The following is a 144179-nucleotide window of genomic DNA, read 5'->3' on the forward strand; positions in this document are numbered from 1 at the left end:
GGATTATTTAATAATTTGTAAAAACAAACAGCATAGTTATTTCAGACAGACTTGAAAACATGACGTCTCGGAAAGACTTTCTAGAATAAAGATGTTATGACTTAAATACATGCACAGGTGGTTCTCTAGGCTGCTTAAAATAGGGGCTCATCATTTTTTTTTTTTTGGATCAAGTACCTCCTGGAGAACCTGACTAATGGTGCTACCTTCTCTCATGAGAAATAAGTATCTGCCCACTGAATTAGTGTCCCAGGGCTGCCATCACAAAGCACCACAAACCGGCTGACTTAGGGCAGCAGAAATACATTGTCTCACAGTGCTGGAGGCTACAAGTGTGAAATTAAGGTGCTGGCCCAGCCAAGCCCCCTCTGAGACCTGTGAGGGACTCCTTCCTTGCGGTGGTTTGCTGGCAGTCTCTGACATGCCTTGTCTTGAGACACACCCCTCCAGTCCTCCATCTCCACATGGCAGTCTCTTGATGTCTTCACATGATCTACCTCTATGTGTGTCTCTCTCTGTGTCCAGATTTTCCCTTTTTAGAAAGACACCAGCCATACAGGATTAAACCCTCCCTACTGTCTTCATTTGAATTTGACGACCTCTGTAAAGAAGCTATTTCCAAACAAGCTCATATTCCGAAAGAGTAGGACTTCAGCATATCTTTTCTGAGGGGACACAGTTCAACCAGTAACAGTCACCTGACGCATTTCATCACCTGTTACCAGGACAGAGACACGCCAGCATCTTGTCTCTGGATCCCAGCTTGAGGGCTTCATCCTGAAGGTCGCTGGAAACCTACTTCCCCTGAGCGGTCTCCCTCACTAGGTCAGACAATGGAGCTTCCAAGCACAAGTCAGATCAACCCCAAAGGCAGGAAAACCTTTCCACTAAGAACGTTGGGAAGCTGTGAGGGAAATGTGTTCTGAACAATTTGCCTTCACCTCAGTGTCAGAAGCACAACAACTGAGACATTTGGAAGAGTTTGCTGATAGATACCGGCTTCTTCCCTAATATAAACCTAGCTCACAATGTACCTCAACAGAGATTATGCAGAATAGATAAACAAGATTATACTGTATAGCACAGGGAAATATATACAAGATCTTGTGGTAGCTCACAGAGAAAGGAATGTGACAATGAATATATATATGTTCATGTATAACTGAAAAATTGTGCTCTACACTGGAATTTGACAAAACATTGTAAAATGATTATAAATCAATAAAAAAAGTTAAAAAAAAAGAGATTATGAATGGACACACTACTGATGTTCCAAAGGAATGCAGATGCTTAAGCAGTTACCTGCCCAAAGCAATATAGACTAGTTGAAATCTCTTAGTAATAAAGAATTTTCATTTGTATGTTTATGTTATAATCAGAATTGAATTATATGTTATAATGCTATTAGCACTGAACCTAATATATTTGTACATAATATCTTATAAAAGTTGCTATACTTTACTCAGATTCAGAATTTTTACTTTGCAGTTAGCCATCATTTCAATAGTTAATAGGAAACCTGAAGTCAGAGAGGCATTTGTTTTCCAGTTACTAATTGTCTGATTATGGACATATTACTTCTCTCTCCTCATCTTCAACCATCTGATTTGTAAAATGGGAAAATAGTATCTACCTCGTGGGATTAATAAATATGGAGTAAGAATGATTGTTTCTAAAACCTAGCTCCAGAGCTTATTGGCTATATTTCCCAGAGAGTTACTCAATGTGTGCCTGAAGTTGACCCATGGACAAAAATTAAATACAAGGATGACAATGCTATTTATTGTACAAGCTTGTTACACAAATTAAACTGAGTAGATCAAACAGAAGGGGGCCGATATGAAACGTATGTACTGTGTTGGTCAGGATTCTCCAGAGAAACAGATCTAATAGGACGTGAACACGTATAAAAGGACATTGATTACAAGGAATTGGCTCAAGCAATACGAACCTGGGAAGTGCGAATCTGCTGGCTGTTGAGGACGGGCCTGGTAAGCAAACTCCAGCCACACTTGCAGATCCTAGGAAGCTGTTCCTTTTGGCGGACTCCTTCCTGGTGCCTCGCTCCACACCCAGTGGCATCTGCCCGCAGCCTGTGACTTCCCTTCCCAGCCCCAAGTCACAGAACTCCTTTACTCATTCTCTTCAGAGCTCCCAGAGCAATAGAGGATGCCCTGTGCCTTCGGGCTCCTCCCAGGCCTGGAGCATCCGGGGTTTGTACTCTGCTGTGAGGTCAGGGGTGCTGATGCTGGTTCCGAGAGTTTGGCTCAAAGTGGGTCAGCGTGTTTCCACCCTCACCAGAAGCACACAGCCGGTGTCTTAGTCAGAACACCTCCTTCTTCTGCTGGACAGTGGCCTGGCAGCCCCTGAGCATGCCATCTGTGATTTTGTTGCCCTCTGGCAAGCTGGAGGCCCAGGAGAGTCAGTATTGCAGAGGAAGTCAGGAGGCATTCTGCTGGAGAATTCCCTCTCCCTTGAGGTGGCCTATCTTTTTGTTCTATTCAGACCTTTAACTGATTGAATGAGGCCCACCCACATTGCAGAGGGCAATCTGCTTACTCAAAGTTCATTGATTTAAATGCTCATCTCATGCAAAAAAACCCTTCAAGTTACACGTAACCCTCATCATCATGTGTGTGCTCAATAAATAGTGGATATTCTTTCAGGTCGCTGTGTAGGTTAATAGCCTGGCCATGAGGAGGAGGGTGTTAGAGAACTATCAGCATTTTCTTTTAAAAATCAGGAAGAAAATGAACACTGAACTTACAGAAAAAAGATAAGAGGTGAGGCTCTAAGGCTAGCATGAAAAAAAAAAACTGGAAAAGATTGGAAAATCTAGAAATTTAGGTATGAGATTTTTGAATACAAATAGAAGCAAATGAGAGGGGAGCTTTCTTACCAGGAAGAATCTAATTAAATGCATTTACCAAAAACTCTAGAAGGCAGTAATAAATTACACCACAGCAAGAGATTGCCACCAAGGCTAAGTTATTTCTAATCACCATCTCACTCCTCCTCAGATCCCTTATGTGATAAGACTCCTGAGCAAGGCCAACATAGATCTTTTAAGATTAGGATATTATGAGCAATTGCATGGGATTGGAATATAAAAGAAGTCCTTCAGTTAACATGGTAATTTCTGCACCTAATTCTGCCTTCACTAATCAACTGTAAATAACCCGCTAACGCAGTTATAAAAATCAGTCTCATACATTCATCTTACCATTTGGACTGAATTTAACACAGTGTTATGTAATTAGCAGACACTGTTGACTGTGGATGCAACGCATAATTGACGATCTGATATTACAAGTGATGGTTCTGGCCAGGAAACCTATTCCAATACATTTGGTAGCATAGAGCCATTGCCTGCATTTTTCTCAGTTCTGCGTTTTGCATAAAGTATTAGGCACCATGATAGCCAATCAAAAATCTGTTGAATTCCTAAGATAACACAGCCACAGCTGTTGAATTAGTTATCTCTTTGCACAGCCCTTTCTGTGAATATATTTTAAAACTTCCCCCTCTTATCACATATGTGTTGCAAACTAATAGTTAGCAACTTCCCTCATGTCTGGAGTTAAAATATATTGTCAAAGACTCAGTATTGGAATCGTTGGAACTTTCAGCCAACTGCCCTGCCAACATTTTGAAATACTATCTCTCTGGAAGTATTTTCAGGCTGTGAAGAGTTGTTGTGGGTGGGGCAACAAAAAAATAATAGCCTTGCTCAAAGTTGGGATAAAGTATATAATTTGGAGATCGGTTCTGCGTAAGAACACCCCTCTTTGGGAAGTTACATGAATGTGTGAGTATGTGTGAACGTGTGTTGTGCCCAAATTAATGGTAACTTTACTTTTCAGAAAAGAGTATATTTATAATAACTAATTATTGAGTGTAACATGTGATACATTTCATGAAACAATGGGTGTAAACCAAATGGCAAGGTGCTTTTAAAATGTGTTCCTCTTGAAATTTAATCCTCAGTGGAAATCCAGGAGTTGTTTATTTTTCCCTAGCTATGAATGAGGAAACTGAATCTCAAAGGAGTTAGTGGCTTTTTCAGGATCCCCTGGGTCTATTCACTTCCAAGGCCCATGGTCATCCCACTAGACCTGGGATCAGAAAGAAATCAGGCCAGATTTGACTTGCTGCATGCTTTTGGAGATAATGTTTGTTCATTTACTTATGGTCTGAGTCTGCTTTCACCCTACAGGGGCAGAGTCTCCTGGCTACAACACAAATCCATGGATTATGTGGCTGGCAAAGCCTCAGATATTTACTACCTGGCCCTGTACAGGCAAGTTGGCTGACTCTCACATTAGACAGGGCTGTCAGCTTCATGTTTGGGCTATTTTCAACAAATAAGGATATGGCTAGACTTTTCCTTGAAGACCATCAGCAGAGGCCAAGAAATAGGACACAAGCTTTTGTTCCCGTTATAACTTTCAAATACCTGATGCATAAGATTTACCGATTTCTATTTCTTTGGATACTTTATTGTAAACAAAATAAAAGAACTCTGATGAACTTAAGTTAAAAAGAGTTCTTGGATGAAGTGATAACTCCAGAATCAAAATTAAAATTGCAGAACAAAACTTTGGAGGGCCCAAAGATGGCGGGCTATGCCAAAGCCCTGGTCTTGGGAATCCTCTGGGTACTGCTTTTTGTGCTGTCATCCTGAAGGACTTCAGCGCAGCATCCAAGTATGAACATTGATGCTCCTCTCCATATGACAAGCAGCAGGAGAAAAAAAATCTCTAATCAAGAATCAGGATTTGAGACTCAGGTAGAGCATCTGAATATTTGTATTTGAACGACATGACACTTTAGTCACCAGAAATGCATGGAAGGTACATGCATGCCCATCACCACCATGTCCATCAGTGTCTGTGGGATGGTTCCCCAAATCAGAAGGCTATCCCAAAGCTGAGCTGGAAATTCAGTAAATGGGCTTACACCATTCCCTTGACTCCCTGTCTGGATTTTTCTTGCCATCTACTGACTGAAATACAAATTCCCCATCATTACTCTCCAGTTTATGGGTATAATTAATGAAATATTAATATGATGCCCAGCTTTTGATAGTTTTGAAGATAAAACCTCAGTTCTGCACACACACACACACACACACCTTCCAGATTCCTTTCCTTCTGTAGCAACTGGAAGTGCCCCCAGGGGTATCATACGATATTCATGAACAAGCATATTATCTTCTTTTGCATGTGGTTACAAAATCACCTCAGCTGCCTTCTGTGCTGATGTTCCCTAATCCCTTAGTGTCACCATTTTTGTCATTAGGTTGCTCCAGGACACATGCTCCCTTCACTTTGTTCCTTTTGCCAAAACTGCCTTTAAATCATCACTCCATAATCGCTTGGCCACCATCCTTGTGGCAGCCACCTGTCACCTCGGGGCCATGCTCCAACAGCTCCACTCAAACCGCCTCCTGCCCTGCAAGACTCCCAGGTTTGTAGCCTCCACTTCCAGGTTCCTCTGCCGGCTGCTGTGGGATGCTCTGCTCCCAGCTCTGCTCCCTTTAATGGATGGTCCATTGGTGGTCACTACTCACCCTCCGTCTCCCAACTCCCTTTAAGTAAGTAAGCAAACAATGCCCTTCTCTTTGTATAAAGCTTTCAAATAGCAAGTACATACGTACTTAGGTTTAAAACTCTTAGCTTGCACAGGCAACTTATTTTTCCTCCCTCAATTTTGCACACTGTGTTCAGTGGCTGGACTGAACTTGATTCAAATAACAGTGAGCACACAATCCTCAGAGCCATTATTCTGCTCTGATCCTCAAGCTCTGTGCTTGATTCCAACTTGTATTGGCTTCTTTTCACAAAAGAGAATTCTCTTTAGAGAGTCGTATAATCCCCTCTTGAAATTTCCCCCTTATCAATTAAGCTTCAGGTCCTGGGAAGTATCCGAATATGTATAAAACCCAATCGTTTGCACTCTTTCCATCCTTTTACTGGGAGACTCCCCTGCCTCTATAGAAATTAGTTAATTCAAATATACACCAGAGGTGGAGAAGACTCCAAATCACTGTCCAATCACTATTCCCTGTTTCCTCAGTCAGGAAATTCTTTTTAAAATCTCATATTTATGTTTCCCTTCATTGAAGCCTGGATTCTTTCTACTGAGACTTTTTCAACATAAACAGAGGATCTGTAAATCCTTCTTTTCTCTCTTCCTTCCACTTACTCAGAAATGAAGTTAAGAACTAAAGAATAGCTAATTCTTAGAGAGTTTACAATATGCTGGCAATTATTTTACACTCCACAGAAATTACCACGTTAACCCTCACTACACCACCATAAGCCTATGAACGAGGTACCATTATCACCACCCCAGTTTTATAGATGGAAAAGTTAAAGCACACTGAGTGTATATGTGATGTAATATATTTCCTTTGCTTTAGGGGACAAATCCAAAGAAAAATATTGCTACAATTTATGTCAAAGAGACAAGTTATATCTTTTGTATAATAAACACATGATCAGGTAAGCAAACTATTTTCCTGAGTTTGGTGAGCCATCTGAGTTCTGCAAGCTGTTCTAGCAAACTATAGAACCTAATGAGAGGATTGTGGGAACCTCTAATTTGCAGCCAAGTCAGACAGAAGATATGGGTGATCAAAGGACCCACTACTTGTGACTGGCATCTGAGGTGGAGGAGGAGGGCTGGACTGCAGGTGAACTGAGTCCTTAACCTGTGGGGTCTGATGCTAACTCTAGGTAGACAGTGTCAGAACTGAGTTGAATTGTAGGACACTTAATGGTTACAGAGACTTAGAGAATTGCCTGTCTAGCAACAACACCCCCTCCCCCAATACATATTTGGGGGCCAGAATTACTGAGAGAAGAGTGTGAGAAAAGTGTAGAGAGAAAAACAGCATGTTTTCTTTCAGTCTGGCATCATTCAAAGTTACCCCATTAGTATGTGGCAGAGTTAGTATTTGAAACCATATAGTTGACTGCTTCTAAACCCTATGCTTACTCTCTTTAATAGGAGGTGCTTCCCAGGGAGGGGGGTAGAGCTCAGTGGTAGAAGTGCACGCTCAGCATGCACAAGGTCCTGAGTTCAATCCTGAGAACTTCCATCAGAAATAAATAAATAATTATCACCCTATCCTCTTAAAAAGAAAAAAAAAGTAGGTGCTTCTCAAAGGTAGGTAAAGTTTACTCTTCAATTACTTAGCTTACTTGACTATTAAGTACTCCTTTTTCTAAATAGCAGTGACAAGAATACATTTCTTTTAATAGGATTATTTTTTCAGTATCTAATCAGTACAGGATATTGCATAGTTATTTTATAAGTTACTCTGATTTATATTACTTTGACTTATATTTTCACATGTTGTTTTTTCTTTACGTATAGATATATTTTAACCAAATCTCATTTTGCACCTTGCTAACTATTGAATTCTCAATGCTCAGTACAGTTCCTAGAATATTTTTTGTGCTCAATAAATATGTGTTGGATACATGTATAAATTGGTTAGTACCAATCACTGTGCTATATGCTAAGGCTAAAAAGATAAGGTGTGTTTCTTGAACATAAGACATAGAAATAGAAAAAGATAATAGTGCAGTGTAGTGAATGCTAAAATTAGTAAATTCAGAACCCTGGGGAACATGGAAAACTGACACATATTTGTTTTAATGACATTGAAAGAAGTAGAGGTTTAAAAAATGGAATCATGGAGCTTCAGTTCCTTTACATGTACACTATACTCCTTTTTTCCTTTCCTGTTCCAAGATGACCCTGCTAATGGTACCTATAATGTTTGAGAATAACTAAAGAGAGATGGATGTGTCCTGATATGCTCTACAAATTGAACCATGAGTGGTCAGTGTGTCATCTGTTTAGTATCTGCGGCCGCGGTCTTGGGTTGGTCCTGGGTTCCTTTGATCTTTGTAGCAATGACTAATTAGCCTTTAATAGCCAAAGAAAAGCTCTATTCCAAAGGGAATGTTCTACATCTATTTCAGCTGGGTTCACAGTTAAGCTTTGTTATCTCTCCCTGCCATCGACACTTGACTGCCTGACTTAATGTCAGGTATTTTCTCCAGCCCACCCTGGCTTCAGTTCAAAAGTATATCCTCGCTCCTCTCTTGGCCAAGATACATTCTGGTAACACCACGTTCTGTTACTGTAACTCGTTGTCCAGGGTACATTCTGTTAATCCATTTTCAATGGAGATATCTCTACCAAGTACCTACTGTGTGCTGGAGGAAATAAAGAAGAAAAAAAAAGTTCTAGCCTCAGTCCTCAAATACTTGAAATATGGCTAAAAAGACAAAATTTCTGTTCAGGAAACAACTGCAGAACAATGCAAGATAGCAAATAATCAAGTGGTGAAATGTGTGCAACAGTTAGTAAGTGTTTTAAGGGAAACTTCTCATCACATCATAATCAAATTGTTGAAAGCTAAAGACGAAGGAAAAAACCTTGAAAACAACCAGAAAAATGACATTACCTTTAGGGAACAATGCTTTTAATATAAGTAAATTTCTCATTGGAAACCACGAGTCAGAAGAAAATGGTGGACGTGTATAAAGTGCTAAAATGAAGTCAAAGAGCAGTCAACCTAAAATTCAATATTTTGCAAAAATATCCTTCAGAAATAAAGATGAAATCAAGGAAATAAAGAGATTTCATTGTCAAAAGACCTGCTCCAAAAGAACTGATAAAGGAAGTTCTTTAAACAGTAGGGTAGTGATTCCAGAATGAAACTTGAAACGGCAGAAAAGAAGGCAGAGAAGCAAAAACCCTAACTATCTGAGTAAAAACAATAGACTATGCTTCTTGAGTTCCTTAAAATATAAATGACAGTTGGAAACAGAAGTTAAACTATTTCCTCATGGTATTTTAATGTAAATATATGTAATATATAGGACCATAAAGGGGAAAAGGTAAAAAGAAAAAAAAAAGCCTCTGTAAGGTTTTTACATTCCTCTTAAAATGATTAAATACTAATTCTAAGTTGAATGTGAAAATGATGATTTTTATATTATAATCCCTAGAGCAATCACAAAATAACCATTCAAGAAGGTACAGTAAAAAAGTACCAGAAAAATAAAATAAAAAACAAATAAATTTCAAATAAAATCTGCAGAAGGCATGAGAATGAAAAAACATATAGTTCAGACAGGAAACAAATCATAAAAAGCAGACCTAATCCAAACATATCAAAAATTACATTAAATGTAAATGATTTAAATAAACCAATTAAAAGACAGAGGGTGACAGGAAGGATTAAAATTAATCCATTATATGCTGTATTCAAGAAACTCTCTTTGGTTATAATTACATAATAGGATAAAAATAAAAAGTTGTAAAAAGACATACCATGCAAACCCTGATGAAAATCTTGAGTGGTTGCATTAATATCAATTAAATTAGACTTGAGAGGAAGTAATATCACTAGTAACAAAGAGGAATTATTATTATGAAAAAATGATCAGAGCACAAAAAGATACAATAATCAACAATGTGGATTCATCTCACAGAAGTTGCAAATACATGAGGCAAAATCACTGCATAAAAAAGTTTGACAGTTTCTATAAAGTTAAACACCCCATGACTCAACAACGCCACTCTTAACTATTTATCCTAGATTACGTTCACATGCAAACCTGTACAAGAATGTTCATATCAGCTCTACTCATTGTCTCCAAAAACTGGAAACAATCCAATTGTCCTTCGACAAGAGAATGGCTAACAAACTGGGAACATCTATAGTGTGAAATCCAATCAGCAATAAAAAGAAATGAAGTGCTGGTACACACAACACAACACCCTGGAAGAATCTCAAACGCATTATGCTCAAAATGTGACATGCTGCATGACTCCTCTTCTATGTCACTCTTGAAAAGATCAAAGTAATAAGGAACTCAGTCATTGGTTCTTAGGGTTTGGAGGTGGGAAGAAGATGTGATTATAAAGTGATAGCACAAGGAAAGCTTAGGGAGGTGATAAAACTTTGAATCCTAATTTTGACTATGAATCTATACATGTATTAAAATTCATAGAACCATACAAGAAAAAAGTCAACTTCACTGTATGATAAATTAAAAAAAAATGCTTAACACTGAATTCAAACTTTCCCCACACTTCTCAAGTCCATAGATTATCACATATGCATATAATATTTCATATGCATATACATTATTTGTCCATTATGCAAAATACGTTATTTCATTTTTATCTCCTGATATGGGGATAAAAATTTTTTTTTTCCTGCCTAGATTCTTTTATTCTCCATCTGACCATTGTTGAAGACAGAACAGGGGCTATCTTTGGACAGAAAGGGAAAGTTTTGTCAGATAATTCTTTAGAGTCATGCGGTGCTGGTAATGTTTAATATTCTAATCATGCTGGCGTTTACATGGGTTGATACATTTTCTCTAAATTCATCAAATAATCTGTGCCCTTTTCTATGTGCACAAAAAAAATAGTTTGAAATGAAAATTAAAAAAAAAATCCAACAAAGTGATAAAATCTTACCCAGCATTTCAGACCAATTTAAAATGTTAATTCCCCTGAAGCCTTTCCCCATCCTCCTGGAGAGCAGCCCACAGCAGTCTGACCGTGCCTCTGGCTCAACTGCAAACTGGTCATACTGTGTGATAATCACTCATGCATGTGTGTGTGTGTGCGCATATTCACACATGTTTTTATGTGTGTATCCTTCACTGTCCGGGTTGGCAAGAGAACATAAAATGTTTCAATTCTTATCACTCTGCAAGCACATGGCTGGTGCCAACAATCATATATTCAATGAACATTGAAAAAAAAAAAAACGTATGTAGAACGACTATGTGTAGGAATGGTCCACATAGGCCCTAGTTTCTTCCACCTGGCATCTCACTGCTGGCCCTCCTTCCCAAGCTTGAACATATCCGATGCTGCATCATCTAAACAACTCCTTTTTTCCTTTTTTCCCTTTGATTCTTTGCTTGACTGCCAATAACCCTTTGATCCATTTATTAATGTGATGGAACCTGTCCCAGTCAAACAGAGATATGCAGAGACGCGTCCTAGCTGAAGTGCTTCATAAGAGCCTGCTATTACAGGGCTGGTAGAGAGAAACACAATGTTCCAGTGCATTACAGCTTTATAGGCAAGGTCACTGGATTATGCTTTAGTTCTTTGATTTCTATGGCTTTTTTAATTTTAATTTTAATTTTTTGGGGGGGAAAGTTATTGATTGATTCATTCATTCATTCTTTAATTTTAATGGAGATACCAGGAATTGAATCCAGGACCTCGTGCATGCTAAGGATGCACTCTAGCACTAAGCTCTACCCTCCACCCTGAGGCCTTTTCAGAATGGCCTTTCTTTGCATGGGGGTGGGGGCTAGTGAGATCCTGAGCAAGATAATTTGTTATATCTAGTCATTCCTAGAAGTGAACTTAAAAGCCCAGCCTACTGCCTGGCTGGGACCACTGTAGTTGGTAGAATGTTGCAATAGTCTCACTGTAGTTGGCAGAATGTTGCAATAGTCTATTGAAAAATTCTGGCATGGATTTAACTTGCCAACCCCCATTGACTCATGGCCGTGATTAAGCTCTAGAATGGTTACTGTACTCATTTGGTGATTTTAGGACCTATGATCATATCGACCATATTAATTTCAATTGATAGAGAGAGTTTTCATTTTTCTACCCGCCTGACCCCTGAGAATCATTATGTAGGAATGCTCTCAATTGAAAAGAGAAAAAAATATGCTTGAGGAAAGCTATGTGTTTCCCCTCTTTGACCACAAGACAGAAAGAAAAGATCTGATTCATATTAGCTTGACTTATTTCCATCAAAACTAATGTCCTCTGTCTTCAAGTTGAGCAAATTAATCTATCATGCAATAAACTTTTTTGGCTTTGTCTATACAAGCAAACAAATCAAACGGATAAACCTTTTCAAGTGCATACTGACTCCCATTCTACCTAAACAATCAGGTTAAAAAGTATTAAACTTCCAAAGAATATGAGTTGAGATACTTCAGCAGATTTGGTGAGTCACCAATTATACATTTATAACAGAAGCTGGACTCATCTTCCTCAAGCTGTGATGCAAGGCCTACGAGGTATGTAAAATTCTCAGCAATTGCAAAATTCCATGTAGAGAGCAAAGACATGCTTTAAGACTAAATCACCTGCCTTTTTGTGCTAAAAAAAGAAAATAAATGCTTGCTACTAAGTTGGTTAATATGTATAGTAGGTTTTTAAATGAATGGTTAAAAGGAATAATAATAATTAGAATAATAATACTGAGCTTTTAGAAAATGCTTTTTATCTTCAAAGCATTTCACAAAAGTGTATGCAGTTAATCTCTGCACCCTAAAAGCAACTTGCCAAAATATTTTGTTTCACAACAGATGCATTTCAGAAGGGTTTCACTCATCTTTACATTTTCTTGGGCATAACTCTGTATGTTTAAAAAAAAAAAAGGGCTGTAGGAAATAAAACCCATCAAAGCCTTTTTTTGTAATGCAAATAAGCTTCTTTCTGTTCTTTCCAGAGGAAAGCAGTGCTCAGTTGAAACTAACTGTAAGCCCAATTCTGTTGAATCTGCGTAATAAGGGTCATTTTGTGCAGGATTGAGGTTCAGCTATTCTGTCTCCACTCAGGTCCAAACAAATGGAAATAGGCTTAAATGGCAAAGGGCTAAGTAAATATATTTTTAGTTATTTACTGCTGTACAAGAGTTAAATTTACATAAAATAAAAATCTTCACCGAAAGTAGTAATTTAGTGGAAACTGAGTAGGAACTTATTATTTTGATGGAGTCAAATCCTTCTTTCCAGCTGCTTCTGGAAAAGCATTTTCAGATGGAGCCAGAGCTGACCTTCCAGGAGAACACATAAATGTTAAGTGGAAGAATCAGCATGGCGATGGCCTGCAGCAGACTCTGGGGAAGCGGGGGAATTGCCCGGCACCTCTGCTCTCGGTCTCATTATTGTGCATTTAATGAGATTCAGGGCTAATGCCTGTCTTCCAAGCTGTATAGCAAGTCAGGATGCTAGCCCCAAACTCCTTTCCTTTGGTTACTTTCTTTTTATTTAAAAAAATTACATCAGCAATGCATGTTAATTTTTGACAAATTAATTTAGAGAGATTAATAGGAAGGAAGTAAAAGCAAAAATCTCCCTCACCCCTGACAGAGATAACATTACCAAATTCTTCTAGACCTCTCCAATAAACAGGTATCGAATTTAACAAAAACCAGTTCTTATTATACTTGTGTAATTTAACATTTTTTAAAACCTGATATATGTCCTTATAACTTTTCATGACTATATATATATATATATATATATATATATATATACACACACACACACACACACACACACACAATTGTTCTGTTATTTGGCATTTTGTTTCTTAATGGAATTTACTAAATGTAATGATCCTCAAATTTACCATATCATAAAATTCACCTGGAGGATTACTTCAAAATACACATAGCCATATCCTAGGTGTCCTGCGTTAGAATATCCAGGAAAGCGTCTTGAGAGTCTTTATTTTTAACAAAGCTTTCCAGATTATTTCAGAAACAATGATTGAAGTCATGTCTTGTATATGTCGTTTGATTCTCATTTTAAAAAATAACCCTCCAATGTTATATCTCTTCATCAAGTTCTAGCCTGATTGTTTTCCTAGATTAAATTCAAAGAGGTGGAATTACTCACACAGTATGCGCATTTTAAATGTTTTAGCATATGTTGCCAAATTATTCTTAATCAGGCTATAATAATTTATATCTTTACAGCTACACATGGGACAACATTCGGTGTCAAGACCAGAGGGAATCGGGATGTGAGGTGTTTGTGCCCCCTTTGGTGGCACTGTGCTCCTGGAACAGGTGACGGGCAGGACCTTTCGTCCTCAAATCAATTATAACAAGTCATAAAATCTGGGGATGCGTTCTGACGCAAGTCTAATTCATTCTGCAGAAAGTCTCAAATACGTAAGTTAGAAACTTACACACTTGCTTGCTCCCTCCCTTTCTCCAAACGCTAATATTTTAAACATCCACTATGAAATTTTGAAAGGGGGTATGACCACTCTTCTAAATTCAGTATTTAAAAAATTTGGTTCTTAAACAATATGGGGTAATTATTAAAAAAAAAAAAAAAGATTTCCAAACTCACGTAGATCAGTGAAAGAGTTTTCTGGAAATCTGCATTTTCTAAACCTCCTTAGATATTTCCCACCCACAGTCAGGCGTGAAGACCTCTGCTCGGACGCGCACTCCCAGTTACGGAGATGGCAGAAACAGCCCCAGGCAATTCACTGTTTGATCCTGTGGTCGATGCAAGTGACAAAGCTGTGATTAGAAGCTGTGTTCCTATCAGTGGCCACAGTGTGCTTTCCAGTACTTGTATCTGTGATTAGGTCTATAGATTTATCAAAAAATAGGCATTTTTAATTTAAAATCTATAAATAAAAGCTGCTATTTTACAAATGTAACCACATTTAGAAAGTTTGATTAAGTAGCTAATACTGCTTCACTAACCAATAAAATAGCATTTATCCTAATGCTTTTAGGTTTTATAGCAGGAAGAGCTTCCCTATCAATGGAAAATAAAGGCAAATATTTCAGAACTTTACCCAAATATGCAAAGTTTCACGTATCTTCACACTTTCTCTCCAAAGAGCCCCGGTTTAAACTTTGTCCTTCCATTCCTCAATATAGCGGCAAGAAAGCCGCATTTCTGTGCTAATGGTCTTTAAAGACTTCCTTTCCTGGTTTTTCAGCTCTTCTAACCTGAGCGTATGCCCTGATGCTGGAGGAACCCAGAAGAGACAGAAAGGAAGGGACAGGGAGGATTTCAAAAAGCATCAAATATAAGAAACTTCAATGACTAAGCCTAAAATTTTTAAGAGTTTCTCTATCTTTGATTACCAAATAAGTTTATTCTAAGTGCATGAGCGTTATGTTTTTCTTATTCTTCTTATCTTGCATACTTTAAAATGTATGTGATTCTCGACTGAGTTATGTTGCCGAGTTAAGTAGGGTCCTAAACAAATGTATGTAATTTTTGCTCCAAGAAAAGCTCCGCATAAGCAATTTGACCTGCTCACTTGGGATTACTCAGGTGAAACCCTCTTTTCTATGATATATATCTCATTACTGTTACAGAATTTAGGGGCATTTCAATTTTGAGCCAATATTTCCATTACTTTTATCTTTCTCAAAAGAGTACTCTTCTGCATTGGGATTTTTCAAGGTTGACATCACCCCGACAAACTACTGTGCTCCTTCTGAGTGATATGAATGAGGATAAATAGTATTTTTAAAATTTTCACCCTTGCAAAATGCTTCCTCAATATCTTGTGGTGGAGAAATAAGTTTATTACATGAATGTTCCAAAATGTAACTTGCTGAGGATATGAAGTGCTTCAATTTACTCAAGTTTAAAATTTGAAAAATATTGTCTTCATCAAGATTGTATGTGCTTGTGTGTGTGTGTGTGTGTGTGTGTGTTTGTGTGTGTGTGTGTGTGTGTGTACATAAACAGCATCAAGAAAAGAACTTATGGAAGGAGCTGACCTTCATATATGCATGATGAATAATCTTTCATTCTTGTATGTACCTAAGATAAATACTTACATACACATGCATATGCATAGAAACATAAACTGACAGATAGATTTTTTTAAATCAGTTACTGAAATTGAAATATATTTTGAACACCTAGTAGACACAGGTGTATCCAGTTAGATGGCTCAAGCCTCAAATTCAGTAAGTTACAAATTGCATTTCCTCTTTGTCCCATCGCATCCAAATTTACTTCTTGTATTATCAATTTCTATAAGTGGTATCACCATTATCCACCAACTCTCCCCAACATATAGAGAGTCCCTAAGATTTTTTAATGCCTGAATATCTCTCATGGCTAGATTTTTCACCTAATTGTATTCCATGGAGTCTGTGTTTTATAGGATGTTAGTAGGTGTTAACCCTAAAAAAGGAGAAAAGAGGAGGAGAAGGAAGAGAAGAAAATGAAAACATTCTGGAGTTACTACATGTGGTGAACACTACATTATGCAAATTAAACATTTCTTAATTTCAGGTTTTGATGAAATCTTTAAAGAATTACAATAAAGAACTGTCACCATTTTTGAATTCGCTTTGTCAAGGAACCATTTCACTGAAACATTCTAGGAAACCTCTTTTAGTCTATTCCCCTGTTAACCTTTTCTCCACCACCACTCAAATCTTCACCATCCTTTACCTGGTTTCTGCTGAGAGCTCTCAACTGTTATCTTTGGCTTTATCCACATCCTGGTTCCAGGCTCCACCTCCTGGGCCTTACTCTCTTTCCATGCTTCCCAATGTTGTCACATTGAATTTTCTGCAATCTGCACCTGCACTTCAAATCTCTTCATGGTGTTAAAGACAAAGTCCAAATGGCTTAACGTGAATAGCAAAGGTTTTCATGGTTTCACATCTTTGCCTCTACTCTCAGGACAGCCCCTGGTGCCAGAAGTGCCCTGAGCTCCTTCATTCTCCTGCATATTTGCACACAGTCCCCTGGTCTCTCCATCCTGTCTGTGCCTTCTTAGCTGATGCTCATCCTTTAGGAACCGCCATGGGCGTCCTTTCTCGGGGACATCCTCCCCTCTCTGAATGGCTCCCAGTCCTCCCAAGGTGAGGTCCCATGGCCGCCTCCTTTCCCATCCCACCGCAGCCTGCCTTAGCCCCTCGCACTGAGCACTGAGTGAAATTTCACTGTTGATTTACTCATTTTTTCCCACCAAGGACCTTGACATTCACCTATGAGTCGGCAAAGTGGCTGGCGTTAGTTCAAAACCATGATTAATTAGTAAATTAATTAATTTCTCCAACATCTAACAATATCAGCATTAGCACCGGGGTGGCTCCAGCAGGATTCTGGTGTCAAGGAACCCTGTGTGGGCAGGGAGTAGAGCTGATGGATGGCAAGTCCAGGAGCCAAACTGTCACTTACTAAGTGCGTGACTTTGGCACGTGACCTGACTCCTTTATACCTTGCTCTTTTATGTTTTAAAAATTATATGTAGCCTATGGGTAATATTAATGACCACTTTTTAGGATACGTATGAAGGTAAAATATGTTAATGTAATAGTACCTGGGACAGAGTGTTTATTACACTTGTGTATCCTCTGTTGTGATGTAGTTTGGATTTGCCAGGGCATTGGAGGGCATGATAGCTAAATTCACATTTAAACAGGCAATGTCATAAATGTATTACTAAAAATTAACTTTGCTCTATTCTCTGCTGGGGGTTCATAGAGAAAAAGTTGTATAGATCATGCTGTTTTCCCAAGAACACACACACACACACACACACACACACACACACAACATGTGCCCTAAATAGTTCCCCCAGAATTGTAACTTTATTTTTCTTATATGAAATCCCTCTCAAATATATTTCAAGGAACTTGTTTAATGATTTTTCTCATGCGAACTGGCTAATGATGCTGATTAAGAATCTCTGGTGGGCAGGCAGGCAGAGGTGCTTGGGAATCTATACTTTATACAAACCCCAGAGAACTCTCAGCCGCAGTAAAGTTTGAAAATGGTTGTACATCTCTGAGTCTGGTTTATAACCATCGCCTCTACATTTAAGTTCCATTAACTCTGTCCTCTTCATTCATTCTCTCCCTCACAACACCACAGACCCATATGCCTCTCTCTGAACCCCTCTAGGCGTAAGTTCAGAGGCCAGTCAGATTTTACTTTTATCTTCCACCTAGCCCTGGGGGAGACCCCAGATTATTACTACGACCGAGGGTTTAGTTTTCTGAAAGTGGAGAGAAAACAGAATATCTCTGAATTTCTTTTAAATTTTCCAAAATATTCCTGCTACCCACCTAACCTCAGCCTTTGCAATGGTCTTCCATCTGCTGCCTTTGACTTCCATTTCTCTCCTGTTTTTCCTCACCCAACATCCTGCAGAAATAGCATTCTCCCAAAAAATAAAATGTGTTCAATCCACATTTTCTCCTTCTTGCTTACAACCATTTATTACCCATGGGAAGAATCCAAATTCCTTAAATGTCTCCATAACATGACCCCAGACTCCCTTGATGGCTTTCTCTCTAGTGATTTCATTCATTCATATACTGGCCTTAGATGAAGAGCAATTCTTTGAAAATGTCTGCTTCTTCATTTCAAAATACCTTTCCACGTACTGCTGTCTCTGCCTGGGAGGTGGTCTAGTCATCTCCTAAGTACACCCACCTTGGTTTTGCAGGCTGGTTGTGGTTAACTGGTATCGCTAGTACAATTAAAAGCCCACCCTCTCCCTTTCACCTGATCGTGGTCCCACCCTCTGACAGTTATTATGATATACATGAGAGCTTCTGTTCTATGACTGGTGGGGGTGAGTCAGCGGGGATCCACCAGGTAGGGCAGCCCACCACCCTCCACCAGGTCCTAGTTCTCAGCTCCTACAGTGAAGGGAGGGTAGGATTGTATTGGATTGAATTATTCATGAGAAAATGTGTTAAGCACTTGGTATAAGCACAGCCTTGGATCCTCTGGGCCAGAGACAGCAGGCATCATCCTCACCTGGCAAGTACGCAGAGCTCGCCGGCACTGCGGGTATCCCGGCATGGGTGCGTCTCTTCTCCAGCGTCAGGCTCCCCAGTGAACACTCACCAAGTGACCTCATGGATGAACAGATGGGCAAAGGGTAGAAAAGGAAGCTGAGAACAGGCCACGTGCTTCAGCTAATGGACTAGTGTCAGGAGGGCAGGGCATGTGGGCTATGTTTATGGGGACAACTAGACATAAAGACATGACCAAGGTACACCTTACAATAGGAGAATATCTAGTAATCAAACTAACAGAGACACGGGCAACGTGTACTGTGTAACTTCGGTTAAAAAGGCAAAGAAGGAGCATGTTTTATTATTATAGGCTAGTGAGGCCAGGACATTTACAAAATAAACATGCTAAATGCAAGTACCATGTCTTCACCAAAGTCATTTTGAAATCTTCTCTATCTCCACCAACATCTGTCCTTGTGTAAACCTTTTCACATACCATTTTTTTAACTCTAGACATGCTGGCCTCTTCACTTTTCTCAGACAAGGCATTTTATACCTCAGGGCCTTTGCACTTGCTGTCAGTTCTATTATTAACTTCCTTCCTTTCAAAGAGCTATGCCACTAGTTCTCACTTCCTTCAGATACTTGTTTAAGAAGGATTTAACTGAGACTTTACCTAAACTACCTAAAATTTCCATACCCCCAGTATTACGTGTCTTCTTTCCATGTTTTTTTTCCTACTAGGCACTAATTCTCTCTTTCCCTCTCCTTCCGCCTACCCTTCTCTTTCTCTCTCTCTCTCCAGTATATTTACACACACACACACACACACACACACATCTTGATCACTGTCTGTTTTACTCATTAGAATTCAAGCTCCATTGAGAACAGAGATTCTGCGTATCCATTTTTCTCACTGTTGCATTCTCACTAGTTAAAACAGTTTCTGTCACATAACACAAATACCTTATAAGTGTTCACCAAATGAAGGGGGTGATCTTTCTCTATGTCTGCTTCCTCAACCAAGCAAGGAGCTCCTTTTAGAGGAAAGTAGAGATTCGATGGCTTACTTACTTTTCAGCCCCACCACCTAGCACATCGTCACACACAGCATACAATCTCTAAAATCAGATACTTCTTTCATGACATCAATGAAATCCATATCAAAGACCCCCTCCACCTTATGTATTCTGTGGACTGTTTTCCCATCATGACATTTTTTAGTTATAATAATCTTTTTTGTGATGCTTAATTAGATTTTAAAAGTGCTGGTATGAGGGAGAAATCATCATTCTCCTTTGACAGGGAGATCAAGAATGAGGAATAAGACCTGTATTTAAGTCAGTGGCATGGTTAGGATTAGAATCCAAAATGTACTCAGCCTCAGATCTCCTGAGTCATCCTTGCTCCAATGAACCACCCTTGGATAAATATGTTCGAGGAGAAATAAATCCTTTTGTTTTCATCAGGCAATCTATTTGTTGACATCTGTCTTTTTCCGAGACAGAAGGAATATATTTTGTTTTTGTTCTTGTTTTATTTTTTCTTTAAGGAGAAGAAGAGGAAAAAAAAATTCTGGCTAGAAACCTTTGGCAATTAAGTTCACTTCAGAGGGCACTGAGCACCTGGATGCCATTTTCTCAATTCAAGTCACTACAAGTTGTGTAAAAAAGGAAATAAAAGTGCACTTATGAATAGACTTGATTCAAATATTTGGGGGCAAATTTCAGAAGTTTCTTAGCAAGGAGGAACATAGAAATAAGAAATGTAAGTCAGACAAATACCCCGTGATATCAATTATATGTGGAATCTAAAAAAAGAAAAAGATACAAATGTTATTTACAAACCAGAAATAGACTCACGGACATAGAAAACAAACTATGGTTACCAAATGGGAAAGGAAGGGAGGGATAAATTAGGAGTTTGGGATTAACAGATGTACACAACTACATATACAATAGATAAACAACAAGGACCTGCTGTATAGCACAGGGAACTATATTCAATTTCTTGTAATAAGCTATAAGAGAAAAGTATCTCAAAAAGAAACATATGTATGTATACGTATAACTGAACCACTTTGCTGTACACCTGAAACAAGCATTGTAAATCAACTACAGTTCAGTACAAAATGAAATTAAAAAAAAAAAAGAAATGTAAGTTTACGAAAATTTAGCACTCATTCTAGGACATCTTGTTATGTGGAAGTCTTTGCAGGCTTTACTTTCTTTAAGTAGATATTTCAGAATAAACTCTCAAATTTCTATATAAAAATAGCCTAATTATTTATAAAGCAAGAATCTGTCTTTTATGCACACTGTTGCAATCTTGAAAAGTGGAAGAAATGGAAAAACTGAAGTCAGGGGAGGAGTGAGGATTATTGCAATGATTTAGGTAAGTTTTACCCTCATTCAGACAAAATTTATTCATCGTCCATCTTGCCAATAGGGATGCCCTGGTAAGCAAGACAGACTCAGGATGGGCCAGTGGAGGCTTGGTGAAACTGACCAGTGATTCTAGGAAGGAAGAGAAAGGTGTCAGGAGGATACACAGTACCCTGACCTAACGTGACCTGACACGCTTTGACAAAAGCAATGGCCTGAGAATTGAGAGGAAGAAATAAATCCGAGAAATGTTTAGAATGTAAAACTGACATGACTTCTAGAGAGGAGCGAGGAAGCCATGGTTTGCAGGTGTTGGAGAGAGAAATGGAGAGAGAGAATCTTTACCCCTGCACATTGTGAAGAAGGCTCTAGAAAACCTTACCACCCCTACCTTCCGATACGCCTTCCTCTCACTTATTCTTGAACACTGCATTCCTGGCTTCCCTGGAGCTCACATTTATGTGGCCTTGCTAATGCTCCTCTTTCTGGAACTGTATCCCTGACCTCTCCACCTGGCTACATCTTATCAATACTCTAAGATCCATCTCTGTTATGACCCACTTTGGGAAGCTGACTTTCATTCATGATCATCCCAGTCCCTGATGCTCCCATAGTCTTTTGTTTACACCTAGATGTCGGCCCTTAGGTTATAATCTAACAGCTTCCTAGGGAGCAGGCTGGGTGCTGTTTATGTTTGAATCCTACTTTGTAATGTTCATGGCTAACGGTTGTTCTGCTTTGGTTTTTTTCCTCCCTTCTGGTGATGAGAGATAAGACACTTCTATAACACTGTCTCCTCTTTTTATCTCCTTTGTAGTTTTCTGGTGTTTGGTTGTGTTTTTGTTTTTTTCCTGCCCTTCTCTTCTCTCTGAGATGCCTTTTAAAATCCTATTGTGAGGTCCTGGCTGGTTGAGACCAGTGGTGAATAGGCGTGACTCCTTAGCCAAATATTTATTCCAAGTGAGTCCAGGAGCCTCTGCTGCCGCTCTGTGGGTGTGTCATATCAGTGACACACCTCCAGACAGACCTAGGTCACTGGTTTTCCCAGTTGAGACATCCTATCTGTCCCTTTCTCCCCGGTGGGCAATTGAGTAGAATGGGAACAGAAATAAAGATGCCGGAGTTAACACATGGCACTTGGTAGCCTCACTTTCTTTCCCTGCACCTTTACAAATTTTCACAGACCCTCCTGCCCTGTCCAATCTGTCTCCTTTGTGAAAACACAAATATGAGAGGATACTTCACAGGTGGTCCACCAAGTCCATCACATGTTCTTAGAGTTCCTATGATACTAAAATCCTTAGGCTCTGCAGTTACAAAGATGACTAAGACATGGCCCCTAATGTCAATTAGGAGCAACTGACACAAAGTTAGCTTGTGTTAAATGTTTATCCCGCCATTAAATAGCAAGTAATTCTACTCGAGCAAAGATGGGAAGAGTGAAGAGTTTGAAAGTGAAAAGTTAAATAATGTATACTTAATAAGTGAAAAGTTAAATAATGTATACTTAATAGTTCAGGATGACAATTTATGCCCATACGATTTAAAACCAAACCCCAACAGATTAGTACTTGCTTTTCTAGACGCGTATTTCCTGACATATTTGAACTCTCTTTATTGAAATAAAATACTTAGGAGAACTTTTCTCTTTTTTATAGCTTTCTATGAAATGTAAACGGACACTTCAAAGTCACAACACATTAAACTAGTCACCTAGATACACACAGTCACACACATGCACATATACACAAAGCAAATAAAGCCAACCTCTTGCAGCCTGGTTCTTTAACCTGTACTCCTAGTCCTGACTCTTTTAAAGCCCATTCAGGGTTCATGCCGGCTGTCAACGTTGTCAAAGTTAGTGTTCAAGCTATGCATGGACTAACTAGTTTGAATGTAGGAAAAAATAATTATGAAATGAAACAGGCAATACCAGGCAAACTGTATTTAAAAAGTGTACTATTACTCATTCAGTTTTGTTTCCAAATATTCTCATGTGAATTAGAAATAAACCAGCTAATGAAAGACACTTTCTGTTCCACTCACTGTAGTTCTTGGGTCGCTTCTAACTGATTCACCACAGACAATAACGATTGAAAGGATCGGTTTTGCCCATGCTTCTCATTGATTTTTGATTCTTTCCCCCAAACCATACTGCTTTAGCTGACACGTAGTTATAAAGTGTCTTTTACGTTTTTATTGTGATTAATTTCCTCCCCTCTTTCAGCAAAATCTAAATTTGGATGAAGATTCTAAAACTTCTCACTTTGCACATTAAAGCTTTTTAAGCACAGTTTCCATTTAAAGGATCAAAAACATTTTTTTGGAGGGGGTAAGATTACATATTCAGTAGTGCAGAAATTTGGGGAAAAGTAAAATAATTTAAATTTTGACTTGTACTTAGACATGCGGGGATGGGGCTGGGGGCTCAGGTGGTCACGGTCCTTGCTTTTTTTCCCACTTGCCAAGGTCCGGGTTGACCAGCTGTCCCCGCAGACTTGCGCTCGGGGTACACATTCCTTTTTTGAATTCTTTTGTTCTTGAATTTTTTTGCTTCTTAAACATTTTAATGAAACAGATCCTTCTGAAAACTGGGATTACATTTGTGGCTCCCCCTTTCTGTGCATAGCAAAATCCCCTCAGCCTGAGCACACATCCGTCATCCCCTCCCTTGTCGCATCGCATGCCAGGCTAACTTCGACTTACCTCTCAGACGTTCTGTGCATTATTACCCTTTTCATAAGGTCTTCACTGACTAGTAGGATTGGAATATGCTAAAATTCTCCATCAAAACACTTGTTCCACTGATTGTATTGGCCATTTTTGTGCTGATATCCACTGATAAAAGGTATGTGTGTGTGTTTAACAATAATGTGCTGTTTTGAAGACAGCGTACTGTGTGGCATTTAGTATCTTCCCTTTAAAATGGATGATGCATCGACAGTCCAGTTTCATCTCTTCTTAGAACTGTGTTTACTGTGGCACAGTTTCCAAGTTTGATAGAAAGAGGTTAGTTGTGTTGTAGGATACAGACGGTCATGCTTACAAACATTGTACCAGCCTTTCAAAAAGTGAATTTATACAGGAATGGACATTAGTTTCAATAAATCTTTGTTTTGATATTCATACTCTTGAATATGCTCTGCACTCAGTGCTTTTAAGCTACAGCATAAAGCAACTGGAGAGAGCAACAATATGAGAGGCTTGGGGAAGGGAGTGGAGCTCCTGGGGCAAGTAGCAAAGCTCGGGGTCCACGGTGCCAGCCTTCACATTAGCAAAGGGAGCTAGAATGTGTTTAAAAATATTTAAAAAAAAGGCTGATTTCACTCTGGGGACTTGTCATCAACATGGTTTGCAAGCAGTCCCCTGACCCCAGCTGAGGGCCACGCCACGGCTGTGGGGACCTCACTCACCTAGGCGAGAGCTCAGGGTGTCTACCGCCACCTCACACTTCAGGATTTCTTTAGTAACTAGTTAATAATACCATACATTTTTATAAGGTTAGGTTGGCTTTTTGTTAGGATTTTATTTCCAGGGACACTCGGTTACAGGTAAGATGCTTTCTGGGACACACACACCTTCCCTATGACTGGTTTTGGGTTCTTGCCTTTGACTTTAAGCCTGAAACTCTCAGGGGTCCGGCGATAGGCAAGGAAGGCCTCCCAGGGGTTGTTCAGATCAAACCTGCAGACCTCGTGGGCCAGTTCCACCTGCCCAGCCACCTCTGCTTCACCTCATCACCATAGTGGAACTCCCCATAACCAGACAGGGGGAAGGTAGGGTCATATGCCAGTTAAGGTTATAGCAAAGCCACTCCAAATGGAAAGGTCTGGTGTCTGTTTATAGATATTTCCTGTATTGCCATCTCTTATTTAGTTGAGTGCCTACACATAGAAAGTGCTCAGTAAATAGTTGATGAAAAAGTAAATAAATGAATACCTGATAGTCATATAATTTGAAATGCTAACTATGCTTATTAATAGGTGCATTGGTTTTTCAACTAATTTTTAATAGTTTTCTTTCACGAGAATAGCGTTTTCCACCTTCCCCCTCCTAAGTCTTCGCTAGATTCACCCACAAGCAGAACTGAGAATAAAGCAACATTTTTTATATAGCATTCTTTCTTTATCTTGCAGTCACATTTTTTACTACTTCCCAGAACCACTGCACCCTACTGTACTCTGCCTCATGCTCTCTTTTCCTTAACAAAATTGCCCTATGATTCCTGAATGTCTCAGGGTCTCAGTAGAACATGGATTATTTCATATCAGACCTGTTGAGTGGCTGCCAGCAAAGACTTTGAACAACAACAAGAAAAACAACAAACTGACTTTAAATTATGGCTTCCCTACTTCCCAGTTCTGGGCCTTTGGCATTTATTGAACCCTATACATTTTCTCCACTTCTATAAAATAGGGATAATTACACAAAATCTGCGCGATTCTTGTGAATGTTAGAGGAGTAATGCATGTAAGGTGTCTGGGACAGTTCATTCCTACGTAGTAAGTTGCTGCTAAATGAAATCATTGTTTTTCTTGGTATTAACACTATATCATCTAGAAGAGAATATTAAACTGATATCACCATGAAATTTGTTTTAACAAAGTACTAAGATATCTTCTCAAAATTAAGTAACTGAATAGGTGACCAAGACAGCTATGTTCAATGGAACAGGGCTCTTGTGATTCCCAGTGAACCCACACATGTTGACACACACTCTATTCCTGCTTCTTTAATCATAACACATCCTCTAATTCCAACTGAACTCTTGAAACATGATATCCATTACTTGATTTCTACCTTCTAAGTTCCTTCTATTGCCACATGAGAGAGACAGTTGAAAGAATATCTTTGCATCTCATTTGAAGTTAAAAGAGTTGAATAATAACATGATGTTCTGCAGCACCCAGCCTGCTGGGCGCACAACATGTCGAATGAGTTAAATAAGCAGAATCCAACAGGACACTTGGAAGAAGCACACAAGACCGAACACACCATTCTTTACCGCTTACCTTACAAATATGGACGAGTATGCTGATGTCTTTGGTACGGGTCCCCAGTTCTGCCATAGTCTTACCTAAGATATAGAATATGTTGACTCTTTAGAGGGAAATGATAAATAGAAAATTCATTTTAATCCTGCAAATATTTAGTACCTCAAAATCTCTGCCATATTACTCATTGCCCCGAAAATGACCACAAATACGTACAGGGCATTTGAGATTTATACATTCTGAAAAGATTTTATGTTTTAAATTAATGAACTTTGAATAAGAAATACATAGATATGGAACAATCATCAATCATAGACGCATAAAGTGAAAAACAAAGATTGTTACACGGGATTTTTAAAAAAAGAAGGAAAAAATTAAACCATTCCATTTACTAACATACTTTAAATACACAGACATGTTGAAAGTAAAAAACAAAACATATCATGTAGTTATACTAGTATCAGAGAAAATACACTTTAAATTAACTGCCAGAGAAAAAGAGAGACATTACATATTGGTTAAATGGTCAATTTACCTATATGAATGCATATAATAACACAGTTTCAAAAAACATATTGGATGAGTTGACAGAACTGAAAGAAAACAGTAAGAATAAAGAAGATATGATTAACCTGATTAACACACTTTAGCTAATATTATACTCCAAATTGACAGATTACACATTCTTTCAAATGTCTCTAAACTATACTAATATTGATCATATGAGCCATAAAACAATTCTTAAAAAATTTCAATAAGATTGAAAATAATTTAGAATATTTTCTCTGACTAAAGAATTTAACTGGAATTCAATACAAAACAAGGTAAGTAAAAATAGCCACATAGTTTGAAATTATACTATATGTCTACATAATCATAGTGCAAAAGGAAATCAGCAAATAGTGAACTGAGTAACTATGAAAATGAAACATATCAACACATGTGGTATATAACTAATGCTGTGTTTACCAAGAAAGGTGTAATTTAAAGGCACATTTAGAAAGAAGAAAACTTCAGTGTTCTAAGGCTCCATCTCAAGAAGTGAGAAAGAAAGCAGCAAATTAAACCCAGAGAGGAAGGTCGACGTGTTACTTTTCCAGGGATATGTAACAAATTACCACAAACTGGGTGACTTAGAACAACAGAAATCTATTCTCGCACTATTCAGAAGACCAGAAATCTCAGGTCAAAGTATTGACAGGATTGGATCCTCTTGGGGACTCAGAAGGAAAATCTGGTCCATACAATCCCCTAGAGTCCAGTGGTTGCAAGCAACCCTGGGCATTCCTCGCCTTGCAGCTGCATAATTCCAGTCTCTACTCTGTTGTCACACTGGCGTCCTCCCCCATGTCTGTCTTTGTATCTCTTCTGTTCTTGTAAGAACACCTGTCATATCCAGTTAAAGGCCCACTCTACTCCAGGATGGTGTCATCTTAACTTATATGTTAATTATGTCTGCAAAGACACCATATCTGAATCAAGCCACAATCACCAGTGTCAAGGACTGGGACTTGAACACATCATTATGAGGAACACGATCCAACCCAAGACACGAGGAAATTATAAAAAGCAGACCTTAAAGAATGCAAAAAGAAAGCACAATGAAAAAAGTATCAACACCAAAAGTAGGTTTTTGAAAGGAATAATGAAAGACTACTAGGGTTCACAGATCTCCGACAAGGTTGATAACGAAACACACAGACACACACACACACACACTCTTTAAACTTGGAAGCACCTTTTTTTTTCTTCCTAAGCAGATACTAATTTCCCTTCATTCTCTCTCTATATATGACAAAAATGAGGAAGAAGAATAAAAATGAGATAACTGTGATGCAGTTGAAAGAATACTGGTTTAGAAAGTACAAGATAAAGGAGTCATCTATGATTAATGAACTGTATGAACATAGGATAATCAGTGAAATTCTAGGAATTTCTTTTTTCTCATCTGGGAAATGTGAGGCAAGAGGAACGATCATCTCATGGTATTCGTTTTAATAATAAATATAAATGAAAACAACTTATACATTTGAATGGTAGCAAATACAGTTTTAATGTGATTGCAGGATATATATGACCAGTTTGTCAATTGCTTCCCCTCAATTGTTTACATATCGTATAAATCACTATGTATCATAATCCTAAAACTTCCTTCTTGGAAAACTGTTGGTGGTAAAATCACTCCTTCATTTTTAATCTTAATCCTAGAATCCCTTTCAAAATTTGTATCATCATGTTTCTATCTTGTTTTTAAGAAAATTATAGTTCTATATGTCTTTTATTCCCCCTTCAATGTAGTGTCTACAGCAAGATAATATCAAAATAGCATTTTAATTAAAATAGTCACTCCATGTGAAACATTCTTAAAATAAAGAGAGCAAAAAAATAAAATCTGATTGTGACAAAACACAGGGCTGAGTTTACGGTTGGCACAAGATCTGAATCTGCTTCCCCAAGTGATCGTTTTATTTTCACAAAGTAAATATTTCAAGAACACATTTGGGAAAAGATGTGTTTTCCATTGAGATTTAGAAAAAAATAAACACAGACATAATTCTTTACCCTGACTGCCGTATATGGTTAAGAAAAGTCCACAACCAAGCATGTAAAAACATTGTTCTTAAGTGTGGCTGCAAATAAAATAGCAGGAGAAAAAGGCAGAGGAGCCACAGCAGGAAGTGATTCCTACAGTGTGAAGCAAGTTCTGGCCCACCCAGTGCCGTCGCTGCAGCGCTTCGTGGCCATAAATGAACCGTGTTGTGCTTCCATTTTGGTTCAGCATGAGTAGCAGTGAACGATGGATCGCAGTGATGTGACGTTGTGGAGCACACCTCCTGTGAGACACTCATCTTTTACATCTTGTTTCACAGCCTACATCCCCAGTGCCTCGTGCTGCTTCTTATAAAGTCACATATTCTTTTCCAGGGCCCGTGAGAAGACAGAAGACACTTAGGTTCAGTAAGACTCAATCTGAAATCTCGGTGGCCTTTCTGCTGCCAGTGATCTGCAGGGATGCTTTCAAGGCAGGTTAGAGGTTGGAGGGGAAAAAGAAACACAACATCTCCAATTGGATCATATTTATCCTGGGAAAAATCTTTGTCATGACCCCCAAAGGCCATCAGCTGTGCTGTGATAGAGGAGCTCCGAGGGTCCATATGATTATCCTTGTTCTCAAGGATACTAATATAATTATTGACTATAAAATTTGCCTGCCTTTTCAAATACATCCAGAGTATTTTACTTGTTAATCTCCTTCTTTAGGTTGAACAAAATAATATATTCCTTTTGATTTTTAATATATTAAAATTAGTTGAATGACATTTTCAAACTAATAAAAGATACTGGCCAGCTTACATTGTGCTACCATATTTTTCAACTGATAAAATTCCATCTCTTATATAAAGCTTACCTCGCTTACATTAACCAGATTTTTGTTAGCTACATTAAAGCACGAAATGCCAGCTCTGATTTCTTCCTAGCTTTTATGTTTTGTTTTTCTCCAAAGGATCTCTCTCCCTTTGGTCATTTAAGGTTTGAGACCATATTTTAGGATCATTTTGTCTTTTTTTTTCCCCCCTAATATTTCCTACCACAGTACCTCAATAAAATTGACAAACCATGAATGAGTGTTGTGTGAATAAATGAACCTTAATATTTTGCATTTTTTATTAAGGTCTAGTTTAGTAAAAAGTGAAATAAATTGGAAAATAATTTTTGTTGGAAGTCCTCTAACATCACTGTTAAACTTCTGTTTCTCAAACCTTTCCCCAGAGGTGCACTTAACAGAGAAGAAATTAATGTATATATATATATATATGTATATGCATGATTATATATATTGTTATATATAATACACACACATACACACATATATATATATATACTGACACACATACACCTCATGGTCTAGAAATATATTCTAAATCCTGCAGTGAGGAAACCATTTCTTTGAAATTTTATGATTTATTGTTAAACTGTACTCACACATTTGTAAAAGTTCTTTAGCTGAAAGCAAAGGCCTTGCAGAAAAATATTTCATTTTATATGTAAGCTTGGTATTTGGCTAAAGATAGGCAAATAATTGTCTCACAATGAATGCAAGAAAAATTTTTAAAAAAGTTATTTTAAAAATGAGCATATAGGCTATTTACTGTGTGCCAGTTTCTGTTAGAAGTACACCTACAACAGTCTTCTGAGGTATGTGCCCATTTCACAAATAAAACTCTGAGGCACAGGGAGGGTAAGTAACCTTCCAAGATTACCTGGAGATTTATTTATAAAAGGGCACTTTACAGCCGGATGTTTTCACAGCTTGTGGGCTTAATCACTGTGCTTTACTTTCCAATGATAAAAATACTGTCAGAAATCAAAGGGAACCGATAACAAATGAAACCTGAAACATACAGCGTGTTGCTACTGTCAAATCCAAATGTGACTGTAACTTGAATTGTATTGCTTTTTTTAAAATCTGGTTTGTAGTTAATTTGTACTTTTATAGTTTGGGAAGGACAGAAATGCATACCTAATTTTGTGACTCAACATATTTAAATAATAGAATAAAAATGGTGTGAGCAAATATTAAGCCTCTACATTTTTTTCTTTTCAATAAATCCACATATTGCTTGGTTTTGAAAAAAAGGTTGCTCTGTACACTTTCAACCAACTTGATGAGTCATGAGCAAGATTTACATACTATTGTCCCCTACTATTATTATTTCTCTCTGTATTCTTCATCTTGTTTCATTTTTTGCTTTAAAACTAAGTCATAGCCGGTTGATGCTGTATTTGACTCATCAAGGGTTATGACAGTTACATTCTCATTGCAGATTATACATTATAAGAATATAAAATAAGCTCTCCTTTTGTTCTGCTTAAGGCTTTCTGCCTTGATGTCTACTGTGCATGGAATTATTACTCTTACCACCACTTCCTCCCCCTACCTTGTGTGTTTTTGTCTAACATGACCTTTGACCGTCCTTTTCATGTTCGGACATTTTGTTAGGAGCAAATTTTGTTTTTGGAAAAAGCATACAGTTGACTTTTAATTTTCAATCCAAAAAGAGGTTGTAGATTAACAGAGGGTGCCAACACTTAGCCTTTTTGTCATAACAGACACATTTCCGCATCCCTGTGTCCCCTTGCTCTATAAGCCTGTTGTTCATCATTTTGCTTTGTTTGTTTCTATAGCCTGATCTATGTATTACGTTCTCTTTGATGTTAAATTCTAAGTTGACTCAGAGAGAATCCAAATTCAGTTTTATAAACAAGGATAGGACCGATAAAGATGGAAAGCAAATTCTCTCCCACTTCCCTGTGTAAATCATCTGTCCGTCAAAATGAGTTTGTAGGTGTGGATGGGAGGGAATTCCATGCGCTTCTGAGGCTTTGAAGTATCTGACGAAATTGAACCTTCATTGCATATTGTCAGGTTTTTTTCCCCGGGGCAGACTGGAGCAAAAGTGACATTTGATCTGAGAGTCCTCCCAGATAGACGCAGGATAGAAATCTTCCTGCCCATTTGTTGTAAGCTGTCCTCCAAGCCAGCTGACACAGGGCTCGTGGAAGAAGGCAGCGCTGGTGGGCAAACTGCTTCCGATACATTTGGAAAGAAGGGACATGTTCTCTTTCGTTTGCACCAGGAAAGAACTGATGACAAAGTGCAGCCACCTCACACACGTCCTCGGGGGAATTCCAGCTCTCTAGCATATTTCCTGTTAGCCTACTGGCATTAAAGTACCATAACTTCATCACAACCCGTGACTCCATCACTATTACAGAAATCCCAGCAACTTAACCTATAAGGTTTCTTAAAACAGTACCCTTGGAAAAATTACCATATCAAACAAAAACCCATCAGGAAAGAATCTCAAAATCCATTTAAAGGGATTTAAGGGAATTAAACTAAACTGAATAAAGAGGACAAGAATGTCCTATTTAGGTAGAACTAATAAGAGAAAAAAGAGGAAACATTACATCTACATGAATTTGTTTAAGGTTCTGAGAAACATGCTTATAATATTTAGAATTGACATAGCTGCAAGGGAAAGAAATGCAAATCAAATTGGTGTTAAAAAGTCAGAACGTATGGAGCAGTATGGCTAAATCCAGGTGCTCAAATTACATCACCGGGAGCCAATGTCTTTTTATTGCTAACTTTAAGTGTTCACTTAATTTCCAGGTAGCATGACTCCATGCTGATCTTACCAAATTCCAGGCACCTAACCTATCAATTTCAAATCCAAAAGAAAGAGATCTCCTATTCACTAACAGGCTTAGAAAACATAAAGATTAAGGATTGAGTTTCAGTGAATTAATCTGGGTTCTCAGTACTTGCAAGAGACAGAAGTTCTAGGAGAGGGTGAATAGATACTGATGGGGATGAATCCGTCGGAAAACTTGTGCTCTCACTAGAAGAGCACAACATTTTTCTCGACTTTATTATTAAAACCTATGGTTTGATTCCTTGTATGTTATTTTATTAACATTATTAATCATTGTGTAATAGGGAAGAACGAGCCTGACTCCATATTGGATCTATTTCTTTTACGTTAAACTTTGTATTCTATTGCTTTTGCTATAAGTTAATCACTAAAGGGATGTTGCCTACAAGCTAAAATTGTACATAATGTCCCATCTCCAGGAACCCTGCCTCCCATGTAATGAGTGTTAAGCTAAAATACCTTTGTTTAACTCACAGAAAACCTCCTGACCAGACTCACCAGTGAATGGCTGCAGGAAGGAAGAAATGAACACATCCCCTCGGGGCTCCGGCTGGAACCAGGACTTTACCCCCACCCCTTTCAGTATAAAAGAAGTCTGAATTCCAACTCAGAGAAGATGGTTCTTTGGAATACTAGCCCACTGTCTTCCTGATCTGCTGGCTTTCTGAATGAAGTTGCCACTCCTTGCCCCAACAACTCTGTTTATTGGCAAGTAGTAGGAGCTTGGAGCAGATAACGAATATATTGTACGTCTTCTTATAAAGAATTATCACAGGCATTTGCAATGTGACTTTTCCTCCTATGTTTTATTACTTAGTTCAGTGCTTACCTGATTTAAATGCCCACCCATATACTTTTTATTTTACTTTCTTGCCCCTTTGGTGTTAATATGTGTAGTCCTCACTTAGCAACCTAGAGTAGGGATTCAACACTTTTAAAGGGATTTTGAATATGATATATTTCCTGAAGCCTTTTATTATTGAGCAAATATTTCTTTTATAGTTTCATGGAATGTAAATTGAGTTCAACATAATATTTATGCACCAAACATATATTTCTTAAACTATCCTACTTCCCAATGCTATGGAGAAAAAACTAAGGGAGCATGTGACTCAGCCTTTTACCTTGCCTTAGATGACTGGCCCGAGGGAAATATTACCCATCAGCTAGCCAGTGACCAATTACATTTCTCTCTCGAGACAAAGACTTCGGGCAACTGTTAGGGTTAGCTGCCATTAAAGGTCACAAAAGGGCAGAGTCTAGTGTCAGAATCATGACAAGAGTGACATTCACGCCAAAGTTGCTGAAAAACAAAAACTGTGACTATGAAATGGAAACTGACAGGTGCAGAGAAAGAAGGAAAAAAGGCTGATATGAGTCCAGAAGAATTTAAGACACCATTGTCTATTTCTAGATATATTTCAAGTTTGGAAATGCACAGCTTCATTAGTTTTCTATGAGATTTTTGTGTTGAATCTTGTAGTTCAAAAAAGAACTTGACTATAACAATAAGTCATTTTGCATTAAACATCCTGGGCTTTTTCCAGTGTGTTCTGGCATCCAGGATCGTTGAGTCAAAGCTGCAATAACCCTGATTATATTATAAACGTTATTATAATGTTAACCTACATGAATTCTCATGCAAACGTTTTTGTCTGTTAATCATATATGTTTGCCAAAGTAAACCATGGCTCAATCTCTAATTTGTTAGGCTGAAATAACAGAGCAGTTTTAAAATTTGTTTCTCTGTTATTTTATTTTTGTAGTTACCTTTAGCTACAAGCATGATTATTACCTCTAAGCCATGTGTTCTGACTTCTCCTTTCTGTGCACGTACAATTGCTAATCTAGAAATACCTTTACTTTACACCATAACTATCATTTTAAGTTACTTTTATCTGCATTCTAGGAAAGCGCCTCATGATTACACATTATGGTTTTAATTATTCCAGTGTCAACTTTGCTCTTTAAAACTGTCAACGCAGTTTAAAATTTTCTTATTATGATGTTAGCTTTATTACTACCATATCAGAACTAAAATGTATTCTACAATTAAAATACTGTGATCTGGAGAGGAACTTGGAGAGCATAGTTAATCAAAAAGTTGGAGAGAAGAGATACCTATAATGCTACTGCTATAATGCTAATGATAAATGGGTCATGTCTATTTGTGCATAAATCAAGAAGCATCTACAGCATCTTAAATTTTAACATGTCCTTGTTCAGTCTCTATCTTACTTTCTAAACACACCATCCATGTGCTTGATTCTCTGAATTAAGACCTTACCACATAAGGCAAAGGATGTTTTCAGTTAGAATCACTTGATCTCAAGAATGAAGCCTGAAGTTTCAGTGGTGGTGTTTTCAGCGCACCACACCATATTCCAGATGACCAAGATATTATATAAACAAGTAATCAGATTTATTTACTCAATCTGTCATTAACATACATTCAGAAACCAAACATGTATCAACATCCTGAAATATAGCTGACCCTTGGACAACACAGATTTGAACTGCATAGGTCTACTTAGAAATGATTTTCTTTTTCTATAAACACATAGATGTTTTTTAAATATATTTTCTTGTCCCTATGATTGTCTTAATAACATTTTTTCTCTATCTTACTTTATTTTAAGAATATAGTATATAATACATACAACATACAAAATATGTTAATTGATGGCCTATGTTATCAGTAAGGCTTCCAGCCAACCATAAGTTATTAGTAATTAAGTTTGGGGGGAGTCTAAATTTCTGTATAGATTTTCAACTGTGTGTGGGATGAGCATCCCTAATCTCTCATGTTGTTCAAGGGTCAACTGTATATGATATTCAAATTGACTCTAGGGCATACAGGTGTGTAATATATATATATATATATATATATATATATATATATGTGTGTGTGTGTGTGTGTGTGTATGAAATAATAACCACCAATACTTGGTCATAACTCTCAGTGAGTTCATAGTTTACTGGTGGAGAATGACAAAACCAGCTATAATGTTATCTTATAAATGGTAAATTGGCAATAGAAACACAGAGTAATAGTAATTAGAGTGAGAACGACACATCAAGGATGTGACATTAATTATCTCCTGAGATAGGGAGTGCTTTACCTTGTGTCCTCTCTGTGGTCTTGACCTCTTCCATTACTAGTCCCTTTAATTATTCAGTGAGTAGCAAATATACTTTCACTAAGTGTAAATGTTTACATTATTTCCAAGGTGTGATGAAACTGAGTTTTTGAAACTCTTGACTAGAAAATGTCTAGGGAATGATGGTGCTCCTCTTCTGAGGCTCAGACAAGAATCCGGAATTTATAAAATCCACATCACACTATTTAACTCAGAAAGAAGAGATTGCACTCCTGCTGTGAACTAAACTGACAGGTTTTCCATTTGTCAGCTCTGACAAGGACTGATCAACATGTCAGATTTGCCTTCCTTCTTGGCTAATTTTAATCCAGAGGGAGAGACACTCGAGCACAAGTGAGTGAACAATGTAAACTGTGCTTATCTTAATTTGCTGGTACCCATTTGAACGATCTTCCCTTTTTCATCTCAAGTTAATCAACATGAGTAAGAATCAAATGTGTGTAAACATCTTAAAGAGCAGAAAGAAATATAAAACCAATGATGGGAAGACACTCTACTAGCTCCATCAGAGAACTGAGCAAAATCAAAGGAGAAATAATATCATTATAATACAAGGAGAAATTGTACAATCTGTAAACTGGCACAGATATATTTATATATATATTTTATGTATATATATAATTTATTTGGAAAATTAATATACATTTTTTTCCTTTTCTCTGGTTAAAATTTATGTGTGGTCTATTGTAGTCAGTGATTTTTTTTCTTAAGTTTTCTATGATATCAATGTAGGTTTTACAGCAAATGCTATAAATAGAAGTGGGTACAGTGATACAAATTTAGGTACAAATTCTTACTCTTCTACTTATAAATTTGATAACCTAGGAGAAATTCAGTCATCTAACATTTAAAATAAGGATTTTTAGAGTTACTTCTGAAATATTTCCTGTTAAGTACCTAACAATATACCTGGTAAGTAACAGGGCATCGATATTGTGTTTTTTTCCAAACAGAAGCACACACATAAACCACCCCTTCAAACCCACACACATAACACACAGCCCAGATTTTCCTTTTTATTCCAAAAAAAGTTCCCTTCCTAACTGACTTTGGTGCTTTGTGAAGCCACGTCCATGTAAAGAACTAGCTCAACTGGGAGAATGACAGTCTAATGCTTGCTCTTCTGCTTTGGGACCTTATTAAAATTTTCATTTCCAAATCATATACAAAGCATACATTTAAACGATGCAGAACCTTTGAGGTAAAAATGATACTTTCAATGCAAACAAGATAATCAAATCTCATCAGGGAACCCTTGGGTTCTTAGTGCAAAACAAAGGATTGTTTTCTGTCTATTCAAAGTAGTGAAGATTTGAAGACACACCCTTACACAGCAGTTAGATGACAAGGAGCAACAGAGTCAAAGAGAGTTAAGTAGAGAGGTAAATAGGTGGTTAGATAAACAGATGTTGAAATTAAATTTCTCATGAACTCAATTCCAACTCTGTCTCCATGGTTTCACAGAAGAGTATCAAAAAAAAAAAAGCTATTGAATAGAGTGGTTTCAGAGTGGGGTTTGAATATTCTGCAATAAAATTTTAATTAGAAGTTTCTCATAGAATACAGATGGTCCCAACTTAAGATTTGGTTCAACTTAAGATTTTTCGACTTTGTGATGGTGTGAAAGCCGTATGCATTCAGTAGAAACCTGACTTCAAATCCTGAATTTTGATCTTCTCCTGGGCTAGCGATATGCAGAAAAACATTCTTTCCTGATGCTGGGCAGGGGCAGCGAAGCGAGCCAGAGCTCCTGGTCAGTCGTGTGAGCGCAACAGTAAACCACCGATACATTTACCAGCACTCTGTACCCACACAACCATTCTGTTTTTCCCTTTCAGCTCAGTATTCAATAAATGACATGAGATATTTGCACTTTATTATAAAATAGCGCTTGTGTTCGATGATTTTGCCCAGCTGTAGGCTAATGTAAGTGTTCTGAGAAGTAATGTAATGTAAGTGTTTGAGGTGGGCTAGGCTAAGCCATGATGTTTGGTAGGTTAGGTGTATTAAATGCATTTTCAGCTTAAGATATTTTCAGTTTATGATGGGTTTGTCATGAGCCAACCCCACTGTGTCAAGGAAGATCTCTATACTATAAAAGAAAAGCAATATCTGTGTCAAATCTCTTTTTGTTTAACACTTCGCTGCTGCGACATTTTATGTATGCAAATATGTAGATATTGATATATACATGTATTTCTGCTTTAATCTAATAATTTTTTTAAACCAAGGTTAAAATCTTGAGATCTCTATGAAGATAAAAGACCATCATTTAAAAAAGCAAGTTTGAGATTAACAGATATACATCACTAAATCTAAAAGAGATAAAGAACAAGGACCTACTGTATAGCAAAGGGAATTGTATTTAATTTCTTGCAATGAGCTGTAATGGAAAAGAATCTGAAAAAATTTTATGTATGTGTATAGCTGAATTGCTTTGCTGTACAACTGAAACTAACACTGTAAATCAACTACACTTCAATAAAAAATAAGAATTAAAAAAAAATAACAAGCAAGTCCATTTTCCTTACAAAGATGCTGACATGTAAGCCTAGGAATTAGGATTAATTATATGACAACTTCCTCAAATCCTGTAATTTCCTCATGTTCCCACGAAATTTTGAAAATTATGCTTGTTTTCTTGGAACGTGAGTCTTCCTCCAGACAGTGAAAATTGTGAATAAATCAAATCCAGAAAAACAAGTAAGAATTCATTAGTAATTTAGGATTTTAAGACTACAATTACTTTGAATTAAAGCAAGAAGGGACATCGCTGATGAGACCCCACGGACCGCCGGACCCAGCACCGGACCAAGGGGTGACACCTTGAGGACGGAGGGAGCCTTTGTTGGTGCAAACACACTTTCTGGCTCCCTGGTGTCTGTCAGATACTCTTCTTCCTTTTTCCACAAATTCACTGTCCTCATATAAGCTGGGCGCCCTCTCACCTTCCCACCTGATAAGCAATAACCAGCAGGAGCGCAGTGGGCCATTAGGCCACTGTGGATCGACACCAGACGCCCCCCACTGAGATGTGCAAAGCTCCAGGCGCAGGGCCACTCATAGGCCCATGTCTTTATCCAAGCTGAGTCAAAAGCAGCACCGGAAGTGGGTGGGGAGGCCCTAGCGAAATTCCTACAAGAATGTGTGTCTTTCCTTTGGCAGAGCTTTCAGCTCTTTACTGTGGTTTCTTTCCTGCACTGAACGCATAAAATTCCCTTGATCTTTCTAAACCATTTAAAAAATATGACTTATTTAAATCTTCAAGCTTGTCATGTCAGGAAGCATTTTAATGATGTGCATGAAGGAAGTATGAAGAGAAGTGTAGCGTGTGTGTGTGTGTGCGCATGCACTTGTGTGTGCATGTACATGTGAGTGCAGCAAGAATGGAGGAGGCACTGGTCAATGAAAAGCACCCTCAACTCAGAGTGAAAATGCCCATCTTCTGCTCGTATGTAGGAATGTTTTACCTTTGATCAGCGGTGTGCATCTTCTAAGTGCAGGCCCTCCAACGTTAACATAAAGGAATTGGAACAGAACAAATCTAATACGAATTTCAATTTTCAAATTCTATGATCCAAACACCCAGATTTACAGCAAACACTATTTTAAACCATTTAACGAACAATTTCCAACAATTGATACCCTAGTATTTTCTGGTAACAAATCAATGGATTAATAAATGTCTAGTGAGCCAGGTAACAGGATTTGGGTAACTGTGCATGTCGGAAACACACTTTATTGTAAACTGTTCTAATTCTGTCCTGCCCTACAGTCCTTTGGAAACAATTCTGATGCATTATTTGGGCATCAAAGAAAATACAGACAAGCATTTTTTAATCTGAGTGCCTTTACAAGCCTCCTTCCCTTCCTAGGATCTGCACTGATTCGAGAAGGAAGACCAAGACATGTGTCGATGAAATTCCATCGACTGGTAGAATTTGAGTGGTGGACTCTGGGGAGCAGCTTTGGGCTCAGAGAGACCTTGGGTTGGATTTTGCTCCATCACTCACTGGTCTGGGCTTTTGCTCGTTTGCTCAGAGGGTCACTGTGAGGATTCTATGGAATTATCTACACATATTATTTCTTTACCTGCATGATCTGTATAGATAGCACAATGGAGCCAAAATTTACTGAATTAAATCTCAAAGAAACCCAACAAATGAAAAACAATCTTCTGGAATTTCTGATGGAGGAGAGGTACAGGAGGGAAAAAGAACCATCAGGACCATTTCCACTCTAGATTCAATCAATATGGATGATTCAGTTTTCTTTATGGGAAAAAAAAAAGACTACAAAGAATGTATTTCTGTCTGAAACAAATACATGAGTCTTTTGCACACTGATGGTCTCCGTGGAAGTTTTTTTTTTTTCACAAATGTTCTTCATTTTATCACTGTAGAAACCACAAGAGGAATTTTAAAGAAGGAAACAAGGATTGGGTAGACATGCAGGTATTCTCAGATCTTGCAGTAACACACCAAGTGCTATTTCAATGCATCAGAGCATTAGCCACATGAGAAGGAGATTTTTGAATGCAAAATGGCTTAACTGAAGTAGGAATAAATACTTTAAATAAATACTTTAAAGACAATATGGGATAAAATATCCTGTCCTGTTTATAGATTTTATGCATGTACAGTGATTTTATTATTTTATTAAATTAAGTAAAAATTATAAAAACTGAAATAAAAACTGCTTTCTTGTCCGGGGCTCACCTCTCTTTTATTATCTGAAAGATGCACAAAATAATGCTTAACATCTGGGTTTTCCCCTTATTGAGACTGTAGGATCTGATGTGCAGAGTGTGGGGAAAGGGGAACGCTCCTGAAAGCAAACTTTAACCCCAGCGCTGTGCGATTTCGTACGCACGGCAGTCTAGTTGAGGATTCTCCAGCCTTAGAAGAGGTTTGATCTGAAGACTTGTGCGTTAGTTTGATCAGGGGTAACAAAGGCATTGTTTAGAGCCAGAAAGAGCTGGATTTGACCCCTGAAGCCTCCATCAACTGCTCTGACAGGTCAGGCATCAGAATGCACAGATTTCTTGAACTTCAAGCTGCAGATCACACAACCCCTCTGGGAGGTTGTTGCAAGCGGTATACAGAATGCATCTCAAACATCTAATCATGGGAGCGTAATAGTCCTCCTATATAATGCCTTCGTTTTAGTATCTGAGGCCTCATGCAAAAAGGTAAAAACTCTACTTAGTACACGATTACTCGGTATACTTTGGCCTCACTTCAGAAAAGTACGTGTAACAACAACAATAAAACATCTGACAGCCGTTCCCATTCTCCTAGGTAAGTGACTTTGACTCTCCATTGTAGTCTATCTGCTCAGATTTGCAGAAGCTGTATTAAGTTGAAAAATATGTTGCATTTTACAGTAACTCTTCTGTTCATGTTTCCCCCAGTACCAATGATAATGCTGAAAAAATGATAGGCATTCAATAAATACTTTAAAATTCATGTATGCCAAATTTTTATAAGCTTTCTTCATGTGGACTCTAAAAGCAAAGCCAGTCAGGTTTAATTCCTGGCTCTAATATTACCTTGGGCAAGCTACTTAACTTCACTAAGATTCCATTTCCTTACCTGTAAGCAATGATAGTAAACCTCATCTCCCAGGACTTGTATATAAATAAGGTAAATAATATCAAACATTCCTCCAGTATTCAAAAAGTTTAACAATTATTATTGTATCTTTCAACATTGTTTCATCTATCAAATACATGTTATAGTGACTAACAGACACAGGTCGATTTTGTTTTTCTGGAAAGAAAAAAGAAAAAAGAATACCTTTAACATGAAAACTTGATAACATACTTTCTAATTTTCCAGTGAAAAGTGGTCTGAGAATGTATTCAACTATTCAGTGTGTTAGGCCAGGTTAGTTTTTTTCAATGACTACAAATCAGTACTTTTACAGAGAAGCAGCAGCATACCCTGTTCCTCTCTAGTGAGCCATAATTAAAAAAAATTGGGAAATGTCAAAGTTGTGCATTTAACTCCAAGATGACACACACATACTCTACTAGCATCCCTCCAAGAAACAATGATAACTGTATAAGGAATTTCTTTGAGTCTAGAAATGTCTTCAAAATCTTTCTAGCACACTCCCAAGAGCCCATACAAAAGGTATAACTTATTTGCTCTGAATGTGTAGCCTTATTTCTCCAAGTTGAGAAACTAGGGGATGGGATTATTTCCTGAAATCTTGTTTGCTAAGAATCAAGCAGAAAAGATCTTTAACTCTCAGCCAGAATATATGGGGTCTTTTCTGAAATGAACTAATGTTTGTTAAAATAATTCCCAATCTTTAATCTAGTCTCAGGTTTCCTTTTCTCTGATCAGTTCTGGTTTATTTTTACAAGCATCCACTCACTGGCTTAAAAATTAAACTACTTGTCTTGAGTTTTCGACTTTAAAATGTTTGTTTGCTGACTTTTTGCATTTTTGCTCTTTACTCTGAGACGATCAATCACAGTGACAAGCAGGGATTCTGTCATCACCCTGGAGTGTTTTGTGCAATCAATTACACAAGAACACGAGTAGCACTGTGCGTGACAATATGTGTAAGTGTTTTCTTTTTAAAGTCCATGTGAATCATCTGATTGTGCATATAACGGGGCTGTGTATTTTGAGGAAATAATTCACTTCCTGTAGCTTGCATTTTCCCATTCGTTTTGAAAGCTGGTAATGATAATAACAAACTTGCTTTCTTTAAGTTGAAGTTAGAAGGATGACACTTACATGTACAACTGCTTTTGAAGAATGAGACATTTTTACTAGTTTCTTTCTGAATTGATAAAGGGGAGACAAAAATATTTTAGTCCTATGCCAGCATACATTCATTCAGTCAGCTGCTCATCTTTTCAGATTTATCAGGCCCATGTTATACCACCATCTTTAAATTTACATCATGCAACTACATCAAGCATATCCTCTCTCTTTTATTTTTATTTTTTGTAAATTGACTTGCAGGCACATATTCACAAAGTCGGAACTAACATCACTAATTTATCCTAGTTTTTAATGTCTTTTTTCTCACTGTTAAATGACCTGAAGTTTGAACTTGCATCCAAACTGTCAAAGATGCCCAAAGCAAACCTAGTTCTCCCCAAAGTTGTGTCATCTTAATATAAAGAGTTTAACATAGTTAGTCCTCACATTTTAGACCCTGAAGTATTAAATCTTTCAAATCCAAGCTTCTCTGAATGGATTTTTGTTTTATCTTGTGTCATATATGTCTGTATTTTAAAGCTCTACCCCTTGCCCTTCCCCCTGTATTTTTATGTAAATGTATCCTGAGCCTAATGTGTTTGTAACTATTAAATGCCATGTGTTGGTCTTCTGTGCTGGAACAAAGTACATCGGTGCCTTCCGAATCTCTCTGGCAGCTATCTCCATGTTCGCTGTCCTCCAATCAGCATCTGCAAATGTAACCACTTAAATCTGATCCCACTGTCTGAATCGGTTACTCAGATAAAAGGCAGCCAAGATCTAAGCCCTGCTCCATGTGGGACCCTCTTAATACTTCCCCCCAGAGTGGACATGGTTCCTCTTACTGGGAGTGTCTGTTTTTTGTTTCTTTCACTCATTCTTTATCTACTCTCATGTCTCCTCCTGGATTCTTGCAAGCTCTGTCTTAAGCAGGAACCAATTATGCAGAATTTAACCAAAGGCTTTCTGAAATTCAAACAGTCATAACATATGTACTGTCATTCTCAACACTGCTGGTACTACTTCAGATTGGAACGGATGTGAAAGAGGCAGATATGTTTTCTAAAACTACATTTATCATTTCTGTTTTATTCCCTGGGTTAAAAAAAATCACTATGTAGTCAACTTATTTTTTAAAAAAGGCTTCAACTATTAAATATGTATTTGTGCTGCGTATTCCTCAATCAAATGAGTCAGATTTCTAAAAACTTTATTTGATTGCTTTTCTTTGAATTACCTTGAAGTTAAATGATGATTCTGTTTTGTCCATTTTCTTTCAGAGCTCAATTGTGATATCAGCGTGCAAGTAAAATGCAAATTTTAAAAAAGCTCGGATATAGGTTTATATGTTTATAGAAATATCCAGGTTTTATTTGTGGCTACTCAGAGAAATAAGCTGGAGACTTGAGTGAACACATGCTCTTCCAAGCTGTGTTTTATTAAGTTCATTCTATGGCACCTCATTATTCTATTATCTATGAAAGAAAGGGTAGAGTTCATTTCATTCTTTGACATGTTACTAAGCCTTGATTTGGAATCATTATGATGACTAAATGTTCTCAAGTCTGATTCAAGGACAAGAGTGGCAAGTAAACTTGTTTTGGTTTTGTGTATATAATAGACTTCCCATCTAGTGGCTGGATTGTTGGTGAACACTCAACATGTGTTTTATGAACTTAATAGACAATGTCATATGTATTTTTATCCTCATGAAGTCTTTTCAGGTAGGTGTTCTATTTTTTTTCAGATGAGAAAATTAAGATTTGGAAAAGTCTTAGTAATCTGCATAAGTCCCCTGGCCAAGCTGTCAGATTACAGCGTGCATTCGAACATCAGGATCACCTGAATCCAAACTATATTCTTAACCACTGAATATACACCGTCCAGAAAATGTACACACACACACACACACACACACACGTGTGCGTGCCTCAAAAAAAAAAAAAAACTCATTGATGAACTCCAGACTAAGAACTCTTGTTCTCATGAAAGCTGAAGGAGCTCTTGAGATTTCTTCTAGGTTGGCTACCACATTTTACTGGAAAAAGGAAGGAAATTAGAAACCAAGACAGAAATGCAGTCTTTGGAATCATCATTGTTTTTCGCTGGACAGCAGTTTGTAAACTGTTTCTTAAGACAGATAGTAAGTATTTGGGGGTTTTTAGACCATGATGTGATCGTGACTAAAACTACTCAATTAAGCAACTGTAGGCAGAAGTCAGCCATTGACAAGGGTACATGAATGAACCTGGCCAAACCTGACCTTGGTGGCTCCCACGGCTGACCCCTAGGCGAGAATAGACAACATACTGTATTTTGTAGGAGCTTGGGTTTTGTAACCAGGTTGCAGGAGAAGGCATGGGAGAAAAGCCATGATTTCAAACTTAACTTACTGTGGTAAGTCCCTCAATCATTATTTATTGGTGTGCTTTATCAAAAATAAAAGCTTCTCAAGGGAGCTCTGTTACCATCAGCAGAAACCAAGCCATGGCAACTAGGTCTCTACATGAAGATGAAAATCGGCATCAGCGTTTTTGGCTATTTGACGAATAAAGGGGATGGGGAGCTTTGCTGAATGCACAGTTTCTCATGTACTAACAGTGTAACATTTGGTGTGAGCATTTGGTAGTGACAAGTTCTGGAAGAAATTAGTCACACAGTTGCAAAGCTCACTATTAGATTTTTGGAAGAAGGATGACATGAATGCGATGTTCAGGGAAAGAATTCCACATGGAGATGTAGAAAGCTGAATGGAAATATTAGAAATTAGACTAGGACATAGTGTTTGACAACAGGCTTTTTAAATGACCAAAATACAGGGGAAAAAAATGATGTAAGGCCCAGGATGTAAAACAGTAAGTTAAGAATAGTAACAATTAACAAGAAGGAGTTGAACGTAAAAAAAAAAAAAATGCCATATAAATAAGATATCCATTTTGAGTAATTTATTTCAAACAAAGCACTTAAAAAAAAACGCTTATATTTGGTCTTTTCCATCTCAAAATACAGATCAAGAATGAAGTACTTGGAGGTGGGAGAGGAGGACCAGTGGCATTATAATCATGATTTTAAACTTAACCTACAATGGTAAGTTCTTTAATCACTATTTATTGATGCATTTTATCAAAAATAAAGGCTTCTCAAAGGAGCTCTGTTACCGTCAGCAGAAACCAAGCCATGGCAACTAGGTCTCCACACTGGTGATGAAAATTACATGAAATTTACAGATGAAAAAATGTTCACGGGTCAAAGCTATTACCTAATAGCCATCTTTTGTTGCTTCATAAAACCCTCTTATATCTCTCCATTTCTGTGACCTCTTCCTGTCTTTCACCCAATCAGACCTCCATGCAAATGAAGTGATTGTCAAGTGGTTGTGAACACCTGATAGATTTCTCATTCGACTCAGTCACCCTGAAAATTATGACTATTGTCCGCACGGCTTCTATGATCATATGAACCCAGAAAGCAAGGAAGGGGCAATATCCCTGATGTTCACCTGGTTTGACATCTATACACATAAAACCATTCAGAATTATTATTATTTTTTTGGTGGGGGATTAGCTTTATGAGAATATACAGATGTTTCCATTTCACCTCGAGAAAAAAAAATCTGCTCTATAATATCGAAGATAGCACTTAATTGAACCCATCAGATGATGACAGAGAAACAGTGCTACACTTGAGATGACTTAACTGCAGCTTTGTCCTCAGCCCTTTTCCACTACCCCCACCCCAGCCCCCTGTGGATTCCTTCCATGCCCTTTCCCCTCTTTGAAGTCAGTGGGAGCTCTGAGCTTAGGAAAGTCACCCAGAGTACAGAGGTGCACGAGGACAAGGCTGTTTGACTTTCTGCCCTTGCAAGGATCATGGGGTGGGTGAATTAGTAAGCAGAAAGAAAAAAAAAAAAATCCTAACCTTAGTCCAAATGCAAAGCAAGCGTTTTACTTTCTTTCTTTCTTCTTTTTGTTTTTTTGAAGTTCAATATTGTTTCCTTTACTTTTTTAAAAAAAAGATGTTGTGTTTTTACCTTTGCCCTTCCTGTTTCCAACAGGGGTTGGAAGTACTTGAAACTCTTCAGAAAGCATGCTCTGTTGATATTTCTAACAAGGACTGGAGCAGAAAGTATGACTTATGAACCTCTACCCCTTTGATGAGCTATCACTGAAGCTGGGAGTGCAAAGCATGCATGTATCAGACTTGGATTAGCTCTCAAGGGACTGCCAAGATCAAGGAGTTGTTGATGGGGATTTCAAAAGATGCACAACCAAGCAGGCTCCTTCAGTGTGTATTAACACTAATAATTAGTGGAGGGCATTCCCCAGGCTTCCCTTAAAGCAGAGATATTTAACGTTCTTCTTTAACTGTATATGAGTTTCAACAAGTAGCATTTATTACAACACTCTAAATCCTTAAAAAGAAAGATATTTTGTTAACCCTTAGCATAATGACCCATCACTACATTTTAATAAGCTGTTAGTATTTATTAAATATACAATTATTATCTTATTAAAATAAAAGTTAATGCCAATTGGAGACACTTCACTTAATATATTACTACTTTGGCTAGTTAATATCAACACTACATTTTAATAAGCTGTTAGTATTTATTAAATATACAATTATTATCTTATTAAAATAAAAGTTAATGCCAATTGGAGACACTTCACTTAATATATTACTACTTTGGCTAGTTAATATCAACCTCTCCCATACTTTCCAATAGATGAATACAAATTTAATTACTGTATATTAACATTTTCTGGGTAGTTTACTTTTATTGCAGTGTTGAATTTACTTTCTCTTTTAATCTTCTTTGACTTTCCTGGGTCCACATCCATTCACCTGGTAACTTTTCAATCATGTAAGACCAAGATATTTCCCTTGGGTCTCTGGTCAAAGAACATGCCTGAGCTGATAGATGGATCTTGACAGCAAGCGAAAGAATTTATTTCAATCAAGGAGATGTTAATTGAGCACAGTTTACATGCAAGAAATGATGCTAAACATGTTAAGGGATAGAGAAAGAGGTGCTCAGGTGATCAGCTGCGCTGGTTTGCTCAGAAGTGAAGCAAGCCTGGAAACTGGACTGACAGACTAAAACTAGGGAAGTTCTGGGCAAACCAGGAAAGGTGCTTTAACCTGACTGGAGTCCTGTTCTCAGGAAGCGTTCTCAAATAGAAAAGGACAACGAATAAAGGACACATGATGCAATATTAACTTTTATTGGCTGGCCCAGCAATACAAACAGGTATATACTGGTTCTGGGTAACTGGCCAGAAAAAAAATGCCGCTACAGTAGTTTTTGTTGATATTGATAATAATAATCACAATTTTCACCATATTGTGTTTTAGTGCAAAACCTTGTAGAACATATGATAAGTATAGTCCTCTTCTGAGAATTCTGAAATGCTGAATAGTTAAAAAAGCTGCACTGAGTTTTCCTTTACTTGGTGCTAGAAATTTCTTGGTGCTGGGAAAGATTAACACTGAGATATTTGGAGTTATGTCTTCACTACCTCGTACTCTGTGTGTTTCAGAGCATTTGCTTAGGTAATCCTGTTGGTACTACCGAATATGATGCATGAATTAATGCATTCAATGAAGCCTCCATAAGGTACTTCCATCTTACAGATAGAAATACTGAGGCTCAAGGTTAAGTAATTGGTCCACATACAAAAGTATAATTGTAGCCAGGATTTGAACCTGAGCAACTGAGTTTCAAAGCTCAGGTTCTTAACCATAATTATTACCTGCCTTCCAGCATCAGCACTTGACTTTGGCATTACAGTAATTGTTATTCCATTTAATTGGAACTTAATAATCAAGAGGGTTGTCCCACGCCTATAGCTAGCACAGAAAGTGAGTTACAGGCTTAAACTAGCTTTCCTAACTTTTAGCCTGATTTTCTTCCTATTATATCACAATAACTCTAAAAACATACTTTAATTTTTCTTATACTTAGCTTCATGTCAGCCCATATAATAGCATTTTATTTATTCATTTGCCAAATTATAGACACAAAAGTGGTGTTGAGGCACCAAAGGCATGCTGGGAAACAATGGTCACTTTCTTTGGCATTCATGATCTAGCAGGGAGAGGAAGTTTTAGTTTTGATTTATTTTATTTTGGAATCATTCATTATTTTTTAAAAGCTGTGGTTGTCTTTAATAGATGTAAACTTCATTTCAACAAGAAAAAAAAATAAACAAAGGGCTTCCACTCTGGTTGAAGCAGGTGAGCAAGAATTTGAGCTCTATCAACTTGGCACTCGACCCTCTGTACCATCCAGAAGGGGGTTTGATCTAGGGTTCTGAACAGCATGGCTTAGGAACCACTACTAGAAATTCTGACATCATGGCATCTGTGGTCACATCTGAGTGAAATAATGGAGAACGAGCTCACAATCTGGTGGGGTTTGATTTTGGCCTTAAAACACAAGTAACATTTCACTGATTCTATACAGGGATGCCATTTTATCACGTGGGGATGGTAAGCAAGAAAAACCAGCCATTTAACAAAATCCAGGCATTTGCCTTGAGAAGTAATGACCAAAAAAAAGAAAAAAAAAGTGTGAGATTATAAAAGCCTTCAATGGGACATTATGCTTTATGGATTTCTTGTAAGATAAGAAAGTAGCTAAAAATAGGTACATCGAAGAGAGGAAGCTGGTTAGTCCTCAAAACAGTCTCAACACATGTGAAATTTTGCTCTGACAGGGGTGTCAATGGCCATCACACTTAAGTTTTTTCATAACTTCAGAATGAATAGTATTGACAGTACCCTTGAACTATTTGAAAAATCAAGAATTCAGTCAGATATTATTTTATTATTTTAAAGAATTGTAGCATCCTATCGAACTACTTAGCATACCTAGACAAGAAGACACTTCAGTGCACACACAGAGAAAATAATGAAAAGTATTGCTAAGTGTTTTGTCTTGTTGGTGATATTTGCAGACTACTACAAGCTGTCAGAAGTAGGTAATGATGTAGCATGGATATTTGAATTCTGATTTAATTTACAAAGTCTCCATGACACACGCTAAAAAGTTTCAAGGTGTGCCATTCAAATCCCAATTTATGTTTCTGGTCATTACCCAATCACAGGCCCCAGAAGAGGAAAAATCAGATTTTAGGATGAGTTGCTATATCTAATTGAGTTATATTTATTAACCCCAAATGATTAAATTAAGCAGAGAAATATTTAAAAGAATTTAACTTGAAACAAAAATATTTCAATTTCATCATACACTGTATGTATCTGACAGATTGAGAATTTAGCCAGTCAGGCTATTTGCAATGCCTTTTTACAATGTGTTGTGTAATCAATCTAGTTTTGCAACTTTATATTGAGGTCTAGTAAAGTTTACAACACATTAATGAAATATTTCAGAGATTACCATATACATTATACCTATTTCATGTATAAGATTCACTTGAGTATTTGGGACAGTTTATTGTGACTTGGATAATTCATGTATTTAAAAAGAAAAGAAAATAATCATTGTATAAATACAGTTTAAAATGTTTGAGAAGTGTACTTAATAATTTTGTAAATGGAAAAAAAAAACTGTATTAAGACTCCTTGAGAGTGACTGCTATTGAGAAAGACAAATATCACATGATTACACGTATATGTAAAGTCTAAATAAATGGGACAAAGGAATTTACTGACAAAACAGAAACAGATTCACAGACATAGAAAACAAACTTATGGTTACCAAAGGGGAAAGGGGGTAGGAGAGATAAATTAGGAGTTTGGGATTAGCAGATACAAACTACTGTATATAAAACAGATAACAACAGGGTCCTACAGTATAGCACAAGGAACTATATTCAATATTTTATAATAACTTATAATGAAAAAAATATGAAAAACAATATGCATACATATATATATGTGATCGAATCACTATGCTGTACACCAGAAACTAATAAAACATTGTAAATCAGTAAAAAAGAGTGATTGGAATCATTTTCTATACTTAGTAATAGAGATTAAGAACAAAACAGAAAAAAAGACTAAGTTTTAGGACATGTCATTTCCATAAACCTGATGTTGAATGTTTAAATCAAAATATTTGCAAACAGAAAAGTCACCTTGAGGATATCAGAACTCACGCTGACGTTAGGCAGGTGAACCAAATTCACTACAAATGAAAATACTTTCTGTGATACTTAGTATTTACTAAACAGTTTAGAGCTGGAGAAGCAGTCATACAAAAAATTAAAATGAATAGAAAACGATTATGTGATTAGACACTGTGAAAACTAAGGGGAGTCTGCGACTTCAACAGGGATCGCGTCGATTTCTCAAGTGTCTTGGCCGTCGGACAACTTGGAGCTGGAATGACGAGGGAAGTCAGGCTGAAGACTGTTTCATGGAAGAAGTTCCCACGGCTTAATAGACCGCTTCATCCCCTGCATAACGAGGGCCATTATCCGTCTTTCATAATTCTCAGGCCACCTCTAAAAACAAAGTGATTGCGATATTTCACACTGTAATTAACAAGTGGATGATGATTCTGGCCTTCATTCCCTTTGATTGAAAAGTTACAGCGTTCACGACTGAAAGTGAGCGTGGGCCACGGAGTTAACACCACATTAGCGTTCAGTCCCAGCTGAGGGCTGGGGTGGGAGCGAGAGGCTGGTGTCCGCTGCTGCTGCGATCATCCATTCCTCCTCAAGTCAGCCGGAACAGCGGTAGTTCCATGATACTACGAATGACTGAATGCTCTCCTGTCATTTTAAACATGGTTGATAATGAGATATATCAGGCTGGTTTTATTAAATAGTTTCACAATCGAATTTGAATGCCGTTTTGTTTCTTACATAGTTTGGATCCTTCTGGAGGCAAACAAATGCCGCACACTTACAGCCATCACAGAGGCACAAGGATTCCTTTGTGAGAACCACATCCAGCCACCGGTTGGGGGTTTTCTTCAAAATGAAACATTTGCAGCCAGATGACACTGCAGAAGGTTGGGTTGAGCAAACTGTATCAAGAGGGAAGTGTTCGCTGACAGTTTGACAAAAGTGCATGTTGCTTTTGCTTTACCAGCAGAGAGGTTAGGCGTTACACCACCACTCCCAAAGAGAGCTGGCCGTATTGCATAGCTATCCATTCACAGCTTTCACGGTGATGAATGAGGTCTTAGCAGATGCCTTGCAGAGAGGGTTAAAGAAGAATAGATTCCTCATATGTCTGCCCTTTTCCCCTCAGATCGGGAAGGCAGATGATTAGAAAAAGAATGGTCTGGGCAGTTTAATGAAACCCATCTGCTTTGGCTGTTAATAGAAAAGTCCTTCAGAAGTTCTTAGAAAGCAAAAACAATTTAATTTTTAAAAATCATATATATGTAGATATATATATATGTGTATATGTAATGTGTATACACACACACACACACACACACACACACGTGTACACATAGCAAAAGATTGATTTATTTATTCCAAGGATGAAACTTTCCTTTTCTGCAGGCCCAGACGGATAGATAACATTGCTGTGTCTACATCCAGCATGGGCCCCTGACTACACAGTTTTGACATCAATAGATGGTTGTGTTGACTGAACACAGAGGAAACAGAACCGACGTAAATCCAAACCATGTTAACCTGTTAGGTTTACAAAACAGCACAGCAAATTTTATAGACAAAGATAACTTATTGAAAATACCTGAGCATCCTGATGGCGTGAGGTATTGAAATCACAGTGAACGTTTCCCTTCTCACAACGCCTTCAGAACTGGTTTTCACACAGCATCTCACCAGCATGGACGGAAGCTAAAAAAGAAGTGGTACAGTCATTAGTTCAACCTCTGCACTTCAAAAATCATAGACGATATTTGAAAGAGGTTTTATTGTATGCACGCTGTCTTAGAGACTTTGATGCCATATGACATGTTTTTGTTTAAATTGGGTTTATACCAAAATTTAGTTAAAATCATTTTCATTCATGTTCAATATTTAGCCTATTGCAAAATATAGATAAATATGTCTATATCATGCATATGCATCTCCTAAAGAAAGAATAAAATATACAGAGAAATACTAGTGAAACTTTAAAAAAGCAAAAAGCATTAGTTTTGTTGAATTTTTCACATTGAAACTTAAGAGTTTGTGATACTTTATGACATTTCTCTTTTTATCTATCTGTATGTGTGTATATATATATATATACATATATATAGTAAAGTATAGTCAGTTTATAATGTTGTATCAATTTCTGGTGTACAGCATAATGCTTCAGTCATACATGAACATACATATATTCATTTTCATATTCTTTTTCATAAGTTACTGCAAGATATTGAATACAGTTCCCTGTGTTATACAGTATGAATCTGTTATTTACCTATTGTATATACTATTATATAATATTATATAATTTATATATATATTAGTTACTATCTGCAAATCTCCAACTCCCAATTTATCCTTTCCCAATGCCCACCCCCTACCGCTATAACCATAAGTTTGTTTTCTATGTCTGTGAGTGAGTCTGTTTCTGTTTTGTAAAGACATTTCTTAAATTGTTAACAACAATGTACCATTGGGGCCAGACAACTAATATTTTTATAAAGAGAAATATAATGAGCTGATATATTGAAAATAAATTGAAATTTTAGGTACTAGCTCTTAAAACAATATTTATTTTATTACACTTATTTTTATCGAATATATTCTTCATAAAATAAAAATGTTTCATGAAAAATGTCCAGTTCTTTCAAAATTGGGGCAAACACTTTTCAAATCTTTATGAAGAATAACTAAGAGGCTAGCCTGGCGGTTATTTGATTCATTGTAAAATACATTATTTTTAACTATTAAATGGTATGCTTATTCTTCTTTATGCAGAAATAGCTCATAATACCAGTTTTAGAACATGGACTCTCATCTACTTTAAAGCAGTATAAAACCTGTTTAAAAGCAAATAACTGAATTGAGAAGTAAGATAGGTTGAGTAGGAATAAGTTACAAAAAATCAGGGAATTTAATTTTCATAACAATGGTTCTTACACTGTAGAATGCACCAGAATCACCTGGAGGGCTTAAAAAAAAAATGCTGGGCTCTACCCCTGGAATTTCTGACTCAGGTGGTCTGAATGGAACCAACCACATGCCTTTTCTGCAAGTTCCCACGTGATGCTTATGCTGCTTGTCCAAAACTGTGCTCTGAGAACCACAAGTTTACACCATCAATTTGGTCTTTGGATGCAAATTCACTGTTATTAATGAAAGAACAAAACTATGAAAGGATGAGGTACATTAATCATAAAAAAAGAAAATGTTCTTCCAACTGTTTGAAAAAAATAGCCTTTTATTTTGTTTCTTATCTTCTCTTCGCTTGCCCTGAAAACCAAATAGGAACCGGGAAACTGAAGGAAGAAATATGAATAGGCAATTTATTTATATCTTTATGTGTTGACCTTGCGGTAGAGGAACTTTCCAACTCTCTCAGCCTTCTTCATCCATGAGGCAGCCTTCTTTTCCATTTCTGTAACTTAACGGCAATGCTAGGGTAATTTTATATAGCTACTGTATTTTATCCTTCATCATTTTCATTTTTTGTGCGTCATCTTAACAGAACACTTTTTTTTTTTTTGGTGGCCCTTCCCTGCTGCACTGGTGCCAAGGGAAGTCATTGATTCGCTTAGGCACTATAGTATAAGCTGTAGCAGCATTTCCTAAACGAAAGCATGGCCACTGGTAGCATAGGAACCAGCAGCGCTGCTTCCTGAAGAGGTTTGCCCAAAATGCTTATGGTTTTTAGAACTATTGTAGAAGTTTTTAGAAAGATATGTCTTAGGTAAGAGCATGAAAAAGCAATTCACAAGATAAGAAATACAAATAACCAATAGGTAAATAAGAATCTCTTCAACCTCTAGTTGTCGAAAAATGTAAACTAAGATAAAAATTTTCTCTATTTATTATTGAACAGGTAATATGTGCACATGGTACAAGATTATAAAATACAGAATTATATATAATGAAAAGTATGTTTCTCCCTTCCCATGCTCTTCTCTGGCCACTCCATTCTCAGTTTTCTGTGGACTCCTTTAATGGGTGGCCGTGATCATGGGTATGTATATACATATACACACACACTTGGATTTGTGTGTATATATATATATATAAAGTACATACATACATAATATTACACACAATGTTCTATACCTTGTTTTTTTCACATAATGTTTATTCTTATGAATTTTTCCATGTGGATAACATGTATAATGGTTTTCTATCCCCTTAATACTTTTTAAGTCAAAATTTTCAAGCATACAGGAAAGTTGGGACCTTATTCTTTTTAGTAGTTGCATAGTACTTCATTATGTAGATGTGCCACCGTTCATTTTGCTAGTCCTCTACTGACATATATTTCAATTATTTCCCATCATTTGCCTTTACAAAATAATGCTGCAATAAAATTCTTGTACTTAGGTTATTTGACATATATGAGAATGTATCAGTATAGCACTTCCCTAAGAGTGGACTTGCTAGGTCAGGAGTATATGTATATTTAATTTTATAGATATCGTCAAACTTTCTCCTTGGAGATTTTAGCAATTTACACTTATACTAAGAGTGTATGAGAGTGGCTGTTACCCCACCCTCTTACCAAAAGTGGTATCAAAAATTTGATTTTTATCAACTGAAATGGATGAAAAACCAAGATACTGTTTTTTCCTGTTGTTTTGGAAAGTACTTTTAAATATGAGAATACCCAGCGTTGGTGTAGGTGTGATAAAAAGAGAAGATGTACATGTTGGTAAAAGTAAGACCGATTGAACCTTTCTGCAGGGCTGTTGCACGAGAGTGAAAGTCCTCGCTAAGCATGTTTCTTTTGGACCCAGGATTTCCATCTCTGGCAACTTCACCTTTAACCTAAGGGATTAAGCAGACAAGTGCTCAGAGATGTTTATTACAGACTTTTAAAAGAGAAAAATGGTGGAAACAACCAATTAAATAGACTTGTAAAACATATTATGCTGTATCTATACAATAGATACCTTGTTAGTATTAAAAATATGCAGAGCCTGACTTATGGAATGGTGTTTATGATTTTTTTGCTGCATGAATAGACGGGTTACAGCTTGTTCAGCATGAGCCCATTTAGGGGAACGGTATGGAGAGACAGATACAGAGATACATAATTTGAGAACTAAATACCATTACATAAACAGAGTCAAACATATAAATGCTGCTGTACATATCTATCTATGCATAGCTGTACCAGCAGTATCTGTAGGGATGTACACGTTTGTAATGGGACATATGATCATTATATACTACTAAAAATATAGGTACATTTTCTTTGCTTTTATTATTTCCTATATCAAAACAATTTTTTATAATTAGCATACGCTTTATTTATTATCACAAAATAATAGAATGGAAAGATTTCGTGTGGAATCCATAGCACCAAATAAAACTGCTGACTATGTTAAGGGCATTTCTTCAGGTGACATTAATTAAGGGTCTGCCATGTACAGAACACGCTTTGATTGTAGTGATATAACTTCTCGCAAAAGCTCTTCTTTCTTTACTTATACAAAGATCATTTGTCTAAATTTGTTGGGACATTCCTAGCTCTCTAAACTGTTTCTATTACAAATTGACATAAATGTTAATGATTGTGGCTTTTCCTCTTCATAGCAAGAATTTCCTGGGACAGCAGGCTTTCAGCCTGATGGTCTAGCAATTATCGCTGCCTCATTACCTGGAGCATCAAAATTAGCATCATGTTTGGATAACAAGGATGTGCTTTCGTATGTGGTCCATGAACTGATGTAAGCCTTTTTCTCCGAATGAGAGCAAAAGTGACCACTTTCTTCCTGTGGGTTCTCAAACGGTATATGAACATAAGCCCCATCACAACAAGAGGGTGATTTTCTGAAACCCCGGGCTCCTAGCCCAGCTCTCACAGCAGAGACACTCACCAGGAGGAGACAGAGTGCAAGAATGTCATGACATCATTTTCATATAACCTCTTTTTTAAAAAACGATCGTCTCTTCTCCATGTCCACTTCCCCTCTTCCCAGCAGAAGGCTGGTTTGTATACACTCACCAGTGGCTCATGTGTTGCTTTGGGAAGGCTTCCTTCAGTGGGTGGCTCTAAGTGTACTCTCGAACGCTTCTCAGCTTTAGAAGGGGAAGGGTCTGTGGTACCAAGCAAAAAGCAATTCCAATCGCAATCAGAGTTTACAAAATAACCTGGTTTGGAGTCCAAGATCTTTGTCCTTCTTCAGTACCAAGCATAATCACTGGATGCCTAATCACACTAGGTACAAATCTCAATATACCAGCAAAGCCTAGAAAGAAAAACAGCCCAGTCTATGAAGAAGTTCACGTAGTTTTAATTTATAGAATGTCTCGCTGACTGCCTTTAACATTTCATGGCAGTTTCACAAACCGTGAAAGATGCTAAGTTCTTCACTGGCCTTAGAACTTTACCTCTGGCCCAGAAAACAAAATGATGTTTGGAGGCGGGTTTTCCGTGTCAGAAAATTCAAGTTCATTCAGCAAGAATATCCCTAGATTTTCTCCCGAAAATCCATTTCAAAAGATTCTGGCCAATGATCATGTCACGAATATGTGTCATACAGTAGTACCTGTCTGAGTATTTTCCCCATGTATCCCGCTGTTGCTTTGGTCTTTCGATGGAAGTGTAAGTGAGTTCTCAGCAGCCCAGACACTTAATGAAAGTGAACAGCATTTTGAGAGACCCACGATTTTCATCACTGAATCTATTTAGGGAGGCTGCAGAGTCATTCTTCCCTTAATCTCCCACTGATTTTCAATGCAAATTCTGCCAGCCAGGCTCCTGGCCATAGGATTCAGTTACGCACTTCACTGAAAACCATGTCAACGCAAATTCAGAGGATAAACCAGCCTGCAAATCCCCAAGGCCTCAGCTAGTTAAAATGCAGCCACAGTACTAGCAGAACAAGATAGCAATTATGCAAGGAATCAGCTGAAAGGTTATTTTTAATTTAAAAGTTTTGCATCTTTACAGCTGGGGAAGAAATAAAACCCTGCTTGGGTTTTCTCGTAAAACCCACCCCATCAGAGCCGAAAGCCACATGGTACATTATCACAGCCATGCTCGGAGACGAGGGGTGTGCACACACACACACACATGCACACACACGCGCGCACACACACCAACCTACAGCTACACAAACGGCTTCAGGAAGAGCAGAGAGACTTCTGATGAGATTAAATTGTTATAGTTTCTTTCAGCGTTTTTTTTTTTTTTTAATTCATCTTTCAGAGATCAGAGCCTAACTGGCAGCCAGTAATAAAAGATAAATATTTGAAGGTAATCAGCTCTGGGCATTTTTTCACCCTCAGTTTTGAACTCTTGTCTCTGGTCTGACAATTTCTCTTCACTCCGACTTCTGGATGCTGTTGCTAAGGTCACTTCAGCCCGTCTTGGGCAAAGAAACAGGCTCTACCTTTCATCCAGTGTGGGGACCCACTTTGTGTTCAGAAAAGACCAACTCTAATTTATGACTGGTGGAGCTATTTGCTTTATTCAGTTTTGGTCTAGAGAAATGAAAATCTTCCTGCTGCATCGTAGCTCTAAGAAGGTGGTGATACCCTCATGAGCCGGGGGCAGGATGAACACATGTTCTGTTGCAGAATTTCCATGAGCCAGAAAGATGGGCACAATTTGGAAAGGGAAACAGGATAGTTGTGTGGCCACATTTAGGAATGGCTGGGGTTTAGGAAAGCAAAGAGCAATGTTTGAGAACGAGGGGTCAGCGTGGTCTGGGTTAGAATCCAGGGTGCTCCCTAACCTGCAGGGTAAACTGAACAAGTTACTAATCTTTCTAGACCTCAGGCATTCTTCCCTAAGCGTCTAACCCCTTGTTTCTCAAAGTGTGCCCGGCATCAACAGCACTGCCAAACCTCCACATCAAAACCCACCTGCAAGCACAATTCCCAGGTGACGGCATGCGTGTAAACATTTGACAATCACTGGAATACCATACAACAGGTCCTCCATAAGTGGTAACATTATTGATTTATTTAGTATCCACTGCCCCCCCCGCCCCGATGCTGTGGGAGGCTCTGCGGACACAACAGAAATCAGAAACTAACATTGGTTTTGACTCTCCTAGCAGGAGAAACAGATTTGAGCCTCACAAATGAAAAGTAATTGCAGACAGAGATGAGAAAGGGACCCTGTGACCATAAGAAACCTTACTTGGGCAGGGGTGTCACAGGAGCTGCATGATTTTTCTTAAAGTTTATCCTTAGCTCTGTTCAGAGAGATGCTCCGGAATTCCTTCTTTTCCAGAGCGTTTCGGTCTCAACATCTTATGTGTTAACCAGCCTTGTATTTCTGAATACATGTGAGGTCCTCTGACGATTATACATTCGCTTTCTCCTCCTGGACATCCAGCCCTGAGCTTCCAAACAACTGCGTGCCCTGCATCGACTCGGCAGACATAAATCGCTCACTTTCCTCCTCAGTGGGGATCTCTCGGAAACGGTATTTAGCCTGGTAGGGGAGAGGGATCTCTTCGCTCTTTCAGGCAGCACATGGAGCATCTGCCGTAGCTCATGCGATTCTGAAAGGCCAAGCCCCACCTCTGGACACGTTGTATTATAGTAATTACTTTCCCTTGGTCTCTCCTCCTTTAAGTACTACTCTCAGGCTCCACTGAGTCCTGACCTGCCCACCCAAGACGGCCGGCTCCTGAGTTCCCATATCGAGAGTAACAGCACAGCCGCACAAAACAGCAATGAGGAGAGAGACCCAGAGGGGCCAAATCTCCAAAACAGGAAAACAGAAAAAGGAGGAAGAATTTCAAACCCACCAGCTCTTGACCCTTGGATGTGGAAGCGTCAGTACCAAAACAATGGCAGAGACTTACAAATTCTAGTCACCACGCCATGGTATACGCCTTCCAGAAATCTGTTAACACCATCATTAACTAATATTTACAGAGCATCTTATCTGCTGGGGCTTGTTCGTTGTGCTCAGAAACTTACCTTTAAATGCATATCTGAACACATCACTCCCCACTGCTTAGAAGGCTGCGATAGCTTCTATTAAACACATAGACACAAGGTTCGGTTCCCTACAAGCCCGTTCATCCACTGTGGCCCTTTCGCCTTGGATCCTGCCCACCTACTACGTCAAAGACATGGAGCTCTTCAAATCTGCCATGTTACATGAATCTGAGACTTTCATCAGACTTATTCTTTGATCTGAAATACACTTATTCCATTCTCCTCTCTTTCCTTTAATAATTACCATATCACCTTGGTGAGTCCTTTCCTGACTCCCTGAGAAGGACTAAGGAATTAGAAATCCCCCTCCCATCAACCATTTTATTACACTCTTGTTTCTGTTACACCGCATTATGATACCCAAATATTTCTGAGTTTTCACATCTGTTTTTGCATTATCTTGTGATCTCACAGGCAGATACCCAGGCTTTTGAACTGTTTATTCCCAGAGTCTAACATAGTGTCTGAAGCAAAGGATGTGCTTGGGAAAAACGAGATTAGAACACCAGGCAGGAAAAACCGTGTCCATTTCAAAACATGAATGAATGAAAGCACAGGGGTCATGAACTGCTTCCGCTCATAATTGAAAACAGAACAAAACTAAATGCCAGCTCCCTGCACACTGCTTGTTTTGTAATTGATGCTGAAATATTTGTAAAATCAACATGGCGTCTGTATGGAGGGAAGCAGAAAGACAACTCTCCCTCTTATTTCCCGAGCATCGAAACCGTATCGCTTGTTTACAACGACCCCACAAGCGTACGCAGGCACTTTTCAAACCTTTCAAAGCCAATGTCACGTTAGGAAAATAATTTTCTTAGTGGAACAACTTCCGTGGTTCTCAGAGCAATTTGTAAATATTATCTCACCAACTCGACTAAGGTGGACAGGCTGAAAACAATATGCTTATGCTCCAGAGGAGAGAGGCCAAGGGACTGTGTGTGTGTGTGTGTGTGTGTGTGTGTGTGTGTGTGTGTGTGTGTTTCTGTGTGTCTGTGTGTGTGTGGTGGGGGGAAACCAGGCCTCACTCTGCTAACTCCTCCGCAGTCTGTCTCTCCTAGCTCCATGCTCATCACCAACAAGATGATGGGGCAGAGATTCAGCAGAACCACTGAGCTGACTCCCCTCCCAGGTCTCACACACTGCATTCGCTTGTGTGATGCTAGACAAGTCAACAGTGCAATTCCTCTCTCTCTCCCTCTCAATCCCTTCTCAGTCTCTCTCTTCTTCTCAGTAGTGGCTTTCTATAAAACTTCCTGTCTCTGAATGGGGTAAACTTTAAAAAGTCTAAGCCACGCCTTCTTCTCCCAGAGAATTCACCACTTGATGTTGGGCAGCCAAGATCTGTTCACTGTTTCAATCATTGCTTGTTTAAGTGACAACAATTACTCCGTCCAAACTACATGGCAGAAATGCCAGTGTCGATCTGGTCCACACTTGAGAAAGGCATCAAGGAGTTACCTTCTCTGCTCTCTTAAACCTTTCAGTAGAAGAACCTCATCTTGGTTGGTTCAATCTCATTCCCTGTTGTGCTTCGGGGGACTCTAACCCTGCTTTTGGTTTCGTATTCTCACACTCCTGCAGCTCCCAATTCTACTTTAATTTATGTCCTTTCTTCTGCTTCACCCCTCTGTGTATTCTGCCTTCTCCACACACTCAAATTCCACCCATCTTCCCATCCCCACAAACAAATCTGCTTCCTGGTGATTCTGTCTGTCCCTGAAGTCTTGGTAAACAGGACAAAGGTTAGCATATAATTGCATATTGATTTATATTGTTATCTATTTGTTCTATGAACATTTTATTTCCCCAAGGATGAGCTAAGTATATAGACTTTTACAAATATCATATCTTAAATTAGTTTGTATTCTCAAAAGGCTGAATAATGGTATGGACTCAAAAAACACTTCTTGCTTAGGAGTTGGGACTGAAGCAAGTTCATTCATTTTTCTTTTTCTTGAACCACACACTCACAGCCCCACGCCTTTATTCAGATAGTTCTCTCTGCCTGGGTTTCTTCTCTCTACCTTCAACCTTACAAACTCTACTAGTCCTTCAAGACCCAAGACACTGAAGTATTTCTCCTGGACAGTCCCAGAATTAATTGGTTTTACTTTCATGTCCCTGTGATACTTTATACAGTGGTCTATATAAAATAATTCGCTGTAATTACATACCCTCATAATGTTAATGTCTATAAATTTATCAAATTCATCACCATCTGCAGGAGACTGAAAAATGCACCCCCCCAAGATATCTACCTCCTCATCTCTATGACCTGTGAATGTTATCTTAAAGCAAAAAAAAAAAAAAAAAAGTGTACAGATGTGGGGAGGGGTAATTAAATGAAGGATCCTGACACAAGATTATCCTAGATGATCCAGGTGAGCTGTCCCTGCATTCCTATCTATCCTTATAAAAGGGAGACAGAAGGAGATTTTAAACAGACATAAAGAGGTAGGTGATGGATACACAGAGCAGATATTTGAGGATACTGGTCTTGAAGACTGGAATGATGCATCCACAAGCCGAGGGATGCCAGCAGCTCCCTGGCAGAAGAAACTGGAAGAAGTAAGGAAAGGATGCTCCTCTGGAGTCTCCAGGGTCAGCGAGTCCCTCCAACACAGATTCCAGCCCAGCAGTGCTGACTTCAGACTTGTGGCCTCTGAAACTTTGGAAGAATACACTTCTGTTGTTGAAAGCCATCTAGTTTGTGGTATTTTGCCACAATGGCCATAGGAAACTAACAGGCTATCTCTCAGAGTACTCAAACTATTTCCTAGTCTCTTCTCTCTACCCTGCCTTCAGCATTATGCCTTCCGTACGAAAATGCGCTTAAGAAATGGGTCCTGAGGTCCTACCAGGTGGAAGGTGCTATGCTGCGTGCTTGGAGATGGCATCACGGTGGGGATTTTAAAGGCTGCATTTACATTGATGATGTTTTATGGTTTATATATCTAAGTGTAAGCTTTCCCTGAAAGTTCAGATTTGAATATCCAACTGCCGATCAGACTTTTCTACTTGTATTTAAAAACAGTGCCTCAACTCTAAAATCACTGAAGCGTAAGTTTTGACAGATTCACTCCAAGTGTAGTTTTTGGATGTCACATGTCTGCTTTTCCCTAAATTGCCACATCCACTAACCAAATTGCACACGGTAAAAATCTTTTTTCTCTTCCCTCTCCCTCTGCATTCAACCCATCTCAACACATCCTCTTGTCTCTTTCTCAAAATCACATTCTCTATCCATTCATTTCTCTCCATCATCACCACCATCATGCACTTCCACACCTGGAAGTACTATAGTGGCCTCTTAACTGGTTTCTTTGCTTCTACCCTGTCCCTACTCCCTGTAATCTATTCTGCATTCATTTTCCAGAGTGTTCTTTTAAAAGAGCAAACCAACTGATCTCCTACTTAAAAACACTAGTGTTTAACCACTGTGATCTTAGTCAGCTCAAGCTGCTGTAACAAAATAGCAGAAAGCTAGTGGCTTATCAACAAGAACCGTGGAGGTTGGGAAGTCCAAGATTGAGGTATCAGCCAATGCTGTGTCTGGTAAGTGTTTGCTTCTTGGTTTTGGAAGGCTGTCGACTTGCTATGTCAAGTCTTGGGATTTGTGAGTTGGTGGAAAGTGAGCAAGCTAGCTCCCTGACCTCTTCTTCTAAGGGCACTAATCCCATTCATGAGGGCTCCACCTTTACAATTTAATTACTTCCCTAAATTCCCACCTCGAAATACCATCATGTTAGGGATCAAATTTCAATTTAATTCATTTGAACGTGAATTCAATTGGGACATATTCAGTTCACAACCACTGCATTTCAAACACATCTTCAAATGCTTACCTCATCTCAGGAAACCTGCCTCAGATTTCATCCCCTGCCACTCTCTGCCTTGTTCAGTGTGTTCTAACACACTTATTTCAGATTTTCAAATAAATCAAGTTCACTCTTACCTTAGAGTCTTTATGGCAGGCTTTGCATTTTCTGACTTAAATGTTATTTCCTCATATTCATTTGGTAACTTATTATCATCATTTAAATCCTAATCTTTGGAAGTTAACCGGCCCCACTCTGCTACAACTGCCAGTTACAACCTTTACACGGGACTTGGCACATTCATTTGCAGAGCATCCATCACCTCTCACTAAAACGTGAATGTCATCACAGCAGGAAAACCTGATCCTTTTCCCTTCTCTCTCTACCCAAATCTAAACCAGTGTTGAACATATAATGGTTTCTCAATAAATATTTGTTGAAAAAAATGGAATGCAAAAATAGGAGCCCATTAACAACACCTCATTCATGAATAATCTATAAATTCTAATATAAAACTAGTATTCCGCTGTCACCAGTCTGTGTTACAACAGGGACACACAAAAATCCATTGACGGTATGTCTCTGCCTCAGTTCCCACCAGAAAAACTGGGAAAACGGCAGCTCAAAGGAAAGGAGGCTGCATTTCAGGAAGCACCATCTCCTCCTTTCTGCACATCTTCAGTTTCAAGTTATGCAGGGACCTACTCTATTAGCTCCATGGGCCTGGTCCATTCTCCAAGGCTTGAAGGTTCTTGTGGCACCACTTACAGGCCTTCTGCCAACGGTACCTCCTAAGGCGCTCCCCCATTTCTCCCGCGTTGACCACTCTGGTTTATCTGATCATTTTCACAGCTCCCAGTGGCGTCACCCTAGCGGCTGCCTTGAGTTTACGCTTCTGAAGACACTGCACAGCACAGACCCAGCAACTGACATCCCTGTTCCTCCACTCTATGACGCTCCTGCTCCAGGAAGTCCCTACTCCTATTGACATTTTGTACCATACGTCCCTGTCCCTTTGAAACCCTTCTAAGGGGGTCCTGCCCCCAGTCTGCCCACTCACAAAGCATCAAAGCTAGTTAATTACTCATCGAATCCCTGCTTGTACTTTTCTCTTTTTCCTCTTTTCTCCTGCTGCTGCAGTTTCAATGGAAGACTTGAACATTTGCAGATTTGGCCTAATGCTTATTTATGTCTTTTGTAGAAAGTCTTTTTTAACAAAAAAAAAATATTATCTATATTATCCTTTATTCCCATTTTGTTTACTTACTAGGCCCAATTTCTTTTAATACAAATTAATTACATGACATAAGACAAAAAAGATGCTCAATAAATGGAAGATACCGTCATCCTCATTTGTGTTATTATTGAACACCATTAACAAGGGAAAAACCTAACTTTCGTATCCTTTTGCAAATGCTCTGCAAATACACTGAGTCGTTAGTGTTTAAAAACCCTTTTTTCATTTTCTCTCAGGGTGCCACAGCAACAAGCTGAAAACAGAACATCCTGTCAGTCAAGAAATTTTTCCTGTACATGATGTCAAACATCAGATTTAATTTAATTTCCTGATCAATATCCCTTTTGAAGTTATGCACACATCATTTTCATGTGCAGTTTGAGAGCATAGTTTGGGCTTACAGAAGAGGGGGAGGGGAAGAAAAAAAAAGCGGTATCCAGCATGTGAGAGCAATTTCCCTTTGATCATGTCAAAAGTAAGATAAGTATAAAAGATGGGCTCAGCTGGTTATAAAGTACATTCTCTCTCCTCAGTCTGTGAATATGGTCTATATTTTGTGTTCGCCATAGTATAATACTGAAATATATGAACTTCCTCAATAAAATCTTATTTCCTTACAGTATTCCAAAATCACATGCAGTATCAATAGTACGGCTGATTACTTTCGATTAATAAAGGAACTTTCATAACACACTCCTTTGGGTCAATTTTATGTTTCAGGTCCATACCTTGAAATCTCTATATTCCAAATAAAAAGGAAATCAGCTCTTAATTATCTAGAGATTAGTCTTAGAATTATTTAAAAGAACTATATACAATTTTTATATATTCAAGAATTATACAAAAATAGAAATTTGTTTCAAAAAAGAAAACAAAATAAATCCATGGGAGGGGAGGTAAGTAATTAGCAACAGGAAATAGCAGAATCCCCCAAATATAATGAGACTTTAAATCCTAATTGATGGAATTGCCATTCAAATTGATTTCAGAGAACATTCAAGATGTTTCTAAATTTCTTATCTTTGTTTTAGGAGTCAGTCCTCAACCACCAAGTCAGTTTCTAAAGGCTAAAGCTATCCCTCTCCTAAACTCCCTCTGGGAGACCTCAGCTCTGCCTTTGCCGGCCGGGTCTCTGACACTTTCTCTGGAAGGAAGGTGCCATGGTTTTCTCTAAATCCTTCAGGGCATAAGGCTGCCAGTCATGCACGGAAACTTCTTGAAGCAAAACGACGACTTATTCCACCCTCTAAGCTCTTGTCTCCCCTTAGTCCTCCAGGGTCTTCCATAATTCTATACATCAAAGAGAAGAAGAACCTGTACTTTTGACAGCTCTGTTATTTTATTTTTTCAACCAAACACACTTTTTTCCCCCCTAAAGACAAGGAATAAATTCAGCTCATATTGTTTTCAAAAGAAAAATCAATATGCTGAGCTGCGGAACAAAGGTGGGGGGGGTCCCCTCCATACGGTCCCAGCAGAGGGCATTCAACCCCTGGCACTCACTCCATCACCCTGCTGGGTGTCCAGGGTTTCCCTCTGGTCTTAGTTATCCTAGGTTGGAAAACTCTACGGAAGAGTTTTGCAGAGTAGTTAGGTGGGTAACGAGGCTGGATCAGGCAGCCTTCCCACTCACAGGAAGACGGAATGCTGATGGCCTGAGCAGGAAGTGTCATCTTCAAGAAAACCAGGCAGAGATCTGGCAGGTACTCTGGGTGTTCAAACGCTGCCCAATTTTCTTTGCAGTGGTTCTTCGATCAGTGCGAACCCTGTGACTGCCCAGGCATTAGCACACCTGGATGCCTCTGCTGGTTCCTAAGCCCTGCTCTTCTTGCATTTTCCCAGCCCGATTCAGTGTGAGTCTCACATCCCCTCTACGCCTTTCTGCTCAACTACTGGTATCAGTCCTATCACGGTACATAGAAAAGGCGTATCAGGAAGAGCCTGCTCACTTCTAACAACAAAACAAAACAAAACAAAACCACACAGGGCCAACAGCAGTATAAACCAGTGTTCTCCTTACTCCAAGGAAAAGAGGACTCTGACTTTAGAAATCACTTGGCCTGGCGGTTCTTCCCAGGAAAAGAAAGGAGAGGTTCACATTTCATTCTGGAGAAAAATACGCTCCGTGCAACTATAAACGAATGACCCCGAAGGCAGCAAAGGAGGAAGCAGGCAAAGTAACAGAAACCAACCAACTTTTCCAAACAAGTACACAAACGATTGAGTTTTCATACCTTGTTGTATCTGTCTGCACCACCTCGAGCCTGAGTCATTTTTTTTAAACCATTCAGAGTGAGCTGTAGTCAAATATGAGATTTCAGCCAATGATCCTCATGAGGCCACTGGTCTTACATCTGAAAACATTTTGACTCTCTAGACCTCTTGAAAATTCGAAGCCTTTCTTCCTGTTGTTTCTATTAACTTGTAGCCCAAATTGTCATTTATTTATTTTTCAAACTTATTGGAACTGATGAAAGTTTCAAACATATTCTTCCCACAGGCTTTCACATAAAAAGTGCCCACGAGGTTGATTTAATAGTCCGCAGATGCATTCATTCTGCTATCAAATGCTAAAGCTAAATGCAAAAGATATATAAAAGTGAAATAAAATGTGACTGACTGTAACATCAGCGAATAAAGGTCAATAATGGTCCATCCCACTGCATTCTGCCACGCTAGCATCCTCTCATTCCTATGGACACAATTCCCAAAATCACAGCCTTCAGACTCTGAAATGTTTGCTTTATAATGTTATGTGTAATGAGCCTGCTAACGAGGTAAAACCACCTAGACTTAAAAGAAACAGATTTTTGCAGAAGTGAAATGCAGAATTTTAGTTGCTCTTTGCACGACTGGAAATAACTTCTCTATGAAATGAGAGCACTCAACTAGATGATTTCTGTGTTTCCTTCAGCTCTTGGGATCTCCGATGATCGTCAGGCATTTTGTTCATGTTTCTTTTTGGAGACAAGGGGCACCATGCTTGACTGCGCTGTGATCTTTCTCGGTTCAGTTTACTCCTCTGGAAAAAGGGTACCGTATCTTCAGTGCCTTCCCTCAGTGTGGGAGTGCTGTATGGACTAGGAACGCTTTGCAGATCATGATGGTAGTTCTATTGCCCATGACATAAACTGCCACCAGAAAACAGAATTTAGGGGTTCCAGTGTGTGGCTCTGACAGTCTAACTCAGAATGAGCCTTTGTCTCCTCAGTGCCACTGAATCTGGTACCTAACTCGCAAAACCGGGATGCAGGCACCTACCTTATGAGATTATTGTGAGAACTGAAGGAGTAAATGCATGCACAGCTCTCATCACATGATAAGCACTCAATAAAAGTGGGTGATTATTTTTTGTACACTTCTGTCTCTGTAAGGCACGCATCTGGGCATGATCATGAAGCAAAAAAACTAAGAGAAAAGAAATAACAGAAAAAAGATTTAATTGCACTAATTTCTTAGTGTGGCCATTTCCCAGAGATTGCTCTAACAAAAGGGGAGGCAGAACTAAATAAAGGTTACATCTGTTTGGATTCTTTCCCTTTCAAGTGGGAAAGACCAGCATATAGAAATCTCTGATCTCCATTCTCAAGATACTGACACATTCTTTTAGAAGGGATGAAGATTGGCATACGACCCTACCCAGACTTTTTATTTCCAAACTGTGCTTCCAAATACTAGCATGTCACAGGTGCTAAACAGGTGTCACATGAGAAACGATTCTGTGATTCAGTAAAGTGTAGAGGATGCTAGGTTACACAAAGTTAAACACATTTCTTTCCTGTAAATCTCAGAGATATTAATAAAGTTATGTGCATTACAAATCGTTGGAAAGGGAAAACAGTATGTGATGGTTTTTAAACTTTTTTCTGGTTAGAATCAAGTCATTCATCTGGCTACTCCTCCCTGTGTCACTCCTTGCCTGACATCTAGTAGATCCTCAAGCAATATTATTTGAATGAATAACTAAGACCCAGGCAGGATGAAGGGCAGAGAAGGCACTCAGATAAGCACTCATTAGAAAACTTCTTGTTTTTGCAGTCCAATACTTGAAACAAGAAAATGGACATATTTTCAGGGGAATAAGATCAGAAACAGAAACATATCTTTACTAGAATATTCTTTTTTAGCTGAGAATGGAAGCTGGAGGTAAGTTTTCTAAGGCCTAGGTTATTCAGTAGCAACTGCATCATGGATTGGGGGAAGGAAATTCTTCCTTAATTTCAGTTACAATTGGTTTATTCCACCGGAATATGATAAATCATTCCTCTTATCTTAAAACCTGTATACAAACATTATTAATGATTAATGAAATAATCTACTCAGCTCTTTAAATTATCCAGGCATCAGATATGATTCTGTGACCTTGTAATGCAGGAAATTTCAAGAGGTAGGCTAAACTCAGTCTAAAACACTCTTTCTTTCTGTTTGTTGTATATATAATGGCCTTTAATTTCATCTAAAGTCATCCTGTTCCCATGATCTGGAAAACATCTGCAGAGGGAACACTGGAGGCTGTTGGCTACGTCTGTTGAACTCTCCAGAAGACCACTGAACACCCAGCAAGATATGGCAGCGGACCTGGCAGCCTGGCCATAATTCCACTCTCCCTGCAGCGGGGCACTTGCTCACACAGCATCAAGCCACTCGCTCCTTCACACCTTCTGATGTTTCCCTTTTGCCTTCAAACGAAGTTCAGACTTGCTTGCATGGTTTATGAGGCATTTCATACTTATCTCATAGCCTCATCGCCCCATCTCTCTCACTCGCTATCTCTGTCTCAGCTATATTGAATTTCTTTCAATGTCCTGCCCGAGTAAACTAGTTTTTAATCTCATCTCCATATCTCTGTAAATGCTGCTTCCTCCATCTGAGCGCCCTGCTTCCAACACTGTCCTTCCTCCTTATCCTTCAGTTTTCTTTAGATTTAGCTTCCACCAGAGACTCCAAACTGACCTCCTGTTAGTTGGCAAGGAGCCCCTCCTGTGAAGTTGCAAAGCATTCTGTTTCTCCTCCTAGAATCCTAACTGCATTCCAATAAAATATAGAGTCATATATTATGATATTATAATATTAGAACAGAACAGAACAGAACAGAATCACACTGCATCCCAAACTGCATGTGTACTCATCTGTTTCCCCCAGCAGGCTTGAAGAAGGATTAGCACTGGCTGTTTTTCCTTTTTTTTTAACCTTTTTATCAGTAAGGTCTAAGGCCAGACCTGCTGCAGAACAATTGCTCAAAAATATTTGTTGAAAGAATAAATAATATCATGCGGATGTGTATCCTTTTAACAAATCAAGTGCCTATGTGTATACTGCTTAAAATGTAGTAAATGTGATGGGCAAAGTCAGACCTTGTGGAACTTACATCAAGGCAGAAAAAGACAAGAAACATGTTCACAAATAAATATGCAATATTGTAACAGCTGTTGTAAATGCTTATAAGAATAAAAAGTGTTCTGCAAGAGGAGAAATAGTGGTTGAAAGGTGGATAAGGTATACAGAATGGAACTGTGGAAAATAAACCTGGAAAAGAAGTAAGATGTATTTTCAGAAAACAGGTAAATACAAAATAAAAAAAAAACAGAAAAATTTCAAATCAAGAGAAGCCATGTATTTGTTCAGAAGAAAGAAAGATTATGATATGGAAGATGAGAAAATAGGTCATGGTGTTTATTGAAATGGGTTACTTTTAAGGGAATAAAAACATAGATCTGATCACCAAAAATATAGTCCTTCTTCATGTTGGACACATCTTTAGAGTCATTTTCCAGACTCTCCTGTTGTTAGCGTGACTGTGCTGTTAGATCTTATTCATGGAATAGGGGTGAGCACGTCTCTTCCAGTCCCTCCTTCCGCACCTGCTGGCTGGATGCACACCGTAATGAGGGAACAGAGGAACGTGGAGCCACAACATGGAAAGGACCTGGGCTTTCAAATCACTGGGGAGTTAAAATCTGCCACGTAGTCAAGAACATACACCTCAGGCTGATATGTGAGCAAGACGGAAGACATATTTTCTACATTTTATACTTTAAAATTTACAATATTGTAGTACAGAAATTATTGGAGGCGTTAGTTTAAAATTTTTTTCAACTACATACATTTTTATTTTCTCATTCAGACATCAAAAAGACTTTGCTTTTATTAAAGACATTGGGATTACTCAGTTTTGTCTGTAAATACCACTGCCAATGCTGGTTATTTTGTTCATGTTACTTAGGGGCTATTTATCATCCAGAAGGAAAGAGAAGAAGTAAATAACATTTAGAAGATACAAATGCAGATAAAGATAAAGTAGAGGTATCAATAGAGACTTTCAAGTAAATGTTGAAACTATATAATGATTTAGTATGAATTCAAGGATAACCAAGAGCCTATTGTAAAGAAGTAAGTATATGAGAAACTTTAACTGTCACACTTGGCAATCTGCTTGAAATGCTCACCCTCCTCGATCGATAACATAGGATAAGCAGTTTGTAGATGCCTGCAGAATCTTCCCTCACTCCGAGAGCTTTTGTTAAACTCATCCAACTCCGAAGAATATAGTGCTAATTATTTAAACGATCCCCGCTGCGTGAATAATGCACGTGATCGTGTATGAGCATCCTCTGGGGGGAATTTGAGTACTAACTCTTGTCCACTTTCACATCCTATGTCATTCGAAGCACACACAGATGTTTAATTAGGTGTGAAAGGATGTTTTCTTCTCTTGTGGCTTACTGCACTTCCAGCTACTTGGTATGCTTTGGAGGTGGGGGAATTTTGAGTGCTGCCGAGACTTAATTGCCATTGGAACCTAGGCTAATTCCATTTAAAATTCTAAATACTACCAAGGAGAAAGGTAGAAGTGTAAGGTCCAGGCAGTTGAGTCTGGGCTGGAAAACCCAGTTCTACTACTTTCTGCAAGACTATGAAAAACAAACAAATCAACCCAGACAAACCTGAGAACAAAGGTATGAAAAACAGGAATCACTAGTACATGGAAACAGATATTAGTGTTCAGATTTGAACATCTGATCAATTAGGCCTCAGCAGAGCTAGGTGAAGGGCAGCCAGCAAATCCGAGGAGAGGCCACAGGCCTTGTTCTCATTACAACAATAACAACAACAAAAAGCCCCTAAAAAGTCAATTAAGAAGAAGTGAATTTTTGCTCATTTGGATTCGTGACTTGGGTTTGTGGCTTTTCCAACCCCAAATCTGTACATAATCTTTACCATAGAAATACCATGTAGCATCCGGTGCGAGTAGGATGGATAAGTGCATCATTCAGGACAGAACTGAAATCCTGGTCTTGTTTGCCTGCTTTGTTTTAGGATATGCCCTACGGGTTCAAATCTTTCTTTTTGTTACTTAATGAGCACCTGAAACTCAGTGCTTGCATAATTAGCAAGGTTATGAAAATTACATAAAAAATGGTATGATCTAAAGCACCCAAAAGGATGGAGAATTTTTCTTAAATTCAAACTACAGAAACTGATTACTGTCATCACACATATCTATGTTCCATACACAACAATTTAATCAGAACAACACCCTAGTATCAGGTGTAGAATTTCATTTATGTAACTTAGGTATGAGGGGCATAATTCTCCCAATGAGATAATAGTGGATATCGACAAAAAACAAAAGGCCCACCTTACTTACTGTTGTGCAGTTATGATAAACTCACTTTTATTAAACTTGCACCTGAGGCACAGCAACAATTACTGATGCCACGATCCTGTCTTATTTCATAATTGAGGCCGCTGTCATCTTTATGAAGATGCCAGGGAAGGTACTAAACATTCTTGCAACTTTACTTATTAGCTTTGACAAGAATTCTTTGGCTGTTAAGATTGCCACCATCACATGAGAGAAGATTAGATGAAAAAAAAAATTTCCATCTGAATGATGCAATCTTTGTGTGCTTCCTTTATTAAAAACACACAAAACATTTGAAATGTACAATTGTGTTCGAAGAGTTATTCATGGAATACAAGGCAGTTTATTTAAAAAAAAAAAAAACACCTCGGTCCCTATTTTTACATCTCCATGTGCTGACATGCACTGGGATTGAACACATCTGTTAGAAGAGTTAGCTAGGGACCTTGCAGAATTCTTCTCTCGTCTGAACCAGCTCACTGGCACTTAAAACAGAACTAAATAAGCTGGCTTGATTTGCTTTTGTCCCAGGAGGAGGATAACTTCTGATTATCCTTTTGAGAAATGGGCAGATTTGTTCTGTCTGCAGCTAGGAAGTAAAGGCTACACATCATTCAGAAATTGTAATTCAGGTTCATGCTGCAAAGACAGGAGAATGTGTGAAATACAGAAATCTAAAGGCTTAGTCACTAAATGGGAGATGTCCATTTGGAAACAATAGCTGGAAACAGGAAGAGAGATAATGTATTTCCGTATTTGCATAAATGAGCCTTCAAAGTAGGTGCAGAAATGGAATGAATGAGGTGGAAGAAAATTACAGACAGCCATGACGTGGGGGTGAAAATGAATAGGGACCTTAGCAGGCAAATAAGAATAAGATGTCTTGCTCTGGGTGGAGAGAATTAACAATTGCCTACAGTCTACATCACAAATATATCAATGGAATGCACAGAACCTTTGACCTCTAACCCCTAAATTCAATGAGGAATATTCCTGAGTTCTGTATGCCAAGGAGTATGAGGGAAAAAAAAAATACTGTAGAAAAAAGCTGCATCTTAGAGATGGAGAAGCAAAACCCTCAATTCTATTTTATGCTTTCTCCTAGACTAACTTCAGGGTAAAAACTATCTGCTTCAAAGAGAAGATAAGAAAAGTTGATTAGGAATTTGAAATTCAAAGGCCGTAAAACCGGCAATAGACCAGTGGAAATCTCAGGCTAGTCTTCCTGAGATCTTTGCAAACCCTACGTGCTTACTTTCTGCCCGTTTCTTTAATAAATTTGTCTTATAATACACTCCTGAATCTATTTAATATTTTTATATTTATTCATATGCTAATGTTCCTTATACAGGGTTGTTTTTATTGGGTTAGTTGCTTGTTTTATTTAAGTATACCACCTTAAATTAAAAGTTGTGCCGATGAGTGGTTTTATGTTAATCACATTTTTATGAGGCTCAAATTTAAAACATCAAGTTGCTCTTGCATAGGGTATTATAGTAAATCCTTTGGTAGCGTTAAGTTACCCCAAATTTATCTTGTATGTAAATTCAGATGTTTACATACTTTGTGTTTAAAAGAGATTGCGAATGTGCCTGGAGGCTTGTCATAGGTACAGACCCGGGTCTTGTATTTATGTCTGTACAGGATTGAGCAAAGCCTTGCATCGATCACTGGTCATAAAACAGCAGAGGCAGTGTTTTCTGTAAGCTTGTTAGAAGTGCAGAATCACAGGCCACACTCACAACCTAACAGACCCGAATTTGTGTTTGAATAAGTTCCTCTGTTGATCATATATGCCCATGTAAGTTTGAGAAGCACTGCCCTAGTCTCAAGGATTTTGTATGTAACTTGTTTTATAGATACAGATGGCGCCAGGATGGCAGTGATTTTGATGCCAGTAGTGATGGCACTGGTGGTACCCTGGTGGCGATGGTTTTGGTGGCGGTGGTGGAGGTGATGGTATCAGTTTACTTCCCAGGTCCCAATCAATAAGGAAAATACCAATTTGATACAAAATGATCATTGAAATAATAATAAATAAAAATGAGAAGATTGTATTTACCGGTTGGGGAGAATTTTATGCAATTGAGAAGAAAATACAGATAAATCACTTGAAAGAGGGGTGAGTCCCAAAGTTGATGCCAGAGAAGGCCTAGAAAGGATGCATCTTGGTAACAAACAGATATCTGGGGGACCAGAACTGAACCTGACCCGACAGAGTAAGTCCTGCCACACTACCTTCAAGAAATCTTGAGGAGTGATGGAAATGTTCGCTATCTTGATTGCAGTGGAGGTTTCACTGGCATATACATCTATCACAATTCATCAAATTGTACATCTGAAATATGTGCAGTTTACTGTACAGGAACCACACAAGAATAAAGGTGATAAAAAAATAAAAAGAAACCTCCCACACATGACTCAGTGTTCCTCCAAAGAAATGTCAACCAAATAGTTAACATAATTTGGGAGTATGGCTGCATTGTTTGCGTTTCCATAACACGAAATTATTCACTCATTCAGTGTGTCTTTATGCCTCATCTCAGCCCAAATGACCATGAATATTTGGACGGGTAAAGTTTTCCGTTTTTTTCAGGACACAATGCAGGAACAATGAATGTTTTGCAAGCGCTGAATAAAGTACGAATCTGGCTTCTGGATAACTTTTCACAAGCCATCAGCTCATCCTCTTTATCTTTTTAGGCCTGTGGCATTTATGGTGATGGCGCCCTAACTCAATAGGATTAAGGTCTGGGGACCTGTAAAGAAAACGCAATCTGCATTTATTGCTTTGTTATCATCTCCCTCTGCAGCGCATAACGCTTCTACTGTACAAACTACGTGCTGGGAATCAAATTTCACCGCAAGCTATTTGTAGGGTCCTGTTAGGAGCGCTGCATGTGGGCCCTCCCCTGCCTTGAGTTCATGTCTTCATCTGCTATCAACACGGAGCTACAATGTGTTTAGGGGGTCAGTCGGAGACCCTAAATCAGCATTATTAAAATCGTAATTGAAGCTATTCTGTCAAGGAACTTTCCCTGTTCAAGATTTATGCAGAATATGATAACAGATGTGCCCAGTCATTCTGCAGCCTAGGTCCTCCTCAAGTTCTGTGTGGACTGGTACCCTGCCTGGATGACAAAAACCTGGTGTACAGCTCTTTGTTCTTAACACACGGCCTCTTTATGAGTGCAACACAAAGGGCAGATTAAATTATAATGGTTTTCATAGTAAAATTTCTTAAAAACTCTGGAAAGTGGGGGAGAATGACTATGTTTATCCTGCAAAGCCATGATACGTACCAAAGAGTTTCAGGGGGGTTAACAGACATGGTGCCTGTCTAAGGCAGGAAATTGAACTAAATCCCTGGAGTTCCACTGTCAATTCATCAGGATAAATAAGAGGCTGCAATCCAGCATGTTCCAGATGAGAAGCAGGCCCTAGGCTGCTTCTGCCATATTTCATTAGCAACCTTTCTGATCACAGAGTAATACCTACAGAAGAACATGTATGTCACATAATGCAACGAAGACCAAAGCAGGTGGTCAGAAAGAAAAAGAAAAAAAAAAAACCCTCAATCACTGCTTTCTGACTTCTGTAATTATGTGAAAGGAACAAAAACTGGAATAAAATACAGTCTATAATGAGTTAATGTAGTAACAGAATGCTTGGCACTTGTTTATTTGTTTTTCAGCGTCAATGGACTGAACCATTCTAGCTAGAGATTTTTGTTGTTGTCTCTTTCATTTCATAATCATTTTTATGTATCATATAAAATGTAAGTACTTATGTTAAACATTTAGGGGGAGGCAGAAATTAAGGACAGATCATATCTTTGATTCCTTCCAGTATAGAAGGGATTTGCCATATACAATACAGAGATACACATGCATCTGAGTCTAATCCCACAAAGCTTCTGGGTCCCAGCAGAAAACTTCAAATCTATATTTTATTTTGCTATCAATAGGTAAACCTTTGGCATCCTGCTCATTCTCATTAAGCCCCAGTTTTTGGTGTGTTCAAAATAGAAAATAGTAACAATTATATTATTATTTATAGACTGACTTAAGAAGTAAATTAGCTGTTATGCGTAAAGTCACATTTTAAGCTGTAAAATGTTGTTCAGTTGTATAATACAAGCGCAAAGCCACACTGGTTATTTCAGAAGGAGACATTTCCCAGTGGAAATGGGGACCAATTGTCTGCAGATACATGAGACGACCAAAAGAATCAGGGAAGAGTACGAAGAAATGTATGTCAGGACCGTTTTACAGAAAGCCTTGAACACAAATTTCTGATGGTTTTTGAATGGTGTTAAAAGGAAATAAGCTAGTGATCATTGGTAAAACAGACTTTATTAAATTAACTGTCAAATGGCTATGAACTGACTTATGAACAAATGGACAGAAATGGAAACGAAAAGTCAAGTGGAACAGACATTGTAAGGAAGACAGCCCCAGAATGCAGTGTCTTGAGGTATAGATGATAAAAAGAGGGAAAATGGGAAAATGAGCTTCTTGCTTAAATTAGGGTACCTAACAAAAATAGAAAACTAGGAAGAATAGTTGTAGGTGAGATTATCATTTCCAACCTCAAATTTTCCAAAGAGTGTATTTTTTGTCCTTTGTGTGGCTTGATTTTTTCTATTGATAAGAATCCCAGTAACTTCCTGACACACAACTTCTAAGATACACACAGACACACACACACACACACACACACACACACACAGAAAAGGCAATTAAATTTTAACAACTGGGACGATTTTGTTGAAAAAGATTGTTAACAATATAATAAAATACTTCAGTTTTTCTCATCCTCTGTGTGGTCCTCGGTATTGAAAATATCTGATGCATTCTAAGAGACCACCCAGAATTTCAGTTCTTGCTTTCCTGACTATTTCCATAATAATGTTTGCTTTTTCTTCATTTTTTGAATCTGGATTCCTTATGTATCTCAACATTGCCATAAATTAGGATTCACTGAATAATATGGCAGAGGAGTAGACAATAAAGCCAATTCCACAAGAGCCAAACTTTAATGCGTTGCATAAATGAATGTACAGCAATCTATGTAGCATCTTCTACAAAGTTACAGAGGATTTATTGTACATCTTGAAAAAAACTTCTAAGCAGTTTTGAGAAGTTATAACAATCAATGGTAAAATCAGCTTAGCCACAAATGATAATGACCTCATCGGTCACTTCAGAGGTCAGTTAATTAAAGGTGACGCACCTCCTTATTTCCCCAAAGACAAAATAAAAATATTCAGCAACTATCTATCATGAGAGGCAAAATCTCCAAGAGCTTTTTTTCTAGACTGACTCACTTACTATCCCAAACTTAGTGAGTTGTTTAGCAATAAAAATATCACTAAGGTACAAGATTTGCTTAATAGAACACTTCCAGTTGGTCCAATTGTGTGTTTTTATCCATGCTTTGAGACTCCAGTATAAAGAATCTGAATCTATCTCAATTTATCACATAAATCAGCAAATGAAACTTTTGCGGTAGCTAAAGATTACATTTGTGTCTTTAGTTATAAATTCCTCTTTCTTTGATATGGAAAATTGTTTCTATGACTCATGGAACAGAGTTTAGTAATACATACTTGTCAGGATTACTGTAAGTCTAGATAGAACCAACCAGTAATTTTCTTCTATTTTCAATTCTTTTACCAAATATCTGACTTTTGAAGCTGAAGCTGGTAGTTTTAGAGAAAGACCAATCTTTAAAGCTAAATTTCAGAGTCTCAGGTTATTTATGTTTTTCCACTGATTTCCATGTGATGACAAGTACATGGTTTCAATTTTAATAAAGTGATTTGAGAGCCTTGAAAATTTGTCTCTTCTGTATTTAAGTGTTATTCCAAGTTCTTTTCAGCAGAGTTAAGCATTTCCTAAGTACCAAATGTTGCTCTTGAGCACCCTGATTAACATATGCAAATTCCAATAGAGGAAACTTCATATTTTTATCAACTGAAATGCTTTTTTTTTTTTTTAATTAAGAGAGAGTTAAATCATCCCAGACTCTGAACTTAACCAATACGAATTTAGTCTTAGGGAAAATGTACAAACATAAATAATTTTAAGAAGATTTCACTTTTTTCAAAGGAAGATCAAGTCTGTTCTGTTAGTGTTAAAGTTACTGGGCGAGGGTGGGCACGTTCTGCCACATCTCACCAATCAGAAAGCTCTGAGTCTGGGTTTATCACACCAGTGCTAAAACTGACAGGAGCACAAATCAGAAGAGAAATTAGAGATTAAAGGAATTTCTCAACTGTTGTATGTTAGAATTCCCACTGCTTTCAGGAGAATAAAAATAAATAAATAAACAAAAACAGAAAGAATAAAACAAACAAACAAACAAAACCCAATTTTGCATTCTAAAGCTTATCTTTTGCATTCTAAAGCTTATCTCACATATAAACAGCTCTATGATCTCCAATTTTTTTTTTTTTTTTTTTAGTAGAGGTGCGGATGGGTTATGAAGGAGCCCGTGGACTACAACCTGAATTCACTGTGAAGGAATCAGAATTTCTAGTCCAGGTTCCATTCACTCTCATCCATCTCTGCAGGCTGCTATTCCCATAACTGCCAAGGGAAGGCAGAGGGAGAAGAGTGGAGGTGGAGGGAGGTGAGTGAGGGGAGGGGACACCAACTATCTCTCCCCTTCCTGTCTTCTCAGGTAGCTCTTCTGGCAGTGGCTGCATCTCCTCCAAAGTTCCAGCTCCCAGTGGACAGGCCAGGGTGTGGCCTCAACTTCCAGTGCTGGTGAGATCCTCTTTCTCACTCTGTCCACCAGGAGAGGGTGGTGGTAACTTCCGGCTGTTTCCTCATCATCCTCTGTTGACTTGCAGGCCCTTTTATCGCCTGATTTAGCAATTGCCTTTATTTCCATTTCTGACTTAAATACTCCAGTAATTTCTGTTTCCTCGCTAGACTCTCATACACCCTTTTACAGATGTCTAATTTTTGATCATATCATTTGTCTAGCTCCTAATAGGCTATTTCTGTCACAGACTGAATGTATAGTATGTTTCTAATGGTAGCTAATCACCACTGAAGTTTTCCTTTATTACATCAATTGACACGAAAATCTTGGCGCTTGATATTTTACTTTAAAATTTCTGTAGTTTTATACCTTATTTACTTTAGATACTGGAGTTTTATAAAATATGCTTAGACTACATTTTTGGAAAAGTTTAGCCTAAACAGACAATTAGAATTTACTGAGCCCTTCACTCTTTACCTTTCAGAATGGTGCCTTGGAGGTGATCTCTTAAAGAGTCCTGTATTCAGTACTCAGAATCCAGGGGATTCTAATGTGGATTATGAGATTGACTAAATCTTTTTTTCTAGAAATAATTGGTTTATCTCAAAAGAACCTCTAGTGCAAGGTGGTTGGAATAACTCAGATAACATAGACTTACAGATGACTTAACCTTACAGAATACTTGCATGATTGTTTCTATGCCTGTTTCCCAATAAAAGTCAGTGTGTAAGGAAGAGTTTGGTCAGATTCTTCTGCATTAAAATTGTTGGAAAAAGCTAGCAGAAATCAACTATTGGTAGCTATTGTTGTCTACAAAGAAGACATAAAAATAGGAAGCGAAAAAGAAGGAAGATAAGAAGCAAGGAAGGAAGGAAGGAAAAAGAGAAATATTTTTTTAAAATCAAAGACAAAATAATCCAACTAATATCTATTTATTGACAAATGAGCCTAGATAAGTTCACAACACAAAATATTTTAACTACAGTACTGAATTCTGAGATTCTGCCTGGCTTTGGTTACCTCTCATTTCAATATAAGAATCATATTCAATTCATAGGTACTTCCTCATCTCAACTTACATCAGCAGTAGGAAATCATCTAGAACGCTCTTTCAGAACATACCAACACTTGAATGAAATGATACTATTCTGAGATTAATGAAGTCCAGTAGGGTGATACACTAAGACACTACTGCTTGGTATGTTGGTGAGTGCATATCTGTGTTTATATTTATATTTATCATAATAGTGTAAAGCATAATCATCTAACATTTACCAGGACTGATAAAATTTTCTGCCAAATAGTTTAAAGAAATTGGAGGAGCCTATTTCAGATATAAATAAAATCAGTATGATAAAGACAAAAATACTGAAATCCAAGATTCATTTCCCCAGTGCAAACATGCCCATATGTGTTCAACATTAGTAAGTTTTATCAACATGAGAGTTTTGCTACTGATACCCTTGAAAGAAGGAAGTCAGAAAGTTTGAAAGTGAAATTTCTAGGAGTAAAGTATCAAAACATTCCATCCTTTAAAAAAGCAGGTTATTCCTCTTTAAGTTGTTACCTATTTTAGCACTCTGTTCATTAAACCTTCTATTTCATCATGATTCAGTATGAAATATAACATATTTTTAGCAAATATCTGTAAGCCCTGTAATGGCAGAACTGATCTCATTCAGTCGCAGGATGCCAATGGCTTAGTGTACCACCTGACACAGAGCAGGTTACTCAATAAATGTTTGTTGAGTTAAACTTTCCTACATAGCTAATGGTTGCATCAGAATGGTTCTGCTACTTTTTATATCACTGTAAGTAAACTGTATTTGTATATTGTGATGCTTTCAGTGGGGCTGAGCAGTATGCTCTGGACAGCTCATCACTATTTATAATGTTGACACTGGGTACAATGCATTCTAAGTTCTGAACACCTTACAAGTGGACTTTGAATTCAATCTGCTGAGAGTAACATATTCTATCTAACAGGCATTTTCCAAGCAGAGTCAAGTCAGTTAAGAATTGTTATGTGAAAACCAGAAAAGCCATGAATGCACCACTTTGGCTGTTACCTGAGTAAAAAGAAGAAAGTACTTTATCCACAATTTAGGCCCTCATGAGTATCAAAGATTAAGATCCAATAAATATGAGCTTATAACTGAAGATCACTAACCCGCAAGGATGTTAATTACCATAAGTGAGAGCAGAAAAACTGAGGCTCAGTTTTAAATATTGAAATGATCGGATACAAACTGTAACATAATCATGCATGTAATATTTTAATATAATCAAGATGTAACTACAAAAATGACCAAGCAAGTGTGCAGAAGAACAACACATTTTCATAAATTTGAATGATGAATGTGAAGAAAAAAACTCTCAATCAATGGGTTAACATTAGATTCAGCTGAAGAGAGAATTCATGGATAGAAAAACAGATCTGAAGAATTTATACGGAATGTCACGGAGGGATTCAGAGTAGAAAAATATGAGAAAGACTTAAGGAGTTCGCAAGAATAGAATAAGCTCTAAAATCTACAGCAAAGACATAACTGCTTTTTCAGGTTGAAATTGGTGATCAGACCCAAGAGAAATACACAGGCTTTAATGTAGTACTGCATATACTTAACTTTACAGGAGGGTATGAAGCAAGAGCACAGCAAGCATAAAACATCCTCATTGAATCAGAAGGCACCTGAGCTATCCAAGCACCCAAGGCGTCTGGGGGCCACAGAGCAGCTAAAGCTTCTATTTCCCATTCATCTTATATATCATTCTAGTCACACAGGCCCTGACTTCTGTGCCAATGTTCTCGCAATCCTTCTGCAAGATCGTAACATTCACCATTGGGTTAAGTCTTTTATTAGCAAAGGAGCAACGTTGTGGGACAAGGAGGCCACTCTCAAGCAGGTCTGAATCAGCCAGACCTGATGTTAACCCTTTGTGCACAAATATTAAATTGAAATTTCAAAAGGGGGAAATAAAAAGAATGGGAGAGAAGTAAGTTTGGAAGGTCAAATGGCAGAAGACTTTCCAAAACTAAATGAAAGACTAACCTAGAATTGACAGAAAGTGTCACTGCTATGGACAAGATAACTGAAAAGGAAGCCACACTTAGATACATCATGAAACCCTGAAACCTCGTAGAATAAATAAATATTTTAGGACTGGGAGTTCAAAATGTCTAGATACTGATAGGCATATGTAGAACAGATAAACAAGATTATACTGTACAGCACAGGGAAATATATACAAGATCTTGTGGTAGCTCACAGCAAGAAAAGAATGTGACAATGAATGTATGTATGTTCATGTATAACTGAAAAATTGTGCTCTACAATGGAAATTGACACAACATTGTAAACTGACTATAACTCAGTAAAAAAAATATTTTAAATACAGCTATAAGAGGAGAAAATTCTCTTTAAGAATGTCAGAACAATCAAATGACTATAGATGAGTGAATCTATCTCTGAGCTATTCTTCTGTTTCATTAATCTACCTCTTGACCTTGGTTTACAAGTCTTGGACACAGGTCTGTAAATTGTCAAACTCTGCTCTTGTTTGTAAAGACGGCTTTTTATATTCTGTAATAATGTTGGAATCAGCTTGTCACTTTCTACCCCCCAAAAAATGAGATTACTGAACTGTTTGTAACTAATGTTTTTAAGAGATTATTCTGCTTTCCATGTAGGGACTGGATTAGAAGAGAGTAGGAAGCCCAGTTTGGAGATTAGCATGGTGGTTCAAGGGAGCCTGATGGAGGCCTGGTGTACAGGGTAGCAAAAGGGAAGGACAGGAATGAATAGGTTCAAGCTAGGCTTTATAGGGAATTCAAAGAGATGCAGACAGATTTGGGCAGTTTTAGAGCACGGTGTATGGGGATTTATGAATGTAATTCAAATGTGATGTCATGGGTGGAGATGTAAATTTTGGAGTCATTTGATATGCAAATGCAATCTGCATGAATCGGATGTAAAGATATAAAACCAGCACGGGACTACATTGTGAAATTATTGGGAAAAAGCGTTACATGCTATTTTGGGGGATGACAGGAGGGTAAATGAATTAATCTGCAAAGTAACCTTGGAGTTGGGTTTAAAGGCACGATGATCTGTAATTATAATGCTCTCTCCTTCACTCATCGCATTCGGTGAACCTATTTAATCAGTCTGGGTATATAATAAGCCAAGATGTCACATATGCCTCGTGAATACATTTCACGAGGGGTGGAAATCAGTGTTAAATGAATTTGAAACCTGAAGTGGTAATGGGTGCGGTGGGTGGCTAATCCCTAAATTAAAAGAATCATGTTAACGATGTAAAATTGGCCTCAGCTGAGGTAAAACCTCCAGGGCTTGAATTACAGAATTGTGTGTGTGTGTGTTTGTGTGTGTGTGTGTGGCTTGAATTACAGAATTGTGTGTGTGTGTGTGTGTGTGTACAGTAACAGTTGGAAGCTGTTCTCTGCCTCATCCAAAAAACAGCATGCTGAAATGTTAGCTCTAATAATTTCCCTAGATGTAAGCTTTTATAGCAAAAGACTGAAAATGCAAAGTCATTTCACAAAATAAACTCTGAAAACTTCAAGAAGAGAAAGATACTGAACCCTATGACCTTTTCTAAAAAGCTGAGTTTATGTGAGTGTCACTTGACAAAGGAAAGGGAGATTATTAGATATAAAGTATTCCTTCATTAGACATAAATTACGTGAGCATGTCCTATATACTACACACATTCCTACTAAAGGAGCTCATTTGTAAACAACCCAATTAGTAAGCCTTGCTCCAATGCCTTCCTTTTCCCTTGGATCCAAACAATTGAAAGCCTATTATAAACATTTTCTTTATGGTCGTTTTACCTGTGCATCACATAAATGTCACCCATCAAAGGAACAATCTAGAAGGGAGGGCATTCTTAATAAATAATATTCCAGGTCAGGTATTTTTCTAGTTCATTGGGCTAAAGTTCTGAGGGAAGGAAAGAAGTTTAATAGGGCTATGTTCTCTTAGACATTCATAAAGGCTAGGAATAAATCCACAATAATTATACTTTGGGGAGCTGTAAAGAAACACTTTGGTGCATATAAGGTCTATAGTTACAGAAGTGCCACTGAAATACCATTTCCTGTTTGGAGAACTATTCAGTCACAGAATCTTTCCACCTACAAGTCCCCAATAAATTATGAGTGCCATGCTTTGTCTTTGAGTAATATCCCTGAGAATAGTTTAACAATCTGTGGAGGATGTTCACCCAGTTGAGGAGAAAAAAAGAAAAAGAAATAGTTCTGAAGTCGGATGACTCACCAAGGTTGTATTTATAGACAGTCTATCATTTAACCCAGGCTGTTAAAAATAATGTTTATTTTCTTTCTATAGTGTACACAAACCTGTGTAGCATGCTGTGACACTTTTCAAGAGACATAATAAAATTGGAGCCTGTCTTCAGAGAGTCTACAACTTATTTGGGAAATCTGATATACATAAAACTGAGAATTCAAAATAACACAGGCATTACCCTAACTTTTGAGCATGTGGCTGACTAATGGAGGTCTACTCCATAACCAAACTCTCCTAAATCCTTTATAAAAGAACCATAATTTTATTCTGCACATGAATGTGCCCTGTTGCAGTCTCTACCTTCTCAGACAGTCTAGAAACTGAGAGTGCCCGTTTGGCTGACTTCTAGTCATTGGGATATAAAGCATGCCATATGGTTATCCAAGAAAGTCATTGTTTCAGTGATGAAAATGAATAGATCCAGTTGGCAGCAGCTTTTGGCCATGTGCCGTTCGCCTTCTCTCTGCCGGCAACATGGATACAATACCTGAGAATGGAACAACTATCCCGTGACAAGGAGAAGAAAAGCCACAAGCCAAGAGGGCGGGACGGAAGAACTGAAGAGAGCTGCTACCCCAGTGGCATCACAAGCCAGCATCACAGCTATGGGGAGCCTACCTTTGGGCCTCTTATTATGTGAGGAAATATAATTGTCTATTTGATTAAACTTCAGGTGGTTGAATCCAATCCTCCCTGATAAACATATTATTCAAGTCAATAAATGAGTCATGGCATTAATCCTAGTAAGTTCTTCAGATTCTCTGAGCATCATCTCATTTATTTCTCACAACAACCCCACCGGATTGGTTAAGGAACAAATCCACTTTTTCCAGGTGAGGAATTTGAGCCTCACGGAGCTTGTGTCTGTTCTGGGATCACACTTCACGGTAGGAACAGTATTTGGCGCCTAGTCACTCCACTATTCTACTGTACTTTATTAATTCAGTATCAGTAATATTAGAGGTTTCCTTAGTATCTATCAACTATTAAGGCTATTTCTGGTTGGTTTGTTTGTTTTTTTTTTTATTTTTACTTGTATGCGTCTTACAATTCCATAAAATATTTAAGCTACAGTACCTTACTTAAAGTTCACAATTCTGTAACAGAAGTAAGATAATTATTGTTATTTATTCTCTACAGCTGTGCAAGTTGGGTTTAAAGGTGACAAGCCTGCTGAAGAAAGGGAAGAAGAGAAAACATGCTTTTTTCATCCAACTTTAACAGGCTAAGACATCTAACCTTACATTATTTAAAATCAATGCTTTTACAACATGGATGGGCCTAGAGATTATTATGTTAAGTGAAGTAAGTCAAACAGAAAGAGATAAATATCCTATGATATCCCTTATATGTGGAATCTTAAAAAATGATACAAATTCTATTTGCAAACCAAAACGAGCCTCATGGACAAAGAAAACAAACTATGGTTACCAAAGGGGAAAGGGCAGGGGAGGGATAAATTAAGAGTTTGGAACTAACAGATACACATTGTTATATATAAAATAAACAACAAGGGCCTACTGTATAGTATGGGGAACTATACTCAATGTCTTGTAATAACATATAATGGAAAAGAATCTGAAAAGAAAATACATGTGTATGTATATGTATAACTGAATAGCTTTGCTGTACACCTGAAACTAACATTGTAAATCAACTACACTTTAATAAAAATAAAATTAAAAAATAATAAAAAAATTAATGCTCTTATAGGTCTACCTCCACAATTAACTCTTTATTTTCTCTCTTTTATTTCTCTCTCCCTCTCTCTCCTAACCTGAAAATAATTTGTTAAGGAAACTAGGTCAGTATTCTGGGGAGCCAAGGTCATGCTGGTTCCATCAGTGATTCTGTTGGAATTCTGAGCAGGAGATTAAAGATAGCTGTGACGAGTAAGCTTGGACCTCATGCCAACCATATATCCCTAAAAGGATGAAATGTGGGGGAGCTCATCTGTGTATAGGCAACTACTAAATGCTGTGACACACTCAGAAGCTTAGGTAGGAAGTTGAGTGATGAGGGCAGCAACAGTGCCTGCAAAACCTGCAAATGAAGGTCCTGGGTAACGCCTGAGCAGACTGTCTCAGTTATGTCTAGGACCTTTCAAGGTGGATCTGACGCCTGCTGGTGGTCTGTCTCACTTTCTCCATTTTGCCAAGTGGGCTTGGTGGATTTAGAAAATGAAATATTTATGCACCAAGTAAGACCTGCCAGTCTGATTGCCACGGTACACCCTACGGAGGCACGCTGCTGAATAAACAGGAAAGCTTTTATCCTGCCAACCTGCTGGGCGCTTTTCTCCAAGGCTGAGTCAACACACAGCAATGGTTACATGATATTTTTGAAAGTGTAGCGGATAGGGGCTATATTTACCAGATTTATTGGGCAAGGGTGGTGGCTTTAGGGTCTTCCAATTTTGTGCATATATAACGCTGCATTACTCTAACTCAAGAATTATTGGGTGAGGAGTGCATAGCTCCGTAGTAAAGTGTGTGCTTAGCATGCACAAGGTCCTGGGTTCAATCCCCCGTAACTCCATTGAAATAAATAATTCATACATACATAAACAAACCTAATTACTTTCCCTTCCAGAAAAAGAATCTTAGAATATAACCTATAATGGAAAAGAATCTAAAAAAGAATACATATGTATATATATAACCGAGTCACTTTACTGTACACCTGAAACCAACACAACATTGTTAATCAACAATTTTTAAAAAAACAACAAAAAAAGCTGATATATCCATTTTATTTAAAATCTAGAATTAAATGTTATATAGAGTATCTAAATTTTGTGAGTTACTATAAACACACTGGGAAAGCAGAATTTCATGCCGTCTTAGAATAATTAAAAAGCAAGCACAAATTTAGATTAAAACACAGGGTTCGTATAAAGTGAATTGCACATTGGCCATGGCTTTCAGGTTTATTTTTTTACTTTTTAAAGAAAGCACATATCTTTTCTGTTGTTTCTCAGTGGGCACCGAAAGCATCTGGAGTCAGTTACATTTATTTATGTTCTATTCTAACCAAAATGGCTTAGCTGAAATGTATTTCAAAATTTACTTAAGGAAAAATAAAACTGACTTTAGACTCGCATGCCAGGTTTTAGCCCAGAGCAAAGTGTCGTGGCTGATTCCTAAATGAAATGGAAACACTGACGGACTCTTTATCCTGGCAGGGTTATAAGGATAACAGGTAAATACAATAGTTTGAGCTAATAATAGGTAACATTTTCCAGGTTTTGCTATTAAAGGTCCCTCACCACAAACAGGCTTTATAAAGTTTCTCCAAGAGAAGTTTGTTTATAAGATAAAAAGTCAAAATTCAGCCAATTTTCCACTGCAATAAAATATGATTCTTTTTTTGGTTGTTTTCATATTGTTAGTTTCCTTTTGCAAGTTTCACATTATTAGAATAAGTACTTTTGGATATTAGGCCTCTATTTAAAAGAAACTCTACAGGCATCAATAAAATGAGAGCATTTAATGAGATATTATTAAATTTCCTTTTAATGAGACTTGAGTGTTTAAGAGATCTTGTAAAAATTAGTATTTTTATGAAATATCCCTTATCTCTCTGGTCTCCCATATTATTTCAACTTATAATTCTTCAGTGTTTAATTGAAATTCTGAACATGCTGACATTGTCATTCCTATTTATTTTGAAATGGCCTCGTATTATTGTTTGTTCGGTTGGTTTGGTTTGGTTTTGTTATTAACATTTCTCAAGGAGAAACATCTAGAGCCAAGCAGGGGGTTGAGTGCATGTGTAGGAGAGGAGAGCAGTGTTTAGATCCTGGCTCTGACACTCCTGAGCTTTCCAGTTGTGGGAGCTGTTTGAATTTTTGAAATGGGAGCTAAAATAGCCAAATCAAAGGGTAAGTCTGGAAATGAAAAGAGATAAGGGGCTTAGCAGAACTCCTGGCTCATGGCAAATGCTCTAGAACGCTTAGCTATAATCATTTACTGTGTAATTCTTTTGGGGAGACGGGTAGGAACAGCATATAGTGCAATTTCCCCTCTTCAAGCACCCGTTAGCCAACCACTATGAACCGAAGTGTTGATCGCCGGGTTTACAGAGATACTGATGTTACTGTGAATTTCCATACATGCCAGGGTCTGTTTCTGGTTCCTCTTTTCTGTTTAATTGGTCAACCTGCTTTGTGCCGGTGCCAATAAACACTATATTATCATGATTTTATACGATACTTTGAAAGTTAATTATCTTAAGTCCTCTCAGTTTATTTTAAAGAAAGTATTGACTATTAGGGTCTCATTTCTTCCTCCACATGTATGTTATAATCCACTTGTGTCAAGTCCTCTTGCAATATGTGTTGAAAATTCACAGACTAAAGATCAGTTTTGGTAGAATTGCTATCTTTTGAATTTTGATTCTTTCTTTCTGTAAGCATGGTATTATTTTCTATTTATTTAGATATATTTAGCATATATACATAAATATGTATTCATAAACACATATAGATACAATATATATTCTCATAACTTTCAATAATATTTTGTATATTTTTTCATATAGATCTTTACGTGAAAGGTTATTCAATTCACATATTTATTTTGCTAAGGGTAATTTCTGAAATATAGGTTTCTTGATTGTTGCTGATATATAGAAATTTAATAAACTCTCCATTATTAATTCTTCACTGTTTTTTGTGTAGGCATCTATAAATTTTTCAATATTTAAAATGTTGAATGGAAATTCTGAGTAAGAATGCATAGCAAGCATACTTTTCTTATTCTTGATTTTAAGAGAAAATCTGTGATTTCACCACTATATATGATATTTGAGTTTTGGTAGATATCTTTAATCTAGTTAAAAAGGTTTTCCATTTTTGTTCTGTTTCTTTTTTTAAAAAAATAATTGCAGAACTTTATGATGGATTTATTTGCAAATACTGAGACCCATATGGATTTGTTCTTAATCAATTAATTTGGTGAATTATATTTATAAATATTTTTTCTGAAGATAATTTACATTCATTTTTGGGATTAATTCATTCAACATACACTTACTGACAACTTACTATGTACAGGGTCCTCGTTTAGCTATGGGGGCTTAGCAGTGAACAAAACAGACATGCCTTAGCAGAGCTCACATTGACTACAAATAAATACTTTAAATTGAATAAATCATACGTTACATAGTCATAAGTACAACGGAGAAAACCCACAAAACTAACTTGCCTTCAGTACACTGTACTTTATTATTTTTCTGGATTTTTTGGCCAATATTTTGTTTAGGATATCCAGGCTCTTGTGAATGTGTCTGACCTACTATTCTTCCTTTCTCATAGGGTTTTTGATTTGAAAAATAAGATTTTGTAAACCTCATAAAATGAGGTGGGAAGAATTCCCTCATTTGAATTCATTTCTGTATTGTATTAGTTGTCTAAATGGCAAACTAACAATTTGTGTATGTTTTCTCCAATCAAGTACTGAGCAATCTTCCCCCAAATACATTCATTTGTAGCACATGCAGAATAATTACCTATTCCATATGCCTTACCTCCGGGGTTGTAACAATTGAGTAATATTTAGCCTTTCTTAACTCAGTATGCTTTATGTCATTGCATTTGTTCTTATTTCGATCATTTGATTTTGTATATCAACATATAAAACGATGTAAAATATCAGCGTTTGTATTTTGCATACAATTTCTGCTAGAGTGTTATCAAATTTGATTGCTGTCTCTGCCAAGTGAAGAAAATTCCCAAGCTAACATTATTTCTGGAATGATCACCTCAATTCTAGACATGGCCTCACCAAAAACAGAATTATGTAGATTATGTACTGAAAAGTGGCATTTTCCTCTCATTTTCATTACACAGAAAGGCAGTAATTAATATTTGAACAATCATACTTCAATTCAGTCTATTGAAAATGAGTATTTGTAATTCATGTTACAGTGAGTTTGTGATAAAACTGTTTATCTTCACACCTACTCTAATTCTTTAATCAACTATTTTCCATCTCTAAAACATTTGTAATTTAACAAAATTTAGCAAAAGTAATTTGAGGCAGAACAAAGTAATGAGGTTCTGATCACTTCCCACCATATGCAAGAAAGAGGGATTAAATATTTTTAAAAACTTTCTACATATACCACCTTCTAGACAATAAAATGATAGTGAGTCAAGTGGATGATTTTCAACAAAAGGGACCAATAATTTATATTCAAATTTCATGCTATTTTATCTGAATCAGAAACAGCATATTTATTTTAGTGGAATCTTTGGGATAGTTTCTCTTCCTGTTTTTCCTGAAATTCATCCGTTATGACTGACATGTAGGTAAGAAAGTATGGATAGCTCCTGTTCTGCTAGTGATGTGTCCTCCACTATATAACAGTCAAATTTGTAGCCCTGAAGTCATTTCTTATTTTCTGACATGCTGTCTATTCTCTGAAAGATTTTATTCACTTTTCTAGATAACTGTATTTCATCCTCATCTCTAATGGTTTCCTATTTTTCCCTGATAATTCTTTAAAACTGTATTTCTTTAGCCAGTGAAGGAATGACATAACAGCACAGTAACATAACATAGGATTTGTAAAAATTTTAAATATGATATATCTCACTGAAAAATTGTTATAAGGATTAAATCTATACTCATGAAATTTATTTTTCATCAAATGAATGCTTTCTGTAATATAATTAGTGGATGATTGTGTATCAATTTCTAATTTATTACTACACTCTACTTTATGACTTGTTAATTGTAAATGAAAATTAGTTACTACTTATCAATTCATATTACAACAAAAGTAACTGTAGATTTAAATTAAGTGCTTGACAATATCATTCTAGATCATTAAATAAACAGTAGACAATGACTGCAATGTGAAATGTCTTATATAAACTTATTTTACTTATTCATCAAGAAATTTTAGTTATTCATCAAGAAGCACATCAGTCAGAAAATGGTTTTAAATTTTAAATTATTTTTATTCTAAATTTCTTTTAAAATACAGTATATTTTCTTTTTTCTTTTTTAACCATTTTTTTATTGAATAATAGTCATTTTACAATGTTGTGTCAAATTCCAGTGTAGAGCACAATTTTTCAGTTATACATGAACATACATATGTTCATTGTCACATTTTTTTTTGCTGTGAACTAACACAAGATCTTGTATATAGTTTCCTGTGCTATACAGTATAATCTTGTTTATCCATTCTACATTTTAAAATCCCAGTCTGTCCCTTCCCACCCCCTGCCCACTTGGTAACCACAAGTTTGTATTCTATGTCTATGAGTCTGTTTCTGTTCTGTATTTATGTTTTTTGTTTTTTTTTTAGATTCCACACATGACTGATCTCACATGGCATTCTTCTTTCTCTCTCTGGCTTACTTCACCCAGAATGACATTCTCCAGGAATATCCACGTTGCTGCAAATGGCGTTATGTTGTCAGTTTTTGTGGCTGAATAGTATTCCATTGTACAAACACACCACATCTTCTTTATCCAGTCATCTGTTGATGGACATTTAGGCTGTTTCCATGTCTTGGCTATTGTAAACAGCACTGCTATGTACACTGGGGTGCAGGTATCATTTTGAAGTAGGGTTTCTTCTGAATATATGCCCAGGAGTGGGATTCCTGGGTCACATGGTAAGTCTATTCCTAGTCTCCCGAGGAATCTCCACACTGTCCTCCACAGTGGCTTTCCTTGCTTCCCTCTCCCACTCTTGATGATTTAGATGTCTTCTTTTACAATTTTGTGTTTATTCTATTTGGAATTCATGGTAGTTATCACCTTTCCAGTTATGAGTTTCTCATTTTTGTAGCATCTTGCTTCTTTTCTATTTAGAGCAGACCTATCAATATTTCTCTTAGCATGGGTTTAGTGTGCTAAACTCTTTTAGTTTTTGCTTGTCTGTGAAGTTCTTTATCTCTCCTTCTATTCTAAAGGATAGCCTTGCTGGATAGAGTATCCTAGGCTGCATCTTTTTTTCATTCAGGACTTTGAATATACCTTGCCATTCCCTTCTGTCCTGTAGTGTTTGTGTAGAGAAATCAGCTGAGAGCCTTATGGGGGTTCCCTTGTAACTCACTTTTTGTTTATCTCTTGCTGCCTTTAGGATCATTTCTTTATCCTTGACTCTGGCCATCTTGATTATGATATGTCTTGGTGTGGATCTGTTTGAGTTCTTCCTGTTTGGGATCCTCTGAGCCTCCTGTACTTGAATATCTGATTCCTTCTTTAGGTTTGGGAAGTTTACAGTCACGATTTCTTCCCCTTCTGGAACCCCTATTATGCGTAGATTGGCACACTTTGTATTATCCCATAGGTCCCTTATATTGTTTTCATTGTTTTTTATTTGTTTTTCTCTCAGCTGTTCTGATTGGGTGCTTTCTGTGGTCCTGTCTTCTAGGTCACTTATTCATTCCTCTGCCTGCTTTGTTACGCCTTTAGGTCAGCTCTCATCTCAGCAAATGAGTTTACTAATTCTACTTGGTTCTTCTTTATAGCTTCTATTTCATTTTTGACATATTTTATATCTCGAAACACTATTTTAGTCCCTTCAGTACTTTGATCACTCCTTTTTTGATATCTTGATCTAGTAGGCCATCAATGTCTATTTCTTTGATCATGCTTTCAGGGGATTTCTCTTGATCTTTTAATTGGGAGTGGTTCCTCTGCTTCTTCATATTGCTCATATCTCTCTAGCACTGTGGCTGGTGGGCAGGCCGGTCACTCCCCATCCCAATGCCACAGTCAGATGCTGCAATCAGGCAAGGCAGGTGGGCAGATCACATCCCCTCCAAGCACAGTGGTCAGGTGCTGCATTCCTGCCAGGAAGGTGGGTGGCCGCCCACCCTCTCCCTGTACTGGTCGCTCCGCTGCTCTGTGCAGCTGCTTGCTCTGCCTCGGGTTGGCGCTGCGTAGGTGGGCTTGGGGAAGACCGCAGAACAGCCCCACCTCTGCTCTGTGCCAAATCTCGGCTCCTTGTTCGTCTTGGTGGCACAAGTTCTCTGAGGTGCCAGGGCAGAAATATCCTGTCTGCCTCGGGCTGTAAACAAGTCTCAGTCCTGCCTAGAAGGTTGCAGAGCCTCCAGGTGCAGATTCAGGTCTTGGCCCCACCCTGGTGCTGCACACAGGAGGAAATGGTGGCATGGTTGCACCCCACCTCTCTTCTCACGAGAAGCACCAGTAATGGCGCCACGGGTGACAAAGGCTACAGCACCCCTTCCCCTAGGGCACACCAGCCTGTTGTTTTGCTTCTTTCACAATTTATGGGGGACCAATGTTGTTCTGCTCTGTATCCCCTCCCAGCCATGGCGCACAGCACCCTGCAGTCCCCCGGGGCTGCCTCAGTGCAGCCGCCCCTGTCCTCCGCCCGGCTCAGGCAGCCTATCCCAGCCCCCAGCTGATGGCTTGCATCTCGGGCTGGGTGTCATTGGGACCCTTTGTGCCCGTTTAACTTAGTTCTGTTGGTCAAGTGGTGCTCAGGGCAGATCTGAGCCTCAGAGGCTCCCCCTCTGTCCTACTGGCCTCTCCGTTGGAGGGGTGCGACCCAGTGAACGAGCGCTAGTACTCCTTTACTGCTCCCTCCCCGCGGGACTAGTCCCACACTGTTTTGTTTTCTCTTCTTTCTTTTTTCCTTTTCTCCTACTAGATTTTTGGTGTCTTTGTCTTTCGAAGAGGGCGATGTTCTGTCAGAGTTCGGCAGGTGCTCTGTTTGGCTGAGTGGGTCCGTAGATGGGAGTTTTGGGTGTATTTGTGGGAGAGGGTGAGCTACAAGCATCCTTTTACTCTGCCATCTTGCTTCTGTCTTCAGTATATTTTCAATGGAATTATACTACCCAACTCATGCCTCCTTTGTAAATGGAAGCAAAACAAATTACTCTCCCAACAGCACAAGACATTTTATTTTCTCTGTTGAAAAGAGCCCTAATGTACTAATTTATAAGAATATATACTTCATCTTCCAGAAATATTTTATACTACATATAGAAATTATCCATCTTTGGATTCCTAAAGTAACAGAAATAAATCCCAGGGTAAGGAGGAGGTCTAACATCTGACTAGTGCACCCTACAACGTGAGAACCATATGCACCTGCCATGAACAGGCTACCATCGTGGCTCACAGAACGTCTCCACTGACAAATCCACCTACACTATTTCAGGAAAGTAGCCAATGGCTTTTTCAATTTTTCCAAATATATCTCCAGAGCTGTTTTGCATTGTTATTTTTTGTACAGGTTATCCACTTTCTTCCTCTCACACATAAAGCCCATATAGTCTGCTTTAATTTAAGAAAGAGATAGTCTTGTTTGGTTTCCATTTCAGAATCGTGGCACTTTGGAAACAAATGATGCCAAGAGTCTCAAAAACTCAGGGGTAGGTGGCATCATATGGCTTACCAATTCAATGCCATAACTTTTATATAAAGTTTCATTTACTGAGCAGATGGTGGCTAATGTTGTCAATGTGTTTCTACATGCAATAGAGCACACTGGTACACAGAGAACAAGCATTGAAGTACCTTCCCTGCCAAAGTTAAGGCTAAATTTTGTTCTTGGACAGAGAAAATCATTTGACAATGGAGCCCTGGGCAATTCTGCTGGTAAGAGCCTGAAGTTACCATGAAAAGGAAATCAGTTTGTCAGTGGGGGTGAGGATGGGGAATAAAATGCTGATGCAGGGCTGGAGGGTATATATAATAGCTTTTTCCTCCTTCATTTTCCATTTCTACTAACATGTCCTTCATAATCAAGAGCATGTCATTCAGCTTTAGAATAGGCATAGATGTGAACTGTATTTATATTGATTACAGGAGCAAAATTCAATATGAACAAATAGCAACAACAAAAAAAAGATGGCAAAGATAAACTGGCCATATGCTACAGAAGAGAAAACTGATGTGATATGCCCATTTCAAACAAAATAGACTTTAAGATAAATGCTTTATTGGAGATAAAAATTTCAAGTCAGCAAGATGTTATAATAAACAGACATTAAATCAACATAGTAAATTCACAAATAAAACTTTAGAATATAGAAATTGGTAATTCCATTATTGAGGTGAGACACTTAAATAGATTTTTATTGATAATTCAGAAGACAAAAGACTGCATTTTTGTAAGATTTTAGGAGATTTGAATAGCAAAATTAGAAGCTCAGTTTAATGGGCATATGGACAGCCATGCTCCCAAGAAAGAAAACATCCATATTTTTTAGAGCATACAAGAAACATTTATGAAAGATGATATTATCTTAGGTCAAAATCCTCAATACAGTTGAATGAATCACGTAGAGTATGTTTGCTCTATATTGTCATTGAATTAGGAATTAATGACAAATAAAAAAGAATAAAATAATGTGATTTGTAGCAACATGGATGGACATGGAGACTGTCATTCTAAGTGAAGTAAGCCAGAAAGAGAAAGAAAAATACCATATATATCACTTACATGTGGAATCTTAAAAAAAAAAGAGAGAGAGAAAGAAAAAAAAAGGACACTAATGAACTCATCTAAAAACAGAAACAGACTTGCAGACATAGTAAACAATCTTATGATTACCGGGGGAAATGGGGTGGGAAGAGATTAATTTGGAAGTTTTAGATTTGCAAATGTTAACCACTATATATACAAATAGATAAAAAAAAGTCTTCTGTATAGCACAGGGAACTATATTCAATATCTTCTAACAACCTTTAATGAAAAAGAATATGAAAACAAATGAATGGATACACATGCATGGCTGGGACATTATGCTGTACACCAGAAATTGACACATTGTAACTGACTATACTTCCATAAAAAATGAATTAATCACAAAAATATATGAAAAAGCCTTATGTTAGAAAATACATAAGTGCTATGAATAGTTCATATGTCATACATAGATGACATTACAAATGAAAAATTGAAAACATTTAGGACTGGGATATTATAAAATCACTTTCTATGAAAGTATATGACACAATTCTAGTGGCACTTTAAGAAAAATTTATGACATTTATATGCTTATAGTAGAAAAGAAGTGAATTAGTCAGCTAAAGCTGCCATAGCAAAGAACCACAGGCCGAGTGGCTTCAACAAAAGAAATTTACTTTCTCACCTTGATCGAGATGAGATGTCAGCAGACTTGGTTTCTCCTGAAGCCTCTTTCCTTGGCTTTCTGATGGCCACCTTCTTGTTGTGTTGGCAGATGGTCTTTCCTCCCTGAATGTGGCTTTTGTGCGTATACAAAATCCTCTTCTTGTAAGGATGCCCTTCAGACTGGATTAGGATGCACCCTGATGGCCTCACTTAACTCAGTCACCATTTTAAAGGGCCCATCTTCAAATACAGTCACATTTTGAGGGACCATGGGTCAGGGCTTCAACATATGAGTCTGGAGGGGATACAATTCAACCTAAAACAAGAAGAAAATCTGTTACTTAATGAACAATGTTTCATACATAACTAATTGCAAAACAATCAATAATGCTACCAAAACAAGCAGAATTAAAGACACTAAAGCAAAGAAAAATCAATGGAATATAAAACCAGACAATAGGGAGGCAGGTATAGCTCAGTGGTAGAGCACGTGCTTAGTATGCATGAGGTCCTGGGTTCAATCCCTAGTACCTCTGCCAAAAATAATAAAAATAAATAAATAAATGAACTTAATTACCTCCTTCCACCAAAAATAAATAATTTTTTAAAAAATTAAAAAATAAACCAGAGACACATGAGTGAAAATCAAAATACAAAAGGCAAATCTTTGAAAAGACTAATAACTAAAAATACATAAACAAACATCAGGCATGATTGCTCAAAAAATACAGATGCCATAAATAAATAATAAAGTCAGCCCCCCATATTTGCAGGTTCTGCATTCTTGAATTCAACCAAACTTAGATCAAAAATATTTCTTAAAATTACAGGAAGTTCCAAAAAAAATTAACTGTCCTTCTTTCTTGCTCTAATTCTTTGACCTCCTTGACATATTTTCTTGCTGAAGATTTCACCACTTGGCTCAAAATCAACTTTCTCCACCTTTGCTCCTATTACCATTCTTGGGGACTTCAATATATTGGAAGCCCTGAATGATCTGTACAGCACTCAGGGCTTCAATTTCCTTGGACTCTTCATGTCTAGTGGTCGATTACTTCACCTTGACTTGACCATTATCAGGGTCATATGATCAACTTCTGAAATTTCAAGTATAATATTGAAATTTCTCACCTCACCTCCACTTCTCCAGGTGACCTACCTTTCTCTTTTGCAACACTCCTTTCACCTTATTGAGAAGCCCTCTTCATTGATCTGCTTAAGTCTGTCTAGCCACCATTCTCTTAAGGTCATTAATTCCTTCTTTATTCATCTTAGATTACATGGTACCTCAGTATAAAATTTCCTTGAAAATATTTTCAAATCTCTTGACCCTTTCTCCTTCTGTTGTTCTTTCCTGAAAACATTACATCTATTTAAACATCTGCCTTTCTGGGTCTGTATTCAAGCAACTACACATGGCTGGAGATAACGAATAACTGAGCTTAAGAGAATTTAAACTTAGCCCCTCGAATATCAAATTGGCAATCTCATTCTATCCCCATCTAATGTTTATTTTGCATCTACCCTAAAATTATTTTATATATTCCACTCTCCCCTGAAATCTAGAACATCACATCCCTCTTCCCATCAATTCAAAGCAATTGGAAGGAATCTATTTACTTTATTCCTACTCCACAAGCCTACTTGCATTTCGTCTCATGCTCTCTGGCTTTTTTCTTTTCTATTACAAAATATAACATTGCAACAAGCTGATCAATGTCCAAACTTTTCATTGGCACTCTGGATTCCATTCCTTCCAGTTTTCTCACAGTCTTATTACTGTTATTTCCTCTCTCACCTAAATCATGATTTTCTCCACTGACCCTGATTCATTCCCAGTGGCATATAAACATGCTCTAAAATTCATCCTTTTAAAAATGTACCAATCTTTCTATATATCCTCCAACTCCATTAGGTCTCTGATCCCCTTCTCAACAAAACCTTTTAAAGCATTAACTATTGTTACTACTCGTCTTTCCTTTTTCTCCTCCTCTGGATCAACCCAGCTTCCGCATTCAACACTGAACGTGCCCTAATTGAGATTCTCAGTAACCCATATGATGCCACGTCTAACAACCAATTCTTTAAACTCATCTTTTTCCTCCCAGCAGCATTTGATATAGACACCCACTTTCTATTTCTTAAACAACAGTCTCTTGCATTTAAAAGCACTGTACATGTCTATTTTTATCTTTATTAATTTTCCACCACTGTTCCATCTCCTTTGTCCTCCACCTTCTGAAAGCTCATCATTCTAGCCTGAACTATTTAAATCATCTCAGAACTTTTTACTTCATCATTAACTCCTGCATAATCTATCCCATGCAGACCATCCAGAGTTACCTTCTTTTCAGAACATAAATTATGCCATATCACTTCCCTACTGAAAACTCTCAATTGCTTCCAATCACACACAGAATAAAGCTTAAACCTCCTGAATGACCTATAAGGGCTGTATGTGAGGGGTGCCTGGCTTGGCTTTTTGACCTCCTCCGCTTTCCTCATCACTGTCTTGGTAGAGTGCAGCCACATGGGTCTTTTTCTTTTAGCCAAACACATCAAATTTGTTCCTCCCTTAGGTCCTATGGACCTTCTGGATGTTCTCAGCCTGGAAGATTCCTCCTCTTATCTTTGTCAGTCTGACTTCTTTCCCCTTTCACCTCTGAGCTGTAGTGTTGCTGTCTCACAGAGAACTTTTCTGACCATCCAGAGTAAACCAGCCTCTTCTTTCATCTCGACTACCCTACCCCTCTGATTTTTTTGATCTTCTAATACCATTTCATTTCTTATTTAAAATTCCCAATAATTTCTTGATATAAACATTATCATTACTGTGTTTATATAGACGCTAAAACCATGCTTCAGATTAGTTAAATGAATTGCATAAGTCGAACATTTAAGCAGTGGTGCAGCAGTGCTGTTCATCCCCCCAAATCATTACTGTTGGAATTTGCCATTCCACACCCCAAATTAGATCTCCCCACCCCCCACAGACACACACACACACACACACACACAAATTCTTTGTCCTTTACTTTATGTCACCTAGATTTAGGCCAGCCTATTTATCTAGGAAAGTATTGGGACAATGTATCGCTGTGTCTTTGTGAGTAAGAGAAGTGTTCAGCCTTTGATCAAACGTGACCGGTAATGATGGTTTCTGGATACCACTCTTTCAGACTTAAGCCGGGTTACTCTGAAATGCTTGGGTTAAACAATGACCCCACCTGCTCTGATGGAGCTAGATTTAGAAAGTTGAAACACAGACCAAATTCTTCATACTAATGTTTACATTCTTTTAAACTGCCTTGAGTGTGATCACCCAGGGGACTGAGTATCCTGTTAGTTGAAAAATGCATGTATATGTGTATTTATAATATTAAGAGGTGGGGGTGAGAAGATAAAGGGGTGTGAAGAATTTAAAAGGCCACAACAATTTAGCAAACAATAAGTCTTTAACCAGGAACACATGGTGTCTCACACCATGTGTAAAACATTAAAAGGAGAAAGAAAAGAAAAAAAAGGAAAAGATAGTGGGCATTGCGTTACAATGCGAAAATACAATAAAATGTCTTGTTTCACGATCACTTTGAGTAAAAATAAAAGCTGCTCTTGGTATAAACTTTCTAATTACTAATTGCGTTTACTTCTGCTTGCATTTATGTTAAACACACTGTAAAATATTCGCAGTTGAGTGCACAGACCACTTATCAGATTCAGCTCAGGAACTCTGTAAACTACAAAAATGCTTTAGTGCATCAAGGAGTTTAAAAGGATAGCTGCCCAGTAATCTTTAGCTCTTCTAAAAGAAATAATGTTTAACTCACTTTAAAGATAGAGAAGGGTTTGTGTGTGTGTGTGTGTGTTTTCTTGGTGTTTTTGTTCTTTGTTATTTTTGCTTTAACTGTCATATCTCTCTCTAAGGGGAAAAAAAATGCCCCTTCAGATTTCTTTTCATATCTACCACTAGATAATGTGGCAGGCAGCCTTCTAAAATGGTTTACAGCAATTCACGTCTTCTGTTACTCATGCCCTTGCTTAATTCCCTCCTGTTAAGTGCAGGCTGGACCTAGTAACTTGCTTTAAGCAAACTGAAAATGGCAAATGTGATTGGATATCACTTCCAAGATTAGGCTAGAAAAGCCAGTGACTTCTATCTGGCTGGCAAGCTTTCCTTCACTTGCAGCTCCTCTGCTCATTCACTTTGATGACGCACACTGCCGTCTGGAGAGGTCCATGTGGCAAGGTACTAAGAGTGACCTCAGACAATAGGAAGGGAGAAACTTAAGCTCTCATTCCAACAGCCTAAGAGGAACTGAATTCTGCCAACAAATAGGTAAACCAGCTTGGAAGTAGACCCTTCCCCAGTGGGGCCTTCAGATGAGACTGTAACCTAAGCTGTCACCTTCAGTGCAGACTTGTGAGAGACCCCAAATCAGTAAACCAGCTCAGTCGTGCCTGGATTCCCGGACCACAGTTACTGTGAGATCGTAAGTGTGTGCTGTTTAAGCCAATATGTTTTAGAGTCAATTGTTATGAAGCAACAGATAACACAGATAAACCAGATAGATAGAAAGCAAAGAATAATGTGCCTTCACCATTTCCTTAACCAATCATATCCAATATCAGGTTTTGTCTACTCTCCCAGATTCTACTTCAGTCTGTTCAACCAAGCCATCATTTCCTCTTTAATCCCCATTAACATTTTCTTAAAATATTTCAACGTTTCCTAAGAGCTATGCCCATCTCCAGACTGGTTGTTCCATTTCAACTTCTATAACGGCATTTCCCAAACTAATGCTCAAAAATTTTCTGGAAGGAAAAATTCCTCTCTCAAATCAATCTAGGATAGGCTGAGTATTTCATGCTCCTTTGGAGAGTCGTAACTGAAATTGTGACATTGTCATATATCTTAATACAATAAAGAGGCTTCCAATTTCATTTGACATTAAGACTGCATTCTCTCTCAGAGTTTTTTTAAAAGCATTGATAACATTTTATGTGATCAATTTTGCCACAAAAGGAAAAAAAGAAAAAGAAAAAAACCTCGTTTGACAAGGAGTGTTCCAAGCTTCTGAAAGAATTTATTTTTTCTAAGATGCATATCAAATTATGTCACTGACTTGCTCAAAACACATTTTGACAATCTTATGTTACTTACAGAATAGAGTACAAAGAAAGAATGCAAATAAAGCCATGTATGACCTGGACCAACCTCCCTGGGCTTTTCTCTTAGTTATTTATCCGACTTGCTGCTCTGCTCTGTTCCTTGCAGCCTCTGCTCCAGTCTTACAGAACTCCCGTTGGTTTGCTAACTGTTCTTTTGGTCTCGAGATCGCTAGCTTCCATTTGTGTTTCTTCATGAGAGCAGAGTGAACACTCTTGTTCATTCGCCCATCTCTCTCCCCGCAATGTTGTGACGAACTACGATTTGTTTTTTCTATTCACATCAGGTCTTTTAATTTATGCAGCAATTATATAGCTTGAAGGCTCTAAGGGATGGAACTTGTTTAATCTCTGAGCATATTCCTCAAAGGTAACGCTAACTTTTATAACAAATGTTTGTGGAAGTTAAGGTCTTCTTCCTTTTAATATTCACGTACTCCTGATGGTAGAATCATTTCAGGTTCTAATTACACTGAGACTTTCTCCTTTTCTCTTTCAACTGCACTATATCCTGCCCACAAAAAAGCTTCTATCATTTTATTATATGTAATTATTTGTGTCTTTCTACTTATGATAGATAATAATAGCCTTGAAGTCAGATAATGAGGCATTCATTTTTGTACCCTCACAGGGCTTAAAAATTTATGCTCAAAGAACACAACAGTCATTCATTCTCCCCCTTTATTTGTTCAGCAAACTTTGATTTTTGAAATTAAAATCTCCCTGCTTTTCCCTTCCTCAAGTGTACTCTTTTCAATTATTTCTTACAGTTTTTATTCTGTCTGGTGCATTCTACTTCCAAGTTTTATGAGCGGATGCATCAAATTTTACTTTTAATAGTTTCTTATTTCCCTACTATCCTGTTTGGTCTTCTCCATTGTGACTTCCAGAGTGTTCTGATAATACCTGAGTTTGATGATGTATTCTCTTTTGTAGAAAAATACAAATAAAAATCTCTGGAATATCCTTTTTTTTACAGCAGATTTGTGAAAATGTTAAACATCCATGGCTTGAGTGCTAACAAAGCACAACATATAAATATAAATCAAGAGTTTATCTAAATCATGTTTTGTTAATCCTTGGCATTCACATGTAGTGTTCACAAGTAAATTCTTTATCCAGTTTACGGATACATATTGTTGGAAGTAATCATATTGCCTAGATTATAAATGTTAAAACATATATGTAAAAATAGAATTTGATGAAAAGTTACTTAATGGAACAATGGGATAAATACAACTATAAATGTCATTTATTTATAGCTTCGATGGTATCAATATTCATGAATTGTGAAACTGGTTGAATTTTTTTTGTTATATGCCACAGATCTAAAAAAAAAAGATTGCAAATATGCTATTTAGAAGGTTGATTTTATATCACACTATAAGACATAATATCATACACTTTCATTAAGTAAGTTTCATTATTTAAGCCTCTATATGCATCCCATGTTTCACCCAAATTTCATTTGCTTTATTTTTTAACTATATACTCTTACATAACCAGGAATAAAATTAGGACAGAAATAGAATCACGAATAAAAATCCTTTCATTGTTACGCTATTCCATTTACATGTTATCGTCACAAAATATGCTAGGAATGTTTCTGGAACAGGATAACACCTTTTAAATGGTGATTGTAACATCTTTTCCCCATTTTTCAGAATAAATTTGAGCTGACTTATTTTCAGTTTATAAAACTACTATTATTCAGCGGATAATAGTAAGGTTCCGAACCTACTGTAACAAATGCCTCACACCTGGAAAACCTTTTTTGATGTAAACTAATAAAGCTGCTTGCCATAGCCGTCTCAAAGACACAGAAGCTAGTGGGACTCTGTGAACATCTGCCACTTAAGTCTTGCCATCACAGATTCCATATTTTAGTAATAACATCCCACATTTTTGGCAAAATTCTCTCCCTGCTGTATTCACACTGTTCTCCTACAGCTGCCCATCACAATATCCTGCTGACATAGGTTTGGACAGATGAGCCAAGTGCGTTGTAACACACCTCTGAATCACAAGAACTGAACACAGAGATGGTTGTATCACACAAGCAAGTCACTCCGTGTCCTGCCCTGGAATTTCCCTTACTGAGCACGAGAGGGAGGCTCCTTTCTTTCCTCTGGGTTGAGAGCTTCCAAATAGCCATGCCAGCTACTTGGAGAAGGCTGACGGATCAGACCAGCGCATCTGTAGAACGGAAGACCAAGTAGGGAGATGGAATTACATGCAAGCAATGTCATGCAACTCACTGTATCCAGTCATACACGCCTGGGGCCAAATGGACCCATATCCTTTCCAGTTTCATGGACCACTGTATTTCTTTAAGAACATTACTTTTTTTTGAATTAACTGTGTATCCTTTGAGTTTTCTCATTTGTGACCAAAAGAGCTTTCACTAAAATAAAATAGACACGTTGGAAGAAATGGCCAGGGACTGAGGGGGCCAGGTAAGAGAGGTGGGAGGGTGGCTAATAAGAGGAATGCCTTATGGAAAGTTAGAGTTCATTAACTCTGCCATTGTCTATTCAAAGAATTAAAGAAAACATCAAACAAATGGCCCAAGATGATAATATATTTAAATGGGCTCAAATTTGACATGAGTTAAGCTGCTATCTCAGATTGTCGACGGCTTAGAGACCTCACTTTAACGTCATGATGAGAGAAAGTCTTTCCAGGTGTTTCAGAGCAGTTAGGTTTATGGTGTGCCTGCATATATTTTAAGTCTAATGCAAATCATGTAAACATAACACATGAAAGAGGAATGGAGGAATCTTTTTTATTTGCTAAATAAAACTATCTGGGTGAGCTCTGGAGGTTGGATAAATGCAATGGAGCTAATGTGAAGTGATCAAATTGAGTCTAAAGTAAGAACCACTGAACTGCACTCTAGTCTCAGTTTATCTCTGAAATAACACATTTAGTTTAAATGCTCTTTCAGTCCTCAGTTACCATAATAATGCTGGGAACAAGCAGCCAAACAAGGAACAAGTCACGGATCCCAGTGACAAGACAATACGGCTCACTAGTCTGCAGAATGGCTGGGTGGTTACTCTGTTCTCAGGTGTGCTGATTCATGCCCCTGGGGCAGCTGCTGGTGGCCTGGGTGGCTTTGCTGCTATTGACTAGTTCTTTCACGTGTCAGGGTTTCTGGCTAGGATAACTTGGCTATTTTCTGCATTGTCTCTCAATCTTCAGCAGGCCAATTTGCGCTGGTTCTCGTAGTGGCCAGCTACTGATAGACAGATAGAAAGAGACTTGAGAGAGAGAGAAAATGCACACATTCTCGTATTCTCCTTCCACCTAGACTCAGAACTGGCACAGTGTCCCTTTCTCTGCATTCTATTTGACAAAACAAGGCCATCCCAGCTTTAAAGAGAACGAAAATGGACTTCACTTGGAATGGCAGAAGTTGCAAAGTAACACTGCAAAGGGCACAGATGTAGGGGAGTGGAGAATTGGGGTCATTTTGCAACAGATCTACACAGATAACCTAGGAGATTGTGTGTGTTTGTGTGTGCGTGTGTGTGTGTGTGTGTGTGTGTGTGTCTGTTTTAGTTTCTGAAATTTCTAAATGCATCACTCTGTGTACTTTCCAAATAGCATAAAGTCATTATCACCCAGGGCTCATATATTCAACCTTGGATTCCACTCAGGAATGTTATAGGAAATGAATCTTGTTCATGTTGAAGTAATAAGTTATTTCCAATTTAAGTAAAAATACTCTCTACATGCCGAACAAAGATACAATTTATTTTGCTTCTGGAGAATTATACATTCATTCATAAAGATCGATTTTCATCCACTTCCAGTCAAGAAGATCAAAAAAAGTCCTAGTAAAAATTCTGACTTGCCTGGATAAAGTGAATTTTGTAACAAGTTTCTAGGCTAAGGGAAGAAAAAGAATTATTACAGAGGGAAAGCAAGTAATACTAGCATCACACTATCCATCTGTAACACTAGATGTTATAAAATGGCAGAATGAAATCAAAGTACTACTGAGACAAAATGACTGTACCTAAGAATCCTATTACCAACCAATCTTAGTCATCTGTTCAGGATGAGAAATGTTAATATGGTCAAAAAAGTTACCATATCAGTCATTTAGGACATCAGAGGAAAATGCTAGAGGTATATAACAAACTAAATAAACTAAATTATAAGAGAAACTTCTATTTTAGGAGAAAATGATGAGGACAGGAAACAATGTAAACAGTAAATCTTAAAACACATATAGGTAAAAAATCCATGAGTAAACCTAGTGTCTGGGAATGTGTAGTGTATAAGTGTTACATATGGATGAAGTAAGATAAACAGTGCAAAGAGAAAACTTTACAAGAATCTGAAATTAACAGCACTAAAGTAGCCCGGGTTTGGAGGGAGAACAAAGGAAAGGGGATGTCTGCTTTGACTAGGGTCGCATCAAATTTGCTTTAGCCATTATACGCATATTTAGAGGCTGTTCCATTCATCCTTCTCATAAAACCATTGGAAAAGGTAGAAGCGCATGGTGATGAAGGTTACTTGCCTTCATGAGCAAAACCTCATGTGATACTAGTTGAATCACAATAGGCAAGTTACTTAACAGATTTCTCATAATTAAAATGGAAAACATATTTGTTCTGACTTGTAGAGTTGATATGAGGACCAAACAGAATAATATGAGAAAACTGATTAGCAAATCCCAGGCAGGCAGGGATTACATAAGTGTTAGCTGCTACTGTTCTACTGATCCTTCAGGAAAATCAGTATTTCCAAACAATGACTGAGTTACAATTAACATATAATAAGATACACCTACTTTAGAGGTAGACGCCATCGCTTTGATAAACATATACATTGTGTAACCACCATAATCAAGAAATAAAACATTTCTATGACCATGAAAATTATCTCATGCTCCTTTACAATCTCTCTCTCATCCTCCAACACACACACACACACGGCCTTAAGGAAGCTCTACATTTTTTGCACTATAGTAACACTTCGCCTACTTTAGAATTTCATATCAATGAAATAACACAGGAGGTATACTTTGTTAAACTAACTTCTTTCACTGAAATTAATGATTCTCAGACTCATTCATGTTTTGTATATACCCCTAATTTGTGCCTTTAATTACAGAGTGATATTTCACTGTATGGATATGCCATAATTTGATTATCCATTCACCTATTATGAGCACCTGCTGAATCTTTTTCCATTCTTTGACTTTTTACCAATCTGTGTCTTTATTTAGAGAGTATGTTGATTGTATACAACAACTTGCTTATTTTTCCCCACAGCAAAATAATCCTGACATTTTTATTGCTTTGTTGACATCATTTACATTTGATGTCCGCTTTCTTCTTATCTATTTCCTATTCATGCCTTGGGGTGTTTTCTGTATGTCTATCTTACTTGGTATTTATTGAAGCTTTTTGATCAAGTGAGTTTATATTTTATATCAAATTGAAAAACTTTCAGCCATTATTTCCTCAAATATGTTTTGTGTCCTCCCTTCACTCTTCTCTCCTTCTGTGACCCTAATTACCTAAATGTTAGACCCCTTGAATTTGCACCACGGATCCACAGGGGTGTTCATTATGTTTCAATATTTCTCTCTCTATGCTTCACTTTGGATATTTTTCTATTGATATGTCTTCAAGCACACTGATTAATTCTTCTGTTGTATCTATTATCATGTGTTAATCCCATTCTGTAGATTTTTCATTTAAGATTTTTTTTTCTCTAAAAGTTCCATGTGGTTCTTTTTATACCTTCTACTTTCTCTTCTATTATGTTCATATGTTCTTTTAAATCTTTGAGCATATTTATAATAGATTTTAAAAGATCTTTTTCTTCTGATCCCATCCTCTCTATCATGTCTGGGTCTGTTTCAGTCAATGGATTCTTCTCCTGGTTATGGTTACCATTTGCTGCTTCTTTCTTTGTCACGTAATTTCTTTTGAATGAGGGGTACTGTGAATGTTACATTGTTGAGTGTTTGGATTTTGATGTCTGCTTTTATCTGCTTTTTTTTTTTTAACAGTTGAAGTCTAGTTTTACAAGTCCTTTATGTTTCTTGTCGATCAACATGATCCTTTCAAGATTTATTATTAAGCCTATTTGTAGCAGCATCAAGTAGCACTTACTCTAGAGCTGAATAGGCCCTTTTAAATGCTGAGCTTTTGGAGGTCTCCACCAACAGCGCTACTTGGTCAACAAGGTCTCCCTACTCTGGCTAGATGGATGCAAAACATGTTCCCTGCCCCGTGCGAGCTCTGGGGCTACGTGACTTTTTCTTTCCACCTCTGCACAACCTCCATGTAGCTACTTGAGGGGACCCCTCTGCAGATTGCTACAGCTCTTTCTCTAAGGAGCTACACCTTCTCTAGCTCTTGGGTCTACAAATTCTAGCCACCACTGCTTCCCCGACCTCCCATCTCTGCAAGCATGTCCGATACACTCTTCTTGGAATTTCTTTCCCTTTAGTGGAGTCTGAGATGCACTTCCAGGCAGCAAGCCCCAGTGACTGCGGAGATCACAATCTCTGTTTTCCTCCTTCCAGGGATCATAGTCCTTCTCTGCTTGTTGTGTAAGGCCTGAAAATCTTGTCTAGTTTTTTTTTTTTTTTTTTTTTTTTTACTTATTCATGGCAAATAGTTTAGTTCAATAATGATGACCCTCTAATGGCTGGAACATGGAATCTTGGCTTCTATTTTCAATGTGGCCTAATAGGAATATAGTGGCATTCATTTCATAAACTTCGTAAAGGCTGTACAAGTGTCTGCCTTTTTTCTTGCTTTTCTCACTGCCTAATATTATGCCTGACATGTAGTTGGCCCTTGGTATATATTTGTTGAATAAATTAATAATAAAAAATACTTATGGACTATGATGAGAAAAACAAGCTAAAGCTCTTCACCAGAAGGACAAGTGCTGCTTCAAAGAACCAGTTAAGACAAGGTGTGAAATTCAAGTTTGTACACTATTTTGCCTATTACGTATGGAATTGTTTCTGGGAGAGTGGCATGCATTAAAGTATGCAAAGAAGTATTTATATTACAATCAATGTTCTTAATCCGGGATATCAACCGACCAGAGACATTTGCACTATCAATCTAAATGTGTGTGAGTCTGGGAGTCTTGAGGAAACTTTCATTTTCTCGGTCATCATGAAAGACTTAAACTTACCTATTTTATCTACAGTGAGTAGAAATACTCAGATGCTCTCATTTCACTATGTCAGACATAATCATTACTAGTCCAGGCTTGTCTCAGATGAACTTGTCATGTTCTTAATGCAAGTCACTGAAGTTGGTCTTGCCTTGGCCGACTGGTCCTATCCTGCAATGTGAATGCTACTTTGTTAAGTCCGACAGTTTAACCCTAAGAAATCTGGGAGACTCACAGCAGAATTGGTTTCTTTGACTCTGGGCACAATTCAACATTTGGCCATCATTATACGAACTATTGCTAATTTGTGCTCTAATTAACTTTCCAAACCCATGATGAGGGCTTATTTTGTTCTTTTTGAATCTCCACTCATTGTTTGCTCTTAAGGATGATTTGACTGAGACACAGTGAGGTGCTAAAACTTAATTTTATTTCAGATAAATTGGTAGTAAACATATCCTATTGAGAGAACATTCTAAGAAAAGCAAAAGAAAAATCCATGGACCTCAACTGGTTAAATAGGCTATAGAGGAAATTCCTATAATCAAGGATTTAAGTCAGCCAGTCAGTCACCAATTATAAATTTAGTTCCCACAGGGGGCAAATTGTTTAAGACACTAAAGCTATTCAACTTTAAGACATATGGTTTCAAGTTTAGATGCAAATCTAAAGGTGAGGCATTCAGTTTGAATAAAAGAAGAACAAAAGATGTTTACATTCGAACCTGTTCTTTGGAATGAATTTACCATCTTTATTGTTTCTTTTCTTTTATGTTGTCCAAGGCTTTTTGCACATTCTCATAGACTCACAGAACTTTGAACATGAGAGGAGCTACAAAAATTATGCAGTGCACATGCTCCCACTCAGGGGTGCTTCTTAAACTACAGATTTCTGGGCTTCTCTTGCAAAGACTGTAATTCAATTGATCAGAAGTGGCCCTCTAGTCTGATTTAAAAAAAAAAATGACTGAGCAAAAGCAATGCTATAGTTTAATTTTCATTTTACAAATGATGAAATTAAGACCTAGAAAAGTTAACTGATTTGCCCAATGTTTCTACAAAAGTTGGTGACAAAAAATTGAAAATCATGATCCTGGAATGCTGTTTTCTATTTTAGAGCTTTCCCCATGGCTTCACAATCTCCTCAAAGGGAGAACGCGGTTTATACAATATTAAATGGCAGAAATCCTTGAAATCTGTCTTAACTTCACGTCTCTTATCAAGCTGTACTTCCCCAGGAAGTCTCACCACTGTCGTGGTGTCCTTTTGTATCTGTCTCCCACATCTATCTCCAGAATTCTAGAATTCTGAACACCTTCGAACAAAACACAGGCAAAGCTCAGTTCTTCGTTAATATGCATTCAGCCTTATCTGCTATGGTTCTCTGTCTCTGGAAATCACATTCCCAGTACACCCAGTTAAGCAAGTTAGGAGCCTCGGAGTGATCCTGGAGGCGCTATATCTTCATCTGTCTATCCCACGTATTCAAATTCACGTTTTTTCTAAGTCTTATTAAATTAATTAGACAAGAAGGCCCATAGACTCAAGTGGTTCCTACACCTTTACAGCCTATGTAAGCAAACCCAAACTTAAGCCTGTAAATGCCTCAAGATTAAGAAATCAAAATCTAAAACCAGCTGATCAGAATCTTTCGGCACAGCTTTAGTTTTTCATAACCCAGCTCCAGAACTTCACTTTGCCCCACATAAGTAAGGTAAGTGTGCTATAACCAATCAACATTTGCCCAGTATAACATCTTTGTTCTTGCTCGATTTGGTCAATCAAACCATCTCTTTTTGCACAACTCTTTAAAGCGTCTCTCTCTCTCTCTTTTTAAGACTGGCTGCTTCCCTGTTCATATTCACTAAATGGAGCCAACTGGATCTGACACGTACATGTCTGTGAATTTTTTAAAACAGTATTTAGCATTTGTTGAGATCATCCAACCCACCTCAGTCCACGCTAAGATCATTCTATTCATTGACAGCGGCAAGTGATTTGGAAATGACTGCCTTCAGCGTTGCCTTCTTCTGATCATTCTTCACCCTGTTGAAGATAAACCTTCTGAAAATGCAGATCTAATCATTTCAAATGCTCCAGTGTCTTCCCATTGTCCTTGAGATACATCCTAAAAACGTCAGACTAATTTATGTGGCCCCACTTAATCTATGCCTAGTTTCAGTCTCAATATAATGCAATTCTACTTTTTGCCCTCTATGTTCCAGTCATACTGGGACCCCTTTTTGATCATCCAACAGGGTTTAATAGAATTATAATTGTATTTGAGAAATAAAATTAATTCTCTCTTGTTAAACATTAATCCAAAGCCAACATAATTTCATTTGCCATTATTTCCTCTTTATTCTAGTTAATGTCATTTGTAAGTTGCTCTCGTTCTTGAATTGATATCTTTTGTTATATAAAGAGATACTCTAAATTTTAGCTGTACTGTTTTAATACATTGGCACACTCAACTAAATAGAAAAAAAAACTTTTTAAAGATTTTTCTAAAATAGGATTTACTGATTTGACAAAAAGTCTCAAGGAAATGAAAACAAAAGTTAGACTATCACCTTCATTTAGTGTGCTAGTCTGTTACAATCTTTGCAAATACAGTGGCATTTAGTATGGTTTAGTTCATTATAATAGCATGCAATAATACAATTTATCACTGAAGAATGTTTCTCAAGAATATATGTCAACAGATTACTTAAAACATTCAATTTTAACCAACATTTATTGAGGGTGTATTTGCTGCTGGAGAATAACGTATTTTCTTAATGAAACTTGAATACTATCAGTTGGAGCAGTGATGATGATGATGATGGCAAAGACGTATTAGGTGCTTCCTGAGTGCCTGGTGCTGTGAGACTCAGTTCACCTAGTTCATCTCACTTGATCTTCATAATTATATCTAGAAAGTTGGCGCTATGCATTGAGCGAATACATTAAAGGTGCCTGTCAAGTAGTAAGACTCAATATCTGTGGCTGTTGTTATTTTTACTGTTTTGTATTTCTCTTTCCAGAGATGAGAACAACTGAGGCACAGAGCATGTACTTTTTGGCCTGTGGTTGAGGCGAGATGAAGTGTCAGGTCTTCAAACTCCATCCCCAATGTTCTTTCCATAGATTCTTAACAAAGAAACACAGGCATGAAAGAAACTGACATTTACTTTGATCCGTGGGACTTTTTTCCCCCACCTTCTGGACCCTGCCCCTTTTCCGGACGAGCATCATCAACACATGGCCCTGACACTTGGAAGAGGGCAAGTGTTCCAGGGAGCCAATGAAAGGTGTGCCCTTGGATAACATTTATCAAAGTTCCAGAAATGGGCACATAACCTAAATACACAGCAAGTGAGAGCCTTTTTCCAGAACTCACTATGGATGTGGGAAATGAGTTCCTCTTTCCTTCTGTAATGGCAGGTGCTCAGGACCTTGGGATGGAGATTCTGGGGGCTTTTCCACAGAAACCTGGCAAGTTTGTTCGAGAATGAAGCCAATATAAATAAAAGTTGTTTAAAGAGATAGAGAGACATAATCTTGATGATGATTTTGGAGTTTCTCAAACTTTCCAGATTTAAATAAATCTATGGCTGGGGGTTGGGGTGGGGGTGTTTCACTTAAGCCTGTATGAGCTACATTTCAGTCACTTTAACAGCCTGGACTAAAACACAGCCCCTCAAATAATGGAATTGACATGGATACTTGTGGTCACATTTCTGAAAGCATCATAAAATGTTCACTTCACCCATTTGCTTTTGTCCTTCCTTCTTTATGCCTATCCTTCCTCATCCCTACCTCCCTCCTTTCCTTCTTCCCCCTTCTCGCCTCATTCCCTTCCTTCCTTCTTTGTTTTTTCATTTTCTTCTCTTTATATGTAATTTGAGGGGTTCCGATCAATTACATCAACTTTTCCTGTGCCCAAGTTGTGAACCAGGTCAGACGCAGAGGAGGCAGGAGATAGAGACAAATGACTCACTTTTACATTTGGCTGGATTCTCTTCACTGATACTCTGTAAAAGTTTTTGTATCTGTACTCAAGGGGGTATGAAGAAAACTACTGTTTTGTTTTCATAATGCCTTTGTCTATTATGTTGCTCTCATAAAATGAATTGACAAGGCTCCCTGCTCCTCTATTTTTTGAAAGATCTTTCTTAAATATTTGATAGAATTAACCAGTAAAGGTCTCTGGGCTTAGGATTTGTCAGAAAGTGTTTAATCATAAATTTTAATCATTTAAATTATAGTGGACTACTCAGATTATTTCTTCTTCTGTCAATTTTCATCAGGTGTGCCTCTCAAGAAATATGTCCACTTCCTCTAAGTGGCCAAATTTATTGCCATGAATTGTTCATAATATGTGCTTATTGTCATTATGTCTGTTTGTAGAATCTGAAGTATTTATCAGTATTGAATGTCCAGTACAATATTCATAATTCACACATTTCTCTTCTTGATCATTTTATTGGTCCTTAAAAAACAACCAGGTTTTGGTTTTACTGATTTTTGATTATTTGTCCAATTTCTTCATTTCAGATTTTGGTTCTTCTGTTTTTCACTTTTATCTCTTTCCTTCTACTTTCTTTGCTTTTGATTTGTTCTTCTTTTCTTAGCTTCTTAAGATAGAGCTTGGTTAACTGAGCTCAAAACTTCCTTTTCTAATACAAACATAAAATGATAAATTTCTCCCTAAGCAGTATTTTGGATGCATCCTGCAAATTTTGCCTTTTTTGAGTTCTTATTATCTAACATTTCAAAATAATTAATAATTTTGTCTGTGACTTCTTCTTTGATCCGTTATGTGAAACAGTGTTGTTTACTTGGCTGTGTATTTGTGGATTTCCCAGATAGTCTACTACTGGTTTTTAATTTATTTATATGTAATTTCAATTATTTGAAATTTATTGAGACTTGCTCTATGATCCAGAATATGGCCCAGAATGTTTTACCAGCACAAAAACAATATGTGTATTATTCAACTGTTTGTGTGGTATACTATAAAGGAATTTGATGTCAATTTGGATATATATAATTTATTTTTTTTCCTCTGGATTCTTTTAAGATATTTATTTTAGTTCCCATCAATTTTACTTTTACGAGCCTTGGTGGTGTTTTCTGTTTCTTTTCATTAGGGCTCATGGTGCTTATCTGAACAATTATAGTTTTCACTGCATTTAGAAATCACATTTTACATTTTATTTCTGTTGGCATTTTTGTCCTTCTTTTTGTAATTACAATTACACATACGTTAGACCACTTGATGCTGCCTTTCAAGTAACTGAGGACCTTTTCATTTTTTCCCAACGTTCTTCTCTCCTTTTCAAGTTGGTTGCATTCTATTTTTTTTTCAATTTCACTTATCTCTTCTTCAGTGTCTAATAAGTTCTTAAACTCAAATAGTGAATTTTCCATCTTTGATATTCTAATGTTCACTCTGGAAATTCTACTTGGCTCTCTTTTATAGTTTCTCTTTCTCCTCTCATCCCACTTATGTTTTCCATAAATTTCTTGAACACGTTTATAGTCATTCTTTTAAAGTACTTACATGCTAATTTTGTTATTTCTGCACTTCTGAGACCACTTCTATTGATTGATTGATGTTTCTCATGATTACTGGTTACAATTTTCTGTTTATTCAGAAATTCAGCACTTCAGTGCCATTAGAGGTCATTACATTTTACTTTTAGGCACATACAACATCATGTTTGGGTATGTAACCAATTCCGACCATTGAAAGAAAATGTTGTATACAGGTGCTTACCAAAATAGCTGTTGTTATAGAGAGGTTTATTTTATTTTATTTTATTTTATTTTTTGAGTCCTTCACAGATACGGACTTTTGCAAAATACAGTAAAATGAGATAAAAAGGGAAAAAGAAATTAAAAGATATACAAAGGCAATATATAATTGAGTTTGGTGAGTACATAATATTTCCCCTACTGTAGTTGGTTCTGAACATTTCTATTAGCTCTTATTTCTTCAATATCATCTTTTCTCTCTCAGCTCTTTCTGTGGCTTCAATTGAATATACATTGTCTTCTCATGTATGCCCTTGTCTTTTTCCCCCTCTTTTAAATTTTGCATCTGATTTTAATATCTAATGTCTTATAAGACTGTTCCTGTTGTCTGTCAATTTTCTGGAATCTCAGTTTCTGTGTCTTTTTCTTGTGGACTTGGTTTTCTCATAACATGAATTATAAGAACATTCTGAGTCCTGTCATTTGAACTTCTTCCTCCAGACCCAATTTAAATTAGTTTCTGTTAGGTGCCTGGATTCAGTGTCATTTTAGGGCCGTCTAAATACAACTGCAAGACTTAAGAGTTCACAGCCTTACCCAAATGAAGTGAAACTGGCTGGTGTACTTGCTGTACATAACCCTAGGATTTACCTTTTCTCTCAGCTTGCCAGCCTGCTGAAAAGTCTGTTTAATTTCTCAATTGCTTTTCCCCAATAAGCAAGTGACACTGGGCGAAGGTGTTTTGAGTGCTCATTTTAATCCTTTGAGTTCTCTTACTTCTATCAGAGATTAAGCATGGTAATTCCTTACTATGTTACTGTTCTTCAATGTTTTTAGGAAGATTTAAAAAAAAATAGTTTATCCAAATTTCTCCTTTGTGTTCAGCCACAGGGTTGGTCTTATTATACATATTATTTAAATAGAGAAGTCAAATCAGTTCTTACTTGAATGTCTTTCTGGTTCCAGGGACCTGACTCTTCCCCTTGATCCAGGAGTGGGGAAAGTGACTCAGCTAAACCAAGGTGGGACTCCAGCTCATTAGTCAGGGTCACTGTTTTATCAGTGGACAGAAAACTGTGCTGCTCCAATCAGAATTGTTCCCAGAATCCTTACGGGAAATTCTGAAACAGAAGTATTCTTTGGATGTTGTCCATGATGATATGTGGCTGTGATGGTTAATTTTACATGTCAGTTTGACTGAGACCCCAGAATGCCTAGGTATCTGGTTAAACATTATCTCTGGGTGTGTCTGTGAGGGTGTTTTCAGAAGAGACTAGCAAAAGATCGTGAACTGGTGAACTGAGTAAAGTAGGTGGCCTCCCCTAATGCAAATGAGAAGCAACCAGTCACCGAGGGCCTGCCTAGAACAAAAAGGTGAAAGAAGGCTGGATTCACTCTCGGCCTGACAGACTGAGCTGGGATGCCAGTTTTCTCCCGCCCTCAGATTCTCAGTCTTCAGGCTTTCAGGCTCAAGTTGGGATCTACCTGTCAACTCTCCTGCTCTCAAGCCTCTGAACTACCCTACCGGCTTTCTGGGGTCCCCAGCTTGCAGAAGGCAGATCATGGGAATTCTCAGGCTCCACAGCACATGAGCCAATTCCTTACTGGAATTTCATTTGATATATGCATATACACATAGATAAATATGCATATATGTATATACAAATATAAACATGAATGATGTGTATGTATGAACATATATATAATATACTATAAACAGAACCAATTGATATAGATATATGTATAAACATCTAAACATATATAAATATATAGATACACATTATATATCTATATATGCCTCAGTACACATATATCTTTATGTATGTATATAAAATTTTATGTCTACATACATATATACCACATTGTATATATATACTCATATACAGATATATGCATAGTCATACACATACATAGACATATATCATATTTCTATACCCATGTCTATAGATGTATGCATATCTATATATGTGTACTATTGTACATTTATATACACATTACATATCGATATATACCTTTATATGCATGAAGGTATACATTATCTAATATCAATGTCTATATCTATTACATATATGTATTAATATATTATATATATAATGTATATACGTCTATAGCTATCTATCTATCTGTCTATCCTATTGGTTCTGCTTCTCTTGAGAACCTCACCAATCCAGATTTTGGTATCAGGAATGATTCTAGAGGAACAGAATCTGAAGGTTGAGTTTTCTAAATTGTTTCTGGTGTTTCTGAAATTGGCTTTCTCATGTGATTAGATTTCAAGATGCTAATGACTCTGTTTCCAGTAATACAGAGTGCATGGATAGTTTATGGCATGATCTGGCAACAGAGATACACAAAATGTCTTCATCTGATACTCCTAACAAACCACTTGTAAGACTCAAGTTTCTGGGTGACCATGTATATATACTTTAAAGCTTTTTTTGAAAACTAATGAATATAATAAAGTTGATTGGTTGCTCTTATATCACTGGACAGAGAGGTGAAAGAAAGCCTGGGTTCAGGGATTCAAATTCCCATCTCAAGTATAAATGACCTGGAGGCTTCTATGTACACCTTGCAGGAGATTCTTAAATATTGTTAACTTTGACACAGTGAGAAAAAAAAAAAGACCTATGGGTAAAATTCAAATTGTAGACGAGAGGGGAGAACTTCTCAAAGAAATAGCATTGCTTCTCAAATCACCTAGGGTCCATTATACCTGAAGTCCATCATACCATTTGACTTTTTAGTCATATGAATGAATCAGTTCCCTTATTTCTAGAGTCCATCTGTTTAGCTTTCTGTATCTTGCTACCTAAAGTATTGTAGCTGATACAATCGTTGTGATGTCTCCTGAAACTGAGGAAGAGCAGGGGACCCAGGTGGCTTTGATGGTAAGTCTTCAACATATACAAGAGAGAGAAAAGGATCAGTCATCCTCATTGCCAAAGGTTCCAGCAGAGATACCTTGAGAAAGATCTCTTGATTAGCCTATGTTGGGTCAAGAGACTCCCTCTGGAGTAGTCACTATGAATGAATTACGGAATTATGGTATTTTTGTTAGCCCATTTGGATTCACAGCTGAGCCTGGTTTATAATCCTAAAAGTGGTCATTATTCACTTCAGTGTATAGATAAGGACGTGGCATTGCAGAGAATGTGATTCACCCACAGTAACATGACAAAGAAAAGCCCCTTTAATTGAAAACAAGATATAACATTATGTTTACTCAATCAGGAAGGCTTAAATTATATATTTCACTTTAACATCAATATTAGTCATTGACCATAAATGTTTATATTTGAAACGATGTGCCTCTGTGTACTGTGTTCTCTGTATTCTCATATTAAGATCTATTGCCAGGACCGTTCATCCCTTGGCTTGGTCCTCTTAAATGCTCACTGTATTGTACGTTCACATGTTTAGGCAATTATCTCCAAATGGTCCTCAGACTTTGTGCATTATTTCTACTGTTCACCATCCATCTCCCTTTTTCTTTCTTGGGGAGAAATTTGGCTCCAACTTTGTGCCTTGGGTCCTCTGAGAATCTGCTTCTAGTGCTGGCATATATAATAAAGCATTTTATAAAACACTATCCTTAGAGAAAATGGTGGACCTGGATTGCATCCAGCCGCCAAGTGAGAAATTTTAATTTTTTAACAACCAAGGGAGAGCAATTCTGTTCTTTTTATTTGTTAATAGCGTTGCCACAGTGGCAGTGGTGGGAAATTTCCTCTAAACTTTTGGAGCTGTTCTGATTGGCTATCTTGCCACAAAAGTTTGTTTTTCTCATTCTTAAGGGAGGAATCCTTTAACTCCCTACTTAGCTACAAATTGCAAGTCAGAGGATCAATCTTTATCCTGGGATGGGTCCTTCTCGTTTGCAATGAGCCTGTACCCCAGCCTGTTTTCTGGGCAGGTGGTTAGGCATCAAATTCCATTTGGCAACATGAAGAACAAGCAAATGACAGAATCATTGAGAAAAACAAGCAAATGACAAAATCTCTATGCCACACATTCACTTCTTGCGTCTCGAGGGTTGTGAAGTTGGTGAAAGGCTTACAGAAACAAAAAAACAAGGAGTTAAAACAAAACCTGTTTAGCCCAGAAGCAAATTAAAAAGAGGGACTAAGGGGGGATGATGTAAGAGAGAAGACAGGTGGGAGGTAATTTCATCTGTACCAGGTATGCACTGGTTAGAAATGGCAATGTTTTCCAACAAGTGAGGAGTGAACATGAGTTTCTACTGTCTCTCTTTGGAAAACTAAAAATACCTCAATGTTCTAGCTCCATGACATCATTCTAACTCCTGTCATTTCAGAGGGTCATACCACATGGTATGAGTGATAATCTGACATCGCAACCATGTGTCTCTATATGATGTCCCAAAAGGAAAAGCAAGGCTAATAAATTTTTAGGTAAACAAAATTTATTTCCTAAGTACATGACTGAACTGCCACATCTCAGCCTACATCCAGTCTCATTTGGGGCTGAACTCTTCTTTGGATGAAACACACAGGTCTTTTAAAAATCTAAGTATACACCCTGTTGGGTTTGGGGGCCATGACACAATCCAAAGGTCCCCTATGGACTCAGGGAGTTACTTTCACCTAAGATGTTTGTGACCTTTCCACCAGATATTTGATAACTTCAACATTAAATAAAATCCCAAAAAGAACACCACAGATGACAAAATGAGCTAAAATTAAAGAAAAATGAATGAAGGAGCTGCCTTATTCTCAAGACCACTAATCATGCTTTACCCAGCTACATGCCACCCCCAGAAAAGTCCTGTGCTGGATCTGTACTTCAGGTTCAACTGCTGACTCATTCTCAGAATCACCTTGAGTCCAATGGACAGTCAGAGTGCCATTTCTTCTTTCTTGTTCACATCTCCATACTATGCTTTTTGTTTTCCACTGTCCATAAATTGCCTCTCTCTAAGGAGCCTACCTCTTTTCTTCCTTAAGAAACCATTTTAGATCTCTTAAATCTGTGGGCTCAGATGAACATCTGGCTAGACTGACTGTTACTATGAGGTATCACTCCCTTCTTTCCTGAACTGATGGCTCTTTGGTCTCTTCAGTCTTTGAGATGTGCATTCACATAAATGTCCTACTAAAGTGACCCTGCAGGAAGAGGCACTGAGGTCCTAGTCCCGTGCAGCCAGAGCCTCCACAGGGGAGTAGAAATGACATCCTGGCACATGGATGGACATGTTGCTTGTCTTCAATATGTGGAAGGGCCTCTCTGCTCTCCATCTGAATATGCTGCCCCAGCTAAACTCTGATGCATTTACTGTAGGCTTTGCAAATTTGAGAGGAAAAGAGGAATCATTCTGAAAACAGGAGTGGAGAGTAAAATCTATGGAGAATTAAGCAGTATCTCTTGGAACCATGAATACTGGAAGAACACCACCATGCAATATGTGAATTTGCTAAATTAGCATCAAGATTTGATCAGCCTCATTAAAGGAACAAACTGGACTGCAATCAGGGAATCCCTCTGGTGCAGTTTGTACCAGGCTCCATTTACTAAGACCTCAGTGAGGAAGGTTTGATACTTGGCTGGTGGAGGAACTGTTCCCAAATTGAGTTTCACTGGGTGGGAGGTAACTTAATGAAAATGACTCTTCGAAAGTCAGGGGCCCTGCCCGTCAGCTGTTGGAGAAAACGCTAACATCATCTAGTTATAGTTTTTCTACCTGGTGATTTGGCTGCCTGAGTGAGAGCTCTTACACATTCTGAATTCTCAACATAACCCTAGAATCCTACAAACCTAGGCCAGGAGCCAGGAGCCAGGAGCCAGGGAGCCCACCTAAGTCCTTGGTTTGCTCTGCATATGCAAAAAAAGTCTTTTTGAGTAACAACACAAAACAGCTGGTGATCGCCTGTGACAATGGATGTGTGTGTGCAGCCTTTTCACAGGCATGATGGCCATCACCACAACATTCGGTGTGCCACATTTTGTCGATGGCTTGTTCTGTATCCCTGGCACTGGGTGATCAATAAAATGACATATTTTGCAGCATCAATCTTACATTTTAATATAAAGGCAAACACAGTACTTTTCTTTTTATAAAACACTCTGAAAAGACTCTTTGGTTTTTGTTTTTTTTTTTTTTGGTTTTGTTTGTATTTGTTTATTTATTTACTGCTTGCTTTGGGAGGAGAATAACAGTAAATTGTAAGACTCCACAGAACATTTTGCTATTATAATGGACACTGTTGGAAGCCCTCTAGCTATCCTCATCTAGCCTCTGGCTTTCTCTGTCTCATCCTTTATTTATAATTGTATCACACCCATGGCCAATGGATTTGAAGCCACTTAATCAACTGCTTATAGTGTGAAACGAAACAGCTTGGTGAGAACACTTATATGACTCTCAGGTCTTCTCGCTTCCAGGACTCTTTACATCGTCAAAGTACACTTTCTGGGCAAGGAGGGCCAGCCAGAGATTGGCAAGCACTGTCAGTATGTTCATTTATAGCTAAAGGTCTATCATGAATTCACTCTAGACACCACTTCCTTCAAAAAGAACATGGACAGGCTAGGTGAGACTACACCTAAATGTCATCACACCTGGAATTCTATGATGTTAAACTGGGGTATCCAATTACAGACCTGATTCTTGAATTTGACTATATTAGACTATATATTTTCTGTTTCAAAGACATTCTGGACTATAATAGTTAACAAAGTTCATATCCCCCATCTTTAGATTCTCTGATATGGCCATCTGCAAAAGATGTCCATAAGCCCTGAACTTCTAAATCTCAAATATCAGAAACTGCCCTTGTCTTCTGTTTCCCAGACCACATCACTGAATGAGATGATTCAAACTCTGAAATTTAAGAGTACTCTTCAACATTTGTTACTTAATCCTTCAAATGGAATCTCTGTAAGAAGAGTTTCATTCTAGAATGAACTCTGGTTTCATATAATAAAAAGTATTTTTCTTTAAATCTATGTGCTTTTCACTATTGGTGAAATGCAGATAATGCAGTTTTTTCCCACATAATTTTGTAGTTTTCAGGTGTATATATATGTGGGTGTGCATTTCACCTTCATATACGACTAGGGCAACGTCAAACCAGTTTAAAACTTTCAAGATTAACCATATTCAAACATATATTTCAAAAAATTTATTTTGAAGTTTATCCCTGAAAAATTTTAGTACATAAACTCCTGTCATTAATCCCTATGCTTCTTGGTGTGAAAAAAAAAATAGTATTATAAAGAAAATAATTGAGTAAATTGATTATTCAGTTAGTTGAGTGAAAGATGCATTCTAAATATTCAATAATTATGAAGCTCCTGTTGGTCCACTTCAGCAAGTGGATTATTCAAAACCATTAAATATTACATTATGCTCTTCTAAGTCTCAGTAGGTAATATTTTGAATCTCTCCTCCAACTCAAAAACATACATTCTAGACAAACACCAACAAATAATGTTTACATGTATTGCTAAGTTTCTGGATGAGTAAAATCATTCTCCCAAAAGAGAAAAAAAGTTGGCCATGTATGTTGTGATTTATTTTAGATGAAATCATCAACAGTTAATTAGTTCATTCATGCATTCAAGACACATTCATACACAAGTAACTAGGTATATGATCACCTAGGCTTAGAATTCTAAAAACATCAGACTTCTCAATTTGACGTCATCATTGAGGCTTAAAACTCAGCTATTACTGTACAAATGTATCCAGTTTGAGTTGGGAAACTGGTTACATCCAATGGCTACTAAATCTTCTAATTTTGTTCTTATTACATTACAGCCACCCCAAAAAAGTGGTATCTTTTGCATCAGATGATAACACTTTTTAAGAACAGATGAGGATGGGGTGGAGGGAAGAGAGAGAGAGAAAGAGGAGAGCAATAAAAACAAGAGAAGAAAAGGAGAGAAGAAGGAAGGAGACATTGAGAGACGGAATGGGAGGGCAAAATGGAAGGCAAAGGGAACTGTAAAACAATCTACTCATCCTTGAAGCTACTTTTTTCGAGATTCGTGATTGATGAAACCTGTCTACAGCAATGAATTTACTTTCAACTAACGACTCAACTTTTGTTCCTTGTTTTCACTTTGCATTTTAGTTTGTACATTTTTCTTTAAAATACTATCATGTTAGAAAGTCCAAGGCTGAGGATCCTCTGGATCCTCTCAGACAGGATCCTTTTTTTTTTTTTTAAAGCACATGATTTAAAAAATTCTTTACATCGTATTAAAGCAGGTTGAAACTTGAAACAGTCAGAGCACATATTGCTTTCAGGAAAGTAAGACTATTCCCATTGGTTTAAGTGATGGGCTTCTTCTAATAATTCACATCTAATTAATGATTTTATGTTGACAGGATGAAAATAAATTATGGCTTAATATTAACTCCTGCTATAACCCTCTAACATCCAATACTGCATTGCTCTATTATCTAGGACTGTTCATCAATTTTATTTATCAAGAATATCAACCCTTTGCCCTTTCATTCCACTCAGAGAAAATCTTCCTCTTAATGACATCCCCATTCCTACTGTTTCTGTAAGAGAATGATATATTCCCTTTGGCTGTCTCTCCAGCCAGAATGACTCAACTCCTCCACAGTCCTGTTTCCACACAGCTTCTTCTTCAGAGCCACTGATACGTTCATCTTGATCATCAATTTCAAGAGATACTGAATTCCAAGGTATTTATAATAACATCATACAACATCATACAGTTAAGGGAAAAAGTAGTTCAATAGCCTATTAAAATATAGCTTATGATGTTTGTTTTATAACATTTCAAAAATCACTTGCTCTATTTTCACATCTGGTAGGTTACATATTTTTTAGAGAATCTATGGTTTTTACATATGCTTGTAATAAGCATCTCCATAAAAGTGAATCACAGAAAATGTAATCAAACTATTATTCAACTCATCGATACATTTGACCACTTATATTCCATGCCATTCATGTATTGATGAATGTACATATATTCATTAATTTATATATTCATTTACTTAAAAAACAGATCAATAACTCTTCTGTTTGAGGTACTCTTTTGAGCCAGGCACTAAAATATTATTATTTGGCTTTGCTCTTTAAAATATTTTGCTTTTTTAAATTCAATGTGTCCTGTTAAAGCAAAGAAAAATTTGTTTACAGAACCATTTTATTCTAAAAATTTTAAGGGACATTGGATAGCCTAATGGGAAATAGTCTTCGGAATGTTTCAGAGTACTTTTTAATAGAAATTGCAAAGATGTTCAGATACCAGCGCATTTCTTAGCATTGACCATCAATCAAAGATCCAATGACAAATTTCCCTCAGCCTTAAAATCTCTAGAGATTGTCTCTCCTATGTTGAATTGATTTGCTTCTTTCTCTTTCTCTTTCTATAATAGGCATGGCTCTGACTTGGGCTTCCCTGTAGCAGAACCCAGAAGCAAAGTGAGGGGAGGCGATTAAGAGAAAATCTGGATCTGGAATATCTCTGATGGTGCGAGGCACACAGTGGGGATTAGGAAGAAGCAAGGAAGATGCTTAGTTTAAGTTAGATATCCAAAATAGACAGATCTTTTCAGAGCACGTCCTTCTAGTCAAAAAGAAAAAGACTCTAAAAGACCTAATTCTTTACCATCTTAAAAATATTCACAGCATTCCACATTTACCAAAAACTGATGATCTTCAGCTATTCCAATGTTAATTGCTGACTCTGGCATGGTTAACTTTCCATGCTATCCAGCATCATTGTAAAAAGAATTGGTGCAAACAGGAGACAATGAGACTTCTACACATTTCATTGTCTCTTCCTTGTCATGTTTATCTTCTAAAAGTTCACAGAGATCTATTTGAGTGTCAGGATTTATTCAAGAAGCTAAATACTACACAAGTCCCAAAAAGGTAGAAAGAAGAAAATATTAAAAATCAGAACAGAAATAAATGAAATTATAACAGGATAATCAATAAAATTAAAAATTTGTTCTATAAAAGGATCCACAAAGTTAATGAAACTTTAGACTGACCAAGCATAAAAAAAAAGGAGATCGCACAAATTAACAAAATCAAGAATGAATGAGGGCACATTACCACAGACTTTAGAGAAATATAAAAAGATTATAAGGAAATATTATGAACAATTATGTGCCGAAAAATGGGATACCCTAGATGAAACTGATTCCTTCTTAGAAAGACACAAAATACCACAATTCATTCAAAAATAATTTTAAAATAAGAATTGACGTATAACAACCATGAGGACTGAATCAGTATTCAATAAATTTCCTTCAAAGAAAAGCCCAGGCTCAAACAGCTTCTAAAGTAAATTACACCAACCATTTAAGGAAAAATTAACATCAATCTTTCACAAGCCATTTCAAACAGTAGAAGAGGAAGAAATACTTCCCACTGCATTCCATGGGGCCAATATTATTTTGATATCAAAGCAAAAGACAATACAAAACCAATAACTCTTAAGAATATAGGCATAAATTCCTCAACAAAATACTAGCAAATTATAAAATATATATCCATCAAAATATAAAAAAGATCATACCATGACCAATTTGGATTTATCTCAGGAAGGAACGTTTGGTTCAGCACAAAAAGGTCAATCAATGTAAGACATCATGTTTATATAACAAATGGCAAACCACATGATCAGCTTAATAAATGCAAAAAAAACTTATTTTACAATAATGACTTTTTGTGATCAAAACACTAAAAAAATCTAAAAATATAAAGGAATATTTTCCCTGATAAAGGCAATCTGTAAAAAATGCAGAGCTTACATTGTAATGGTGAAAGATTGGCAGCTTTCCTCCCAAGCTCAGAAATAAGAGAGAGATGTCCATTCTCATTACTTTTCAAAATGGGACTGGAAGTTTTGGCCAGGAGAATTAGGCAAGAAACAGAAATAAAAGCCACCTATAATGGAACATAAGTAACATATAAAACAATTTTTCTTCACATATAGCATAATACTATATGAAAAAAAATCTTAAGGAATCAAAAAAAATTATTATAGCTACTGAACAGTTCAGCATGTTTGCATGACATAATGTTAGTATGAAAAATAAATTGTGTTTCTTTGCACTAGCCATAATAATGTGAAAATAAATTTAAGAAAAAAATCCATTTACAATAGAATCAAAAATGATAAAATTCTCAGAAGTAAACTTAACAAAATATGAACAAGTTTCATACATTGAAAAATATAAAACAACATTGGAAGAAACTAAAGGTGACTTTGTTAAACAGATGGGCATTCTGTGTTCATGAATTAGAAAATTTAATACTGTTAAGATGGCAATACTCTAAAAAAAACTGATCTACAAATTCAACAATAATCCCTCAAAATCCATGCTGCCTTTCTTTTTTGTTTTGCAGAAATTGGCAAGTTGCTCCTCAAATTTACATAGAAGTGCAAGGAATCCAGAACAGCCAACACACTCTTGAAGAAGAACAAAAAACCAAGTTGTAGGACTCACACTTTGCAACTTCAAAACTCACTACAAAGCTACAGTAGTCAAGATAAAATGATACTGTCATAAAAACAGAGATACAGACCAAAGGAATAGGATTGAGAATACAGAGATAAAGCTGCTCATTTTGGGCCAGTTGATTTTAGACAAGAATGTCTAAAGCATAATCTTAATAATAAATACTGTTGTACAACGGAATATTCACATGAGAAAGAATAAAGTTGGACCCTTACCTCACGTGGCAGACAAAAATTAATTCAAAATTGCTCAAAAGCCTACATGTGAGGCTTGAAAGCATATAACTCTTAAGAGTAAACGTAGGAGTAACCCTTCGTTATACTGAGTTAGGCAGTGGTTTACTTGATGTGACCAAAATCATAACAACAACAACAACCACAAAAAAAACACAAAAGGCAATTTGGACTTCAGCAAAATTAAAGTTTTTGTGTTCCCAAGGCCACTATTAAAAAAGTGAAAAGAACTCACAGGATGGGAGAAAATGTTTGCAAATCATCTATCAGAAAGGGGACTATTATCCAGAAAATATTAAAAAAAAAAAACCTCTTATAACTCAACAAGAAAAAGACAAATAAATGCTCCATTTTTAAAAAGGAGACAAAGGTTTGAATGCTCTTCTAAGAAGAGTATGTACAAATGTCAGCAAGCTCGTCAAGAGTTGCTCAACGCCATGAGTCATTAGAGAAATGCAAATCAAAACCACAGTAAGATTCCACTTCACATCCACTTGGACGGCTAATTCAAAAGGGGGACACTGACAAGTGCTGCGTGGATGTAGAGATGTCAGAACCCTCATGTTTGCTGATGGAAACATAAAGTGATGCAGTCTCTTTGGAAAACTGTGTGGCAGTTCCTAACAATACCAAACATAGAGTTATCATATCACCCAGCAATTCTACCCCAAGTCTCTACTCAAGAGACACGAAAACAAATCTCCATACAAAACGTTTATATAAATGTTCACGGCATTATTCATAAAAGCCAAGGAGTGGAGACACCCCAAACGTCCATCAACTAACGAACGGACAAGCAAAATGTGGTAGCTTCATACGGTGAAACATTATTCAGCAGAAGAGAGGAAAGAAGTACTAATACAACTACAGCATGAATGAATCCCGAAAACAGCATGCTAAGAAAAAGAAGCCAATCATAAAAGAGCACATATTGTATGATTCTGTTTACGTAGAAAGTTCAAAAGTGGTTAATACACAGAGACATCTGGGGATGAGTGGTTATTGTCGCACAACTCTGCTAATACACTAAAAACACTGAACTGTAACTTTAAAGGACTCACTTTTATGTCTCAAGAAAGCTAGTATAAATAGAAAAAAAGATCCCCTTGACTATCATGCAAAATTAGACCTTATGAGAGCAAGATCCGATGTCAGATCTTTCATTTTTAGGAGGTTAATGACACAGGTCAGCAAGTGAAGGTGGTGATCTGGACAAAACCAACCCCAGTTCTTACTGTTCTGCAAGTACCACTATAGGTTTTTGGGAAAACAATACGAAAAGTAAGATTTCAACCTCCTAAAGCATTCTAGTCCACCAGGGCTGGTTATCTCTAATGAGATGGAAATTCCTACCACCACTGAGTTCGGGCTCATTTGAGATTAGGAAGCAAATTCTCAAAGTACAGGTGATCTTCACATCGCTGTCTATGAAAGTATGAGACGTAACAAACAAGTTGGTTTCTCTGTCATTGCTACTTTTGTAACAGTACCGTGATATTTTTAAAACATGAATTTATTCTTCTATTCCTAATTTCTGTCTCTTTCAAAGCAATTGCTTTCCTCAGTTTTAGTAAGATTAGGTATTCTTGCATTACAGAACAATAGGCTATCCCCATACTATGAGAAGAACCCCAATTTGAATGTGTCTTCGAAAAGAAAAAAGGAAAAGTTTGCAAAGCCCCTACTTTCACCCTCTCGGGCATCACCTCCATCACACAGCCAATCTAAACCCCTCCCCTGTTTCCCACTATCCTGTGTATCTCTTGTCAGCCAGATCTGCAAATTACCCTCTAACCATTCGATTCACATCTTGTAGTGTTTAATGTCTGTCTTTTTTGTCTTTTCTGTGGATTAGTTCCTGCCAAATGCTTTCTTTGAAGAGAGAACCAAATAAATTCTGGCCACTAAGAAAGGCTAACTCCATCTTCCAAATGCTCAAGTGATGAAATATCATTTTCCTCCTTTTGGGTCATAATTAAAGAAGGGAGTGGAAAGTCTTCTAGTTCACGTAAACAATCGCACTAACCACACAAGGAAAGATGCCTGAGTAAACGCATCGGGTCTGACACTCTTAGAGCGGTTCCAAAAGTTCTACACTTCCCAAAGTTCTAGCTGGGAGCACACTAAGTATTTGTGTAGTGGAGGCTGTTTTTATTCTTGACAACCCTTATATTCCTAGGGAAAAAAAAAATTTAAAAAGAACTTTGAAGTCTTCCTCGGCCCACTACCACCCTCAGCATACACTATTTTGATGAGCACAGTGTCAATGAATCATAAACAGATGGATTAAATTTCTAATAAAATACACACACATTTTAAAACTTAGATAGCAGTATTTAACTTCCTGCTATTTTGAACCTTAAAGTAAAAAAAAAAAGTGGTTGCAAGTTACGTACTGATATTAAATTTCTTCTTGTCCTTTTTAGCAAGCATTTCAAAGAAGAAACCCAAAGTCACTCTTCTGAATTTTGGTTGGAGAACTTTCACACAGCACTGTCTTTTTATTTTATTTTTTCTTCCTCCCAAAAAAGCTGCCAAAAGTCTCTGACTCTGGCACAGTGGTGTTGACTTTGGTAGAGATGTTCAAAGTGAGCACTTCTAAGAAAACCTCATTAGTTACAGCAACTATGGTTACAAATAGTCACACTAACTAATTTCGGGGGGGGGGGGGGAGTGGGGAAGAAAAAGGGAAAATCCTGCAATTAGAATACCATGATTATAATCCAATAGGTTTCATGCTTGCTCCTGCTATGTACTTGTTGGACTGACTTTTCAAACCCAAGAACCATTAGGACAACCCCTTTATCCTTTTCTTTTTCTGTCACCCATGCAGAATTCTTCTCTCAGGTGATAATACTGAAGTGCGGATGTTCTGCTTTCTTTATTGGTGAGTGAGGGAAGGTGGGGTGGGGGGAGGAGCCAGTAGTGGGATCATGGAAATGCAAAAATGACAAAAGGAAAAGGGGGAGGAGGCGAAGGAGTGAGCACATGTAATAAGAGGGACAAATTAGTCACTGGAGGAGTCACAGTGAGAAAGGACAGCTGTATAACACTGAAGTGCACACGCATCAGGGTTTATTAGCTGCAAGGAAATGGGGCGTGAGAGAAAGCCATGACTGTGCAAGACAGGAAGTCCTTCATTTATTATTTGGAGGGGTAGAATTTCAGTGTTCTCAATCTTCCCTTCCTCCTCCCCTGCCCCTCCTCCCACACAAGCAACATTACTTATGCCTGATTTGCATACTTCTCAAGACTCAGGGAGTACTTTTAATGTTCTTTGTGGATAAAGTCAACAATGCTTTATGGAGAAAGAAAGAAGACATTCTTTTTTTCTGAGATTCCTCATTATTCTCTTGATTCAATACCCTCAAGCCTAAAAATAGCTGATCAAGCATTACTGGTATTCTTAGTATGGGGGACGCCGTGGAAAATTAGCGTTTTGTGTGACGCTACCTTTATGAACAGCTTGAGACAGCAGCTATCACTCTCGTGATTTAAGGAGCAATAAAAGTCCATTCTGCTCCAACATAGCCCCTCACAATGCCACCTACTAGAAAGTTCCATATTACTTTCTCTTCAACCTCCTTCTTCATTTTAAATAATGGACTTTTAACTTGAATGCTTGAATGGTTTCAGGACTTCAGAGCTTTTTACTTTGAAGAAAGCTAAACTAGATTGTACAAGGAAAAAAGGATATGAGGGGGCGTGGAGGAAAATGGGGTTAGGTGACTGAGAGCAAATACTTCTGTTCACTTTAAAGAGGTTTTTGGTGGAGGAAGGAATCAATTAATTATCTGTTACTTATTCCATTTGATAGAAGTAGGATTATAGGTTGAAATGTTTAAAGATGTCCAAGTGGGCTCAACAAGATTTGTTCAATAATAAAGCAGGGGGTTTGTGATTGTGGTGAAATAAAACAGAGGCTTAATACCACCCGATACCAGCAATGTTGTTTGTGTCGGGCAGGAATATGGCCTGTCCCCAGAGATCCCTTCCCAACACCTCTTTTATTCTCATCAATTACAACTTACATGAAGAAGCACCTTTCCAACAAGAACTCTGCCTTAATATGAACTTTCCAAAGTTCTCTAGCTCTGGAAGAAAAGATTCTATTTAGATTTCATTTTAAAACCTTACTGTTTAAACCATCTGACCTGCGACTACACTGTCCTGCTGAAATACATAAGATGGCTTCCCTCGCTGATTGAACCACCACCATCACTAGAAGCCATTCTGGGGGGAAATGTCAATGGCTTCATGCATCATTTGGATGAATGATGTATGATGTCTCCATCTATGCAACTGGACCACTCTCTTTCTCAAAAGGAAAATCTCAATATTTGAGTCCAGCTAAACAAAAATCTTCTCTCCAGTTGTCATTTTATATTTTATAGCAATTAAAATTCTGAAGTTGGATTAAGTAGAAAAAATTTATTCACAAAAATGCAAAGGGAAAATATTTTTAGGAGGAAGGGATCAAATTTAGCAGTCAATATTTTTTCTATATGAATTTGCTGGCTAGTATAACAAACTAACAAATTCTTTCATACCATAAATCACAAAGACATGGTAAGTAGCAATCAAGAGAAAAAGGATTAAACTTACAAGCCTTTCCACAAACAAAGGAAACCATAAGCAAAACAAAATGACAACCTACAGAAGGGGAGAAATTATTTGCAAATGGTGTGACTGACAAGGGCTTAATTTCCAGCATATATAAATAGCTCATACAATTTAGTAAGAAAAAAAAAAACAAACAACCCAATCCAAAAATGGGCAGAAGACCTAAACAAGCAATTCTCCAGTGAAGACATACAAATGGCAAATAGGCACATGAAATGCTCAATATTGCTAGTTATCAGTGAAATGCAAATCAAAACTGCAATGAGGTATCACCTCACACCAGTCAGAATGGCCATCATTAAAAAGTCCGCAAATGATGAATGCTGGAGAGGATGTGGAGAAAAGAGAACCCTCCAGCCTATTGGTAGGAGTGTAGTTTGGTGCAGCCCTTATGAAAACAGTATGGAGATTCCTCAAAAAACTAGAAGTAGACTTACCTTATGACCCAGCAATGCCACTTCTGGTTATACATCTGGAGGGGACTCTAAGTCGAAAAGATATGTGCATCCCAGTGTTCACAGCAACACTATTTACAATAGTCAAGACATGGAGACAATCTAAATATCCATCAACAGATAGCTGGATAAAGAAGTTGTGATATATTTATACAATGAAGTACTAGTCAGCCATAAAAAAGAATAAAATATTGCCATTTGCAGCAACATGGATGAACCCGGAGATTACCATTCTAAGTGAAGTAAGCCAGAAAAGAGAAAGAAAAATACCATATGATATGACTTATATGAGTAATCTTAAAAAAAAAAAAGAAAAGAAAAAAGAAGACACTAATGAATTTATCTATAAAACAGAAACAGACACATTGACATAGTAAATAATCTTATGATTACTGGGGGAAAGGGAGAGGGAAGAGATAAATTGGGAGTTCCAGATTTGCAAATACTTAACTACTATATCAAATACATAAACAACAATTTCTTCTGTATAGCACAGGGAACTGTATTCAGTATCATGTTGTAACCTGTAATAAATATGAAAATGAATATGTTTGTATGTGTATGACTGAAATATTATGCTGTACACCAGAAATGGACACATTATAAACTGAATATACTTCAATAAAAAAAAAGTGGAAAAGGAAATATGGAAAGTGCAGCTGTAGGAAAAATGCTTAAGAAATTCTGCTCCAGATTGAGAATTAATGAGTTGCAGGGTGAGGACAACAGGATTTAAGGAAGTGAAACACAGGCAATTTAAGTCTGTTTGGGCGCAATTTGAGTCAGGAAGTGTCAGTTCACTGAACCCAGAAGGAATTCAATAGATGGTATTTTTTGAAGCACCAGTAGCATAATCGTCATGGAATTTTAGCAAAGGCAGGATGATTATAGGTATCATAAGGGAGATGGCTATCTCCAGAAGAAAGATAAAGAAAAATCAGAGGCAAACTGCTAATACCAAATTTTGGCTAAGGCTTAAAGGAAAAGAGATGGCAAATTTTGGGGGGGGGAAAGAAAAAACACCTTCCTCTGTGGCAAAAGTGTACTTCAAGTTGATTTAACGAGTAAGTTCCTGTCTCATTAACAGGATTAGAATGCCCGCTACTGGAAAAATATGACAGATATATAATATTTGATTGTTTTTTCCTGCTAAGCAAATAAAGAATTGGGGATAAGAAACTGTAACAGGTACCCTAAAACTTTCGTCGATCTTGAAATACCATGTGCAATTCCCATGAGGCTGAGATGTAAGCACATGGTAAGGCTGACCAAACTACAGTGTAAAGTATTTACCTAGCTACACAAAGCTTGTAAATACCAGCAAAAGGCAAGGTTTAGAGGATGAAGCTGTACAGGCACGTGAGGCCAACAGACAATTGCCTGCATTTTGACAATGGCGGTGAGTCTGCTTCACTTGGTAGGATCCGCTGGAGAGAAGGGAAAGAACAGAAAAAGCTTCAGAACAAAGGGCCTGACGCAAGCTCCAGGTTTACCGCAGACTAGGAGTGCGGCTCTGCTCAAAAACAGTTAACGTCTCTGATTTTCGTGAGCTACAGTTTGCGTATGAAGGAAGGACCACATAAGAAGAAAATGGCAGCATGATTATCTGTCTCATAGAGTTATTATGAGAATCCAATGGTATGGCATATGTGAAAACATGTTCTAAATTATAAAGTGCTATGAAATCGTTGAGCTATGATTCATCACTAATCACACATATCCACCGAGGTTTCCAACAGTCACCTCAGCTACTAGAATAAAGACCCTAAAAAGGACAGCATTTAACAGGCATTAACAAAGGGTAGTGGAGAAACTTAATACCAATGAAAACAAAACGAACTGTTTTGCTAATAGACGTGAGTCTTTACCAATAAATCACGCAATTTCTATTCTTTGAGATTCGCTCAAAATGTATTGAGTTCTCGGTTTGTGATTTAAGCAAAATACGTTGTTAAATGAGAGAAATGATGGTCAGAAACCATTTGTGTATATAAGAAAATGTCCCTACAGTAAAGTTAGCTAGCAATACGGAGGGTCATAATTTGGATAGTATTTTAGGAATGACCATTAAAAATAAAATATCTTATTGTTAGTTAGTTTCTATACAATTTGTTCTGCATGTCTATCTTAACAACCATAAGAAATTCCATCTTTTTTTTTATTTCCTGAAGTCCCTGAAAACACAAATTGTTTTTGAGCCTAGTACTTTTCCAGTTCATTGACAGCTAAGGCTGTGAAATGAAGACAATTATAAACCTTAATTCTCTGGGCTTGGATGACTGACAGGTCCCAGGTGCTCTCATCTAGAGAAGATATTCTCCGGGTGGCAGAGCGTGGGTCCAGGGTAGATTGCACAGGCAGTTAGGTTGATGCCTCTACAATTACTTCCTGATCTGTCACTTGCTTGCCTGTTGACGGGTTTCAGTGGGCTCTCCAGATCCCCTTAGGTGTAATTTTTTCTTGACTTCTCTTTGATCCTAAGGTAATGGAGCATTTTATCAATTTTAGTGAATAGGTCTTGATCAGATTTTTTTTTTTTCCCCAGAAGATCAACATTCTCAGCTGTTTGGTCAGGGAAAGAGGTGAGGCAGAAGGCCTCTTCCCTTGTCCCTGGACGCTTTTTATGTTAACCTTTCTAATGCATTCCAGGTGACAAAATCCCTCTCCTCATCCATAAGAGAAAAGTTTTAAATAACACAGCGACGCCCAGTTAACCCTAGTCACGATAAAGGGCCCTTAGCAGAAGGGAAGGTATTTGGATGCTGAGTTTTTGTAACCTTACCTATGCTGTGGTAGAGTAATTTTGGCCATTTCTGAATCCCTTTCTGAGTTTATATAAATTATTAAGCAAGGGGGATATATTTATCCAGTATTTCCAGGATAAAAAGGAGAGTGGAGTGGTAACCTCTAGAAAATTCATTTATCCCTCATACTGAGTGTCTGAAGGCATGTTACTGTGCTGAGATTTTGTTCACCAAAGAGAGAAAGAAAGATAATTTTTTTTAAAAATTTCAAATTAAAGGCAATTACTAGAAAGCTACATTGGCACAAAATTTAATTACATTTATCCATGGTTCTTCATTAGCATTCATGGAATTTTAAATTGATAGTGATATGTTTTGGAAAAAAATGGAGAGGCAGAGTTCATCTATTAGGGAAGAAAAACAGAGGCAGTTATTTACTTTAAAAGACTGGTTATAAGACAGTTTAAAACCTATGCCTGGCTTTTGAAGTGGAATATTTCTTTATGTTTTATAAATAAGAAATCGAAGGCTGTAATATTCAATGAATACTGTTTTGTCAATCTTGTCTCATTTAAGTGCATTTACGTTTTCTGAAGGAGGCAACAGTGCTGACAACGTGTAATGGATTTTTGGAAACAGTTCTGATTTGAGGCTATGTCATCATATAGGTTATGTCTTTAAAGATGTACTACAATTTAATGTCAAATTTAAAAATAAATCCCCTACTAATTCAATGTGTATTTATGGAATGCCTACTTGCACTCAATAAATGCAGTGTTTGGTACAGAGACCACAGATGTGAATAAAACACATCCTTTTGCTTTAAGTTTTGTCTTCAAAAGAATGGCTACCATAAAATTTCTAAGTCTTCTTTTCTTCGGCTGTTTGTTCTTTGTTCTGACTCCTAGAAAATCAAATTAATAGTCCATTACTAGCATCTGTCCAGAATTATATTGCATGTAATCTTATTATTCTTACCTACTGTTTTAGCTTTATTTTATTTTTGTTCTCATTTCCTCATTTACCTAAAACTAGTTCTCTCATAAGCTGCCTCATATTACATTTTAAAATGAAATGTGGCATCCATAAATGAGGGAAAAAATAAATACACTGTTTTTCTCTCCCACTGAGTGTCTGTAAGACTGAACACTCAGTGAGTTTTCAATAAGTCGGTGTTGATTGCTTGATTATAGTCCAAACTTAACATTTTTCACTAAGTATTAGGTTTTATGACTGTTGGTATCTTGCTATGTAGGGGTAGGAGAGAAATTCCTTCCAAATATGGGCCTTTCTCTTGTGAAAGAATTGTCCTGCTCTCAGATTTCCACAGCTGTGCTATTTTTGCAAGAACTAGAATGGCACTAAAAAAATGGGAGGGTACCTACCTCAGCTTCTTTCCTGCAGAACTCTGGCTTAAAGATGGAATGTGGCCACTTGAATCCCTGCACTTTGGATGGTAAAGCCTTTTCCTTCACAATTTCTTGTGTTTTCTTCACCAGGACTGATTATATATTAGCAGGTAAATCATAGCAAGAGGTCTGGATAAGACATTTTAAAGTTTTAAATATAGACTTAGCAATACTATAGAATGACACAATGAAGACAGTTCTCCTAATGAACATGGCACAGTTGGCAAATATTTATTTGGAATGTAATGACAGATTGCACATGATTCTTTGATTCAGTAGCATCACTTGCTGCATTAAGCATGGTCTTGGTAACTCCTATTTCCTGTACCTTTGCTGAAAGAATGAATAAATGAAGGGATGAAGCGATAAGGAGGACTTTATTACACAAGGTACTCTAGTCAACTGATATTTCAGTGCGTGTTCTCATGGATACAGACATGTATACTATGACCCTTCTCACTGTACTGAACCTCTACTACTGTCAAGATACTGCATTGACTACATGGTTGATAAACAATAAGTTCATACTGTATAGTACAGGGAACTAAAATGCAGTATCTTGTAGAAACCTATAATGAGTAATAACATGAAAACAAATACATGTATGTATATGTATGACTGAAGCATTATGCTGTACACCAGAAATTGACACAACATTGTAAACTGACTATACTACCCCAAAAAATAAATAAATAATAAAATTTAAAAAAAAAAAAGAAAAAAAAAATACAGAGTTGAATATGACTTAAATCCTGGTAGAGAACCTGACCTCCAACTGTAAACAACAACCTAGTAGAGGAGACAGGAATACCTCTGTCGAATACTTATGTAATTATTTGTCTATGAGTTCTACAAAGAGAGACAAACAGTGATGAGAGTCAAAGCTTACGCAGCATTAATTAATTATGGGCTAGGAACACTTTAGTACCTTAAATGTAGTAAATTATTTAAATTTTATAAAAACTCTAAAATATGCAACATTATTAACATCATGTCCATCTTACAGAAGAGAAAAAGAAAGTAGAAGTTAAACTTACTGCCTAAGGGAGCACATAAAGAGGGGAAGAGTGAAAAAATTATTTGGGGATCTAGGGCATTTGATAGAATAAATAAAATTGGGGTCTGAGCCAGATCATGAAGGATGTTAAAGAATAGATCATTTAATATTTCATTTCACAAATATTTATTAAGTACTTCCGGGTACCAGGAACCGTCTTAGAAACTGGCGGATGTAACAGTGAACAGTGATATTACAAACATAATGTGTTCAATGCCATGCTGTCTTCTCCACGTTACTTCAATTTTTGTTCTATCTGAAATTACATGTTTTATCCTCTCTTTGTACAGTGTTCCTCCTTTCCTTGAGGTCAATTTTTTCCTCAAAGTATGATCACCTTATGACAGAATATTTAATTTATTTATTGTGATGCTTGGTTATTTTTGGTCTATCATGCCCCTTTAGAAAGTAAGTTCTATGAAGGCAACTGTTCACTGTTCTGATGTATCCCAAGTGCCTAGAATATAGCTGATACTCAACATGTATTTACTGAATAAATGTATAAGTGACTAAACAAGACAGAAAGTAAATGTCAGTGGGAAAAATAATCAGTGTCCTCTCCCACAATTGTTTAATTAATATCTGTTATAACTCAATTTCAGGTCAAAAAAAAAATCAAGAGGAGGCGGATAAAGTTAAAACAAACATGACTCTGCTGCAAAAACCTCTTCAAATCCAAGTCGGGGGTCTAGATCTGAATCTAGGAAAGCCAAGAATGAAAGTGTCCACTATAAACTGTCTCAATAGGAGTAACAGTGTAAGAGTTGGAATAGGAGTGAAAATAAAAGTTAATTTGCTTGTTCTTTTATTTTTGATGTTTGTAAATATTGTAAGTCAGAACTGCCAGGACTTTCACTGAGGAGTCTGTGTGTAAAGAGCAAAGTTTGCAATTTTTTAAGAGACATTTGTTTTATTAATAGGTCATTTATAGAAACCTCTAGAAGTGCCCACTCCCAATGGGAAGGATTTGAGCTGAGAGAGAAGACAAATTCTCAATCAGTAAGTAGGTTGCAATCCTTCTCATGCTCGGAAAACATTTTGTTCCCTGGTCTCAAAGAATGAGGAGCCACAGAGCCCAAATGTACTGCAGACTCCAAGAATATACCCAGCACAGGGACTCATTCTGAACACAAGGGGCTTGGCATTTCTTTAATGAAAAAAAGTCAAGAATATGATATTATTTTCAAATATTTCCTACTTAAAATGTATGAAATTATTTTAAAAAACAGAGAGAGTGGATTAACTTATAAAATCAAGAAAGATATCAGAATATAGTTCCGTAATGGAATCGATGCAATTAGCAGTGTCTCAAGGAGAGATTTCTATGCAATTCAACAAATATTTATAGTGATAAATTATACTAAGGTATTAATTCAGATATTTCCTATTATATATTCTAATCACACAAGGTGAATATGTCGGGTTTGGCTTTTCACCATTTGTTTTTCAGGTGTAAATTTTCTTTGTTTTGCAAAGCCAAGTGGAACTGACATGGAACTGAAAACACCTGAACAGTATGTTTTGAGTTTATAGTCAGAAATGTCAAATTTATGTTTTGACTAACTTAATTAAGCAGTTTCAAATTTTAAAGTATTTACACAAACAACACGTCAATAATTCTTAAGTTAGGAGTTTAACTGTAATGAAGGAAACAAAGTGGAGAGAGAAAAAAATAGACCAAAAATATCTGAATAGCTAAAAATGCTATTGTTATAATTTTTTGCATACTCTACTATTTTTAAGACTTTCACTTGACAATTAGCTACAGAAAAGAATGACAGAACAGTATCCAAAACTTTAATACGTACTTTTAAAGTATTAAAGTATTTCAAAGGAAAGCATTAAAGTATTTCAAAGGAAAATGAGAGGACATCAGAGTTACTTAAAAGGGATACCATATAAGGAAGCATTTTGGGTCTCACACGTTGGAAGAGGCACCGCTGTACATCAATGCAGTTTAATAGCAATTACGATAAATACTTTACTCAAGCATGTCTGCTGCATGATGCTATCAAGTTCCTACTATGCAAGCACATCCATAAAGTTTTAGAGGTTGACAGTCTTCAGTAAGAATGTTCTCTATCAATGTATAATAAGCAATGCGTGGAGTTGAACATACTATACAATGATTGATCTTCTTCCTTTTTATTTAAAAATAACCATCCTTTAGTTCTATTATTTATTTTGCTTATTGTGAGCATATAGACAACATTAAATTGTCTATTAATGAATATTTGAGTCATACTACTTTTGATCATTATTTTTCCAATAACTAGATTTTAAGACAGTATTCACTGCAATTATCCCCCACTTTTATTTCTTATGTATGTTTTTATAGCTAGGTAGCTAGACAGATACAAATTTATACTTCATTGGGGATATCTTGCCAAAAATAGATGTGTTTTCTAAGTAACTTTAATATGGGGTCAAATCCAATGTCTAGGTAATTTTATGAACATTGTAATCTAACAAAATATTATATCACTAAGCATTTTCTTTGTTATGAAGTAAATAATATGCGATGCTTATGTGCCACGAGAAGTAGCTTACTGTTTTCCTTTAACTACGTGTCGTAAGTTATTTTTTCAAAGACAAAGTTAAAATATTTGAGGAAAGGCAGCTGGTCCTCTGGCTCTGTATACAGGGGCCCCCATCAAATGTTTGCAGGCGGCTGCTTCGGTAATAGTCTATTGGATTTAGTGGTGTATTTTACAGCAACTTTTTGTGTTTTATAGACATTTCCAGATAAAAAAGCCCTCCAGTTGCATCCCAAAATATAAGACCAATTCTGTTATGGAAAATAAAAGAAGGTCTGCATCATGTTTCAAGACTCAACATCAAGTAGGCTTTAATGAGCAAGACTCAGACTTTGAACCTAACTTCCAGTGAGGCAACTGGAAGAGGAAAAAGTAAGTGTGCCAAGTCCTGCAACATCCCTGGCCCTTTTAAAAGATGCATGCACCCTAGTGTTCATAGCAGCACTATTTACAATAGCCAAGACAAGGATACAACCTAAATGTCCATTGGATAAATGTCCACTGGATAAAGAAGCTGTGGTATATTTATACAATGGAATACTACTCGGCCATAAAAAAGAATAAAATAATGCCATTTGCAGCAACATGAATGGACCTGGAGATCTTCGTTCTAAGTGAAGTAAGCCAGAAAGAGAAAGAAAAATAACATACGCTATCACTCATACGTGGGATCCAAAACAAAAAACAAAAAACAAGTGAACCTATTTACAAAACAGAAACAGACTTCCGTGCATTTGAGGTCTCACAGCCCTACAATAAGTCTAATGGAACTTACCTGGGATCCTTTGACTTCTCAGTGGTTGAACCTGGGATGGAAGCCAGAACTCTCTGACCCAATGTCCATGCTTTTCACTGCACCAGGCTACCTCTCCTAAGTGTGCTCAGGCCGTCAAGACACTGACATTCCATGTGACCAAATCCTCCTCTCTTATCCCAGTTCCCATAACTACATCCTTGCTTCGTGCTTCTGTATAGAAGCCCTAGCTCAGATTCCCACTGCCTCTCATCTTTTCATAAGAAGGAAGACAAAAATCAATGAGCCCATAAAGTAGGGAAATTCAAAACAAGATGATTATGATGCACACCACTTTCTAATCAGTAGGTAGCATCCTTTGTCATCTGTAAGGCAAAGCGGAGGCAGACATCAACATCATGAAACATGTCATGTTAGATGGGGGAATATTTGGTACCAGGGGTGAAACCAGATCTGTGCCACATCACATAATGCTCATTACTGGGAAGGGGGAATAATGAATTTGAAGGGATGCCATATGGCATCCAATAACCTACTCACAACATGCGGTCTATGAACATGTTAACTCTTTTTCCGTTTGGTGCCCAAAGTTATTTCAGAAAAGTTCAGCCTCTCTTCTTGAAGCCCAAATTTTAAGTCCCTGCAGAATCCATGAGCTTCAGGGTCTGGACAAAGGGACTTTTCAAGTTCCATCCCATCCGTGGACTTTCCCGCACCAGCTGTGAAAATCAATTAGCCCTGGTGAAAGCCAAGCTGCTCTGTGTTCTCGATAATGAAAAAGGCCAACTGCACACCAGCAGTTTTCTCTGTCCTCACAAAGACGAATGGGAACTTTGAATCTTTTTTCGCTGCTCCCTGGAATTGCCTTTAAGTTCTATTTTGAAAGTTGCCAGACACTCCAGGAGATTAGCACAGAAGACTCTCTGGAGCGGCAGGAAAATTCTACCATCGCACACCAGTGACACTGGTGACTCCCTCAGGCTGGTATGCAGCCATCAGACAGTCAAAACAAACGCCTCCCAAACACACTCCGCAACGCGGCTCCCCCTCGCCTCTGCTCCCTTGATAAGAATGGAAATGGCTAACGGTACCTCATCCATTTTCAAGACCCCATCAGTAGTGCAGATAATGCTTCAGGAAAACAATAGGAAAAGGCCAGTTAAAGCTGGACAAAGAGAAGGCCACTGAGACGACAAGCGAGCACTGGGAAACCCCAGAAGGGCAGGGATGTGCCCACCGAGTAAAGAGGTCTGAGATGACGCCTCACCATCCCATCCTTTGTGAAAGGCAGCCCCCTCCGGAGAGGAGGAAAAGAAAAGAAGCCCCTCTCCATCCCATCCTCTGCACCTCTGTCATCACCATCAACTTCCTTCTCCATAAAATAATACCACCACAGCAAACTCTTCACTCGCTTAAGCGGGGCTTCTCGCCTTGGCGCTACTGACATATTGGGCTGAAGAAGTCTTTGCTGGGGAGGAGAAGGGACCAGGCTGTGCATTGCAGGATGGTCAGCAGCATCTCTGGCCTCTACTCACACGGTGCCAGTACCCAGTCTCTCCAAGTTATTATCATCAAAAATGTTTCTAGACATTGCCAAGTGTACCCTGGGGAGGTGGCGGGAGGCAGGATGATCCCGCCTAAAGATCACCTAATCAGCTAAGTGATGCTTCCTTTTAGTCCCTGAAGAACAAAAGATTAGAAGAGTCAGGGGAAATTCATGCTATGAAAACTGTTGAATAGGTCACTTAACTGTCTTGGACATATACTGGCTTCATATTTATAATGCAATGAATCAAAAGGTAACTGGCTATTATTACAAGCTTTTAAATGCACATGGAAATAGAAGCCAGTTAAACAAGGTTTCATTTTTAAAACAATTACATGCAAAGACACTAATTGTTTGGTTATTTATTACTAAGATATTTTGTCTCACATTATAATTGACACTGCCTTCTCACGTATGTTGTCTCATTGGTCTCAAAGGTGAGAAAATCAAATTGGCTTCCCAATTTTATTGTGGAACCAGATGCAGTGAGTTTAAATGACTTGCTAGAGAGCAAATGTCAAGTCTTTTTAAATATCAGTATTGCCTTTAGGTACACTCTTTCTATGCACTTGAAACATGAGTCATATTTTGTACCTTAAAGGTAGTAAAAACTCAAGTATTTTAATTAAAGCTGAATTATAAAGGAAGAATGACTTGATGAAGCTTAGATTCTTCCCCTTCAGCCAAAATTGCTTATTCCATTAAAAGTAATCAGCAATGACCACGAGCAAGTTCACTGCATTCACAGATGATATGGGAGGCATAGCTTAGTAGATTTTGAAGGGGATTGTGTTAGTTTTAGTGGTGAGTAGCTATTAAATAGAATGTGGCAGATCGCAATGCTACAGTGGTTACAATGGCTACACATTCCTCCTGTAGCCATGTGGATTTGGATAATCCATTGATCTTGCAACTCCTTCTAGCAAGAGGTGAAGCGTATGTGTGTTTCTACCTCTAAGTCTGTGCTTGGCCACGTGACTTGCATTGTCCAAGGAGTCACTAGAAAATATTGTCTAAGTAGAAGTTTAAAAGTGCTTCTACATTAGGGTTTGCCCATTCTTTGAACCCGGCAACCATGTCCCTGTAAATGAGCCCAGGGTAGCCTGCTGAATAACGAGAGGCACGCAGTCAAGCCGTTGCTGTTGTCCAAGCCGACATCACGCCAACCTCTCACCTGTGAAAGAGAACACGTTAGACTGCTCGAGCCCAGTCACTGACTGACCGCACGGCGGGAGTCAGCCTGGACCAAGGGAACTGCCCAGAGGGTACAGCAAGTCGTGAGATAAGAAAGTTTGTTGTTGAAGCCACTAAGTTTTGGAGATAGTATTTAGCAGAAAAAGTTAACAACTAGTGCACTTACATAAGTAGTAAGCTTTAAACTACCTAAGCTGGCAAGCAAACTATTATAACTAGGTTGGAGATCAAAATGTGTCTGTCACATGGCCACATGTCTTTCATTTAAGTGGTCTGAGGGGGAAATATAAGTTAGTTAGGTGAGTTGCTATAATTGACTGAAGGTAAAAATCGAAGAATAGACGCTATATAAATTCAGTCAGATTCTACTGTTCTTAAGCCATAACCCTCACCATCATCATCACCATCGTCACCACGTACTTTGAGACAGGAGCAGAGTGTTCTCCCTGTTTCATTGTCCCCATCATTGAAAAAGAAATAGTAATACCCACTACCTAGAGTTACTATCAGGAGGAAATCTGACTAAGGAGTTTGTAACTCGTCTAGAATCCCATAGCTGACAATTAGCGAAGTTAAGATTGAACCCAGACCTTCATAACATCATAGGTCATCTTCTCAGCCTTTCACAATCCTTGCTTCAATTGATTTGCATCTCCTTAAACTGGATTTGGTCATATTTTTCCATCCATCCATTCATTCATTCACTTAGGCATGAATGGATACATTCACCAATGTCCAGTACATAATATGTGCCGGTATGATTAATGCAGGTTTAACAAGATAGACAGTGCCCCAGCTCTTGTAAAGCTCATGTACCTGACCCTCTCTCACCTCTCCTCCTCCTTCCTTCATGCCACCCATCCTGCAACAATTTTCTTTCTCTGTTTCTTGTACACATTCAAAGAGATCTGCTTTTAGAATCATAGTAGATTTGTGTGGCTTGCGTGAAGTCAAGGTTCTTCAGAAAATAGAACCAATGATGTATTAGAATTAACTTTTGCAGTTTAAGACTGATCTGCCCATGGTCTGCCACCTGCACTGGAGGTACAGGCACACTGGCGGTGGGCTTCCAGTTCAATCCTGGAGGCCTGAGAACACGAGGAGCTAATGGTCTGAGTTCCAGTTCGAGCCCAGAGGTCCAGCAGGAGCACTGATATCTGAGAGCAAGAGAAGATGGATGCCCCAACTCTAACAGAGAGCAAATTCTCCCTTCCTCCACCTTTCTGTTCTAGTCAATCCCTCATGGATTGGATGGAGCCCACCTGCATCTGTGAGGTAGCGCTCCTTTACTTAGTCTATTGATTCAAATGCTGATCCTTTCCAGAAAGAGCCTCACAGACACACCCAGAAATCATGTTTTACCAGTTCTCCGGGCATCTCTCAGTGCAGCCAATTTAACACATAAAATAGCCATCCCAGTGCTATGGAGATACTTTAGAGACAACGCAATACAACCCAATCAGTGACAGATTAGGAAGCAGAATTCTAGAGAGTTTATAGGTTAAACAAAATGAATCATGTGCGTGTGTGTCCACCCATGTGCACTTGTATCCATATACACAGACAGGGAGCATATTCTGAGAAAATTAAAAAGGGGAAAAAAAGACATGCCTTTCTCAGTCTTTATAGAGTGAGAACACACAGACCTGCCACTGTTTTCAAAAACAGAATCAGATCTATAGATATAAATTCATCCTCTGTTCCAGATATCACTGGAGGTATTTTATACAAATTATTTTATTTTAATCTCACAACCACGTGTAAGGTAAAGATTGGGAAAAGAATGGCAGCCTGGGTACAGAGCTCCTACCCCAGACCTTGAGCTCTCTACACAGCCCGCTAACTTATTAAAAACATCTAGGCAGGTTATCTTTAAAGTCATGATAAGGCATTTCCACAAATGTATCTCTGACCCCAACAAAAAAGGACACAGACGGTAAATCATCCGATGAGCATTCAATGTTGGCTAATGTTTCACGAAGGAAGACTAACTGATGTATTAACAGTTAAGCGTCCTCTTTGGGCTATAATACAAAATCCACACATTTGCTTTCATTTAAAGCATAGAATCTGATTTTATGAAATAATGCTAAGCCAGGAACATTTCATAAAACG

This window comes from Vicugna pacos, chromosome 6 (genome assembly GCF_048564905.1).
Source record: "Vicugna pacos chromosome 6, VicPac4, whole genome shotgun sequence".
NCBI lineage: Eukaryota > Metazoa > Chordata > Mammalia > Artiodactyla > Camelidae > Vicugna > Vicugna pacos.